The sequence below is a fragment of the Peromyscus maniculatus genome, chromosome 2 (genome assembly GCF_049852395.1).
Source record: "Peromyscus maniculatus bairdii isolate BWxNUB_F1_BW_parent chromosome 2, HU_Pman_BW_mat_3.1, whole genome shotgun sequence".
NCBI classification, from domain to species: Eukaryota; Metazoa; Chordata; class Mammalia; order Rodentia; family Cricetidae; genus Peromyscus; species Peromyscus maniculatus.
This window is the reverse complement of record NC_134853.1, coordinates 139,577,297-139,693,451: the sequence shown is the minus strand read 5'-3', so window position 1 is coordinate 139,693,451 and position 116,155 is coordinate 139,577,297. Positions and strand designations below refer to the sequence as shown.

General features: G+C 46.9%; 1 long non-coding RNA gene across 1 annotated transcript; it reads left to right on the top strand.

Moving 5' to 3' along the window:
• Positions 1–5,421: 5,421 nt before the first annotated feature.
• Positions 5,422–77,374, top strand: LOC121827351 (uncharacterized). Its single transcript, XR_013049312.1, has 3 exons — positions 5,422–5,543; positions 73,316–73,373; positions 77,239–77,374. It is a non-coding gene; the product is annotated as an uncharacterized LOC121827351 (long non-coding RNA).
• Positions 77,375–116,155: the final 38,781 nt, after the last annotated feature.

Genomic DNA, 116,155 nt, shown 5'->3' with positions numbered 1-116,155 from the left:
ATGCTGATAAAGTCAGACAGGGAAGGGAAGCCAAAACATAGGAGTTCCTCGCACATCTAGAGAAGAGCTTCAAATTGCTTTTTTTTTTTTTTTTTAAGTCCATGGTAATGTGTGGTCTTGAGATGAGGCACTCCCAACACTTGAGAGCTTGAGGCAGAAAATCTCCAGCTCAAATCCAGCCTGGGCTACATAGTCAAAAGTAAAAACAATAAAACAAAGAACAGAGAGCTCTTTGGAATGGGGCCTTATCAGATGCCCGTCCCGTGTTGTCGAAAGGATTAACTCAAGGCGTTTGGCTTTCATCATCAGCCCTCTGCTCAAACTTGCTTGTGTTGGGCTCCACTTGTAGCACACGGCTCCTCACGGAGTCCTTCAACTTCGCAGGTTGAGAAGGAAAGCAGCGACTCGTTCACCGCTCTGAGTAATGGCCCCACCATGCTGCCGGTCGTCCAGGGTTTGTCAAACTATGGCCGTTGTGATTGTCTGCTTTCTGCCATCATCACTGAGTGCCTGAGAGACGTCAGAGGAGGGACTTACGATTTCAGAGGTTGTCATGCACTGTTGCTTCACCTGGTGGCTGTGTGTTATATGCCTGTGTGAGTTTCTATGTATGTGTCCCTGTCTGTGCATGCCCCCACAGAGGCCAGAGGTTGAGATCCAGGGTCTCTTTCTATGGCTTTCCATCTTATTTACTGAACCTAGAGCTCGCTGATTAGCTGGGCTGGCTAGCCTGTGAAACCCAGAGGTCTGCTTGTCTTCGCTCCCAAGGTGCTGCTGGGGTTAGGGATGTGTGCCACAGTGCCAAGCTTTTACGTGGGTGCTTCATGCTTTCACAGCAAGCGCTCTACCCACTGAGCCACCTCCCTAGCCCCTGCCCATTGGCTTTTGTGTGTGTGGTAAGGAAGCAAGAAGAGAGCTCACTTTTATAGCGAAACCCTCCTCCCCAGGCCCATTAAGTTTTGAATCTGTCCGTTGATTTATTTATCCATTCATGAGGTTAGATCCTTCATGATTCAGTCACCTCCCAAATCCCACCTCTGAACATTGCTACACTGAGGACTAAGCCTTCCACACATTAATGTTTAGGAGGCATTTAAGAGCCAAACCATAATGGTGGTTTTGAAATGACTTCCTGTCCTTATCCAGATCCAATACAGTAACTATAGGGGTTGTAAGCTAACTCCAGACCATGTTCTCTCCAGCTTGCCTCCCACAGCTGCCAGATCCTGGCAGCATGACTTCTAGTTCATAAAACTTAATAAGACCTCATTAGCAATGGGCCATAATCCAAACTTCTCAGCCTGGCATTCAAGGCTCTCCATGGTATAACCGCAGGCTTCTCTTCTAAATTTATTACCCACTAGCCTTCTTTCCTCATCTTTGATTGACTTGTTTTCTAATTTGTCTTTTGTGTAGTCTAGGCTTCTCCATATAGAATATATGCACATACATCTAGGCTTCTCTGTCTTAGAATGCTTTTCTCTCCGTCTCTGTGTGTCTGAGTCTTCCCTATCTCTTAAACCTCTGACTCAGTACTGCCTTCATGAAGTCTTCCATGATCTTGAATACCAAAGCATTTTCCAGTGTTTACTATGAGCCAGGCACTCATTAGGTGCCTCACGGGTTCTGTCTCCACTCATTCATGGGATACTGAATTTTCACAATAAACCTGTACAGTAAGCGGTGTTGTGATTCATATATTAGAGATAAGAAAACTGAAGCACAAAAATAAGTGAATTGTCCCAGGTCTGTCCAGTAAGTGGTGGACACACAAAGGAACCTGAGCAGTCCTGTTTAGAGCTCTCTTTCTCAACCACTGTTACAATTCGAGATTATCTTTTCTATCTCCTGTTAGTGCTCATAGCCTGCCATACAATCTTCTCTAAGGGCAATTCAATACTTTTTGCTCATTACTGGGTAACATGATTTATTTTGCCTATATACACAGTATGTTTCTTAAAAGCATAATCAATACCTAATCTGCAACAGTGCCTGGTAGACAATTTGTAACTATTCCTAAATGAATGGATATACAGCAGAAGAGCAGTAAGGGGGGAAATGAGTGATCTGGAGCGAGATCAACAAGCAGCTATCCTTGGGCTAAATCTGACCCCTCCTATTTGTGTTTGGACAGAAACTAAAAATGGCTTGACATTTGAAATTTTATTATTTATTTATTGTGTACAGGGGGAGGAAGACGAAGAGATGGAGTGAGAGGAGGAGAGAGAGCGGGCACATAGTGCCATAGTGCACATGTGGAGGTCAGAGGTCAATGTTAGGGAGTTGGTTCTCTACTTCCACCTTGTTTGAGGTGGAGTCTCTGCTGCTGTGTCCATTGCTGCAGCTGCTGTGTACTCCCAGCTAGCTGGCTTGAGCACTCCCAGCTCACTGCCCTATCTCTGCCTCCCATCTTTTAGTAGGGTGCTGGGATTACTGAGGTCACCACCACGTCCAACATTCTACCTGGGTTTGGGGGCTTGAACTCAGGCTGTCAGGCTGGCACAACAAAGGCTTTTACCTGTTGATCCGTGTCCCCAGCTTTGTTTGTACATTTTGAATTGTTGAAAGAAAAAAAAATAATGCTGGATATGATATCACATACCTACCTGTTTGCCCAGCACTTAGGAGGTGGAGGCAGGAAGATCAGAAGTTCAAGGGTGTCCTTGGCTACATAATGAGGTCTAGGCCAACCTGTCTCAAAAAACCAACTGAACAGACAGAAGGAATCAAGAGAAGAGTAGAATTTCACAGCATAGGAAACTCATGTGACAAGATTTTGTCATAGTTCAACTAGGTTTCCTGTGAAAGCCTTTGTGTTGCCATGGGATTTTATGACCCACAGAGCCTAAAGAGAGCCTTGATCTTGAACTATTATATATCCTAACATGAAGACGTCTCAGAAACAACTGGACAGAAAGAATAAGCAGTATGATGCTACTTATAGCACATTAAAGTAAATGCCAGCTTTGCTGAGAGACACACCCCAAGTAAAAATACAAAGACGTGCATGAAGACAAAAACATCCCATTGAATTTGGGTTGTTGGGGATTTAGGAATGGGCATGTCACCGGGGAGGACTCCAATGGGATTGTAACTGTTTTAAGCATTTCTAGTTACTGGGTTATTTAGTTTGTGTTTAAAACAGCAGAGAACATTAGGAAATTAATAAAAGAGTTCAAAGACCTTTTAAATAAAAGATTCTACTTTAGCCACAAAAGATTTCATATATAGGTAGTGTGTTATGGGAAAATAAAAATCCTGAGTCTCCAGCTCTGCTGGGGTTGTCATGGATGTGAGTATCATTCGGAATCTAACTTCTTGTGTGTGGGGTGGGAGACATGGGGTGTGTGTGCTGTGGGGGGTGGGGGGTGGGAGTGGGGCACGCATCCAACAGTGTGTACATGTGGATGCTAGAGACAACTTCATGGAGTTGTTTCTTTCCACCTTTATGTAGCTTCTAGAGATCCTGCATTATCAAATACTCTGCTGAGATTTAGCTATTTATATAAAAATGATTTGCTTTTGTCTTTGATAAATGTTTACAAAGAATTGTTATAAAATACATTGCTTTATTATAGAAATTTTGGATTTGTATGACCATTTTTTCAGACCTAGCTATCCAAGGTCACAAAAGGATTTTTCAGGTAAGAACAGGTTGCAAGTAGAAAAAGTTTAATATCATAAGAGGTGTCCTGATGGGTGGTACCTTGAGAACAGAGAGCCTTGGAAGGAAGTCCTTCTGACTCATGCTTGATTACTTGCTCTACTTCCAAGGCAGGGCCTAGAATATACTACTGAAGGGATTATGGGTGCTGATCTCTGTCCAGGGATCCTTCTATGTAAGGTCAGTTACTCTCATCCTTAGGAAGGCAGAGTGGACATGATGTGTGCATCCCTGAGTCTTATACACTCTTTTGTTCAGTGGAATTTTAGTTACCTAGCACCTAGGTTGCAAAGGATAGTTACAGCCTGAATCCGAGATGCTCCTTATCAGGGAAGCAAATGTTTTCATAGCTATGATAGCAAGACTGTTGCTGCATGAGCAGTTAACACAAACTTGGCAGCTTCAGACAATACCTACCCATTAACTCTTGGCTCTGGAGGTCAGAACTCTAGCCAGTGTGACTGGCTTCTCTGCTCAGTGTGGCCAAGGCTGAAATCAAGGCATCTGGAGCCCCTGTGAGGGCAAGGTCTGCTGTGAGCCCCTTTGGGTTGTTGGCAGAATTACTTTCTGTGTGGTTGCAGCACTGAGCTCCTCAGTGTTGCTCACTGTGAACAGAACTGCTTTAGGGTCCTTGCCACGAGGCCTCTTAGCTCATCAACAGAGAACCTCTCACACATTAACTTCCTCTCATCCTTTGAATCACTCTGATCTCCAGGCCGAGAGCACTCTAACCTTTCAAATGACCTATAACTGGCTGTTTGTAAATGCTCTTTCTAGACTGAAAGGTTCTTGAGAGCCAGGAACATCATTCAACCCCGATGCTCAGACCAGGCTTGGCAAGGAAGACACCGTACTTTTACTTTGCTAAAAAGTAAATCAAACTACATACTGTCCTTTCACTCCCTGCTTTTCTTTCAGAAGGCTCACTGCTCCCTCCTCTGGGTAGTCACTTAGTAAACACCAGCATATGAAATGTAAGGCATTGTAGTATTTTTAAGTGAGGCTGGTTTCCTTGGACACACAAGTTACATTTATATTCCACACTTAGCATCCCAGGATACAGCCATCATAGATGTCATTAATTGTTTAATGTTTGGGTTTTTTAAAGAGGAAATCAATGGGCTTTAAAGCTCGGGAAGCAGCTGGAGAGTGAAATTGGACAGATGCTGTGACACTTGGGGTCATAAGTAAGAAGAACAGAGGCAATGGAAAAGGGTAAAAACAGGCAAATTAATTAAGATACAAGCTTTTTTGTTTTTTAAGGATGCCAGAAAGTCCAGGTCTGATGTTATGTTTATTACATTAAGAAATTAAACCTGGCAGAGCCTTCCAGAAGGACTAGCAAACAGGAGTGATTGTGGTGTCACTGCCAATTGGAAGAACAGTATTTTACTTTTATTGCGTTCTTCATCAAGGGGCAGAGCCGGTGAAGGCAGTGAAAAAGCACAGCTTCTGGTCCTCAAAGAGAGGGAGTGGGATAAGGAGAGGCATGGACACGGGCTTGGCGGCCTCCCTCTGGGTTCTGATAGTGCCCCCCTCACATCTTCCTGCTCATCTTTTGTGACTGCTTTTCTGCTTCGAGGCTGTCTGAGGTCATTAAGTGGGCAGTTCAGACATATCATCTATCTTCCAAATCTGGACCTGAAGAAGGGTTGGAAGCTTTTAAAGTCTGGTTTACTGGGAACTATGAACCTATTGTCCCCTCACAAAAACTGTGATGTGAACTGGCAGGTACAACACAGTGGAAAATGCATTAGCCCTGACTCCGTGATACACCACATGACAAGAAGTGGCAGCTTCTAATGACCTCTCCAAGTCCCAAGCCTCTCTAAGTCTGTTCGTCTGTAAAGAAAGGACAGTGTACCTACATCACAACTTGGTAAGTGTTAAGCAAACAGTGGCTCTCGAGTATTCTTTGCAGGGCCATTGTGTTAGATTGTTTTACTTGGAAATAGTCTCACTATATAGCCTAGGCTGGCCTTGAACTCTGTGTAGCCTAGGTTGCCTTGAACTAATGATCCTCCTGCCTCTGCCTTCCTAGAACTGAGATTATAAGCTTGGGTTAACCAAACCCCGATTTTATTTCTTATCAACTCATTAGACTCTTCCGTGCTTCTTGCACTCCATCTATACATCTCAGCTATCTTCATCCTTAGGCACCCATCAGAAACAAGTAGGAGGGTGTCAAAGGTTAACCAGATTCTGATGCTAGAACTGGAGATGACTTGGCCTGCCAATACACATGCTTGAGTTTAGGAAGCAATTGCAGGACTAACCAAAGAAAGATAAAGCAGGGATTCAGGTTGCCCTTAGGTGGTAAGATTCAGCAAGTTCACTTAGCCACTCTGTATGTGCAGAGCCCACATGATTACTGAGGAACTACTGAGTGGCCCCATGTTTAAGACTATTGGGAGAAATGTCAGCATAGCATGTACTTCTCAAGGCATTTAGAGTCCAGTTGGGACAGAGTTATGATTTATTACATGGGGGAACCCCTGAGGGTATCCTGCATGTGCAGGGATGCTGGGCAGATGCAGGGGTGGGCTGGCAGGCGACCCACTCCATGCAGGCATGGCGGTAGGGGCAGCAGGTGGACATTCATAACCCAGACACTACATCTGCATGGAAATCGTTTCTTATAATAGAGAGATGAAGAGAAGATAGGAAAGAAGAGAGAAAGAGAGAGGGGTGCACACCTTGTGGGAAGAAAAGCGGAAGGAGAGAGAGAGGAAGGGGAGGAGTTTTTCTTTACACTTGATCTTAGCCAAAAGGCCGAGAAGCAATGAGTTTTTCTTTAGAATGAGGCTTTTATGTCAAGACACAGGGTGGTGCCAAGGGGTAGGTCAGAGTACTAACATTGGCTTCTAAGGGGCGGGTCAGAATATTAACATTGGTTTCTAAGGGGCAGGTCAGAATATTAACAGACAGACTATGAAATAAGACAGGAAAATGTAAATACCACAAAGGGTATATAGTAAAAATGCTGTTGTTTGTGGAAGAGACCCAAGAATGGTTAAAAGGCAAGGTGAGATTTTAAATGGGCCTTCAACAATGGGAAAGAAAAGATGACTAGAGGCTTGGGGTAGAGTTAAGGAAGTGGAGCCTTGTATGGAGAGGTATAATAGGGATATATATATATATATATATATATATATATATATATATATATATGTGTGTGTGTGTGTGTGTGTGTGATATAATGCAAATATACATATAGAAGTAGTATGTATATATGTATAGATATATACAGATATATATATAATATATAACACAGATAAATAAGGGGATCAATTAGAAGATGACGAGTAGTTTTGTGTGGCGAAACAGAGGGTCCATGTAGAGGAGACCTAGAACCATGAGCTAGTTATGGAGAACCTCAAATGTCAGCTGAGAATTCCAAAGGTAGAGCAAGTGAGCAAAGGGGTGGGCTAGGTGCAGGGAACAGGTGTTTGGTGTTTGGTTAACTTTGCCAGGCTCTTGCTGGTGCTTTTGGTGCCCTCATCAGTCTCTCATGCAATACTCCGAATCCTATGACCTACTACAATGCAGTCTCTTTCAAGAAGCCTTGCCCTGTCCTCCAAACCAGCTAGGCTAGGCTAGGCTCTCCTCTAGCTCTCAGTGACCACAGCTAACCATCTGACTCTTTCCAGTGGCATTAATCACAGCACCACTGCCAGGCAGGGATTGTAATCTACCTTCTTCCAAGTCCTACACGTGTTATATGCTTGGTAAATGGTGTTAAGCTTTAACAGAGTCCTCGAGTACTCTGCCTGTAACTTATGGGTACGAGACCATCATGATGCCCAAATATCACTTAAGTTAACCCGTAAACACAGTAGATGGATCAGAGGTTTGAATGCCTTTACTCAGGAATGTCATACGTTAGAATTCACTAGTCCTCATTTTACCCATGAGGCCCAGAGAGGTGCAGTAAGGTCACATGGTAAGGTAATGTTCAGGAATAAAGCGTGTGAAGAGTTTGCCACAAGGTCTAACACTCACCAGGCACTTAAGCCTGTCTACCTCCCCAGACTCTTGAACTTTCAAACTTGAGCTGCTTGTAATTCCTCCCACGCTTAAGCAAACTTCATTCTGTTCTTGTTTTTGCCATACCTGGAAGTTTTCTTCTTTCAGCTAGCTTCACCCGGTTAACGCCTACTCATGAACGAGGAGTGCCTTCCCTGGGAATGTGGAATGTCTCTTGCATCCTCACCTGGGGGTAGGGCAATGGCTCTCCTCTTGCTGTCCTGGTAGCCTGGACATACACTTCCATTGCTTAATTAAAATGTGCGTCTGTTGTCATTTCTGTCTTCTGCTATGCTCCAGAGGGTGGGAGCTTCGTGCTCACCATGTCCCCAGCACCTCACACCTGGAATAGGAAATAGTAGATGTTTATAGAATGGAGGTACACAGCAGGACCTTCTCCCTCCCAAGCCACAGGCCAAGAGAAGCAGTTTCCTTATCGTCTCCCTGTAACACAGGGACCCATTTGATATGCAGACTCTGATAACTTGAGTGCTTTGCAGAGACAAACTGAGCCCTGGGCCTCACTGTTTATCTAAAACACTTCTTCTCTTTCTCCCCTCTTGTAAAATACCAAATAAAAATAGTTCCAGGAAGCTATGTGGTTGAGAAACTCCAGGCTCTGCCTAAGCTCTTAGATCAAGGCTGTTATTGTTGGGCAGCTGGTCATTAATCCAACATGCCTTTTCTCTGTGCTTTGGTTTCATAGCCTTCTAAAGACACTGATCCTTTTTGTCCTTGGTTGCCCTGAAGTCTGCCACTAGCTGGTAACTGGACAAAATGATAACTTGACAGCAGTTGATGTTAAAATGATTTACAGGTATCAGCTGACCCCAGGCTCATTGTACTCTGGGCTTGTGATGTTAACCAGATGGCTAGGATCCTAAGTTTTAAAGCAGGAGGAAGAACACATACCTTACCAGATTATTGGGGGTGGAAGTGGGGGGAAATAAAACAGGAGCAGGCTCCCACACAGGGCAGTGGTATAGGGAACACTCCCTCCAGGCCACAAATCAGAGTCCTCACTCACACTTTGCTCTGCTTGGCTGTACTATGTCTGGGCCATTGAGTGTTGCCCTAGGTGTCGTATGTAGAAAGAGGAATAGTGACCAGTTGATTCCTGGAAGCAAATAGTCAGCTGAGGAATCTGGACGTGAGACTATCTAAGAAGTAGATGAAATAGTGGAGACTATTTATCCTGCATAACCAAGAAGAGAGTATGGTACAGCAAGGACTTAGGTCTTCAAAAAACTGAAAACAAATGTGGAAAAGAATTAAGCCTGTTCAGTTCTAAACTGTTGATGTTATTGGGTGCTAGGAGCTGAGGATGCAAAGTAAAAGATGACACCCGTCCCTGAGGCTTGTAGACCTCAGAGGTCCAAGAGACAAGGCCAAAGAAGCTCTTGCAGAAACCCATGGAACATACTAGAGAAAGTAGAGAAAAGGATATTTTGCTAGAAGAGAATGAACAAACTTCATCAGGAAAGTGGCATTTGAAGGAGCCTTAAAGGACAATCATGATTTCTTTAGGCAGAAAAGGAGGGCCAGGGATGGATAGCAGCAAGCACAATGCATACAAAGCCACAAAAGCATCCTCTTGGGAGACCTTGGAGCACTGGGAGAGTGGCGGAAAGTGGGCATATGAAGTCTTCTTAGAGCCAGATTGTCAAGGGTCTTGGTTGTTCAGCTAAACAGTTTGCACTGTTTACCTCAAGTGGGCATTGAAGAGCCATCAGAGGTGTTCAGCGGGGTGTTTGATTTTAAAAGGGAAGCTTTAGCACAGACTGCTGTCACAGCTGTACAAAAAAGATACATAGCAGAGGCAGGAAAGACAGAGAACACAGGCACTGAGTCTTGTGCTTGTCACAGTGGAACTTGGGAGTGTTCTTTAAACTCTCAGAACTTTTTGGTTTTTTTTCGGCTTTTGAATTGGGACATGAGTAGAACACCCCTGAACTGAAAATCTGAAATCCCAAGCCTTCTGAACACCAACATGATATTCAAGAAGTTTCACATTTTGGAGTTTTTGTAGCAGGCTTTCTTGGCCAGCCAGCCCCCAAATCATGACACAGAGATTTATTATTAATTATGAATGCTCGGTTTTATCTTAGTCTTGTCCCACTAGCTCTTATAACTTAATTTAACCTGATTCTCTTTTTTTTTTTTGGTTTTTCGAGACAGGGTTTCTCTGTGTAGCTTTGCGCCTTTCCTGGAGCTCACTTGGTAGCCCAGGCTGGCCTCGAATTCACAGAGATCCGCCTGCCTCTGCCTCCCGAGTGCTGGGATTAAAGGCGTGCGCCACCAACGCCCGGCTTCTGATTCTCTTAATCTATGTTTTGCTTGGGGGCTTTTTACCTGTCTTTCATTTTGTATGTCCTACTCTCCTGCTTCTCCATAGCTAGCTGGCTGGTGGGTCCCTGGCTGGCTGACTGGCAGACTGGCTGGCTCCCCTTTTCTCTCTGCCCACCAGCCCCACCTATTCCTTCTCTGCCCAGTTATTGGCTGTTCAGCTTTTTATTAGAACAATTAGGCAGGCAAGGTGAAACAGCAACCCATCTTTACATAGTTAAACAAATTCAGCATAAAGAAATGCAACACATCTTTACCTAGTTAAACAATTATTCTGCAACACAAACCAATGCACACATCTTTACAAATAGTTAAACAAATGCAAGAAACTCTGAAGTCTGAGTCTTCTGTTCCCAAGTGTTTTAGATAAGAGGTATTCAACCTGTAAGACACCTACTGACTAAAGCCTACTCTAAGAAGTGAAGTGAGCTGTCCCAGTTTTGTTTTGTTACTGTGATAAAAGACCCTGACAAAAGGCACATTAGTGAATAACGGGCTTGTTTCAGCTTGCAATTCCAGGCCACACTCCATTACGGGGGGGTGGGGGTGTTACGGCAGGAACTTAAAGCAGCTAGTCATAGCATAACCACAGCGAAGGGTAGAAAGAAGTGAATGTGTATACGTACAGTTCTCAGCCGACTTTCTCTCCTCTTATGTGGTTCAAGGCTCAGAAGCAGGGGGTGGGGCTTCCCACATTAATTAAGGCAATCAAGGTAATCCCTGCTAGACATGCTCACAGGCCAACCTTTCCCAGGCAGTTCCTTGCTGAAGCTCTCCTCTTAGTTGATTTGAGTTGTGTCAAGTTGACAAACTAGCCAACACACAAGAAATGGTTTGTCCAAGGTGCATGGTGTGTGCTCAGTGAGAAGAGCATCATTTCCCCCTTTCCCGTCCTCCCAACAGACAGATCAGACAGAGTTCTGCTCACCAAAGCGTAGAGCTGTGGCCAAACAATGGCACACATTCCCTGGGAAGGGCTGGATATGCTAATGAATATGTTCAAGAAGGGTATTTATTTTGTAGAAAGGGAGTTGGGCCAGATAAATATCTGAAGTTCATTCCTTACTCTTAGAGTGCATTTCTACTACCTTCAGGTACTGGGGAGATTGCCAAGAGCCTGGGAGATTTTAGTGTTGATCCTGTCTAGAGCAGCCTCTTGGGCCCAAAAGAAACGTGTCTTATTTGAATGAGCATTCATGACTACAGTGTAAAATCTGGAAAGATCCTTTGTAAACTTAGCAGTCTCTTGGGAGTAACTATATTACAGAAGCAAGAAATTGGGTTGGAAGCTTAGAGGTCTGCACCCAGAGTTGAAAGTTAAGGATTTTGCTCTGTGGGCTTGAAGAGGTCATTGCTGTGTCTTGGCCTTAATGTCTCCATCAGAGATCCATCCTTGAGAGATCTTCTAGTACTGACCTTTTGGGACTCTGGGAATGGAAGTTATTAAGATCATGACACTGTGGCTATATAAACATCAGGTGATCCCGAGTATTCATACAGCACCTATATTACACCCAGTTATTCATGTGTCTCAATCTCACAGCATCAAATTCCATTTAACACACCTTCCAAGATGTGTCACACGCACTAGGGCAAGACTCGCTTGACGTTCTTCTTAGAAGCAAAATTTGGGGGATTCAGTGCATTTCAATTCTCAGTGTTAACTTAGCTGAAATTGAATTATTTCATATTTCTGGTTGAGAGAGAAGGCACTTTCTCCAGTTTGGCATGAAAATAAAAATGTCAGTCATCTGTCACAGAGGGAAGAGATTGTTTTATCCCTGAGCTAACTTCAGGGCACAGAAGCTGCCTCATTTGGAAGCAGACAAAGATCCAGACGAGGTATAGGACAATGCTGCTTTTGTGCTCTACTCCCCTTCCTGCTAGGGAGTATCTCTGCCAGCTCCTTCTCCTCTTCTGATGGAAGCTGTCTCTCGCCTGTCTCTGGTAGAACAAATGTCTCCATTCCCAGTGCTTCCCTTGCACTTTTTAATCTTATAGCATTGATCATAGCATCAGTGTGTAATGATTAGTGCCTGTAATACCAATTCTCTTAGAAAAGCAAAGGGCCAGGCCACTAAAGTTTGATGACCTCCTGCAGTATGCCAGGCATATGCATCTTACATCATCCACGTGAAGCAGCAGTTGTTATTTCCTGTTTAACTAAGAAAAGTGATGTCCTGGAAGTTAAATGACTTACTTGGTCAAGATCAAATGGCCAGTAAGTAACTGATTCTGGCTTTGGATCAAGCTGTTTTGGGTACAAAATGGGCTTATGATTATTCACACCCTTTTCTTGTTTTCTTGCCATCTCTGGTAACCTGAACTCTTAGTATGGGGCCAGCCTTTGGTAGACATTAATTACCATTGTTGAATGACAGCCCAATTCTGCTCAATCAGTTGGTAAAGATTTCCTGAATGGAGCAAAGCTCTGGGGGAGCTACAAAGGAGAATGTAATTGGGTGGGGATCGAGCTAGCCTTTCCTTGACTTGCAATGAGCTTCCAGAGACATCTGCTTTGAAATAAATACTCTCATTAGCTTTGTTGGTGTCTCGGCTCAGCGGGAGGCTGTGGTAGTCTTTTGACAGGGCCAGCTGGCACGATAGATTTGTTTAAGCCAAATTAATTTCACATCTTTTTAACAATCCCACTTTAAGGTCCTCGAGTCATAGAAAAAGCAGGACTCAGAAACAAGTGTCACACATATGAAAAGAACTATGCTAGAGACTGTTTAAGGCTCTAAGAGCAGAGAGGAGGGAGTGACTCATTCTACCTACAAGAACTAAAGGTTCTGTTGTTGTTTTTAATAGCATTAAGGGAAGATTCTGGGGAAATGTGACATTTGAGCTGAGACTCAAAGGGCAATCAGTTTTGTTTATTTTTCCAAGGACAGAAAGGAAAGGGTGTTCCTGGTAGAGACTGTATAAAGGGAGATGAGTGCTTCCTGGAAGTACCAGTGGTCCTCTTTGGTGGAGCGTCAATGATGAGGGGGTAATGGCGAGAGAAGAGAGAAAAATGCTTGGTTGGTGTGGTAGTGGCCCCCATGAGCTCATGGGGAGTGGAGCTATTGGGAGGTGTGGCCTTGTTGAAGTAGGTTTGGCCTTGTTTAAGGAAGTGTGTCACTGTGGGGGCGGGCTTTGAGGTCTCTTTTGCTTAAGCTTCATTCAGTGTCACAATTCACTTTCTGTTGCCTTCTGATCAAGATGTAGCCAGCACCATGTCTACCTGCATGCTGCCATGCTCCCCACTATGGTGATAATGGACTGAACCTCTGAACTGTAAGCTGCCCCAGTTAAATGTTTTCCTTGATAAGAGTTACCATGGTCATAGTGTCTCTTCACAGCAATAGAAATCCTAACTAAGACGGTTGGGCCAGAGAATCCAATAGCCTTGAATGTCTCACTAAGGATTAGAATTTATTTTGTTACCTGAAGACATTCCAATGCCCCCCTCAAGCTACAGCTTCTAAGTGTTACCCAAGTTTATTATAGCTTTTATCCCCAAAGTCATGACATGAAGCAAAGTTAGCAGCAGTGGGAATATGGTGGAAACTGAAATTCTGGATTCTAGTCTGACAGTGCTATTTAATCCCACTGGCTGCTGGCTCTCCCTAGGCTTTCTCCTAAGTAAGGTGTAAACTAGTATATATATATATATAAACTATATATATATAAACTAGTATATATATATGGTGGTGGGGTAGGGTGGGTGGGGTGGGTGTGGGTGTATACAGAAATATATATATTTTTAGGGCTTACTGTGCGCAAATATGCTTAGTAGTTTTGTCAGTAAAATCCCCTAGAAGGTTCGCCTCAGCTCCTGCAGTGAGCGAATCACCGATCATCTCCCTTGTTTCTTCTGCAGTTGTGGGTTGTGTAGTTCATTCCATGTTAGTGTAGCTGTGGCCTGTGACTTGCTTCTAACTGGTAGAATCAGCACAGTCTGTGGGATGGCGGGGTAGCAAAGTCATATCACAGAAAAGCATGATACCTGTCTTGCAGAGTCTCTGTTACTCCTTCATTGGTTTTGAAGAAGCAAGCTGCCATGTACTGGGCTGCCTATGGTGGGAGACCTCCAAGGCAAGGAACAGAGCTTGAAGGTAGTCTCCCTGACAGCCAACAAGAAACCTGAGCTGTCCATCCTGCAGCTGGAGGAACTGAATTCTACCAAAACCACAGGTGTACAGGGAAGCAGATCCCTTCCCAACCAAACACAGAGGAGACTCCAGCCCTGGAAATTGCCTCAATCCATTCCTGACCCACAGAACCCAGGCCACTGATGTGCAGGTTAAGCCTCTGAGCCTGTGGTAATTTGCTGCATGCAGAAGTGCATTCCTGACTGCTGTCTGTTTGTTTGTAACTCCATGCTGCCTCCCTGTGGCAATCCCCAGCCAGTAGCTATGTGTGTCTGTGTGTGGTGCTTTTAGGTTTTTGTTTTATTGTTGTTTGTTTTGTTTTGTTTTGTTTTTCTCCACGTGGCTCATACCTTCTTATGACAATCAATGTTATGTGTTAACTTGATGGCCCACAGGACGCCCACATAACTGGTTGAGTATTATTCCTGATGTGTCTATGAGGGTATTTCCTGACGAGACCAGTATTTGGACTGAGGGATTGACTGAAGCATTTACTGTCTTGCCTGGGCAGCATGCATGCTGTTGAGGGTCGCAAGTGACCCAGAAGACAGGGGAAGGTTGCTTCTGCTCTCCGCTCTGCTGTCTGCATGGGACACTGATGATCTCCGTCCTTCAGTGTTCCTGCTCCTCAGACTTTCAGGTCTGGACTGAAATCAACTCAGCTCTCAGGTTTGCAAGACTCTGAGATCCACAAGTAGCTAACATTCCTGTCTCTAGATATGACATAACAGAGTGAGGAACTCTTCAGCATCCAAGACCTTTATCTATCTATCTATCTATCTATCTATCTATCTATCTATCTATCTATCTATCTATCTATCTATCATCTATCTATCTCTGTCTGTCTCTGTCTCTGTCTCTCTCTCTCTCTCTCTTTCTCTCTGTCTGTCTGTCTAGAACTAAGATGAGGGGCCTGGCTTCACCCACCCTCAGCTAGCATTGTGGCAGGCATTCAGGAAGTAGAGGTGGAATTTTATCTTCTTTGAGGGCCTAACCTTTGCTGTGTGTAGCCGAGTTGTCCCTTGATATGACAGAGAAGACAATGTCTACCCTGTTACTCACCTATCCATCTTTTCTATTGATTATATTCTCTGTAGAACCCTGAGACTTAGGGTTTATAGTCAACATTCCTATCCAAAATCCATACTTTATGGGAAATATTTAGCATGTTTCCAGCACAGCCAGAGACCATTCTCATGGTGCTGAGAAGAACCACTAGCTGAGGAAAAGGCGTGGACCCAGGACTCTGTGGATGAGTTGGCTTTCACAGCACTCTACTTGGTTTTCACAAATCTCTGAGCTGGGAGCTAGTTTTATAGAGTGGGCATCAGAGCCCTGGAGAGGTTAGGTGGCTTATCTTTTATTACATACATCATATCAACTAAATCCAAGCTCTCACTCAGTTCTTCCAACTGCAAACGGCTTAACCAACTAAGAATCCCCTATGCATGTCCACAAGTTAATAGATTCTATCAAATCTAGCAGGCAAACTCACTCAGAAAATTTTGGAGGTGTTGTGGGTGGGAGTCTGTCTGGTTCCCATGCCTATGCATCACTGAGCTTCTAATATCACCTCAGAGGTGGAGAACCAAGATGGGGGCAGGGCTGGCTTCACCCACCCTCAGCTAGTAGGTGGCAGGCATTCAGGAAATAGAGGTGGAATTTTATCTTCTTTGAGGGTCCAACCATGACTGTGTGTAGCTGAGGTGTCTCTTGATATGACAGAGAGGATAAAAAAAAAAGTTGTGACAATCACACTCTGAAACCAAAACATCATCTCAGGAGACCTGATGGAAAATGCAGGCTCCAGGGTCTCCCTCCCCAAGCCTCTGAATCAGTACAGCCAGGAAGCATTTTCAACAAGATCCTCTGATTGCTCTGATACAAGTAGTCACAGACCACATGAATATTAATGGCAAAAATCACAGTTTGTCTGTTCTCTGACAGGAGTTGTTCCTAAACATCCCCACTCATGTTTATTGTCCTTTCTCCTCATGGAGAGAAGAAGCCAATGGTGTGCTGGCAAATGTTTGAAAACTGAATCTTTTTAACAACCCAAAGTGAAAAAAGAAAAAAAGTCCCTATCTGTAGCATTGGCTGGCATCTACAGTAGAAGTTCATACACCAAGGTTGATATAGCTACCACTGGACTGTCCCTTAACACCAGAGGCTCATCCTTGCCCCTTGAAAATTAGAAGGAGCTGGCTTCCCACTCACTGGAGGAAGTCCAGATAGAAGCAAGGATTTACCTCCCCTGACCCCAGTTTCTTCACAGAGTGAGAATTCGTGAAGGCCAAGTATGCTTTCCTCAGAATGGATGTTACAGCTTAGTCTGTGGGTTATGTACGGGGCTAGAGGAGGCTGCATTAAGGTAGCAGAGCTGCCTGGATAGGGTGGGTTAGCTCTGCTCATTCCTTCTGTCTGAGGAAGGTGGGGTGCCCCCAGCCTTGGTAGACCAGCCAGGATATGAAGGGACAGTCCTACTTCACATCTCCACCACACTTACCTCTGTGGGCTGCTGTGGAATGGTCTGTATGTCAAATTACTCTGATTGGTCAATAAATAAAACACTGATTGGCCAGTAGCTAGGCAGGAAGTATAGGCGGGACTAACAGAGAGGAGAAAAGAAAGAACAGGAAGGCGGAAGGGTCACTGCCAGCCACCGCCATGACAAACAGCATGTTAAGATGCCGGTAAGCCACTAGCCACGTGGCAAGGTATAGATTTATAGAAATGGATTAATTTAAGCTGTAGGAACAGTTAGCAAGAAGCCTGCCACGGCCATACAGTTTGTAAGCAATATATGTCTCTGTGTTTACTTGGTTGGGTCTGAGCGGGTGTGGGACTGGCAGGTGACAGAGATTTGTCCTGACTGTGGGCAAGGCAGGAAACCTCTAGCTACAGTGGGCTTGTTTCCTTGTCTGTCAACTGAGAGATACAGTACTATACTTCCAGGGCTGTTGCAGGGAATAAATGAGAAAGACTGGCATACAGTCAGGTTTCTATAAATATTTCTCTCTCCTTGACCTCATTATTTTCCCTGCCCATTGTTGCTAGAATTTCTAAAGGTCTCACCAACTCCTCAGCCTGAAAAGGCTTTCTAGCTGAAAGGCCTCTAGTTGAAAGAGGTTCCTCAGCTGAAAAGGCTTTAGTTCCTGTCTCCTCACACCTTATATACCTTTCTCTGCCCAGCCATTAAAGGTGTGTGTGCTTCCCAAGTACTGGGATAAAGGCGTGTGCCACCACTGCCTGGCTCTGTTTCTCTCCTAGACTGAGTCAATCTCATGTAGTCCAGAGTGGCTTTGAACTCACAGAGTTCCAGACAGATCTTGCCTCCAGAGTGCTAGGATTAAAAGTATGTGCCACCACTGCCTGGCATCTATGTTTAATCTAGTGGCTTGTTCTGTTCTCTGGTCTTCAGGCAGGTTTTATTAGGATACACAATATATCACCAGATTTCCCCTTTTTTGTCTAAAATAATAAAAGGTTATAACTAATATAAGAAAAACAATAAGTACAATAAGTATATATAATATATACAGCCAAGAATTACATTAACAATATCCAGTCCATAAACATTTGACAAATTCAGAGAAAATACTCCATTATTTATCCTATTTTGGTGATCCCAAAACGTTGTACCTAATTTACTTTTAATCCTAACTTGTATTACCAACCGAAAACTATGTATGTCTTTCAAACTTATACACTTTACACCTCTTTAGTGAGTTTCTTTTCTGAATTTGTTAACAAGGAAAACTAACTATAGCTATCTAGTCTTCAGTTACCTCAGAGACCCGAGAAGGAGATAATATTTACTGAGCAAGCACAAAGTGCAAACAAGCAACTTCCCAAAAAATGTGAGAAATTACAGGAACAGCTGGCTGCCTGGACAGCCACCCAAGGTTCCTCTGCAACATTAGGGCATCCATCTTTGGCTTACAGGCCTAGCATATCTGACAGATTCATCTGTGAAGCAGAATTTTCTAAAGGGCCCTTCTACCTTGTCTTGGCAAGATTCGGCAGTTCTCTCTTTTGTGTCCTGCTTGTCCATTTGGACACCATACTGTCAGCAGTTGAGGCAAGGGCACTTTCTTGACCAGTGGCTAACTTTTGCCATGAAGAAAGTAAACTTTATATGGAGTTTCTTTGATTCCCATCATCATCTCTGAAGTAGATTGGTGCTGCTGCCAGGAGCAGACATGGCTCATAGTCATTAAAAAAAATAGAATCTATGTTATTAAAACATCTTAAATGCCATATTCTGTAGATCTCTGAAGTGTTTGAAGATGACCTGTATATTTAAAATATATTCCTATCTGACCTTGAAAACATACTTAATATGACTACAAGTTCAATTGTAATATAACTAGCTACTAACTTTTGTTTCTTTGTATCCTATTAGTTGGTAATAATAACTTTCAAGGACTAGCAATTTGCATTACATTGTTAATGAACTGTATAGATACAATACCTTGAACAAGGTTAGAAGTGTATGTACAGTATGTTCTAACAAAAATAATCTCAAATTTGTATCAGTATACAAAATATGTATACAATATACAAAAATCCAATCCAATATAAAATATATAAAACTACTAGTTGCTTTTTAAAAGTAGATTCAATAATCTACCTTTTTATTTTATCATATCCATATTCTCCCTTTTTTCTTTCCGAAGTAGATTCAATAGTCTATTCTTTTAGCCTATCATTTCTATATCTTTTTTTTCAGAGTGGATACAATAATCTACCTCTTATCTATATCCTCTTTTTTTTCTTTTCAGAGTAGATTCAATAATCTACCCTTTTATCCTATCATTTCTATATAATACATTTCTATATCATATCCCCCTTTCTCCTTTTAGAAAGAGATTGACTATGATCAATAACATTTTTAACCAACCTTTAAACAAAGACAGACATCCATAATCTATTTTTTTTAGGAATGTGGGTGTAGTTTTCTAGGCTACTTCCTGCTGGTAGTCTTACAGGGACACAAAGAAAATTTAGGATTATGGTCAAGTCCTGATTGGAGTAGTCTGTGAGGTTGTATCATCTCAGCTAGCCATCTTGATATTGTCCTGAAGAGTTTGTAGTCCAAAGCCTACAGTAGTGTTTGTCAGCTTAATGGTGTTATCATTGTCCTGGTGGAATCATCTTTTTGGAGACTTCAAAGTTGCTGTTAGGTGTGGTCATGATTCACTGCAGAAAATCTTTTTCTTGGGGCAAGTTTTCTGGACAAATTTTTCTTTTTCTTCAGATGTCTCATTTGTCCAGTGTTCTTCAGATTCCTTAGCCTTCATTCTCCTGAAAGACAAAAAACAAAACCCTTCCTCAATCCTAACTTTGAGGAGGTTCCTTTCTAATCTTTATCAATTTTGATTTATGGTTTCTCCTTGAATTTTTGTTTTATTTTCTAAAGCTGTTCTATCATCCAGAGCAGTATGGTTTCTTACAATAGGCATTAGGTGTTTTTGTTTGTTTGTTTGTTGTTTTTAAATTGCTCTGGGAAGGAGTTTCTTCCGTGGTGATAGGAAAGGACTGAACTGAATTTGTCAGGAAAGGACTGAACCAAATTTGACATGGGGGCCTGCCAGAGACCCCTCAGGGAGTTTCTTGATTGCAAAAGATTACCTTGACTGTCACTTGTTGATCTACATTCATTAGTCCAAATGTCTGCCTTTGCCACACCTTCTTCATAATCCAGAAGGGAGGGGCATTCTATTGGGATTATTCCTAGCAAAAATATTGTTTCTAGGAATGCCCTGTTTACAGTCCCTTTTTAGGTGACCTTGTTTACCACAATTGAAACATTTGATGTTTCAATTTTTCTTCAAACCACTGGAGAGATTTGGTTACAGCCATCTTAGAGACTGGTCCCCAATTACAATGGAGGACCTGGTGGAAGGATGAGGCCAAGACCACTGGACAGCAAAGTAGAGCTAGAGGTCTGGAAATCTCCCAAGATCAACTTCTTGGAGAAGGTTCTTCTTCAAACCTCTGGAAATCACCTCTCCTATCCAAGCATCATCATGATCATGAGATTCAATATTAATTGTACCTCAGATCCATTCCTCCAAGGGTGCTGATCTTGCCTTTAATGGACTAATTATCCTTTTGCATTGTGCATTAGCATTTTCAAAAGCCAAAGATTTGATTATTATCTGTCTAGCTTCTGAATTTGGTTTCATTCTATTTACTGCTGAAGTCAGTCTTTGTAAGAAATCAGTGAAGGTTTCTTTTGGACCATGTATAATTTTTGTAAATGATTCAATTTTCTTTCCTACTTCTTCAATTCTGTCCCAAGCATTCAAGGCTGCCATGCAGCATAAAGTTAGGGTGTAGTCATCATATAAAGATTGTCTTTGTATATCAGCATAATTGCCTTCTCCAAGAAGTTGATCTTGGGATATTTCAAGACCTCTAGCTCTACTTTGTTGTTCAGTGGTCTTAGCCTTGTCCTTCCACCAGGTCCTCCATTGTAACTGGGGACCAGCCTCTAAGATGGCTGTAATCAAATCTCTCCAGTCTTGAGGGATAATTCTATTATAAGTTGACCACAAGTTTAACATCTGCTTCATGAAAGATGAGTGGATGCCATATAAGAATATTGCTTCTTTGAATCTTCTCAAATTTAACATTTGCACAAGAGTCCAATCAGAGGATATCTATCATTTGGCAGTTCCAGTAAGTAACCTATCCAGTAAGTAAGATTACTGGATAGGTTAAGGTTGGCTGTTTGAAAGCCTTAGGCTGTTTCTCTGTAACCTTATATTGCAATGTTGAGATTGGTTCTCCTTTAAATTCTTCTGTCTGGGTCTGGATATCTCTATGATTTATTTTAACAGGTTTTTCTAAAACTTTCATCTTGGCACTCATATTAACCAACTTTTTAAATTATAAAACAGAAATGATCAAACAAATAATATTTATAATTGACGTTACATCTATCCCATCAACATTAATTATCCTCTCATTTAATTGTTCCATTTTTAGACTGTCTAATGTGTTATCAAACAGAGACCAAACACCCTCTATTGTAAAAATGTTTCCCACTTTTTAATGTGGGAAAAAAACTTTTTTTTCTTTTTTCTTTTTCTTTTTCTTTCTTTCTTTCTTTCTTTCTTTCTTTCTTTCTTTCTTTCTTTTTTTTTTTTTGGTTTTTCGAGACAGGGTTTCTCTGTGTAGCTTTGTGCCTTTCCTGGAGCTCACTTGGTAGCCCAGGCTGGCCTCGAACTCACAGAGCTCCGCCTGGCTCTGCCTCCCGAGTGCTGGGATTAAAGGTGTGCGCCACCACCGCCTGGCCGGGGGAAAAAACTTTTTAACTAATTTCTCCCTTTAAGAAATCCCAATTGACTCACCAAATCTGCTGACAATGACAATTCAGATGATGGTGTGGCAGCAGCCCAAGGAGGGGGCCCAGGGAAAGCCAAAACCCACCCAGAGAGGAAAGAGGCAAAAGATCCAGCCATCTGCACATAGGAAGTGTGCAAAAGTGGCTAACTCCTGCAGTTTTGGGGGCCCAAAATCCTATGGAGTTTGCTGCAGAGAGGCTGCAACAAAAACTTAGCCAGCAGGTTAGGGAGTCTGGCCCAGGTGGGCTGGAGATTCCAGTTGCGTGTAGCTCTGGCCTGAGCCACATGCAAGTGACTTTTTCATGAATTTATGCCCCAAAAGTTGGATAGCAGACGTTGCTCAAATTTCTAAAGGTCTCACCAACTCCTCAGCCTGAAAAGGCTTTCTAGCGGAAAGGCCTCTAGCTGAAAGGAGTTCCTCAGCCAAAAAGGCTTTAGTTCCTGTCTCCTCACACCTTACATACTTCTTTCCCACCCAGCCATTAAAGGTGTGTGTGTGCTTCCCAAGCACTGGGATTAAAGGTGTGTGCCACCACTGCCTGGCTCTGTTTCTCTCCTAAACTGAGTCAATCTCATGTAGTCCAGGGTGGCTTTGAACTCACAGAGATGCAGATGGATCTCTGCCTCCTGAGTGGTAGGATTAAAGGTGTGTGCCACCACTGCTTGGTCTCTATGTTTAATCTAGTGGCTTGTTCTGTTCTCTGGTCTTCAGGCAAATTTTATTAGGGTACACAATATATCACCACACAAAAAAAAGTTATTGCCTGAATTTTGCTAGAGACTGGTTAGACCAGGGGCTCAGTTTCTCTCATTCCCAGGCTAGTAAGTCACCCACATTGTGTAATTTAAAGAAAAGATCTTGTGACAAAAAAGTGTCTATGTGTGTTTCTATATATTACTCCACTATTATATGGTACAGTTGAGCTTCTGCCATTGAAATCCTCACGCACATTCCACAACAAGGCTCCCCGGAAACACATCCTGTACTCAAAGCTTGATGATCCTACACTGTATCAAGGACATGGCACACCATGGGAGCACATGCTGACAGAGGGCAGAGGTAACTCTGCAGTTATCGGTCTTTTTAATTTTTATCCAAGAGAGGGAAGAACGAAGCAGGACCAAGGCTGTAATTGGTAGAGTACTGGGGACACTCCTGTTGCTTAGGGGAGAGGGTGTTTGATCCTTTTAGTGACTTTGCCCAATGTTCATGTCTATGTTAGGACCCAGGCAGAATTACAGGGTGGTGTATTTTTGTCTCCGTGTATTGTAATGACAGCAGTCTTGTCTGGCTTGGTGTTCTGTGAACTCCTGAATATTCCACAGAATTCCACAGCCTAGCTTTGAGTGCTAGGCCAGCAAACTGCTGACATGCTGCCTTTTCCTCCTCATGTGCACATCAGCTGAGATCTTAGGTGCAATGAACACACCTCACTACATCTCACTCCCACGACAACACTGAGCAGCACCTTTGTCTCTGTTTTATAGAGTAGGGTGCTAAAGATGAATGACGTTTCCAGTTCACCCAGTTCAACAAAAGGCAGTGTCTATCCAGGTATGGTGACACACACCTATAGCCCCAGCTCTCTGGAGGCAAGGGCAGGTAAGACAGGTAGATCTCTGTGGGTCTACCTCCCTCTGTGGTATTTCCAGCCTTCCCCACCCCCTGACTAGGGCTCTGGGTCCCTTGAGATCTCCGGGCCCAGTCACCCAGCAGAGCAGTGATACGTTACACTTCCCAGTAGCAGAGTCGGGTCACCCTAGCTTCATTTCTAGCCATTCTGCCTGTGGGTGATGGCCAGTTTCAGCCCCTGCTTGCAGTGGCCTCCTCCAGTGGCTCCATCTCTGCCTGCCCAAGTTCCCGAGGCAAGGGTCTCTCAGGGCCATGTCCCCAGAGGAGCTTGATGTTTGACTTAGAAATGATCCAGTCCCCAAAGGGGGGACACTTTCCCCACAGTCACCCAGCAGGTTGGCGTGAGGCACAAGCAGAAACCAGGCATCCCGGGAGCTTGCCCTTTCTCCCCTCTCTGACAAGGCTAGATTTGTGTAAAGCCCGTGGTTTCTGGTACATTTAATCGGCTGATTCTATACACATTCGTTGTGCCTGATTCTGGAGGCAGGAAGGATAAAGCCCTGTCTGTGAGTGTAGAGGATACTAGTCAAGTTAGGGAGACGAATAGATACAAATGACATCATAAGTTCTCTAAGTAAACATAGATAAGTAGACAAAATCCTGCCAGAAGAGCGTCTGGGAGAAAGGGCCTGCTAAGGACAGGGGTAAAATCATGATGTCCAAACTGGGCCCTAGAGTCTGAGTTCACCATGCCATCTCAGATGTCATGACTGTGTAGATGTGGATCAAAAGAACACGATAGTTGGGATACCTACTGAACAAAGAAAAATCTAGAGTAGAGTCCAAATCTCCAAGCATGCAGTGGCAATGTTGTGAATATGAACTTACAGAATGCCTACAGACCTCCAAGTCTTATTCATCACATCTCAGGTACCTTCTGTTTTCTGCAAGAAGATGCCCATCCACCTATGGTTCCAGAGCTGCTGTATGCAGCTCTGTGGCCATCAGCTATAAGGGACAATTCAAATTTAAATTAGTTAAAAACGAGTAAAACCAAACTGATCACTTTTGAAATGTTCCAGGGTGCTGATGCTTCCTGACCATTGTATAGGGCAACATAGACACCAGATCTCACATCTTCCAAAGAAGTTCTGCTGTCCTGGGCTGCTCTAAAGCCTGAAATTCTGAGGGAAGAGGCTGTGTCCCCATACAAGGCAAGGTGCCCAGCACCCCCACCTGGAAATTCATGGAAAAACATCAAAAGAATAGGGTAGATAAAATCACCATTCTGTGGTGTTGGTACTGATCATGTGTTTTTGTCCTATGTGTGAATTTGATCATGTGTGTGGAGGCTCGTGTGTGAATGCGTTCATGTATGTGGAGGCCATGGGACAAACTGAGGTCCTGCTCTTCAGGCAGTATCTGTCTTTTTCGTTTTTCATGTTGTATTATCATTACTAGAGCTTACCAAGTAGGCTTAGCTAGCTGGCCATCAGGCTCCATCCACCTGGCTCCAGCTCCCTCGATCTGGGACTACAAACACATGCCACCATACCAATTCATACTTGTCTGCATTCTGAAAATGGAACTTAGGTCCTTGTGATTTCAAGGCAGGTGCTTTACCGACTAAATTATCTCCCTGGCCTGGTACCTGCCATTTGTGACAGTACCTTGTCTCTTTGCCAATACTTACTGTATTTTGACTTAGCTATGTGAAAACCTACTTAGAACCTGGCCCATAATAGGGGCCTTTGCAGGTGATGGCAAGTCTAGTCCCCAGCTTCACAAACTGGACCCCGTAGTAGCCTGGCTTAGGATTTGAATCTGCATATTATAGCCAAGGTGTCTTAAACGATGGAACTTAGGATAGAACAATGCTCTTTGGGCTCACTTTGTCTTAGGAATGTCAAATTTTATTGATGTTGTAAATCTAGGTGATCTTATAAGGAATGAGTGTGTCAAACAAATGGCTTTAACAGCTGCTTTGTCTGCAGCTGTGTGAGATGGTGCCGCAGACTTACCTTACAGGAGTTAACACAGTCCTGTCTGGGGCGCACCAGGCTTTCACATGATCAGACAGAGTGGCTTAACAAAAAGAATTAGGTGGCATGCAGAATCAATATATTTTTAAAAGTGAACACAAATTACCAAACAGTTTGCAGAGGTTCTTGTAAATGAGTACTTTCATATTCTTATTTTGAAGAGAGGAAAACGTAGGCCAAGATGAACAACTTGCCCACAGTGGCACAGCTAGGAAGTGACAAATCTGAGGCTCATGCTGGCAACAGATTGGAGGCCACAACCTTAACTGTTCAACGTTAGTGTTTGTGGGTACCTTTGAGGCCACCTGGATCAATCCTTTTTTTTCTGGTACTGCTGAAGTCTACTGAGGGCTACCAAGATTACTTAGCCAGTTCTTATGACAGAACTTGACCCTGGGTGTGGGTCTCCTGACCCTGCTCAGTGTCCTCTTTGCTTTATTACTTTAAGAGAGCCTAATACATAGGATGGCCCACTGAGCACCTCAATGCCTAGTTTGTGCTAGAGGCAATTGTGTGTGTGGGGGGGAAACCTTGGACTTTGGCCAGAGAGATGACTCACAGAGTGAAGGGGTAAAGGCGCTTGCCAGTGAGCCTGACGACCTGAGTTCGAGCCCCAGAGCCCTCAAGATAGGAGAGAACTGACTTCTGCAAGTTGTCCTTTTGCCTCCACGTGTGTACTGTACTTGTGTATGCATGTGCGCGCGCGCGCGCGCGCGCACACACACACACACACACACACACACACACACACACACATCACAGACACAAACAAACAAATCTTTTTAGAGCTTTGAAATTGCAGAAACGAGCTCTGAAACCAAATCTTACCTTGATTGCTCACATTGTAACCTTAGGAACCTTGAGTGATTGCCACTTTCTGTGTTTAAGCCTCCATTTTCCAGATGAGGAATAAGGACACACTGATCTAAGGACTAAATTTGAATGGTTGCCCCAGGAGGGGAGTAGATGCTGAAGACACAGGTCCCTACATTCTGCCCTCTGTCCTCAGGACGCACAGCAAGGCTGGCACATATCTGGGACTGGAGGGCAGCAGAGAGCAGTTGTTGGCAGGCCAGACAGTGAGTGTTAAAACAGTTAATGTGTCCTTGGCTCCATCTCGCAGAGGAGCTCTTCTTAAGGCCGTTTCAGAATCAAGCAATCCTCCCTGGAAAGACTGACCTGCAGAAACAAGTTGTGGACACTAGGTGGCGGTAGAGACCGTCCAGGAAAGGGAGAGGCCAGGAAGCTGGGAAATCTGTGGCCAGAGGTCTCACTCTTGTTACTTCTAAGAAAGGAAGGGCTCTGGAGACTGTGGGTCAGGTCATCCTGCTCCTGGGAAGGGGAGGCATACTTTTGGCAGACAGTATTCACAGCCATTCTCTCAGGTCTAGCTCTATCACACTGAGTGGGAGAAGTTAAATCATTTCCCAAAGGAGAGTTGGCTCCAACCAAGCCCACTGCTTCCAAGTCCTGCACTCATCCCAGAGAGTAAGTGCCTTCCAGCCAGTGACTCACTCTTGCAACACCGCCTAGTGCTTGTAGCTCTTGAAAGTGGGCGCTCTGGTTTGTAGTGTTTAAGGATGATGTGCATACTCTGTGTGGGGTGGCTGACTTCAAGTTTCCAGCGGACATCACCGAGCTCAGAGCTGAGAGGTGAGCAGTCAGTGCTCAAAACTCTGAGGGGCTCCAGCACAGGTCTGTACTGAGGGGCCACATGAAGAATGAAGAAACGTGGCCTGGACTGCTTCAGGCAAAGTGTGGATTTACTTTTCTTTTTCTTGTTCATCCTCGAGTACGCATTTCAAATCCTCCTTTAATCCTGGCAAAGTCTTAGTCTTTGCTGCTTTAATCTTGCTTCTCTGGCAACCCCTCAGTTCTGGAACCCCTCCACGGCACCTGTCAATCTGTGTCTCTGAGCTGCTAGGACCGTACAATCCTACTTGCCTCCCAGTACTTAGCATCTCCTTTCCTTAATAAGTAAAATCTCTATCTTTTAATTAGACACATGGTCTCTCAAAATAAAGACCACACTTTGGAGTCTCCCACTGAAATACATGTAGGCAGGGAATAGTTCTAGACGTAACACAAGCAGGAGCCTTGTAGAAACATTGTTAATGTAAAGGAGTGTGCTAGTCCTTGGCATGCTCCTCTCCTACCTGTTTGAAAGATGCATGAGATGGCTGTCATTGGAGCAGCCTTTATGCTCCAATGAGCTACAAGCACTAGCCATGAGGTAGAAGCATTTGATGACCTTATGCAGTTGTCTTAGTCCTAAACTGTATAAGGACAGACCACTCCAGGAGAACGTTGCATCTTGGTTAAGCTGTGGTTCTTTTTCTATTTGTCTCCTTTCAGTTTCCAAAAGCAAACCCTGGAAAAGGGATTTGCATGTAAGTGGTTTACTTGAGGGATGAACTCAGGAAGCACAGCTAAGAAGCCCCACAAGACAGGGGGAAAAGACTAACAAAAGACACAAGCAAGTTATTGCCGGATACAACTGAGACTGTATTCTGCCAAGACAAGGATAAGGAATGTCTTAGTTAGGGTTTCTATTGCTGTGAAGAGACACCATAACCACAGCAACTCTTATAAAGGAAAACTTTTAAATGGGGCTGGCTTACGGGCTCAGGGGTTTAGTCCATTAACTTCATGGTGGGACACATTGTGGTGTGTAGGCAGACATGGTGTTAGAGAAGTAGCCGAGAGTTCTAGATCCAGATCAGCAAGAAGCAGGAAGACAGTGTGACACTGGGCCTGGCTTGAACATTTGAAACCTGAAAGCCCACTCCCAGTGACACACTTCCTCTAACAAGGCCACATCTACTCCAACAAGGCCACAAATCCTAATCATTTCAAATAATGCCATTCCCTACGGGGGCCATTTTCATTCAAGCTACCACAAGGGCCCAGTGCCAAATGGGCTACATAATTTATCCCACCACTTCATAGGAAGCCAGAGCATCTAGCCATGAGCTGATGTCCTCTGCTGGCCCAGCAGCTTTTCTGCTACCTGCTTTTGTACTCTGTCTCTTTATAAACTGAGCATGGCTTTGTGGTCAGAGATGCTGTCCTAAATGACTGCTCACGTCACTCAGGAGAATGTGGGCTGAACACTGACACTATCTACAAACCAAACTTCCCTAGAACATTCTTTATTTCCTACGTGTCCCATAATTTGACTCTTCATGCATCCTAGGTGAAATCTCCAACTCTTGGCCTCCAAATATTTAATTCTACCTTTTACCACATCCAATCAGATTTATTCTGTCTCTTGAGGTTATCTCAACAGTATACATACATGTACTATTTCTCATTGTCAGTGTTTTAATAGTTTATGCTTACTGTTTACCCATCTTTAATTTATAATCTACTATTATTATTATGAATGGATGTTGTTAATTGACTTTTTAATACTGTGTGTGTGTGTGTGTGTGTGTGTGTGTGTGTGTGTGTGTGTGTGTGCATGCTTGCCATAGCATGCTTGTGGAGGTCAGAGGACAACTTGTAAGAATTGCTTCTCTTTTTTCACCATGTGGGCTTGGGGGTGTCAAAGTCAGGTCACCAGGCTTGGTAGCAGGGCCCGGCCGAGCCATCTCACCATCTCTATTCTGTGCTTTATCTAAGGAACTTGAGCATTAATTCTGAAGTTGTTTTCATACAGTCCCATGACTTGCCTTTTGTCTGTAACGGAGTCATTCCCAAGCCGTTGATTTTGTTTTCCCCCTTTGTTCTGGAATTTTCTTTTACAGTTTTTCTGAAGCGGGATTAATGTTCTGTGGATTGCGGATCCTTTCTGCACTCCTGGATCTCCTCTAGTCTCTCCCAGAATTGGGTTTTAGACAGATGGCTCAATACTCTTGTCCTGGGGTGAGAGTGGGGGCCGCACACACCAGGTCCTGAACAGGTGTGAGCTTTGCACAGACTCACATGTTACTCACGTAGTCTCAGTGGCCCTAAGGGAGCAGATGTCTGGAGAGTCCCCTGCTGCTGGAGTCACACCCCGGGTGAGGTTCACTCCCTGTGTTCCTGGTTCACAGAGGAGTTTGTCCTAGATCCGAGTGTGGCGCTTCCCGCTCGCTCTGTCCTTACATCATCACTCTAAGTCTAGTGCAGGGGTAGGGAGTGTAGGACTGCAGGAATGACTTTGCAGCGCCTTCTTGACCAGAAGTTTATGAACCCCTCAGTCTGTACAGGGAAGACACCTCTGGCTAAGGGTAGGGCTGTCCCAGGAGTCAGCACACAGATTCAGGGAACAAGGGGTCCTTCGTTCTAGAAATGTCTGTTCTCCTACCTGAGAAGCCAGGTCTGTTGTGCATTTGAACCCCTAGACTCCCAGGGCTTGCTGTTCAATGCACCCCAACTCTTCATAATGATCCTAGCCTGGGGTTCTTTCCAGCACTCCACCTCAAGGTCTCCTCCCACTGGAGTTTCAGGTGTGCGTGGCCATATTTGCATTTCAAGAAGGGACTCATGAGGATGTTTTCATCTTTCAGATGTGCAGGGATGGAATGCAAATGGCGGGCTGACAGGCTGTGTGTGGGGTTGACTGGCTGGGTCAGAGCCATCACACCTGGCTGGCCGGGAGAGCCTCCCGACAACAGGATCTGTCCAACACGGGGTGGGCTGCTGTCACTGGAGCAACTCAAGCGGTGGACAGCTGACCTGCCTCGGAGCCTGGGGGCCCTGGGTAGAGGGAGGCTGAAAGCAAGAGTGAGAAGTGAAGGAATCAGCTCTGTGAAAGCAGTTGGTGCCGGGAGACGTCAAGGATGCCACCACTGTTCCTGGAGACCGTGCTACTCCCCAGAGCGGGCCGCACTCCCCATGGCGATGAATTTCCAAAATCAAAGCCTGAGAACTTGGGGTACAGGCTTCCCGTTTGGGGGGGTCTCATCTGTGAATAAAAGAATTGCCCTTGAACTTGATGGTTCGCAGAGTCTTTCCTAGTGAAACTTGGAGGCTGGACGCTGCAGGGTTTCCCCGCTGCCCAGGGTCCTCAGCCTACCCACCATGTCCACCCACCTGTGTGGCCACCCTTGGCAGGTGACTCTCCTGCCACCTTTAGTGTACTCCCAAACAATAACAGCAAAACACCTTTCTGGAACATTTGACAGTGTTGAGGGAATTTCCTAAGGGTACTTCAGATGCAGCTATCCTGCTTGGCCCCAGCAGATGAAAATAAGGTGCTCTCAGCCAGGGCAGCTGTCATGGCTGGTGGCTGTCATGAGCACCGAAGGGACTCATCTCCATTGAGCATCATGCACTTCACAAGTGCTGTGTCTTCTAATCTGTATAACAACCCATTTTACAGATAAGGAACCTGGGCACAGAGAGGCAGAGTGACCTGCCCAAAGTCACACAGCTATGCACTTCCTTCTCGGCCACTTTCTTTCCAAATCCCCCAATTGGTTTCTGTTCCAACATCTCTTCTTGGGGGAATTTCTGCTAATGTGAGAATCTCTGTGTGGATTGTAACCCTTAGGTCATGACAAGATATATTTTAACTTTCATCCATGTGATGATTAACATCTTAGGATAACTTTTCTAATTATAAAATAGGACATGTTCTATTTTTGGTGAGTTTTTAGTTTAAAATAATTAGACATTCACAGGAAGTTGTCAAATGTATACAGAGAGGTCCCTTGACTCTTTGCCTAGTTACCCTAAAGGCCCAAATTAAAATCAGGAGCCCAGCATCTACACAATGCGTGTGCCTTACATCATTCGATCAAACATGTGCAACCACTACTGCATCAGGATACAGAGCCATTCAAGTGCTGCAAAGGTCTCCATGTGCTATGCACAGAGTCTCTCTCTCTCTCTCTCTCTCTCTCTCTCTCTCTCTCTCTCTCTCTCACACACACACACACACACACACACACACACACACACACACACCCCATCCCTGGTCCTGGCAATTGCTAGTCTGCTCCTCAACTCCACAATTTTGTCATTTCTGGAATGCCATAGAAATTGGACGATACCATATGTAGCCTTTAGAGACTGACTTTTTTTTAACTCAGCATGATGCCCTGCAATCCACTTAAGTTGTCACATGTATTAATATATTTCTCTCTGTTGTTAAGCAGTATTCCATGAGAATACTTTACAGAAAGCACTTAGAAGCACACACACACTCACACATAAACTGTACAGAGCAGTATAGGAAAACAATTCGAAGCCTTCAGATTGGAGGAGGAGGTCTTTCGGGCCCCCTCTTGGCCAGGCTGGGTCAGAACTGGCCCTGGGATTGCTGTGCTGACCCTCTGCAGAAAGATAGCAGACACAGGCCAAGGGCAAGGCTGTCACTCACTGCTCCCAACATGCTCCTCACCGAGACTCCCTCTGGCTCCCACCCCCTCTCTCTGCATCTGTCCACTCCTTCCCTCTTTTTTCTTGCCCTGTGTGTTTCTATCTGTACTTGTGAGTGGCTCTCACTTTTTCTCAAACCCAAAACATGGCTAAATGCAATTTCTATTGAGTACAGTCTCATGTCTCTGGATCAAACATGTTTCCAATTGCACAGTTCCCCTCCACCCTCATTTTCTCCCCAAGACTTTCTCCCACATAATATATGACAGCTCTGCCTTTGAATGCTTGGGAAGGAGAGCGAGTGCCTCTTTCAGTCCTGCCCCACCAGGGATGCATGATTGGCAAGTTCCCTGGAGTTCCTGTTGAGTTCATTCTTTGAGGCCAGTCTTGGGGAGGGAGAGACTCATTGCCTGCATTCCCAAAGCATCTGCCTTGAAATGATCCAAGGGCCTTCTAATGACCAGCTCAGGCCTTCTCCCTCTGCATCCAGACTCTCTCCTCTACCCAATTCATTCATCTATCTGGTCTTTCATTCACACAGACTGGGTGGCACTGCCTCTTGTGCCAACAGCCACTGAAGTTTTGAAATGGACTTAAGACAGAACAATCTAAAGATTAACCAGTCTGTAGCCACACCATCTTAGATATGCCCGGTCGCATCTAAATAAGAAGAGAATGGCTAAATTTCTGTGAGATGGCTTAGAGAATCAGATATCACACAGCTGCTAAATTGTGGTTTGGAGAGATTTGGGGATGGGAAAATATTTATCATATACTATTAGGTTCTTAATGATGTAAAAGCAAGTAAGTGTGGGAAAACAACTCAGAAACCCCCACAATGCTAACAGTTCTTATTTCTGGTTGGTGGGATTATAAATGACTTACTTAAAAAAATTTTTTTTGAGGCTAGGATGATGGCTCATGGGTAAGAATATTCGGCGCACAAGCACAAGGACCTGAGTTCGAATCTCCAGCACCCATGTAAAAAGCCAGTGTGGTTTTGTAATCCCAGTGCTGAGTTGGGGGGAAGGCAGAGACAGTAGGACCTCTAGGACTTGTTGGTCACTGACTTCTCTCACTTGGATTCAGTGAGAGACCCTGTCTGAAATGCACAGGGCAGAGAATTACAGAACAGGGCACCGACAGCCCCCTCTGGCCTCTGTGTGCATACACATTCGCACACACATGTTTCTTAATGTTTAGAATAAGCATTTTTTTCTTTATAACTGGAAACTAGTATGCATCATTAAAACCAAATGAGATCTGCAAGATACAAGAAGTCACCTCCGCAGTTTTCTGCTTGAGTGATGTCACAAAGATTCCATCTCCCCTCCTCCGGCTTTGGCCAGGAACTCCCTGGGAGGCAGAGTGGGTGTCCAGACACTCTCCTTGGCAGCCTCTGCTGTGGGTCTACACTGACTGATGGAACCGTGCTCTGCTTTGCAATGGAATAGCTGCTTATCTGTCCTCTGAGCATGTTTTCAAATGACATTTGTGGAGTAGGCAGGTCCTACTTGATGCCCCTACCTCTCTGCTGAAGCCAGGCTCTGCCCATGTCCCGAGTAGCTTCACAGATGCTCCGATGATTCCCATGCCCCTTGTATTCCTGGCACCAGGCACCATACACAGTAGCCTTACACTGGCTCTGCCTGGGGTGAACACCAACAGTGGCCTTCCACATCTGCTTAGGACCCAGAGCTCTCAGCTGCCAGCCTATGGAGAGTTCAAGAGGCCTCAACTCTGCCATTCCCTCCTGTTGGAGAGAAGAGACCAGTAGTCCCGTTTGCCTGTGGAGGGTTACTGGGGGCCACTTTTTGTTTCTTTGTTTCTTTAGTGCTAGTTTGCAAACCCAAGTTCAGTGCATGATGCTGGCCACAGGCTCTCCAATTCAGCTACATCTCTGGACAATCGCTTTTGACAAAGGGATTTTAAAGTCACTTCTGGGTGTTATTCAGGCTGTGCCCCTGATGGTTTGGGGCTAGACTTGGAGCCAGTCTGTCTTGGCTGGGATTCCACCTCTACACAACCTGGACAATTTTTCTGCTTCCTCGTTGTGTCTCAGTTTCTTATGTGAAAAGGAGGAGTAATGAATGATTCGACCTGCTCTGTCAGGTCCTTGTGGGAGTCTTCACAAGTCCATTCACAGGGTCTGGAGAAGAGAGCCTGTCTAGGCGTAGCACACAGGGAACACTAGCCATCACACTCACTACTCCAAGCTGTGTTCATGGGAATAAGAATGCAGGATATCTGACATTGGGGCTCTCCCAGAATAGCCCAGATGTGATGCATACCAAATGAGGTTCGCCAATTAAAAGCCCTGCGTTGTCTGCTCCTTAGTGAGACAAGGTATAAAGAAAGGCATGCTGCTCTGTAAGGGCGCCTGGAGAGAAGAAGGTGGCCAGGGGCACTGCTCAGGGGTCCTCCATCCCCACCCCTCCTGCCTGTGCTTGGCCTTGAAGGAGGGCAGGAGGCTGGTGAAGGGACCTGGCAAGAAGAGTGACCACCCCTGGGAACCAAGGGAGCTGTATTATAGCACGCTTTTTCTGTAACTGAGAAATCGTAGGTGGGGTTGGGGAGTGGTCCATAGATAAGGCTGGGTCACGTACTTTTGAATCCATCCCTGCATTTCTCACCCTTCCTCAGATGCTGTTTTCTCCACTACCTACAGGGTTAGCCTATGTACAAGCAGAGCAGTGCAGGTTCATCTTGGGCAACGACTTGCTCGGGACTCTGCACCTGGAGGGACGGGTGGATCTGATATTTGAACCCAGGACTGTGAATTACAAGTCCTCAGCTCCTGCTTTGCCAGGACCATAGACCTCTTCACTGAGAGGTGGGTCTGGGAAGGTCAGAGGCCTCAGCGGGGACATATGGCTGCAGGGAACAAGGAGAGGTGGAGGGAGACCCGGTCCCAGGTGTTCGAGAAACCCAGAGCTGTGTGTGGGCCGGCGCATGGGAAAGAGCAGAAAGTAGGTCAGTCACGCAGGAGACAGAGCATGAAATTAATGAGCACATAGGAGCTGGAGTAGTCACCTTCCAGGAGGGCAGCAAGAGGGGGGTGGGAAGTCCCTCTGGGAGAGGTAGTGGGGCCTAAGGGGGTGGAGCAGGTGGGAAGAGGCTGGGTCGTGGGGCTTCCTTTCTAGTCCTGGGTATTGGGGGGGCACATCAGTGGGGCAAGAGAAGGGAATGATAGGGTTCTGAGGGACACAGACTGCTGTGCTGGGTATCAACGTGAGCTCTGTGGGGGCAGAGGCCATGTGTGTTCTCTAAATGGTGACATTCCTGCTGCCTAGGACAGTGCCTGGCACGGGGGGGGGGGGGGCCGGGGGAGGGTAGATTGAGCGGGTAGTGAGGAAAAGCAGCTCTGCCTTGTACATTGCTGTGTAGCTCAGGGTGGGGGTGGCAGCGAGGGCTCTGTTGCCCACTTGTGGTGAGAAGCATCAGCTGAATTCAGTAGCATCTGCTGAGTGCCTGCCAGGTGCCATCTCTGACCTGGGGCAGGGCACACAAGGATGTGTGCGGTAGGGCCTCCCCTGTGAAGCCCACCATCTAACAGAAAACCAGGCCGTGAATGACTTTAGCCACATGTGCCAAGCACAGAAATGGCTGGCTATCGGGGACCAAGAGAAGTTCTGTAACAGTGTTTACAGAGCAAGAGTGGTCCTGTAACGTTGCTTTGAGCAAGGGGTTACTAGGGATGGGGAGGCTGTCGAAGCTTAAGTGCATGTACCAATATTCGCGTGTGCGCACATGTGACACACACACACACACACACAACTACACAACCACACAAATATATGTCCGGGCATAGTGATACATCCCTGTAGTCATGGGTCTTGGGTGGCAGGAAAATCACAAGTTCAAGTTCAGCCTTGGCTACATAGAATTCAAGGCCAGCTTAGGCTATATATAATAACACCCTGTCTCAAAACAAAACCAACTAAATACTATGTTTATAGATTCTGCTATGTCTTGCATATTGAATATGTCTTGCATATTGAATGACACAAAGGCCCATGTGCCAGAGCCTTTGTCTCTTACCATAGCAGATGCTGTGGATCCCTTAGGAGGGGGCACCTAATGGGTGTTTCTTAGATCATGGAAAGGTTGGATCCAAAGGGAATTGTCGGGTCCTGGCCCTTTTCTCTCCTCTCCTCTGGCTGCCTGGGTGATGGGGTGAGTGATTTTGCTCTGGCGCACACTCTTGCCATGCCGTATCTCCTGGCCAGACCTAAAGCAATGGGGCTGATGGATCATGGATCGGAACTTCCAAAAATGGTGAGCTGAAATCAACCTTCTCATGAGTCAAGTATCTCAAGTGTTTTGTTATAGTGTCAGAAAACCGTCTACTTGGCTCCCTTCTTCCCTCCTACAGGGTGACATGGAGTTCATTTGGGTAGAGGGATCTTTGCCTTGAACTCGTCTTGGAGGAGGGGGAGTGGTTAAGTCAGCAGGCTCAAATCCCAAGACACCATGCCTCCCTCACCTTTGTGCTTCTCAGTTCCATTAGGAGTGTGTTTTCTCAAAGAAGGGCTATTACAAGTGTTAAGTGGGACTTTGGGACACTGGGACAGGATGCAGACCTGGTAGGGCTCCCCTGGGGACAGCAGTGGATATGACATGTTCCACCAGTGTTCACAACAGGGGGACGAGCTAGCAAACGTGACAAGTGCTGCCCTGCTCAGGGGATCCACTTGGTGGTGACCATGGGCATCTCCCTGGGTTTCAGATCAGGGCTACCTGCTGCTGACTTGGGTTGGACCCTGTTCCTGGGGCACCTTTGTTGATTCTGGCTTGACCAGGTCATGGTAAGCAGAGTTGTCCTGGTAAGCTCTGCTCTCTCGCCAGGCCCTTACCGTCAAAAGTCTCCAACCTGAAGCACCCAACTTGTCAGGTTTAGTATAAAGACTTGTCCATGCCAATTCAGCCCTTAACGTGGACTCACAGGCTTTTGGAGGCAGGCCAGGGATCATGGCTTTGGTTTATAGATGAGAAGGGAAAATAAAGTGACCTACTAAGGCTATTCAAAAAGGGGGTGTGGAGAGCTCAGCTTGAATTTATGTTGGGCTAATCTCAAGGCAGATGAGAGGAGGTGTATAAAGGCAGAGCAGAGACTGGAAACGGAGGAGAAATGGAGACATATGCAAGGACTTGAGTCCTCTTTTCCTGGGGACACTTCTGGCCTCCAACCCCAGATCTGTCAGCCTGTCAATGAGAAGGTTGTATGAGGTCTGATGGTCAAGTCAGAGGGTTTTAAATCCCAGGCCCAGAGCCAGGCAGGCCCACATCCATCAGCAAGCACTCACAGATAGCATTTCAGGCAACGGCCACTGTGTGTGCAAAGAAGATTCCAACACACACACACACACACACACACACACACACACACACACACACCCTGCTCCTCCAGGACTTGGGTCTGGCAGTTTTTTTCTACCTTGTCACAGTTGACACTTCAGGCTAGGTAACCCTTGAGGGGCACCGTGACATATAGGAGATGCTACAGCGTCTCCCCCAATGTGGAAACCAAAGATGTCTTTATAGATATTTCCAAATGTCACCTGGAGGTAAAACTCCCCTGGGGCACACATGCTAATGCAGTTTACTGAACGCTGTGCTGGAGATGAGCTCAGGGGGAAGAGTGGGTGAAAGAGGCAAGACCCCTCAAAATTGGCCAGTGAGGGAGACCACTTGTCAGAGAGGTCGGGATGCAGTCCTAGAATCTCTAGAGCCCTCCTGCCCACATCTCCTTGCTTCTCTCCAAGTCCACCCGCTGCACTCAGCCTTGCCAATAGGGCAGATCCTGCTCTGGGAAAGTCAGCCCCGCGGCTTAGAGCAGTCTGCCTTCTCTGCCCTGGACTGGTCTCTTAGTCTGCCATGGGGTTGGTGCCTAATAAGCTTTCACGCATGTTAGGAGAGGCTCTGTCTGTCCCCTGAGACGGCCCTCTGGAAGCCGACTGGGTGGCCACTTAAGTGCCGTGCTTCTGCGAAGAACAATACTTGAGCAGAGTGCTCCAGCGTAAGTACTTCCAGGTCCCCCACTCCACAGAAGCGGCAGCGTGGGAAGGAGATGGCTCTGTAGTGGGTAAGACTGCAGACCGGGCTCTCAGCGGTACCACGAGCAGCTGTGGGCGCCGCTCCAGCCCTCGAGGCCGCACTGCCTCCACATGGTAGCTACGGGGGTGAGGGGCACAGGGGCACTGCTGTGCCTTCCCTTGTCTCCTAGTGCCCTGGGGGCCCCGTGAATCCTCAAAAGCAAGAGTTTTACAAATGAGTCCTTTGCATGTAAACTCTTTTCTGAGTTTCCGAGGGTAGTCTGTGGGGGCGGGTCAGCGTTCTGTTCTCGCTCTCCATTTAGAATTCCTGCTTGAATAGTCAGCCACACACTTAATGAGTGTTTCCTAAGTCCCTTCTCTATGCCAAGGACTCAGCAGGGCCATGCTGAATGGAGGCAGAAAGTAAACAAAAGTACACTCAGAACAATGCTAAGGCTGAGAAAGCAGGGCAGGCACAGAATTTCAGGTAGGGAAGACCTCTCCAGAAGGTGACATTTAATTAAAACCCCGCAGGCAGTTGGAGGAGGGTTATACAGAAGGTATTGCAGAGCCAGAGAGCAAAGCAAAAACTCCCCCTAGGGTCCTAAAGAGTGGTGAGGTGGCCAGTAGCAGTCGGGGGTAAGATGAGGGACAGTGGGTGGGAAGGGAGGTGGAACCTGAAGGATAAAGGGACGGGAAGGAGAGGGAAGAACTTTGGCTCTGGTCCTAGACAGGTGGGGGAGGGGCAGGTGGCTCCAGTGGTTGCCTGATAGGCAGAACCTTGAGTCCGGCGGGTCACATGCTTGCTTTCAAATGGTATTCAGGGGAACACAGAAGAAAGTTGATTCCACTTTGCTACTTTGCTGGAACTTTCTCCTAGCCAGCGATTAGATTCACACAGCCAAGTCCTTGACGAGGCCAGGCCCTGGTTTGTCCCCTCCAAGCCCTGCGGTTTCCATCAGGCCATTCCCACCCACAGCTTACTCCATCCCACTCTAAATCTTCATGGAAACAAGAAGAAGCAGTTCCTAGTGGTTTGAAATTACTTCTGTGCCACCAAGGAGTGAGGTTAAGTCTTAACTTCTTGTGGGTGAATGTAACTCTACCCAGAGGTCCTTGGCACAGGGAGGCAAAGTAAGATCTTGCTAGATTGGAAGCCCTGAGGTCTGGTCTGAATTCTGTCATGTTTTTGCTGTCTGACCTCCTGCTCGTGGGTCTTGAATTCTCTTAACTGCCCAGAAGTCTGATGGAGACCAGGAGTCCATCCTGCCTGCTACCTTTCTTCTCTATCATGCTGCAGTGGGGGCCAAGGGCCCCTAGGTGGCGCAGTTTCCTAGGCTCATTCCCCGTGAGCTAAACAGCTTGGGGGAAATGGAGGGGCTAAAATGATCCAGAGAGTGAATCAAACAGAGATTGAGGCAAAAAAAACCGGAAGCCAAAGATCTTCGTTGCTCCTTCCCTGGGTCCTGTAGGAGTTGGTGGCACAGGGTACCCCTGCCACTCTAGCTATCAGATCCTGCTGTGGGAACCTGGAGTCTGTAGCCCTTATAGGTGAGGGGGTTATGTCTTGGGATAGATATGATGCAGTCCTCATTCTCTTTCACAGATAAAGATGCTGAAGACAGAGGGCTTGCCTGATCACCTGGGGAGCCAGAAAACACAGCGGCTGTCTAGCTGGACCCTGCTGGTGAAGGGCTCCATACAGGGCCTTGTGCTCAAAGCACACAGTGCATCCCTTGATTTGCCCCTTTCTCTTAGCTGGTGGCCTTCCCTCCTCCCTGTGCTTCTTCTTGGGCTTCCCTTCTTTCCTCCACAGCCATGGCTTTCTCAGGAAATCCTAGGAGAGGAGTTGTTGACTCCCCACATGCAAAGCTGTGTCTCAGGGCAGTTGCTATACATGAGGTGAGGGTCAGGAGACTGTGTGTCACCTGCTCCCTCTGGCCTTCTTTCTCCTTATAGATAAGGCAGCATGAAGAAAGAGGGAGTTGGGCTAGATAGCGAAGGTCACTGTCTAGTCTGAGCCTTCTGAGTTGTCCTTGAAGTTCCGAGTGTCCATCAGCAAACTGGGGAAGTCGAGCAGGACTCCACCTCACTCACTTAAGAAGAATGGGGGGTGTGGAATAGGTGATGTGTCATTCTGATCCTGACATCTGGCTTGGCACAGATGACAGGCAGCCACCAAGGTCAGAGTCCTCCTGTTTCCTCAATGACCACCCTGTCTGGGGAAATTGCAGACCTGCCTCTCTCAGTCTCCAGAGGAAGCCATGCAAGACTTGCATGGGCGATCAGAAGAGAAGTCCACCCTCCCACCCGTGGGCCCTTTTTGAGCTCCATTACTGACCCTCTAACTCTCTGACCTTGGCCTGTTTCCAAAATCGAATATTCCTTAAAGGAAGGAAGTGGGTTGCCACTGAAGAAATTCAGAGAACAATGCTAGAGAAAACGACGTGAGAGGAAAGGAAAGAAGAACCACTTCTCATCGGTCAGCCATGTGCTAGCTACTATCTGGTCTTCTCTGTATTAACTCATGGCATGCTGTCAACCACAGATTAACTTTTGTGCTCTCCTGCTGTCGGAGGAAGAGTCTCAGAGGACATGCATCATTCTTCCTCCAGTTGTGCAACTGTGAGTGCTCCACGGTCCACTCTTGTCCCCCTGGAACACAAGAACCAGGGACAGATAGCAGGGCATGGCAGCTAAAGGATTATAGCGACTGGCGCTTTACAGTTTTCAAGTGATCACCCAATCAATGTCCAGTTTCATTCTCAGATCAGTCTAGAGTCAAATGTGGAAACTGGGGCTCACACAAACCCAGGGACTTGCCTAGCTGTGGTCACATAGTAGCCGGCCTGGCTTTGGAGCATGTCTGTGCAGCTCATAAGGAAAGCTAGTTCTTTGACAAGCTGGGTTTCTCTTGCATTCTTTTCTTCATTTTGTGGGACTAAGGGCTTAGATTAGATGCCTAGGAAACTGTGCATTCCCAGACTCTCTAAGAAGTTGGAAATGGGATGTGGAGATACTGGAGGATCAGGGAACTTGAGATTTTTTTTTTTTTATTTCCCTCAAGCCAGAATTTCTTTTCCCTCAAGTTTACTAAAAAGAATATTTTGTGGACTGAGTATGTAGCTCAATTGGAGTGCTTGCCTAGCAAATACTGAGTCTTGGGTTCAATCCCAGCACCTCATAAAACAGGCATGGTGATGCATGTCTATAATCCCAGCACTTTAGAGATGGGAGTTGGAGAATCAGAAGTTCAAGGTCATCTTTGGCTACATAGCAAGTTTGAAGCCAGCCTGGGCTACATGAGATTCTATCTCAAAAAAAGAGAACATTTTATTTTCCTAAACCTAGAAGGATATAATAATTTTAGCATAAAGTAAGAGAGAAAACCAATCACAGCTAAGAAAAGAATTCCTCTAGGGAATTAACTAAGCCAACATTGATGAGCTATTGTGTTTGTAGCAAACACTTGATACCTAGGCCTGGTTGGGGTGAGCCAGAAGACAGATAAACCCAGAATAAATCCTTTAACGGACTTGATTTGCAGCTGGGGACTTGGAAGGACAAGCAGGTAGGTAATCTGGAAACAGAAGTGTTGGAGACCCAGAGACCACCTGCAAAGGTCCCTAGGTGGAAGGGCAGAGAATGACCCAAGGACATTAGGGAAAAAGACGGCCCGTATCCAGCTTTGACTGGGAGGTGTCTTTTCTTCCAGAACCTGCTGGTACTGGGGATGTCCACGAGCCCTCAAACTCAGAGAATGCATCTTTGGCTGTGCAAACAGGCAGACCCCAGTTTGAGACCCAGCTCTGTCACTTGGAGGTCATAGGAGCTGTACACGTGCCAATCTCCTTCTCTGCGACATGGATATGATATTCCTGCTGGGAGATTGATGGAGGAAATAAGTGGGACCGGGGACTCAGCACAGCACCTAGTGCTCCAGCCCTCAGTAAACAACCCTCCGCTGCTCGTTATGATTAGGCAGCATTATCTGGATAGTCACAATCCTATGTAGTGTGGCAAGCATGTGGGAGGCTTTTGTTTGGGGAGGGGGGTAAGTTTTGCTGCTGTTGAATCAGCACAGGATTAGACAGCATATCATCTGGGAAGAGGAGGGGGAAATAGGAAATCTCCAACTTCAGCCCTTCCTGCTTTCTCAAGGCCGAATGCTGTCTATGCCTGAACATCTGCCCCCCTTGGAAATGACAGTCTCCTTCTAGGGCTGAGCCCAGAGGGCAGGACTCCCGACAAGGACAGGCTGAGGACTGAGGGTAGAGACACAGAGGAGGGTGAGGGAGGAGGAGGAGGAGATGGGAGGAGGGAGAAAGTGCTTTCAGAGACTGACAGTCATTCACAAAGGCAGAGGGAGTATGCTTGTGCCTGTTTGCATGCGAGCGTGACTGTGGAGTCACATGTGTGCATCAGGTAGCAGGTGCATACAGCGTGTGTGTGGGTGTGTCAGTGTATGAATGAGTGTGAAAACGGCCAGTGTTTGAGCATGCCAGTGCATGACTCTGCATGTGAGTGTGTGTGTGTGTGTGTGTGTGTGTGTGTGTGTGTGTGTGTGTAAAGTTCATAAGCACATGCATCTTGGGTGGGCTTGAGTGTGAGGCTGACTGTGTGACTGTCTGAGTGACAGAGAAAGGAGAACTGTCTTCTAATAGTGCCTGGGTAGCATGTGGAGTACATGTATGCCCCCATGCATAGACTAAAAGGAGGGACCCTCCACAGCTTCTGACTCCCCTGACTCCCCACCCTACCCCTCCGATTTTGCCTCCTCCCTTTCCCAGTCCATTCCAGCACCACCAGCACCACCACAACAACCTGCTGATCTCAACGGTGGGGAAGGAAAAGAAGGAGAAGGACGGGGAGGGGGAGAAGTGACCGGCCCCTCCTATCCCCAACCCTTGGTGCTGCTAGGGAAACGTCCTCCTCCACCCCCCACCCCCCAATCACCGTGATTCCTGCTGTGAGGGAGAGAGGAACCCTTTGTTTCCATGGCAACATAGCAGCCCTGCTTCTCAGCCTGAGCCCAGGCTCCTCTGAGCCATGGAAAGAGTGGGAAGAAAGCCCTTCCTCAGGCTTTTGAGCCCCCACCAAGTGTCCTGACCTCTAGACCCCCCACTTTCACCCTGAAGACTCCCCAAGTCTCCTTTTGTGTTCACAAATCCTCCGAGACTCCCTAATGCATATCCACCCCTGCTGCTGCTTCTAGGGTCTGGGGACCTGTCTTGTCCTCCCACCTAGGAAGTCCTAGACCTGAGCGTGAACCCTAGACAGTGGCAAGATGGAGTTGAATTCCAGACTTCACCTGAAAAAGTTACCTGTGTCACTACCTTTCTGGGTTCTCATGAAGAGCAAAATAAGTTCAGATGACACCAGGTTCAGTGTGTCACACCACTGGCTGGTGTAAAATAGCCCAGCAGTTTTTGCAGGGGCATTTTCTTCCCTGGACTCTGCTTATGTTTTTGGTGCTGAGGATAGAACTCAGCTTTGTCCATGCTAGGCAAGTGCTCTAGCCTTGAGCTACCTCGGCACTTAAGTTCCCTCTCCTGTAGAGACACACATGTTCACAGACATGTACACAGGGGCATTGATTGCAAAGTTTGCTCTGATAAAGAAAATCTGGACAGTACCCCAATATCCACCAAGGGAGGTGATTGAAGGAATGCACTTGCAGTCTCTGAGATCTTAAAGAGGAGTACACACGTGCAATCTCAAAGATGCATTGCTAAGTAAGGAAACAGCAGACTGAAGAGATGGGTAACTGGGCAGGAATGGGTACCCAGTCGTGAGGAGGTGAGCTGCAAGGACAGGGTCCTGAAGGAGGAGGATGAGCCAAGGAGAGACAGCAGAGGACAAGTGACTGATTCCTGTCATGGGCACACCCTGGGTACATCATTCACTATCGGTACCCTATCTGCAGATGTGGTGGTGCATAGCTTACTAGATGGGCGTGAAGACTGAAGCCAGTGTAGAGGAAGCTATAGCATATTGATATAGGGACAAGGGAAGACAGATTTGTCAACAGTCAAGTTATGTGTTAACCCTTAGCAAACCCTAATAAGCCAGGCCAAGTCAAGCCTCACACGTAAGGTGGCAGGGGACACCGAGATGGGAGAGACTCGGAAACAAGTGAAGGAAGCTAAGATAAAGACAAGTGACAAATTGGCTATATAGTCAGTTCTGGACCTGGCTGGACTACAGAAGACCCTCCTTCAAAAAGCAAAGCAAAAACCTCTATCCACCATTCATAGTATGGCCATCATGAACTAGATATTTTAATGTATTTATCCAATCTTCACAGATATTTTAGGAGATAGATGTATATTTATGGGGAGGAAACAGAAGTTCAGCAAAACTCATTCACACACTTACCCACCTGCCCACCCATCAATCATTCAGTCATCCATTATCCATATATCCATTCACCCACTCATCCACCTACACACCCACCCATCACTCAATCATCCATCTATCCATCCTTCATTTACCCCTCCATTCATCATCCATCCATCCATCCATCCATCCATCCATCCATCCATCCATCCACCTATTCACTCATCCACCCCTCAGCAAATACTTTTTGTGCAGATTCTATGGTAGACATCATTTTAGTTGCCAAGTGGTTGAAGAGTCCTGGCCTCGTGGAGTATACAGTCTGGAAGAGAGGTAGTCAAAGCCAAATGATGTTGAGTGATCGTGAGTGCTGCACAGAAGAGAAACCAAACAAAGGAACTTAGAGAACCACAGGTTGATGGGACAGGTTGCTCTGATTTTTAGTTAGAAAACTCAATGAAGTAATGATGGGGCCATTCTGAGCAGAGGCAAGCAAAGGCCCTGGGGTGGGAGCCTGTCTGCTATAGTCAAGGAGTGACAAGAAGACAGATGTGGTTGTTAGTGAGGAATGGATGAGATTGGAAAAGGGTGACATGTAGTGGGTAGCTGTTCCAGCTTTGACCTTGAAACACTGTCTCTAGAGTGACAGCAGGTAACTGCTACACCTGCCTAAGACCTGCCCCCGGGGCATAGCTGAGAGGGAGCCCCTTAAGACTCAAGGTGCATATGTGCTGGCCCCTTCAGGATACCTTAGTCCTGGAAGCTGGATGGGAGACTAAGCCAGAGTTCTCCACTGGATGGTACCTCATCCCTCCCGGATCCTGTAACCAACCCCTATTGGCTGCAGGTTATCTCAGAAATAAACTGTAGCATGAATCTTAAAAGTTCTTATTAATAAAATCAAACCCGAGGCCAGTTATTGGGGTGAACACTGGAAGATCAGAGAGCCAGAACAAGCCACAGCTACCTCACCTAGCTAGATCCTAAGCTGATCTTGTCTCCTCAGACTGGAGGCCTCTGAGTCCTCATCCAGAATGGGTCTCACCTGAACTGCTGCTCAAAAGCCTGAAGCTTAACCAGCTAAAAGCTTAACCAGCCAAATGCTTCTAATTTCTGGTCCTCACGCCTTATAGACCTTTCTGCTTTCTACCACCACTCCCTGGGATTAAAGGCTTGCTTTCTGGGATTAAAGGCGTAATGAGTCACCATGCCTGTCTGTATCCTTGAACACATGGATTTCTGCCTCTGGAATGCTAGGATTAAAGGCGTGTGCTGCCACTGCCTATCCTTTATGTTTAATATTGTGGCTGCTCTGTCTCTGACCCCAGATAAGTTTATTAGCATGCACAATATTTGGGGGAATACAGTACCACAATAAACCTCTCTCGATTACCAGATAAATTACGTGGAATTGCCTCGTTAATTACAGTTATAGTGACAGGTCTAGAAGCACAGGTTTTGTGAGGCTTTCCAGGTCAAAGCCAAGGCTGTGGGTGTGATTCTACATTGTGTTGGTTTAACTGGGACAGCATCTCACTCTCGAGGTTGTGAAAGATCACTTTGACTGCAGAGTGTAGGTGGCAAGACGGGAGGCAAAGGGTTAATTAGGAAGTCATTGCACAAGTCCAGGTGAGAGGAGAATGACAGTGTGGAGCACAGTGACAGCCTCAGATTGTAAACAGAAGTCAGCCCTGAAATGTATTTCAAAAATAGAGACAACAGTGTTCCCTGTGAGATCAAGAGAGAAGCCAAGAATGACTCCCATGACTTCAGGCCAGAGTGACTGTGTGAATGTGGGTGTCATTTGCTAAGATGGAGCTGATAGAGGAAGGGCAGGTTTGGGGACAATGAGGGTTGACTGTAAGTTTGAGATGGCTTTAGACAGCTAAGCGGGAATGTCAGCTAGGCAGCGGGATGTATGAGGTGGGAGTTCGGGGGAGATGTCGGGACTGAAGAGATAAAATGGGGAGCTGTCAGCGTAAAAGTGTTGTGGAAAGTCATGGGGTGGGATGTTATCACTGGAGGGAGGCACAGGCAGGAGAGAGGCTGCTTCCGCTTTGGTAGTGAGGGAGAGAGGAGCCAGGCTCAGAAGACTTGTGGGGCCTTCCCTGGAAGCTCTTCTGCTACCCCAGGAGGGAAGCCAAGTGCTGTGACGTGGGGGCTCAGAATCACTCAGGCTTAATTCACGGGTTGGCTGGGCAGACCCCAGAATTTCATCCCTCCTCCTCCTTTCCCTCCTCCTCCTCCTCCTCCTCCTCCTCCTCCTCCTCCTCCTCCTCCTCCTCCTCGTCCTCCTCCTCCAGGCTGGCCTCAAATTCGCTAAGTAACCAAGAATGATCTTGGACTTCTGATCCTCTTGCCTCCACCTCTGCAGTGTCGAGATTACCGGTGTGAACCGCCATGCCCATTTAATGTGCTAGAGATCAAACACAGAGCTTCGTGCGTGCATGCACATCCCTAGCACAAGAATTGTGTTTCTTTCTTCCCTTCTTCTCATGGGTTTGTGTATGTATGCATGTTCACATGTGTGTGGGCCCACATGTATGTGCAAATACATGTGTGTGCATGTGTGTGTGCATGCATATGGAGGCCAGAGGCTACTGTTAGGGATCTTTCTATTGCTTCCACCTTGTTCTTTTGAGGCAGCGTTTCTTCATCAGACCCGGAGACTGCTGAAACAGGAGGTCTCCCTAGTCAGCTTGCTCTGGCGATCACCTGTGTCTGCCTTCCCAGGCTAGAATTATAGGCTGACCACCATGCCCACTGACACTTACCTGAATTCTGGGGATATGAATTCTGCTCTTCACGTTTACATGGCAAGTGCTTTAACCACCGTGCCTTCTAAGCCAAAAATTACAAATCTAGTAGGTTGCCTGATGACGCCACTGTGAACACGGGGCCACTTTGTCAGCCCCACTTTAGATGTAAGAAGGGAAAGGATCCTGTAGCAAGAGTCTGGATTTTGGAGTCAGCTTAAACTGGTTTCAGGTCTAGGCACTAACACTAACTTGGTGTGTGATCTTGGATCAGATATGATGGCCTTCAGGCCTCCATATCTTTATCTGTGAAATAGGAACAGTCTCTCTGAGCCCCTAGGGTTATTATGAAGACAAGCAAGTCACATCTTCAGTAATTCTTGACAAGCGCCCAGGTAGGTGGGGTGAGAAAATGATGCTGTATGCTTGCAGCATCTTTGGGCAGACAGGGATGGTCCAGGCCTCTTCTGGCTCATGGGTCTCCAGGTGCTCAGCTGGAAGGCTGATAGAGGAAGTAGCCTCCACACTGAAGCCTTGCTTGCTTCAGGATGCCTGATATCAGGTCCCACAGGAGAGGCAGTGTACCACAGGGTCACCTCATCCCTACCCTGATGTCTCCTAAGCTCTTTTGCCAGACACCTTTTGTCTAAGTCACGCCACCACCAAGGTCCACTCCTCTGCTGGATCTTGTCTCCTCTTTCCTGTCTTCAGTGACCAGTGACAGCGTCTCTGTACACTCTGGCCCTCCGTAGACATTACCACCCAGCCTGCCCTGGAAGGGATGTGACCTGATGGCAAGAACCTGGCCTGGCATCACATACTTGGGGCACAGCCTTGGGGACAGGGGCAGCCACAGGAGCTGAACAGCGTGGTGCAGGCGAGAGTGCGAGAAAGCCTGGGGCTCACAGTAGGTCTGCTGTGTGCTCCTTTCTCTTCCTTGTGCCAAGACACACACACACACACACACACACACACACACACACACACACACACACACGCGCACACACGCACACACCCAGGCCTGGAGTGCTGAGAAGAGCAAGGAGGCCGCCTCCCCTCCCCCCTGTTGCTATTTAATGCCGTTAACAATGGATTCATTAGCTGGGATTAATCTCATACACCAGCTCTCTATCCCCTTGGCTATTAATCACTCACTTCATTAACAGGACAGCATTAGCCAACCTGGGAGCCAGGACATGGCGCCCATACCAAGTACCTGTGTCTGCACCTTCTGGTCTTTGCTCCTGGCTGGTTCAACCCTCCCTGCCTCCCTCCCTTCCCCAGGCCCATCGCCTGTCACCACCCACATCTGCAAATGTGCGTGTGTCTCTCTCCCTGGGTTTCCTGCTGCGGTCTTGTCTGTGCCCGTGTGCCTTCTAGGTGCCTGTTTCTCCTTTTGTCCTCCCACTCCAGGCCCCACACACAGTAGGTTCACCACCCAGGCTGAAGGAACAAAGCACTGAGGGAACCAAGGAAGGAGCCGCCAATCCCAAGAGGCTTATTTTTTAAAATTGCCTTTTCTGTTTACAAAGATAATATATGCTCGCTGTACAAAATCCAAACAACACAAGAAAGGAAGAAAAGAAAAAATACAAATTCCCTGAAATCCCCGTCAAGATAATAACCTTTCGAGTTTTGGTGAGCATCGCCTCCGATCTTGAGTGATATATATATAATTTTACCTAAATGGGATCATACTAGGCATGCTGTTTTGCAACCTGCTTTTCCACTCAACAATATGTTGTGGAAATCTTTCCATATCAGCGAATATAAATATACATCAGGCTTTTTAATGGTTGCGTAGCATTCTGTCTTATGGAAATAACATAATTTAGTCAATGGATCTCCTATCGATGAGCTTTGAAAACGTTCCCATCTTTTCACGGACATATTTGACACAGAGGGCAACATCCTTACATCTATATCTCTGTGCATTTGCCTAGTTAACTCCTTAAGATTCATTCCCAGAAATGAAAGTTTAGACAAAGGGTTGGCATCGTTTACATTTTACCATAGAAAAGCCTCATAGAGCCAGGTGCCTGAGATTCAAAGCCAGTGTTACCACTGCTTAGCAAAGGTCTCGAGTAAATTGTGTCTGTGGGCTTCAGTTTTCTTATCTCTAAAATGGGAATGATAGAGGGCTTGTGAGGTGGCTTAGCAGATAAAGGAACTTGCCACCAAGCCCGATGACCAGCGTTTGATACCTGGGGCCCCACTTGATGGAAGGAGAGAATCAACGCCTCCAAATTGTCCTCTGACACATGCCACGGCACAACCAGCCCACCCCACGCCCCCAATAAATTCATAAGTGCAATAAAAAAATTTTTAATGGGGTTATTAATAAGATTTATTCATGAGTTCAGCGTTAGGATGAAGTAGACAGTTACATGCAAAACACTTAGAAAGCTGTCTACTGCATAGTAAGGGTGGGATGTATTTGCCCGCATCGACACAGTGGCTAGCTGGTCCTCAGAAACACTGAACCTGCACATCTTTTCTACCAGTGTGGGGGACAGCTCTTTTCTTTATGCTGTTGCTAATCAAAAATACCCTTGCCCGTCTGAAAACAAAGACAGGCTTCTGCCTTTGCGGGGTGACAGTGGACTTCCCTTTTCTGCTGTGTTCTTTGATCAGCCGTCAAGCAGCATGTGGACTTGAACTCAGGTCTCAGCAGACATTCCCATCTCATCCCTGAGGCATCTGGTCATGCGCTTGGCCTCCTCCTCCACTGGAGCGTTTGTCTTTTTTCTTATTCCTGAGAGCTGTTTTGCATATTAGAGATCATATCTCTAATCTTTTTCTACTTCATCCTGACTTTCAACCTTATTTATTTCTTGTCCTTCATAAGTACTTGATTTTTTTTTATGTGGTGAAGTCTGCCAGGCTTTTCTCTTTGTAACTTTTATATTTCATGTTGTGTTAGAGAGGCCTTCCCGCTCCCCCCCCCCCCCCCGCCCCCAACTGTGGATGCACACTTTGCTTGTCCGTGGTCACTCTTTGCTTTTTTTTACACTCCATGTTTTCACTCCTTTGAGTTTATTTTGGTGTAAAGAGCAAGGCACAATTCCAGCATTGTTGTTTTCCCAATGGTCGGTCAGTGTTCTCCTTTGCTTTCTGTTCCTGGGAAATACGCTGTTACCAAAAGCAAACTGGAGAGGAAATTGGCTTATGGGCTACAGTCCATCATCGAGGGAAGCCAAGGCAGGCCTCAGGGCTGGAGCTTGAAGCAGAAACCAGTGGAGGAACACTGCTTATATTCCACTGCTTCCAGGCTTAAGAGACCATCTACCCTTTGTGTACAGCCCAGTCCCACCTGCCTAGGGACGGCACCGCCCACAACGGGTGGGCGGGGTCCTCCTACATCAATGAGCAATCGTGAAAATGCCCCCCACGCCAGCCAGATGGAGGCGAGTTCTCCATTCCCAGGTGTGTGGAGCTGACAACTGAAGCTGACGATGACGTCAGTTAACTGGAGTTGTTTATCCAATCTGAACCCCAGTGAAGACTATAGAGGGGAGAAAAGTATACAAGCGCTGTTCCATGAGAGAAAAGGGGGCCAGTAGGTCAGAGAACAGTTCTGAGTAGGAGTTCCCAGGGGTCCCTCCTCCTGGTGGTCCTGATTGCCCTGAGTGTGCAGAGATGTTAGGGGGACTGTGCCAGACCAGTACTATCATCAAAGTCCCTTTCCAAAGGACTGGGGGCATGGCTCAGCAGCTCAATGCAGATGCTGCTCTCCCAGAGGACTGGAGGTCAGTTCGCAGCACCACATTAGTGGGCTCACAGCCACTTGTAACTCCAGCCCCAGGGGCGTCCAACACCGTTGACTTCTGTCAGCATCTGCACTCGAGTGCACACACTCACACAGATCCATACATATAATTTCAACAAAATTTTAAAAATAAATATTTTTAAAGCCCCTTCCAGAAAGATGAGATCCTTGTAGCTAGCTCTTAGAAACCAGGATCAAACTGTGCTTGCTTTTGCTGTCAAGAGCAAACTGCCCGGTGACTTGAGACCTCACCAGCATCGTTACTTCAGCAGCCACTCTCCCCCAAGACCCCCAGACGACTGCACTAACATACAAATAGGCCACCCTGCTAAGCTCTTTCATACTACTACTGCCTGGGGTGAGCACCAGCCTCAGGCATGGTTTAGGGACCTTCCCTGCTCTTCAGAAAGATGCCCCGAGCCACCCCAGCCAGTGTGTATGAAGTCTGGTACAGCTTGGGGGAAGAGAAGCTGTGCTATGTCCACAGTAGTCACCTGTGCTGGAAGAGGCTAGGTCCTTACCTTCGGTGTCCAGGCTGTGGCCACTGGATCTCCTGTCAGGTTACTTAAGGGGGCTTGAGTGCTAACTTAACACAGTTACAAAGCAGGTTGTCTAGAAGGTCCCTGGATGAGTGTTCAGCACAGGGGATCCTGGAAGAGGTGTCAGGTGGCGTGAGCATCTCTGAGATCCACTACAAGCTTGCATGTGCAGACTTTGTACAATGGCTGAACCCCACGGCAAGCCAGGATGACAGGTGTAGACAAGCCTGGAGTCTATGTCAGGCAGAATGCCAGGCTGGGCAGTCATCCTCTGGGCACCAAGGATAAATTACGGCACCAGGGCCCACAGAGCAGGCACAAATCATGGGCCATCGGGAATAGGGAACGGCAACTCCGGCCTCCCTCCTCAGCAAGATTGATGGGCTCAGCTCTCAGGTCTGGGTTCGAGATGATTGGATTTTATGATGTTTCATTTCCCCAGGACACGCCCCTTGTTCAGAGCATGCTATAGGACTGTGTGTGCATGAGTGTGCACATGCATTTATCATCCTATGTGACTTGGTGGGCTGCTGTGGGCAGTGGGCTCTGTATGCCTCTCTGTAGGCCTCTGCCGTCTGTGTGACTCAGTCCTCTGCACTGGGGAAGGGCTGAGTAGGAGTGGGAGTGTGGGGTCATAAGTGTCCAGCGTGTCTGCCATGGGATGAAGATGTGGGGAGCTGTGGGCTCAGTGAAATTTACGTGTGGCTGGGCCACAGTTCCCATGTGTTGGCTGGGGGAATGTTGTAGAGTCTTAAGTTGCATGTCTGGGGGATTTGGTTATGTCCCCCATCGAGGAGAAAGAGAAGAAGAGCAGGTTTGGGAAGAAGGGGTTTGGGGTATAAGTCTAAGATCTGGGCAGAACATCAAGGGGAGGGAGACAAAAGAGAGATGGGAACTCAGGGCAAAGCCTAGGGCAGGAGGCTGGGTGCAGGCTGTCTTCCATATGTCTAAGGGATAATGCATCAGAGGAGGTAGGGTTTAGCAACACACACACACACACACACACACACACACACACACACACACACACACACACACACCTCTGAAAGTAGAAAAGTTGCCAGAGGCTATGCTAACTTTGGCTGATTAGAATTCAGTAGGAAATTTCCCTGTGCGGGGTGGGGGTGGGGAGCTAGAGTGGCCTCAAAGGCACCCAGTGGGGAGAGTTGAGAGAACTTCCTGGTGAGGATGAATACCCAAGAGTCACAAGGGATGGAAAGGTAGGGGGCAGAGACAATGTGGTGGACTTCAGGATGGGGGTGGGGCAGTGGAAGACTTGGGGTCCAGACAACTAAGCATTTTGCTGCTCAGAAGGCAGGGCCATTGCCTCAAGGAGACATTTCTAGTGTTGGGTTCAGGGGAGGGTTCTGTGCACTGAGTTGACTTGGAGGAACTGAGTGGATTGGAGTCATGACCAGAACCACCACGAGGGACTCTGGGTGGTTTGCTAAAGAACTTTGAAATCTACACAAGACTTTTGGTGGCAAGAGGTAGTATGGAATGGCTGGGTACTCAAGTGAGGGTCTTATGACCCTCCCTGCCTCTCTATGAGGGGATGTGAATAGTCAACACACCCAGCTGGGATCATCTTTTGCAAATTGGTACAGCTGAAACGCTCAAGATGGTAGTTATTGGGCTCAGAGATGACAGTGGAAACATCGGTCCTTGATAGCATCACATGAGGAGTTCGCATGGGAGATTATGCATTTACGCGTTTTCTTTTGCTCAACTCACAGTCTCCAAGTTGGGGATCTTCTGTAACTAGCATCCAAAGATGTAATTGCACGTATGGTTTCAGAAACCCCCCATCTCCACTTGAGCTTCTGAGGCTGACCCTTGTTGACACACCTGTGCAGGTGGCAGATGGAGAGCCCTCATTGGAGCATTCCTGCTACCTGCTAGAACCTAATTATGGATCTAGAGCCCTTATTCTAGAAGTCTACCATTTGTCAGACTCGGACCCCACGAATATATTTTCTTCTATGTGCATGGCCCTCCTGTCCTCATAACCAGAACAAGCAGGGTATGCCAAGGTGTCCTGAGGTTGGGCTCTGTGTGGACCCTCTACTATTCAGACAAAGCCAAACTGAAGCTGTTCTGTATGCCAAGCCTAGAAAAGCTGTAGTCAGGCTGGGCGGTGGTGGCGCACACCTTTAATCCCAGCACTCCGAAGGCAGCTCCAGGTGGATCTCTGTGAGTTCGAGGCCAGCCTGGTCTACAGAGCGAGCTCCAGGACAGGTACCAAAACTATCCAGAGAAACCTTGTCTTGAAAAACCAAACCAAACCAACCAACCAAACAAACAAAAAAATTGGCTGTAGTCAGGAAACGAAGTCAATGGCAGGGCAGGGAAAGTGGAGAGGCCATGAAGGAAGTGGAAAGCACAGTTATGACTCAAATCTTGGGAGGTAGGCCAGGGAGGGAGCAATTGGGGAGAAAGCTGTTTCAATAAAAAGCAGGTGAGGTGTGGGATCAGGGTTGTCAGGCTGAGGAACCTGGGAGTCCTATTTGGACACCTAACTACCCCTCCCTTCCTGCCATCTGAGGACTTTTGTCGATTTCAAAGTTATTTAGCACTCTAGCTCCCCGGGAAATTGTGTGCAATTCTACCCTCGCTGTGCATGGCATGGGGACAGGAATAGAGGATATTGGCTTCATAAGACTAGAAGAGGTACACTCCATCTATGTGGCTGTGGGAAAGCCGTCAGCCCTGCTGGGTGAAGACTTTCTGGTGCGCCCCTGCACCCTTCATCTGTGCTCTGTAATGAAGCCCAATAAACTCATTGCTTCCCCAGAGTGAACTTTCTAGGAATCACACTTCGGTTTATCTTCGGCGTCTTAGGAGGAGAGGTATACACTGTTTCTGTCTCTCCCTGGGAAGGAATTTTAGGGACAGTTGACTTTGTTGTCAGACTAGTTCTCCCAGTGGTCACAAAAGAGCTACTCAGATCTAGGTATCTCATTTAAGCAGTACAGATCCAGTAGAGAGGAAGGACCCTCCTTTTAGGTTTCTTTTAGGAATGAGAACCCATCCTCAGAGCCTTGTCCAACAGTCTCCTCTCCACCTGCCTGTACATAAACTAATAAATGGCAAGGGAAGTGGGGGCGGGGTGCTGCCAACACAGGCTGGTCATGGCCTGCCATGGCATCTAGACTTGTGAGTGGGTCCAAGGCCTACTGCTCTCAAGCACAGGCCTCATACAGGAAGAATTCCTACAAATAGACACACTGTAGTTAGGAAAAGAGTGAATGCTCAGGAGGTAGCAAATTCTCTGTTTCCTTGGGCTTCAACCAATGCCAGAGAGTAGAGAGGTAATGACAGCTTTAGGGGAGTTGTCAGGAACTCTACAATGGGACACCAACTAGCACTCAGTCATTTGAGGTGAGCCTGTGTCCTGATGGAATTAGCAGACTGGCCCAACTCATCATGGGCCAGTGGACATCATGGACATCAAAGCCAAATGCCTCATGAGGCCTGTAAAACCCAATGTGATGTGCCCTCGGCCTTTTAAGCATCTACTGGATGGAGCTCCTGTCTTCCTTGCCTCAGAGGCTTTGCATCTACAGCTATTCCTCCATTTCTTCCCATTATCTCCCTGTTTCATTTATCTCATTCTGCCACGTCTTCCTCCAGATCACTACAAACCTCTCGTGTCTTTGAGAAATTTGCAATCATTATTTGTACATTGGACTACACTGCTGCTCCTTTTCATCAAGGACAGTATCTCTCATATGTGTCCTATGCTGGCCTCTCTACCCAGTGCAGAGTAGGCTTCTGATAATGTCTATAGAGTGTATGTGTGAGAAAATCCCTACAGCTAGAGACATTGCCTAAGCTTTGAGCAGACATCATGGATGGGGAATTGATGAGGAATGTGGTCTGGTAGAAGCCCCTGGTGGTTCTTGAACACAGAAACAGTGTGGCCACAGTAGATTCCAGGACAATAAAGACATCAGCATGTGCAGGGGAATGAGCAGCCAGCTAAGATTATATACTCATCTCTAGGCATTAGGTCTACCCACAGAGGCAGCATCTAGAGAATTGGTACCAGTGTGTGGTGAGTGCTGGAACTGGAAACCTGATGTAAAGTGATGACCAAACCTATGCACAGTCTAAGGAAGAGTAAATGCATGACATGAGAAGAACTCAGTCTAACATCTCGTGCACAACAAGTAGCCTGGGCTTTTTCCTTACCACCCCCAACTATCTGTACTGAGAATCACACACAGGGATGTAGTATGGTGGGCAAGCATTCCAATACTGAGCCACACCCCAGCCTGCCTTCACCAGCTCTTACACTAAGTGACTTACAACCTCAGCCCAGACCCCAGCCAGGTCTGAGCCAGTCTCTCCTCTCCGTGCTCTGTGAGCAGGGCTGGGCTCTCTATTTCCCTAAGTTCTTTGCTAAGCTGCTTTCTTTTTCTAGTTAAATGGGTGCCTCATGTGGCTCTCATCTGGCTGGCAGGTCAAATAAGAGAGTGCCTTTTAGGGTGCTTTAGAAACTGTGAAGGGCCGTGGGCCGCAAGGAATCACGGTTCTCATTATCTTCTTGGAGTTGGGCTCATTCCTGGGCCTGGCATCTGCTTTGACTTTCCCAGTTCCTGTTTCTTGCCAGTCTCCGATTGCTTGTAGCCACCCACGATTCTGGCACGGATTGTATAAGGATGGGGAGTTTGAATGTAGAAGGAACGTGACAGCAGACAGCAGCCCCCCTCCTTGTTCTCAGTCTCTAGGATGACCTGCCATCTTCCCAAGTCAGAAGGCCACAAGCCGTACCATTCCACATCTCAGTCTCAGTTACTACTGTAACATCGCAAAACTCTCTAAAATGTAGGCACTTGGGACAACAATTTATTATGGCTCTGGGGCTGATTTTGTGGACCCTGTTAGGACTTTGGTTTGTGGGTGGCTGGAGCTAGTGCCTCCAAAGGTGGCATGGGAGTGGACATTCAAGATGGCTTCCCTTTCTTTCCTCTCTCACATATCAGGTGGCTGGTTGTAACAGCTGGAATAGCATGGGCTGGCTCTCCACAAAGCTTTTCTGCAGGGCTACCTGGGCTTTTTCATTTCATTTCATTTCTCTCTGTCTCTGTCTCTGTCTCTGTCTCTGTCTCTCTGTCTCTGTCTCTGTCTGTCTCTCTCTCTCTCTCTCACACACACACACACACATACACACACACACACACACACACACACACACACACACACACACACACACACACACACACACACACACATTAGCCTGCCTCAGCTATCTTGTTATAGTAGCAAAGCATGGACTAATCCATTTCTCAAAAGTCAGACTTTGGGACACAAAGGAGGTGCCAGTGAAGGGTATTGAGCAGCTATAACTCTTAGTCCCCAACTTTCAAAAACAGTCCTTGATTATAACTTAAGATTTGGGAACTTTACAAGTAATTTCATGTAAAATAAAATAAAAGCCCTAAGGAAAGAAGAGTTACAGATAGAAACATGCTCAACATTAATCACTAGAGAAAAGTAAACACAATCTCAATGAGGTATTACTACACACCTGCTAACATGATTAAAATAAGAATGGGCTCTAAGGCTGGCAATTTGTCTCAGTGGGTAAAGGCACTTGCCAACAAGCCTGGTGGCCCAAGTTCCATTCCAGAATCCCACAGGGTGGAAGGAAAGCATTGAATACAGCAGGTTATCCTCTGACTTCCATATACACCCAGTGGCATGTGCATGCATGTGCATATACAAAGAGACAAAATCAATCAATCAATGCAAAATAAAATTGAAGATTGAGTTTTTAAACTGATGACATCAAGTGCTGGTAAGGTTAAGAACAGTTGGAATTTGCACATACTGCCTTGTAGGATGCAGTACTGAACAGCCACTTTGGAAGTCAGCGTGGCAGCTTCTTACACACTTTATATCTGATCCCATAATTCCACTCTCGGGTATTTACTCAAGAGAAATGAAATGATACAACCACAGGAGGACATGGGCATAATGTCCCCAGCAGCTTCCATCATAGTCCCAAATTGAAAACAGACCAACAAAGAAATCCAACTGTCATTGAATTCACAACCTGTGGTGCATCCCTGCAGTGGAACAGATCTCAACCAGTGGACACTGTCTTGGTTACTTTTTCCTAGCTCTGACCAAATACTCAACAAGAAGCAACTTATGGAGTAATGGGTCATCTTGGCTCAGAATTCAAGCAAAGACAGAGTTCATCATGTTGGAGACGGCATTGCAGCCTGAGTGTGAGGTGACTGATCACATTGCACCCGAAAGAGCAGAGTGATGGGTCATGGTGCCCAGCTTGGTTTTGCCTTTCACTCTGTCAAGGACCTCAGTCCCTGAGATGATGATGCCCACATTCAAGGTGGATCTTCACTTTTCAGTTCAGTTTTTCCGGGAACAGCCTCATAGACATATCCAGAATTCTTTCCAAGGGGATTCTGTACCTAGTCAAACTTACCATTGATATTAATCATCAAAGATATCAACTGTGGTAGTTTGAATAAGAATGGTCCCCAGAGTCTCATAGATTTGAATGCTTGGTCATCAGGGAGTGGCACTATTTGAAAGGATTAGGAGGTGTGGCCTTGTTGGGGTATGTGTGGCCTTGTTGGAGGAAGTGTGTCACTAGGGGTTGGGCTTGGGGGTTTCAAGGGCCCAAGCCAGGCCCAGAGGCTCTGTCTCTTCCTGTTGCCTGAATCCAGATGTAGAACTCTCAGCTCCTTCCCCAGCACCATGTCTGTCTGCACGTTACCACACTCCCCTCTGTGATGATAATTGACTAACCTCTGAAACTCTAAGCCAGCCCCAATTAAATGTTTTCTTTTATAAAAGTTACCTTGATCATGGGGTCTCTTCACAGCAATAGAACACTGACTACAATACCAACAGATACATCTGTATATATTACTCTCAAAAGCTTTCTTCTTATTGAGTGAGGAAACTACCTCTGAAGGCTATAGATAATACACATTATAACAACAACAAGTTGATCAACCAGTGGCTGTGATGGCCGGTGTGGGTGGAGATTTTTAGAACAAGGAAACATTCTAGGACCATAGAAATGCCATATGACTTGACTGTGGTTATGGTCTCATGACTACACGTTTGTCAAAATTCATCAAACTGTTTACTTAACAAGGATAACTTTTCCTGACCAGAAATCATACAGTTCTGAGGCTGAGTTTGAAAATCCAGGTACCCCTTTTCCCCACTTGTCTCCTTAAATCTAATTGATCTCTGAGCCCCTTTTCATTCCTGCTCTTCTTTCTAGATAGCCTGTACACCACATACCTGTCCTACCCACCAACACACAGCCTTCAGAAGCACAGCTCCCTCTCACTACCTCTGCCCTACCTGCCACCTGGTTAACTCTTACTTAGCCTTCACGTTCCAGCAGAGACTTTTCCAACCCCTGCCTAAATCAAGTATGCATTGTTGTTGTTTTTTTTCCTTTTTGGGGGGTGGGGGTGGGGGACAGGATCTCTATATATAGTTCTGGCTGTCCTGGAGCTCACTCTGTAGACCAGGCTGGCCTCAAACTCAGAGATCTACCTGCCTTTGCCTCCTGAGTGCTGGCATTAAAGGCATGTGCCACCACCATACCTGGCTTGCTTTGCCTTCTTTAACAGAGGGCAAGCTCTATGGTGATGGAGACAGTATTTTACTCATGTCTGGCCCACATTAGCACTTAGCTCATTTAATGAATTAGTAAATGAGGCAAGGATGTGCACGTTTTCCTTGGTCTTGAATTGCATGAATTTGTTTACCCATAAGCATGTGATACTCTTTTCATTTTCATGTATTTTTAAACTCCTTGTTAATATTGAAATAATTCAAAAGTTCAAAGAGTAAAAGATAAAAAAAAACTTTCACACGCAGAGTTTAAAAAAATAAAAACAAGGTGCTGCTTCTCCCTGTTAGTACAGGGAAATCTTCCTTATTATTTTTAATAGGCAGGTGTGATGGCTAGCTTTAATCATCAACTTGACACAACCTAGAGTCACTGAGAAGACAGTTTCAGTGAGGAATTGTGTACATTGGGTTGGTCTATGGGTATGATTGTGGGGATTATCTTAATTAAGTTAACTGTTGTGGGAAGACTCAGCCCACTATGGGCAGCACCATTCCCTAGGCAAGGGGTCCTGAATTGTATATGAGCACAAGCAATCAAGCATGGGAGCATGTATGCATCCATTCCTTTCTGTTCTTCACTGGGGATGTGATGTGGCCAGTTATCTCAAGCTCTTGCCTTGACTTCCCTACAATGATGGATTGTAACCTGAATTGTGAGCTAAACAGACACTCTCCCCTAAACTGCCTTTTATCAGGGTATTTTATCACAACAACAGAAATGAAGCTAGAGCAATAGGTTATGGTTCAGAGTACATTCACATCATTTGAAATATGAATCAGTCCTTGGTGGGAACTTAGGGAGCCTCCCAAATGAATGTTTCAGTGTTGTCTTAATTAAAATGTGGCACTAGACACTGACACAATTGTGCCACTATTGCTGAAAGACAAAGGCCTAGAAAACTGAGCTATTAACAAAGAGGGATGTGTATTTTAGATGTAGAGTATATCTACTATGTTCCAAAAAAGATACACAGGGTAGGCATGGTGGCACACGCCATTAATCCCAGCACTTGGGAGGCAGATGCAGGTGGATCTCTATGAGTTGGAGGCCAGCTTGATCTATATAGTGAGTTCCAGGTAATCCAGGGCCACATAGTGAGACCCTGTCTCAAAACAACAACAAAAATGCAAGTCAATACATGTTACTACACTTTCACCAAGATGGGAGATCGTCCCTCCCCAAGTCTTACCACTCACGTACCATCTCATCCTTCTGGTGTGCCTCCCTCACACTGTTACTGTGGTTGCACACATTGTCGTATGATTGGTAGCTTTTTGTACATCTTGAGCTGGGACTCCAAAGTGCTATCCTCTGCCCAATTCCATGTTCTTTCGGTTTTTGGTTTTTGTTTTGTTTGTTTGTTTTTGGCACAAGGTCTCACTGTGTAGCTCTGGCTGTCCTGGAACTCACTATGTAGACCAGGCTGGTGTTGAACTCAGAGATCCACCTGCCTCTGCCTCCCTCCCGAATGCTGACATTAAAGGTGTGTGCCATTATTCTCTCATTTTTTTAGATGTTCTTTCCTTAGTGATGTGTAGGAACTTCTTATGTATGTATGACATGGAAATCATCGGCTGGGAGGTTATAAATAACTTTTAGGGGTGATGGAGATGTTCATTCTTGATTGTGGTGATGGTTTCACAGGTGTATACTTATGTCAAAACTCATCAAATTTTGTACTTTAAATATGTATAGTTTATTGTATGTCAATCACATCTCAATAAAGCTGTTTTTAAAAGAAAGTCACACAATTTACAATTCATTTATTTCCACTCACATTGTTCTTCCTTAAACTCCACTTAAGGCATGTAAAAGTTCGACACATACACGTCAATTATCAGTTTCTGTACTGGAGTTAGCTGTGTGACTTAGGCAAGTTACATTATCATCTGTGCTCAGTTTCCTTGTGTAAAATGAAAGAGTTAACTACTGCAGAGGTAGTTAAAAGATTTGTTTATTGGGGACTGGAGAGATGGCTCAGTGGTTAAGAGGTGCTTACCGCTCTTGCAAATGATCCGAGTTCGGTTCTCAGCACCCACCCACATGATGGCTCACAACCATCTGTAACTCCAGTTCCAGGGAGCAGATGCCATCTGTGAGGGGCACATGCATGTGGTGCACATACAGGCAACCAGGGACACACACATACATGCATAAAAAGAAATATTTTTAATTTAAAAGTTTATTTGTTTTATTTCTGTGTATGGGCAATGTGCCTATGTGAATTTATGTGCCCCAATGTGTGGCTAGGAGCTCTCAAAGACCAGAGAGAATATTGGGTCCCCTGGAACTGGAGTTCCAGATGGAGATAACCATCATGTGGATGGGGGCTAGGAACTGAACCCAGGTCCTTTGCAAGAGCAGTAAGTGCTCTTAACTGCCGAGCCATCCGTCCAACCCAAATCCATACACAGCGAAAGTTCTTAGACTGATAACCGACAAGTGACCCCATACAATGAATTAACCATTGCTCATGATGTCATTTCTAATTTAGGAAAACATTTTCTTCCCAATATTATAGAACATTCTCGTTCATTTTCTTTGAGTAACTAATGTTTAGCTCTTTCAGTCCATTTGAAAGTTAATTTAGGCAGTGTGAGTCAGGGGTCAATTTTTATTGTTTTCCAAATGCATAGACAGTTGTCCAGTGCTATTTATGGAATAGTCCCTTTTCTCTGTTCTAATTTCATGAGTTATCTCTTCTAAATAGTGAATTCCCATGTAGGGGTATTTCTTCACTTTGACTAAGTCTTTGCTGTATTTATTCTTTCCCTCCTAAATTCTACTGACAAATGATTCTATTAACTCTAATCTGTTCATAATTCTTGGTGATTTCATGTTCAATGCGTTGATTATGTGGTTTGAGGGTTTATGTGCCTTCCAAAATTTATTGGTGGAAATCTAATCCCCAGTGTGAAAGTATTAGAAGATGGAGCCTTTAAGAGGTAATAAGACATAATTAAAGGTGCTGGGGAGTTGACTCAGTGGTTAAGAGCACTCTTTTACAGAGGACCTGGATTCGATACCCAGCATTCACATGGCGGCTCACAGCCTTTTGTATAACTCCAGTCTCAGGGGATCCAGTATCTTCTTCTGACCTCCTCAGCACCAGGCATATACATGGGCCACACACATATATTTAGGCAAAGACACTCACTCATACACATGAAATAATAAAATAAATAAGCATAAAAAATTTTAAAGAAGTTGCAATTTAAAGGCAAGCCTAATTAAGGTAATTATTCTTACAAGGTCATCTCACGAACTGACACTTTTGTTAACATGGGTTTGTAGAAGAAGGGTGACTCTCTGCTGAGCTTTTGCCTTGATACAGCAAGGCCTTTCCTGAATGCTGGCACCTTGGCCTGGGACTTCCCAGCCTTCAGAACACAGGCCAATAAATGCCTGTCTGTTTTAAGTCACTCAGCTGCAGGTGCTCCCCGTGGGCTCAGACACTCTGCCTTCACTCCCTGGATTTCCTCTCTACTGTAGTTGGTGCTTTCAGCCCCTTCCTCCACTCATCAAGCTATTGACCTGACAGGACCCACAGCTCTGACTTCTCTGGAACCTTGATTCAAGTACTTCACTGTTAGGTCGTCACCTTTCAATTTCCCTCTTCAGTCTTCTTGTTCATCTGCTCAGAGTCACCTTCAACCCACCAGAACCTACCATCCGGTGACCATGTAGTCTCACTGTCCTTATCTGCCCAGTTCAGAGTCTGGGGTTCATTGTCATAAAATTCTCACACACTTCATCATCCTCACTTATCGACTCTCAACCTTGGCTCATTCCAGTGGTCCAGAGCCCCCTGTTTGTTTGTTTGTTTTTTTCCTGTGCAGCTAAATGAATCTGGAGAGGGGAAAAAACATAACAAGCTGGCCGGTCTCATCTTGAATTCCTGGCCTCCAGCTCAAGTGGTCCTGTGGTGGGTACAGGGAAAGAGAAGGATTCCCAACCACTCACTATCCCGCTTTCCCATTCAACGCCTTCTCATCACTCCTCAAAAGACTCGAGCCACTTTGTAAAGAAAGCATCCAAATGGCTTTAAATGTACAAAAAGGTACTCAGCTTTATTCATCATCAAAAGACTGAACATTAAAGCCGTGGCTGGGATACAGCTCAGTGGTACAGCACTTGCCTAGCACGTATTAGGTTGTAGGTTCACTCCCAAGCACCAGGAGGGAAAAAGGGAAACCATAGTGGGGTACCGTGACACACCTATCAGAGTGGATAAAATTAAAAACGCCTGTGACAGTGCCAAGTGGTGTGGAATGAGTGGGCTGCTCTGCTGGTGGTAGTGTAGATTGACGCAGCACTCTGGAAAACTGTTTGACAGTATCTGCTAAGCCTGAAGGAACATTCACCCTAAAACCCAGCCATCCCAATGCTCTTTCTACACCAAAGGGAAACGCACACATTTGTGTTCGAAAGGCACATTCGGGCGTGTTCACAGCAACATTAAATATAACAGTGCCAATAGAAAACCCTCCGACTGTCCACCCATCAGGAATAGAATGGACACATAAATGGTGAAATAGCCAGATAAGAGCATCCTAGATGACAATGGAAAGAAAAGGACCGTTGCTGCCATTGGCTCACACCGTTGAGCGAAAGAAGTCGCACCGAATGGCTCCACTACCTGAGTTCCAGAAATAGACAAAGGCAGTTTACTGCTCAGAATAGTGGTTACCTTTGGGGAAGAGAAAGCGGAAGCTGAAGGGGATAAGAGGAGCTCTAAGTGCTGTCAATGTTCTCTTTCCTGATCCAGGCAGTGGTCTCCCTGACAGGCACACTTCTGAAAACTGTGAGCATATACTTACGATGTGCGCACTCCTCTGAATGCATGTTACACTTCAACAAACATATGTGTATAGTTTTCTCTTGATTTTACTTTTATCCCAAACTATTACATGGTTTTGTATATTTATCTCCTTTACTTTTCAACTGAACGTGGTTTAGGTTCTAAGTCTCAGATTTTAGGCCTCTCTATTCTCCTGAAATTGTTCTTGTCGGGGCCACCGATAGCCATGTTGCGAAGCCCAACAAGCTAGGAAAAGCTGCGTGTCGGACTTTATCTGTGAGAATTCGACCCGAAGGCCCCTTCTCTTAGGCAGAATTCTTCATTGGACTTTCACTCTTTCCGTAGTTCTGATGGCTAGTCAGCTTTCCACTGCGTTGACAAAATGCCTGAGCTAATTAGATTAGAGGGAGGAAAGGTTTGTTTGGGCTCAGGATATCAGAAGTCGAGGGTCACTTGCATGTTTGGGGGGGGGTCTGTGATGGCACAGCATCTCATGGCAAGTGCGTGTGGCAGAGGGCGAAGACCTTGTGCCAGCCAGGAAACGATGAGAGAGAATGTCTGATGGTTCAGTATCCCCTTTGAGGGCACATACCCAGTGACCTCACTTCTTCCCGGTGGGCCCGACTTCCTGAAGCTTCTGCTGCCTTGCAACAGCATGTTCATTAGTGACCAAACCCTCAACACACCGGCCTTTCGGGGGGCACCTCTTCTCAGACTCCCTCACCAGCCCTCATCCCCCGGCCTCTAAACATCTGTTCTGCGTCTGCAGTTACCCCACTGGTACCCATCGGTGTTCACAGAGTTTCTATTCATGCATTGATAATTTATATTTGCATATCAAAGCTCTTTCCTGACAGGGGCTCTATATCCAACTGCCAACTTGCTATGTTTGAATGTTTAATAAGCACCTCAAACTGAACATGTCCCCAAACAAGCTCCCTGTCCCCTTCTGTTTCCTTAAAGCTGTACCTCTTCGCTGTGTTCTCGGGTGCTTGGGCCACATCCTTAGGAAAGTCTTTGACTTCTTCTTCCTCCCCACATGCAATCCATAGCAAATCCTCTCCTCCAACCCCTGCTGGTCATCATCAGCGCCATTTCTTTGGAATATGTCACCTTTATTTTTCACCCGGGGTTCACACCAGTTCCATGACAGGTCCCTATGTCCATCCTCACCCCCCTTCTTTCAGTCGGGATTCTACCCTGGGTAACAGCATCATTCCATGAGGGAAGCAGTACTGTGGGAAGCCTGAGGAGCCAGTCAGGGAGCAGGGAGGCCGTGCAGCAGCCATCAACAGCAGCAAGTTACAAGCCCCCTGGGCTGTAGAGGTGACGGGTGGCATTACCCTCACTGGGAGCTGTGGCTGCTTGGGAAGAACTCAGGACCCAGGCTGGCTCCTTTGGCGGATACAGGGGGCACCAAGCAGAGAGGAAAGAGAGTGGCTATACCTTACTTATGTCAGGGATCTGCTGACAGGATCCCTGGAAAATGGCCACAGGCTCACTCCCCTGCCGTTGGGGGTGGGGTGCATAAGGATGAGCAGTGGATCTCAACAAACATGCTAAATACAGCATATGACCCTTGTTCCCGTCCATACTCTGTTCCGTCCTGGGACTCATTCGGGTCTTGCAAGACCTAAAGTACAGGAATTTGCGAAGTCCCTCATTAGGAGAAAACATGAAGAGTAAATAAATAAATAAATAAATAAATAAATAAATAAATAAATAAATAAAAAATAACAGGAAATAAAGTCTAAAAGCAAACAGTTAGGATGAGAAACTATACCATTTTTAAAGCAGATAAAGGAGTAGACGTGGTGGCTTACACCTATGAGAGAGCAGTTGGGAGTCCGAGGCAGGAGGATTGCTCAAAGTTCAAGGCTAACCTGTACTACATAGTAAGTTCCAGACCAGCCTGTTTCAAAACAAAATAAAAACAACGACAAGGAGAACAAAACCAAAACAGAGCAGGTGAGAATGCACACACCTGAAAGCACCCAGAAAAAACAGCCGTGCTTCTTATTAATTGGCCGCCACGGCGCTTTGTTTTTGAAGTAGTCATTTATTTTGCAGATTGCCATTCTTTGTCAAAGTTAATTTTTTAAAAAAAATTAGTTATTTGATAATTTTGTAGTTTGATCGTATTCCCCTTCTGTCCCCTCCCCCAACTCCTTCCAGTTCTACCCACCCCACTTCCTTTATCCGCTCAGTTTTGTGTCTCCTCCTCCTCCTTCTTTTTATAAAGCCATGAAGACCAATTTGTGCTGCCCAAATATTATTGGATGTGTGGCCTTCCACCGGGGCGTCGCTAACTTACCAGGACTATACTTTCAGGGAAAACTGATTCTGCCTCCCCATCAGCTGACAGCTGTCAATCCCTCCATGGCTGGAGGTGGGGTTTCCTGCCCAAGCCCCTGCTCCATGCTTGGATTGGGTTTGCTTCGAGACTGCACAGGTTTCGTATGTGCTGTCACAGCCACCGTGAGCTCGAATGTGCAGCTGTCTGGCTGTGTCCAGAAGACACTGTGTCCTCACAGTCGTCCTCCACCTCATGCCCTCACGCTCTTTCTTTCCACTTCCTCTTCCCTGGTGATTCCTGAGACTTCAGCAGAGAGGGTGTGGGATTTTTGGAGCTTTATATTTTTGGCCACCGGTTTCTATGATTTTATTTGTAATAAAATTTTCAGTAGAATAAATACAAGTATCCCTCTCCTATGGTCGGCCCTTTAGAAAATTTTCCTCCACCCTTACCAGTTTTTATTGCTAAAGGGGAGTAAACTTTGGGATTGTCTCATTTGCTGAAGATCCATCAAATGTCTTTTATATGGGAGCAGTAAGATGTCTTGAGTTTTTCAAGTTTTCTTAGGCAGTGACTAATTTTAAAAACTTTTGCGAGATGACAACACTCAATTAAATCTCTCACGTCAAGATCCAGGGTACGGCGGCAGAGTGGGTGGGAGGAACGTTTCTGGAAACCATTCTTGCTCCAGGAAAGCTGGTAATAACTTCCAATAACGTGGAAAGAACTGTGGACCACACTAATACACCCTAAAGAACCCAAACTAACAGTGCCTCCACTCAGGTCTCCCTGGATGCCTCCCCAACATGCCCAGATCACTCCAGCACTGAGAAAACACCCACAGAAGAAAACCATCAGGTACTAGTTCTGGTTAAAATACCTTACTTTTGCGAATTTACCAAGTGTGTGCCATGTGAATGCACAGCTTGGGTATTGTCTTCTCCATGTAATGACAGGATGTGTAGGTTCTAGAGACTAGAACATGGATACTTTGGGGAGGGGCACTATTAAATCTACTCTCTCTTGCTAGTAAAATCTTCCTAACCACCCCTTTGGAAGGGTAGAAGGTTGTTTGGGAATGGGCATCTGAAAGGCTGGGCATGGTGGTTCATACTTATAATACCAACACTTGGGGGCTGAGGCAGGAAAATCAGTTCAAATTTGAGGTCAGCCTGGTCTATACAATGAGTTCTCAGCTAACCCAGATGGCAGGCTCTTATTGTGCCTCAGAAAGAAAGCGGAGGAAGGGAACAGGCCTCATGCTTCAGCCTGCTGAGAAGGAATGTTTCCTGGAGTTCAAGTGTATACGAGTTAGCCTTCACTGGAGTCCCGTGTCAGCCAGGCTCCCATTATAGAAATAAAACTACCAGCAGATTCCTGCAGGGGATTGGCTTGTATGACTGCAGAGCTGGTTAGGCCTGTCCAAAACCTATAGGGCAGGCTGTCAGAAAAGACTCGCGTTGGAAACTGGCATTAGAAGAGACACTTCTGGGCAACCTTCATTCTGCTCATAAAGCCACTGACTGAGCCAGGTCTTCCCAGATTATCAAGTATGATTTCCTTTCATTAAAGGGACTTACGGACTTTAATCACAGCTCCTAAAAACCCGCAGTAACACCTACAGTCACACATGGTGTACTAGAACCATACATAGTGTAGCATCTAGACACAACCAATCAGCCTGGGGTCCTTTGTCTGGTCAACGTAGCTTCTTTTTTTTCTTTATTATTTTTTTCTAAACATTGCTGGGGTTGAACCCAGGGCCTCGTGTGCTCTACCAATGAGCCACACCTCCCACCATTCAGTAAGCTTCTTATGATTTTATTTCTAGTCTTGTATAGAGGTAATACTTCCACCTGCTTTAATATGTCACTAGTGAACTAAAAAGCATCATTTTGCTCATGATGTTAAAATGGGGAGTTGGTTGGGATAAACCTGTTTGGTCATGATTTATCAGTTCTATAATGTAGAGTAGTTAAGATGGCTGCTATTTTATTTATAGGCCATCTAGCTGAGTAACTGATTGGGCTGAATGCCCTTGTTGTGTTGTCTTTGTTCAGCTTTGACACTTCCAGGGTTAGTGGCTTCAGCTGATAATGACAACCTCGGTTGATTTAAAGACTGGCTCAGAAAGCTGAGGGGAGGCACAGCTTAGTCACGGCTGCGTGGGGGTTCTGTAACTGGACCACTTGCTTCTGCTTCCCCGAGTGAGCCTTCCTGTCCGACTCTATGCGGCAGGCAAGTGTCTGCCCAGAGGACTGTGGCCTCGAGGTCAACAGCCACTTCTTTCCCGAAGTCCCTGAAAAATGTCTCTCGCTAGAATCCCACACTCATCCCAGAGTTGTTCACACTGGGTGGGGAGAAGCCAAGGCTGAAGGAGGCTGGTCTGGTGCTGGAGCCAGGGATGGTGTGCATGTCCCTGGAAGGACAAAGCCACAGAGCAGGATGCAGAAGGACAGTCGGGCACAGAGGGGTGAATGGGAACCAAAGAGCAGATGCCTGGGACAGCCCAACGGACACGGTGGGAAGGCTCCCACCCTTAAGACTCCCTAATCATGCAGAACAGAAACCACTTGCTCCTTGAACGTCTCCTCCATCTCATGCTAGGTCTGATGCCTCTCAGAATGACCCATTTCTTCCGTGGATATTTGCGTTTTCACCTCTCCTTGAGCCTTTAAGTAAACGAGTAAACAAAACGACCAGCATTTGGTTTCGTTTTCCACGTCTGCATTTGCTTCTCATCTTATTAATTTCTGCTTTTGTCTCTATTAATCCCTTCTTTTTAGAATGTTTTCCCTCCAGTTTTCTCTTTCCCAGCTGCCTGGATTCAATTTTCTCTCTTCCCTTCTAACAAACGTGTTCAAGGCTATATATATTTCTATAAGCACCGCACTGACCTTGACAATCAGTTTCATCTCCCAGCGCCCTCAGTGCCGTTCATTTTTGAAATAATCTGTCATTTCACTCTTGAGTGTTCTATAGATGGTGTTTTAAGTTTCTGAGAGCTTTTGTCTCTCTTCTCTCATTGAGACTATTTCTTTTCATATTGTAGTCAGAAAATGTCTGTACGCTTCCTACTGTTTGTTTTTTTTTTGTTGTTTTTTTGTAATTTGTTTTTTTTTTGTTGTTGTTGTTGTTTTGTTTTTTTACTTGTAATCAACTTTAAGGATTGGCTATTTTTGTAAGTTAACCATAAATATTTTAAATGTATAAATATGTGTTCTTGCCCATTCTGTGTTGTTTTAGTAGAATACAGCAGAGGGGTTAATTTATAATAAACAGAAATTCATTTGGCTCGTGGTTCTTGAGGCTGATAAGTGGGAGGTTGGGAGGTTGAATCTGAGGGCCTCCTTGCCATTCAAAACATGGCAAGGGCTGGAGGAGGCTCTATGGGTAAAGTACTTACTTCAAGGACCAGAGTTCTGATCCCCAGCATCCATGTAAATTCCAGGTGAGCATGGTAGCCACTTATAATCCCAGGGTTGGGGAAGAGGACCCAGAATCTCTGGAAGAAGCTAGCCAGCTAGACTGGTCCATTGGAAAGCTCCAGTGACCCTGCCTTGATATTTAAGACAGAGAGTGGCTGAGAAGGACACCTGACATTAACCTCTTGCCCTCACATGCACACACGAATATGAACAGGCATGAACACATGTTTTTTTTTTTTTAAAAAAAAAAAAACATTAAAAACGTGGCAGAGGAGATATGGTGGCACAAGCCTGTAATCCCAGCATTTAGGAGGGAGGACATAGTTGATGGTCAGTCTGGGCTAGACAGTAACACCTTGTCTCAAACAAATAAATAACAACAACAAAAAGCAACACACACACACACACACACACACAGAGAGAGAGAGAGAGAGAGAGAGAGAGAGAGAGAGAGCAAACAATAACAGCAAAACAAAAGAAAAAGAAAAATGAAACTTACATGGGCAAGAGGCATGGCATGGTGGAGGGAAGGGGCCACCTACAAGACTACTGACCTAATCAACCAATAATGGCATTGGTCAAGTCAAGAGAGCCTGCCCTCCTGACCTCGTCACTACTTCCTCCTCCTCTTTTCAGCACTGGTGGTCTTTTTGTTCTTCGTTTCTTTTTTAATTCCTGAATTTTATTTTATGTGTCTGAATGTTTTGCCTGCATGTGTGTATGTGTACCGCATGCATGTCTTGTACCTGAAAAGGTAAGAAGAGGGCATTGGATCCCCTGGAACTGGAGTTATAGATGGTTGTGAGCCACTGTGTAGGGGCTGGGAATGGAACTCAGGTCTAAGGCAAGAGTAACAAGTGTTCTTAACCACTGAGCCATCTCTCCAGCTCACCTTATCACTTCTTAAAAGTCCCATCACTCAACAATGTACGTAGGTAAAAGTTAAGTATATTGCAAGTTTGACACATTGTCTTTGCAATTCTAACGCTATTACTTCCTCTATTCTAATACTCCATTGTTTAGTACAAAACACAATTTATTCTCATATCTTCTTGGCCAATTGTACCTTTTATAAAGTGTCCTATTTGTTCCAGGCAATGCTTTTATTTTCAATTCTATTTAATCTGATACTAATGGGTGTATGTCTCATTTTTGTTTTGTTAGCACATACTGATTTTCCATTCTGTTATTTTTTTATCTTTTCTAAATAAAAATGGGACTCTATGAGGTGCCTCGTTAGCATGGTAAGTAGAGTGTCAGTCTCATAATGAGACTCTGAAATAATAGCATTGTGTATGGGGATGTGTACATGCACATACATGGGTTGTTGAGAGTCTCTGTAGTTTAGTAGGAAGTTCTAATCTATTCATATTTATTATTATTTCTGATATGTTTGGATTTCCCTCTGCTTTTAACTTGACTGATCAACTTTTCCTCATTTTATTTCATTTTTTGTATTTATTGGCAAGTTTTATGTACCATTTGTTAGTTCCTTACGTTTTAGATAAATTTATTTAAACATCTTTTCCCTTCCAATAGCGTCTTGAACCTCCTACTACCTCCCACACTCTGTTAAAACTTTAGATACAAGTATTGTGCTTTTACTTTATTTCTATACTTTCAAAAGAAGTCATTTCTTAAAAACCACGTGAACTCTTATAGATGCATTTCTATTTATTATTTAGACTCTTGGATATGTATTGGCTTCTTAAAATTTTGTGCTCCTGTGACATTCTCTTTCTTGAATTCCTTTTTTGTTTTTCTGAAGTACATAATTATTTTTTCAGCAGGAGTGAATGGGTAGTAAATTTTCTTTGTCCTTTATTATCTGAAAATATCTCAGATTTGTTTTTCATGCTTGATAGCTTGGCTGATGTAGAATTGCACGTTCAAAAAAAATCCAGAAGCGTTGAAATTTTTGTTTTTATTTTGTAACTTAGAAATGTCACAGGATGCGTGTCTTTTTAGTACTTTCTGCTTAGCATTTGGTAGGTCTTTTTATAGTTTGAGAACTCAGATCTTTCTCTAGTTTTAGGGAAATACTTTAAAATCATATTTTAAATTATTTCATCACCTCTAGTCTTTGTCATTTTTGTTGCTAACTCCTTTAAGGTAAATATTGGGTCTTATATTTTCTCTTATTTTGAATTTTTTTTGTGTTGTCATTGTGTCTTCTAGGAGATTTCTTTGACTTCATTTTCTTGCTTTTAATGTTCAAGGATGATTTCCTCTTTGTTCCTTTCCTGTAGCAATCTCTTATTTTATAAAAGCAAATATCTTTTGGATCTCTTTGAGTTCTTTATCGCTCCCCGCTCTTCCCTACATTATCTCCATTGACTCTGGGATGAATCATTTTGGGTTTTCATTTTATTCTCTCTCATACTGAAGAAAACATCTTGTACATGTGTATAGGTTCTGTGTGTCATGTATCTGTATGTGTTCATGTGTGTGAATTCGGTTACATACTTGCCAGTGTGTTTGTGTGGAGGTCAGAGGACATCCTCAGGTGCTGGCCTTCACCTCCCACCTCATTTGAAACAAGATTTCTTCCTATTTTCCACCGTGTACACAAAGCTAGCTGGACCATGAGCTCCCAGGAACTCACCTGTCTCCACTCCCCATCTCACTGAAGGAATGCTGGAAATAGGCATGTACTACCACTTCCGGCTTTACATGGGTTCAAGAGATCTGAACTCAGGTCCTTACACTTGCCTGACAAGCCCTTTGCCCATTTGGTTATCTCTCTCATACTCTTGATTGTCTCAAGGATCTGATGACCATCATTTCAGGCTTATAAAGTGCAGCAGGATGAGCCTTTTAGAAGAGCAGGTATGTTTGTGTCACAGTCGTGATGACATGCTTCCAAAGTGGTCCACTGCCTTGAAATAAAAATGAGTGCAGCTCTGTGTAAGAGCCAGAGGAGGTTGTCATAGGAGGTACCCTTTAGGATGCACAAGAAAACCCTGTGTGGGCAAGTGGGCACCCTCAGGTTTGCCAAAGGAAGGAGAAGACATCACACTGTGTCTGAAGTCTGGAACAGAATTGTCTCGGAGCCCGCTTCCCCTGCCCATGGCCATTGCTGAAATGTAGCGAGGGTCTCCTTCCCCAGCTTAAAAGCATGCGTGGCCAACCCTCCTCTCCTGGTCATCTCTGATCATAAGACCAGACCCATAATGGCTTAGGGATTCTACTCCTCCTGCCTTCTTCTTTTCCACATAGCACGGAGATAGGCTGGCTGACATTGCTGTGTTCAGCAGGTGGACAGGCTGCGTTGGGAGGCCCAAGATGACTTCTCTCCACTCTGGGGCCTTGGTGGCTTACCGTCAGCAGAGACACCTCATTTTTCCACCAGGTGGCCTCTTCCTCTACACGGTTTTGTTGTTTGTTTGTTTGTTTTTGTGTTGTTTTGTTTAACTCTCTAGAGATTCCTCTGGGAGGCTAGGACGGACAAGCTTGTAAGTGCTTATCTGGTCTCTTTTGTATTAGCCCCTGCTAATGCCCATTGGCCAAGGCAAGCCACACAGGACCAAGTCAAGGTGCAGGGGACCCACAAGCATTTGAACACCAAGAGAAATAGTTCATTGCCTCAGTTTACCACACTGCTGAGGGGATCTTTCATCAGTCACTGGGTTTCAACACTAAGGGCAAGAGCCACAGTCGGGCATTCTGTGTCTGTTGGGAGAGGAAGGGGCTGGACCGCCTCCATGCTTGTTCGGCGGTTCTTTGCCTGCCCTCTGCTCCCGGCACTTGGAGTGTCTCCAAGGTTCACTTGGAAAGACAGCATACACTTCTTCAGCCAGTTTCTTCTGTGCTGATGTCATCTCCCTGGTGTTGTCCACAAATCTAATCCTGTCTGCTCCTTATCTTCTAGAAAATCCTCCCATTTATCGGATGTCAAAATTTCTAGTTTCCTTAGACTAGTCAGGTTGTATTTTTTGTTTGTTTGTTTGTCTTTTGAGACAGAGTTTCTCTGTGTTGCTTTTGGAGCCTGTCCTGGAGCTCACTTGGTAGCCCAGGCTGGCCTCGAACTCACAGAGATCCACCTGCCTCTGCCTCCCGAGTGCTGGGATTAAAGGTGTGTGCCACCACTGCCTGGCCAGGATGTATCTCTTAGGCGATGTCTGTTAGGGCAATGAATTTTACTTGGTAAAAGGAGAAGAAAGCAGTGAGATCTCTGGTGATGCAGGCCTGCGTTCACACAGTAGGGATGCTAAAGAACTATTGTACCTGGACCAGATGACATTTTTTTTTTTTTTTTATCTTTCCAGTCATGCTAGATGGACACTGTGGATACTTCTGCCCCTTCTTGCTCTGGAGGCTGGGCTGGTAAGTCAGATACTGATTTTTGGGAGGCAAAATGTCTGACCTTTCTGGGGATAGAATGGGAACCCAAGGAGCTGGTGCTCTATCTCTTTTTAACACTCTTGCTTTGTTCTTATGAGATGAGGTTCAGAGACGGAAGCAAAGTCACCCTGTACACCAGCTGTGGGACTGGGTTTGGGACAGGGCCCTTTGCTTCCTAACTCTCTACCCCACCATCACCCATATCATGCCTCAATTTGCACCTCTGGTCGCCTTAGTGGAGCCCAGGGTCTAACGCCCTGAGTAGGCCCTGGCAATACCTTTACTGCACAATACCTAGGAATGAAGGCTTTGACACAGGAGCTGTCTCTATGTGAGACAGGCCTCTGTCTGGCTCCTCCTCCTGAAGGCGATTATTTAAGCTGGGATGAGAGTGCCTTTGGATCATAGATTCTCTCTCCCTCCAGCGCCCTCTGTCTCCTACTCTGTTATCTATTTACCTATCTATTTACGTGAGCTCCCCCCCCCTCCACCACCACCACCACACACAATGAATTACGTCTGCAAGGCAGTAAAATGTTATGTATTTGCAAGGCCCATAATCTTTAAAAGCCCAGTGATGCCAGATCCAGACAGCAGCGAGCTCCCTCCAGTATGTTAATAGATAGTATTAGGGCAATAATGAAAACACTTGAGACAAGTAAGCTCCTATCAAAAGCTGAGTAATAGGGCTTCGCCGAGTGAATCACAATGCAGAAGAGATTAAGACGTCTGCCGTTGTGCAGTGTCTATTCAGACTAACAGCTGCTCCGCTTCTGATTAAAATGGGGTTGGGGAGACCTTTCTGAGACAGTCCCCTTTCCCCCTGCACTGCCCTCGCCCTTCCCACCTCTACCTCCACATACAGAAACCTGCATTTGTGCTTAGCCAGAGCCATTCGTGTGTGTGTGTGTGTGTGTGTGTGTGTGTGTGTGTGTGTATCACACATACAGCAGAGTCACAAACATTCATTGTGTCTTCACACACAGAGCCACCATTGCACGCACAGCCATTAACACCCAGCCACAGAGTCACATCAGCATATCCAAGCATGTATACACACTACATCTGCAAGCACAGGCACATAGCCACACATGGAACCAGTCTCTCACACCCTCATGGCCTCAGCCAGTCTCCCTCTCACACACATTAAATTACAATCTGTCACGAACACAGCCTCACATCTGTCTCCCTCTCTGTCACACACACACACACACACACACACACACACACACACACACACTTTTCACAGTCACAAACAGACACCCAGAGACAATTGAACAAGAGTAAAAAACTCATACTTATCTGGCTGGTCTATATTTACATGCAGCCCTGGGAAGTCCTTTGTATGCAGAAGCACACGTGAACACTCATACATGCGATCACTGTTTGTCATCGACACACAGACCTTCATTCACAGAAGCTTCCCTGCCCATACCCAGACAATCATCAATACTCATATGCAGCCGTGCAGTCATACAAGACAGCCCAGCCGTGTATGGCATGGTGCTCTCCTGTGTCTGAGACACAGAGGCAGTCTGCACACCTGCAAGCTTCAGCTACAGGTGTGCTGTGCTCAAGGCACAAGTCACAGACTCACCTGGGCCCACACATGGAGAAAGGCATTGCTCTGAATGTGCCTGTGATGACTCAAGACCACACTACACTTGGTTCAGTGGTTTCAAATTTCTCAGGACACTGCAGTCACAATTCTCCCATCTCTGTAAGGCTGTGGTATGGAGAACGATAGAATGATTTCTGTGGGACCTAAAAGTACAAAGAGCTCTGACCTTGAGTGACCTGCAGATGTAGATTTAGAACTTGGAGCTATACTGGGATTAAAACAGGAGGTAGTGAGCTTCTGGACAGTTAAGATGTGCACAGAGGGACCACAAAGCCATTGGGCAAGGATTGTGAAGGACTCCAGCAATGCCTTGAGGATCCCTCCTGGTCCTGGTCCTGGTCCTGTGTAACCTGTCCCTTAGCCCTTGACCCATCAGTGACTCCCTCCCTCCAGTCTAGCTCTACAAAAAGAAGCCAGGAGTCCTGACCATCTGCTTCTTTCCTCTCCTCTAACATCACTTCCAGGACAGCTTTGAAGATGCCGATTCTGATCTCTTTTCCTGAATGCTAGACTTGGGGAGGTGCGGGCTTTAATAAACTAAGAAATCACTCAACTGTCGTCTTAATCCTTGGGACCTGGCAGAGCCTTTGGAGACCAATTCAGATATCCTCGATGGAAGGGCCTGCATCCTTACTGAGCATCTGGAGATATCCTTAGGAGCCAGCTGGTCAGCCATGGAGCTGGCTGTAGGAGGGGAAGAAGATGATGACTCCAGGATGGAGCCTGTGGCTGCTGTCTACTCACCCTTCAGCCTTCTCTTCTTGGCCCCCATTTCCACTTTGAGGAGCATCTCGCTGCTCCTTTCCCCAAACAAATTACTCCCTCATATCTGACATCACATCCCCCCTCAAAGATGCCTTCATCAGCCCCGTTTGTCCAACACCCCTAATCCGAATAACCCTATAGAGGTGACAGCCTTAGAGCCCCTAGGCTGGAATCGATCCTTTCTCTTCTGTGCTTTGCAGGATAGTTCCCCCTGCTAAAGCATGAGCCATCTGTCTTCAGAGGGGGACACTGGTCAGGTAGAGCGGGTAAACAGTTCATGGAAGAGGGGAGAGTCAAGTGCCTAGGCCCAGTGGTCTGGAAGGGAAACCAGGTCCTGGGAGAGTGGACCTAAGGGCGTAGTTGGGGAAATGAGGTCATATTCAATTGTGCTGCACATTTGGGGACTAAGGCCTGGTTCTGAAAGGGTTAAGTAGAGTGGGAACCAATGGCTGGATTGGGGAACTCCTTCTTGGTCCTGAGAGCCAGGATCCCAAGACAAAAGAAGCAGGAGAAAGAAGGACTGAGGCAGAGCAGGTTCAGACAAGTCGGGGCCTTCAGACGGTTTCTTTGCCTGCCCTTAAGGCTCAAGGCTTGAGTGAAGCCCAAGGGTCATATCCAAAGGACCAGGCCCCAGACACGATCAAGGCATGAGGTCAGGGCTGGGAAGAGGCTTCAGCCTGAAAGTGCTTGCTTCAAACATGTGAGAACCTGAGTTGGGATCACTGGCACCTACATAAATGCAGGGTGAGAGTGGTAGCTGCCTATAACGCTGGCTGGTGCTCAGGAGGTGGAGACGGGGGTCCCTGGGTTAAACTAGCTAGACTAGCCAAATAGTCAAGCTCTGGGTTCAAATGAGAGACTCTGTCTCAATATATAAGGTGGACAGTCATCGAGGAAGACAGCCAGAGTCAACCCCTTGCCTCTACATATGTACCCACACAAGTGCCTACACACATATGAATACACATACATGCACATACACAGGCAAACAAATAAATAAATAAAGGGAGGTCAGAAACTAGATACTCAAAACGTAGATGGCTGAAGTCTTTCAATGAGTGAAGACCCTGGTCACTTTCCCAGTACTTCCCCACTGTCTCCTGACTCTCCAGTCATAGAATGATTACCTTGACCTATCCCAGGTCATCCCTGATTCCATGTCCCACAGCCTGGCTCCTGTTCCCACTCTGTCCCACCTTCTGGTGATGTCATCTGAGAAGGGACAGAGGCAACTCTTCTGTCCCTGCTTGCTGTACCTCTTTTGTCTGCTCTCTGTCACTGTAGAGCTAGCATTTTTGTGTCCATACTTAGCAAGTGATGGACAAAGAAACCTGTGTTTAAATCCAGGCCTTTAGCTGATACCTCTGGACCCACGGGCCTGCGTAAAGCCCACGGGCTGGGATGCTGAGGGCTGGGAACATTTCTTTTGTGTTAGGCCCTTACATTCCTATCTGCTTTAAGTTTCACAGGAATCCTGTGAGCCTTGACTAGTTGCCCCTTCCTGGAGGAGAGAGGAAGGACAGCTGTGCACAGAGGGGCAGGATGGACCCATCTGACCCCACACTCCTGCATCTTCCATATTCGTGATCATCCCGTTCCTTCTCACTCACCCACTTATGGAAAAGAGGTGAGAAGAGTCTTCCTCAAGGCCACACAGAGTGACTCAGTAACTGAGCCCAAAGGTCTCCCAGGCCTTCAGGCTCAACTGGCCCCTAGTAGACCCAGAGGCAGAAGGAGCGCACCCCTTCAGGGCTGATCCTTTTACCACATGGCTCAGCTCCTGGTATCCAGGCTGAGACCCACAGCCCCAGACAGAGCAAGCAATACCATCTCCCTTCCTGGGGAGGGGAAGGCAGCTGTGGCAGTTGTGGCGGGCGGAGGAGAGAAATTTCCTCTTTCTGTAGATTGGATCAGTCACTCTCAGAATTGATGGCAACGGCTTCATCACGAAGATCTAATGCTTTAATTATGTTGTGACATGACCTGACATGGGGGTGGCATTTGATGGATTCTCTGGTGTCATCAGCATGGCCCTGACATAGGAAAGTGGCAGAAGGCAGGGGAGGAGGGGGGAGAAGGGCTCTTGGAGGCAAACGGGTCCTCCGAGGGACCCCTCCTTATTCCCCAGCTCTCTGTCTTCCAGGGAAGTTCATGCAGCATGGAGGAGGGATCCAGGAGAGGAGGGGCACACACACACTACTGTGCTGGAGAGAGTAAATGTGCACTTCCAGGATGACTGTGCATGTGTGCACATATGTGTACAAGAACCTAGATACACACGAGTGTGTCCAAGGAGGTGAGAAGGCTCAGACCCAGAGATGGACAGCAAGAGCTGCCTTGCTGTCTGCCTTCAGGGAGGACGGCGAAGGCAGGTGAGGGCAGGTCAGGCCACCTAGCTGGTCAGCATGTCCCGGGGCTGTCTGAGCAGATGCATTCACATAGTCTAGAGGGCAAAGCTGAAACCAACGCAGAATGTCTAAGGAGACAGGCTTCACTTAGCAGAATGAAGGCTGCCCTGCCATGGCACGGGGAACTCTGGGAGAATGGGAGCGGTCTGCCCGAGAGAAGATGCCGCCGTTGCTACAGAGGACTTTCTTCTCTCAGTGGGTACTCACACCAGTGACCTCAGAAGCTGAGACCCCAAGTATCTGTGGTGAGTAGGTGAGAGCGTTGTTCTCCCCTTTTCTCTCCCCCACAACCTAGCTGCCTGCTCAGAATCCTGGGGTGCCCTGGAGGTGGCAAGAAAGAGAAGAAATCAGTTCCCATTAGCTCAAGCTCTTCGCCTGGATATGGGCGCGCCCAGCCCCTCCTCTATCTGCTCTCCCTGTTCTGTTCTCTTCCTTCCAGGTTAAGCTCTCCCTTACAGGCCTGTAGGCTACAGGAAGCTAGACTCCTGGACCAGCTAAGTAACAGTGCAGGCTTGATGGGGGGAGGACACGCAGAGGTACCTGTTGGCACCCCCTGACACACATCCTCAGGCCAGGAGCTGGGCTAGTCCCTTCTCAGACCACGTCTTAGAGATCCCCATGGCCACCTGTACCCAGGCTGTTATCTCCACTTTGCAGCTGAAGACAGTGCGGCTCAGTGACACAAAGCTTCAAGCCCAAGGCCACAAGTCTGGGAAGGAGAGAATTAGATTTGACTTAGCAAAGGTTTGCGGAGTGACTCCTGATGCCAGGGGGAAGCTGCAGACCCAGACAGGGACTCCAGACACACTGTGTACCCACAGTCATTTCTGAGTGCATGTCACTGCTCTGGCCAGTGTGCCACCCTCATTTTGCCAGTGGGGCTGATTCTGCAGCTCCCAGTAGAGGAAGGGCACCAGCAGAGATATCCAGAGATAGGATCTGGCCTGCTGCCTCCATCCTTAAGGATGGTAATATGAGGTTTAGGTCTAAGAAACATGTAGCTGGGGGCTGGAGAGATGGCTTGGGTGTTAAGAGCACTTCCTACTCTTTACAGGACCTGGGTTTAGTTCCTAGCACCCAAACTAGGTGGTTCACAACATTCTATAACTCCAGTTCCAGGGGATCCAATGCCCTCTGGTCTCTGTGGGCACCTGCACGCGGATGGTGCATACATAAAATCATGAAGGCACACACACACACACACACACAGAGAGAGAGAGAGAGAGAGAGAGAGAGAGAGAGAGAGAGAGAGAGAGAGAGAGAGAGAGAGAGAGAGAGAGAATATGGAGCTGGAGAGTCTCTGAAGCTCTGTCCAAAGTGATTCTTATTCCATTCTGCTCACCGCACTGTATATAGAAGGGGAAACCAAAGTCCGTAGAGAGTAGATGGGCCTGTGCTAGGATTACATCTCTAGGCACTGAACTCCTGGATCAAGGCACTGCTAGATACAGTGATGAAAGGCTTCCGGAGCCTTGAGATTCCTCTTGAAAGGTGAATTAAGGGAAAGCCAGCCAGAAGAGGCTCTGAAAGCCTGGGGGGATTTTCACAGCCTGGAGAAAGCACCGCAGTATATTCCTAGCCCTAAACCCGTGTAGCCCCAGCCTCGGCAAAGGATATAGAAGGCAGCCTGGCCAGGCCTGCCATAGCTCATGGCCTGGGCTGTGTTTCAGTGATATCAGGGCAAAAAGAAGGTAGGCATTGTGTCTGGGCTTCTCTAACCCGGTACCTGAGTAAGAACTGAAGAGTGAGAAGCACTTCAGAGGTACAGGTGCATCGGTGATGAGCACCTGGCCACACACAGAAGCAGCTGCTCATGTGCGTGGCTGAACACCCATTATCTTGGGGTGGTGGTCAGGCTTTCAGGAGTCTCATCAGAGCCTGCATAGCTGAGGATGTGTAACAAGCACCGGGACAGGGAGAAGCATCTCTTCCCCAAGTAGAGTCAGTGTCCAGGTGCAACCAAAGACAAGTATGACTGTGGAGTACTCCTCTGGGCAGTCACCACCCAGGACTCCATTGTGGCCAGCTCTAACTAATGTAGTCATATCTGGACATAGCTGGCCCAGTTTGTCTGTTGCATGGATATAGCTATGTATGGTGGTCTGACGCATGCTTTAGGGCATAGTTGGGTTGTTAGTGACCTTAGCTGAAGGACTAGCCATGGTCCTTAACATTACTCCTTGTTCCAGTGTAGTAATTTGTGTAGACTTGCGTGGTCCTGTTTAAACCGATCTTTGGGTAAGTTTGTCCCTGGGACTCTGTAACAGGTTCCCCCATCACAAGGGGCACTGTGCATCACATTGCCTTCAGCTGGTGTCCCCTGGTGAGCCGGGTATGCTGAGATCTGGCACCAAGACACCCTAGTCCAAACCCAGCTGCTTCTGCCTCTAGGTTCTTGAGAAGTTCCAGGTTTCTGGTAGCTGATCAATACCCAGGACTCAATGCTGCTGGGCATCAAGCAGAGCCCAGATGGGGGGAAGTGGTGAGGTTGAGGTCAATAGTTACATGGGTGCACTCCACTCCAGTAGCTGACCCACCCTCATCCAGCCGTAAGTACCAGCGCTTCACTGTTAAAATTTGGTCCTTCTTGGGCATGCTTTCCGTTTTCCAAAGTGATCTGCCCACCATACCCGTGTGAGCCAGGTCCCATACCAGGGACTGTCCATTCCAAGTCAGAACCCACTTTAAGGTGAGAAAATTGTGGCTTTCTAGAATTATATCAGCTACTGCTTCAGAGCCTTCTCTGACTGAATGAGAGGCGCGGGCTGGACACTCATGGAGGTGAACTGAGGGTGACTAGGCCAGCCTCCAGAGTAGCTCCCCAAAGAGTACAGAGACTTGCTCGGGATTTGCCAGCCTGATTTAGACAGCAATTTGCATACAATTTACCCAGAAAGCTGCACTGTGAAAAATATAATTACTTTTTTAATATTCTCACTCTGATGTGAATGCTTACCGCCCGTAATGAATTACTTGCTTAATGAAGATAAACCTGAATTGGAGATGCACTTCGGAGGGCTGCTGGGGCAGCCAGTTTGATGCCGTCATTTGCAGCTGTTAATCTCTGAAATTGATGCCCTTGTTGGTGGATCATAAATTGAGGGGAAAAATCTGAGCTCCAGCTTTTCCAGATACTTTACTGTGCAGTGGTGGCTAAGCTACCAAGCCTCTCTGAGCCCTAGTTTCTTCATCTATGGCAAGGTTATCAGTATTGGGGCAAGTTGCAGCCACAGAAATGTAGGGGTGAAACTGCATGTGGTGCATACCTGTAATCTCAGAACTGGAGAGGTGGGGGTGGAAGGATTGTGGGGTTAATGTTAGCCTGAAATGGGAAGGCATCTCACTGACACTGCTCGCCTAATGTTAGCAAGATGCTGAGTTTCATCCCCAGCCCTGTGTGATGATATATTGTGTCCCCCAATATATTGTGCATCCTAATAAACTTACCTGGGGTCAGAGGACAGAACAGCCACTAGATAGACATAGAGGCCAGAAAATGGTGACACACATGCCTTTAATCCTATCACTTGGGAGGCAGAGATCCATCTGGATCTCTGTGAGTTCAAAGCCACACTAGAAACAGCCAGGCATGGTGACTCACACCTTTAATCCCAGGAAGTGATCGCAGAAAGGTATATAAGACATGAGGACCAGGAACTAGGGCGGTTAAGCTTTTAGGCTTTGAGCAGCAGTTCAGCTGAGACCCATTTGGATGAGGACACAGAGGCTTCCAGTCTGAGGAAACAGGATCAGCTGAGGAACTGGCAAGGTGAGGTAGCTGTGGCTGGTTCTGTCTCTCTGATTTTTCAGCATTTACCCCATACCTGGCTCTGAGTTTGTTTTTATTTATAAGACCTTTTAAGATTCATGCTACAGCCCTGAACAAGATGAGATGATGAGTATGATGAAGGAGAGGAGAGGAAGAGAAGGAGGAAGAGAGAAAAGAGGAGGAGGAAAAGAAAGAGGCAGGAGAAGGAGGAGGAGGAGGAGGAGGAGGAGGAAGAGACGAAGAAGGAGGAGGAGGAGGAGGAGAAGAAGAAGGCAAGACTGATTTGTATTAATGCATAACTCATCTATACAATGTAAGAGACAGATTGGGGAGTGACTTACTCAAAGACACACAAAGATTGAGGGGGTCTAAACTACAAGCAGTAACTATAGCTTCTCTCCCAGTGGCTGCTGCATGCACCTGCTTCTGTCTCCTAAAGGCCTTGGAGTTGCCTCTGCTGCATCTGGTGATGGGCTAGAGAGCCAGACTAGTGGTCCACCCTGACAGAAGAATCCCATGGGCTGGGCTGGTGTGGCCCCTGGGAACTGCTCTTTTTTTTAAAAAAAAAAACCTGATGTTGCCCACTTCTGGGAGACCAATCAGAAAAGAGTGAGTACAGTCAGGCCAAGGTGGGTGAGAGGGTCCAGAACAGCAAGTCAATAACTTAGTAAATATGCACTTACCATCCCTAGGACTATGTGTCCTATGCTCCAGACTGATAACAATAAATAAGACCAATGAGGCCTCTGCTTACACAGGTCTGAAATTCTAGAAAGCTGTGGAGAATATCTAGAGATAAACCAGTTGACAAAGAGCAAGATAATTCCAGAGAGAGATAAGTGATATAAAATTTTAATTGGATAAGAGACAGACAAGAGAGTGTTTTTGACTTGTTGGTCAAAAAGACATCCCTAGGAGGTGGCTAGATCTACGAGCTGACATCTATGTGGTAGGAAGGAGGCAGTGCAGTAAATACAGGGAACAAGGTACCAGGGAGATCAGAATGACTACTCAGTGGGCTTATTCCAGGAAGAATATAACATTGAAAAAAAAAAACAACTAATTTAATTACCACATTGACAGAATCAAGGGTAAAACCCTAAGATCAGCTCAATGGGTGTAGAAAAAGAGCATCAAGAGATATTGAACTGACAAATTCAGTGCCCACTCATGATCCGAAAAAAAAAAAATGCTCTCAGCAAACCAGGGATAGAAAGGAATTTCCTCAGCATGGTGAAGGACATCCATTAAAAAGCTTATACATAACTCCATACTATCTAGTGGAAGAATGAATGCTTTTCTCTTCTTTAGGACCAAGGCAAAGGTGCTTGCTCTCCTTATTTCTATTCAGCATTTCACTAGAAGTCCTTGACAGTGTGATAAAGCAAGAAAAAGAAACAAAGATGCAAATACTGGCAAGGACAAAGTGAAACTGTTTTCATTTGTAGCCCTTGTAATTATTTATGTAGAAAAATCATGAAGAGTCCTCAGAAACTTAGCCGAGCTAAGGAGGGAATTTAACATAGTTGCAGGATATAAAGTCCGCATGAAACATAAAAATCAGCTCTAGGGAGTTGGATGGCTCAGCTGTTAAGAGTGTTTGCTGACCTTCAAGAGTTCTTTTCCCAGCATCCACATGGCAGCTCACTGCTGCCAGTAACTCCAGCTCCAGGGGATCTGACACTCTCTTTTTGCCTTTCCAGGTATCTGCATGCATGTGTGACTATACACATGGACACACACTCACACACATAAATCAATTAATAAATCTTATTTTTTTTAAATCAGTGGTATTTTCTATATTACCAGTAAGTGATGGAAAAGTGAAACTTCAAAACTTATTAAATTAACATAGAAACATTAAGTATTTTGAAACAGTCTTAGCAAGAACACATATGATCTCTGTACGGAAAATTAGGAACATTGTTGAACTAGAGAAGACTTAAACAAACCCACAAAAGACTACCATTATGAGCAGGGAGACACACTATGGTTAAGATTCCACCACATCTATAATGAGCTGTGGACTCCACAGTCAATACCCCAGCAGGCCTTTTTTTGTTGTTAAAATGACAAACTTACTCTAAAATTATATGAACATTCAAAGGAATTAGGTAATTTTGAAAATGATAAAGCTGAGGGCCTCATGTCACCTGATCCAAAGATGGCTTTTTAAACATTATTGAGACCAATGATGAAAACCCGCTTATCAACCATCCATCTTCTCAGGCTGAACATTTACTAATTATGTGTTCTGAAAACTACCATGTGCTCCACAAAGCTAAAACCAGGCACATGCACACCTGTGAACTCTGTGATTGAGGATGCTGAGGCAGGAGGATCACTTGAGACCGTGAATTTGAGATCCACCTGGGCAACATAGTGAGTTGCCGTCACCACAAAACACAAACCCAAAGGTCTGCAAAGCTGAGTGTGCAAATGAGTGCGCGAGTTAATAGCAAGCCACAGAGTGCCAGACTCATGTGGACATCGGTTGTTTTAGAAGTTATTTTTCCTCTAGGTCCCCCTGAACCAATGACAGTGACATCATAAATAAAACCAAAAGACAGACCTGCAACAGGCACACAGAGATCACGGTTCTGGAGTTGAATTAGGGAAGCCACAGAGATGAAATAAGGTTTTATTCCTAGCCCTGTCATAATTTAAAAGAGTGAAGTAGGTGTAGAGACCAGTGGAGATGTTATTAACATGAGCCAGTTAAGAGGTGGTGGGAACCTCAGAACCCAAGGACAGTAGTGGAGGTGAAGAAAAGGGAGGAATGTGTGTGTGTGTGTGTGTGTGTGTGTGTATGTATGTATGTATATATGTATGTATGTTTGTTTTAGAAGTAGAGGCAGAGAGATTTGCCAACAGTTGGAAATGAGGGTGAGAGAAAGAAGAACCAAATGGTATTTTGGATTGGGCAATCAAGCAATGGTAGTGTGAATTACTGCGAGGAGAAAGTCATTCAGAAATGGGATGTAGTGAGAAAGGAGACCCATAAGGCCACACAAGGAGCTGTCCAACAGGCAAGTGAATGTATGGGTCTGGAGTGTAGGGAAAGAAAGGCACTGGAGACTCGAATTTGGAGTCAATGTGTAGATGATATTGAAAGACTGGATGAGACTAGAGAGAAGAGGATCAAAGATTGTTCTCTGGACAACTCCCACTTTGGGAAGGGAGGAAAGCAATAGAGGTTAGCACAGGACCTGGGAAGGATGGGTTGAGAGATAATCAGGAGGATGAGGTATAGGGAAAGGGATGCAGAAGTGGGGAAAGGAGATGGGCCATGCAGGAGAGAAGCTGGCTCACACATCCAGTATCTTCTCTACACCAGGCACTGTCTCAGAGGACTTCCTCACCGCACCCCAGGACAGCACTCTAAAGTGCGCATTACCATCCCTATTCCGTGCATAAGGAAACCAAGGCTCAAATTGGTCATATAGCCCAAAGGGGAACCCAGATCAGCAGCAGGACTTGTCTCTGAGTGCCTTCCACCACTCCCCTGTCCATGTCTCCAGCAAAGGGCACAGGATTTGGGGAAGCCACTTAAGAGTTTCCCATCTGCAAAACGTTCACCTTTCAGGCTTATGAGGATAAAATGGGATAATCCGTGTTAAGCACCTGGCAGTGCTTAACTGGGCAGGCCCTTGAGGGGGAACAATGGCGGCGGCTGTGCGTGCAATGCAAAGGAGACCCATGCTGGGAAGAATGTGGTTGGGGCCTGAGAGTTTGAGGCAGGCTTCCTGGACTCAGTGGTTCAAAATACAGATCTGAGACATTTCAGTGGCCATGGGGTCCAATGGGGAAAAGGACACACAAAGGGTTTTCATAAAAATCACCATGTTTAACGTCAAGGATTACTTTTATCTGGAGATTATGTCTTTCCTACTTTGTCGTCATCAAAGCATCTTTTTCCCAAAGATGGTTGTGGATGGAGGATGGTTTCTGTATTGTAAACACCCTTACCAGCAAAAGGCATATTTGATGACCTTCCGTCAGCACCCTAACTTTTCCTTGAAGTTTTTAACCAGTTCATGAAATTCAGATCTGGGAACTACTGGCAGCTGGGGCTGGAAGACATCTGGGTAGGAAAGTTGTACATACAAAGATCAGCATGGTCTGCCTTGGAACTGCCAACCAGCAGCAAGCACACTTGGGCTGGAGCTTCTAGTGGGGTCTAAACAAGGAACCAAAAGCCACATTCTTGGGTTAGAGTGGTCACCCTGCTGAAGTCCCTACCCTCTGCCTCCCAGCTACCCAAAGTGGTGAGACCTCTCTAGGACTCACTCCCCCGTAAGTGTGCATGTGTGTGTATGAGTCCTTGGTGAGAAAGAAGATGAGGAGCAGCGAAGCATTAAGAACAGACAGGTTCTTGGGGCTGGAAAGATGGTTAAGAGCACTGATTGCTCCGGGCAGTGGTAGCACACGCCTTTAATCCCAGCACTTGGGAGGCAGAACCAGGTGGATCTCTGTGAGTTCAAGGCCAGCCTGGTCTACAGAGCGAGTTCCAGGACAGACTCCAAAACTACACAGAGAAACCCTGTGTCAAAAAAACAAACAAACAAAAAACAAAACACTGGCTGCACTTCTGGAGAACCTAGGTTCGGGTGCCAGCACTGCAATCCTGGATATATATATATAATGTTTTAAAATACATAAAGTCTTTAAAAAAACAGGCCTGGCCTGGCTTAATAATTATTGAGAAGATACAAAATACACAGGATGGACCCAGAGAAGCAGACAGGCAGTGGGGAGAACAGGAAGGAAAACCCAGGACTCTCTGTGCTGGGTGTGCAGCTCTTCCATGTCTGGGCATACATGATTGTGTGCTTGCACGTGCAAACACATTCTAGCATATGCCTGTCCCTGGGGACCATCTGCTGGGGTGTGTGCTCAGTGTTGGCTAGAGTGCTTCATATGTGGCTGTTGGGAAGGTGCTCCACCCCTGTTCCTGCGTGCATCCTGCTTACATATTTGTTAGGGAACTTAGGTTGAGTATGTGCTGATGGTGTTGAATCTGTGCTGTGTATGTTTATGATTCTGTACAGAAAATTCACGCTGTGTGTTGATGGTAGTTAGTGTGAGCTATGTGTGTCTACAGGTATGAATAGGTTGAGTGTGTGCTAGCTAACAGTATCAAGTGTGTGGTGTGTATGTTTATTTATCTGCACAGGAAATCCAGGTTGAATGTGTGCTGATGGTGTCCGACGTAAGCTGTGTGTGCCTGTGTATCTGGGCAGGGTTCCATATCTGGAGGGTGCTGATGATCTTGAGATGATATTGAAACCCCCGGTGGGTCTCTCTTCTCCCCTGGTTTTCTGGGGGTCAGGCTGCAGTTCCTGTTTACTTTTTACGGCTTTTTTTCTTCCTTACTTATCAATATCTGATCAAGGACCAGGGATCTCATAAATAGGCGATGATGGCGTAGGAGATAGGGAGGTCAAGTCCCTATAGGTTCCCTCTTGTCCCCTCCTCCTACCCCCACCAGGCCAGTATTAACCTTTAGTTTTCAGGGTTAGAATTGTGGTTCTTACCTGAGGTGGGAAGACCTTGTGGATCAGGGACAGTCCTCACACAATCTTGTTCCCAGATTGGTTTGGTTCTATCAAGTCAGAGAATGGATCTGATACCTCCTCCTTCTCTGACTTTTGCTGAGTCTCTTTCTGAGACTTGTCCCTGGTGTGACTTTCTCAGCAGCCCTGTGAGGAGGCTAAGGGATGAAACCCAAAGTCTTCATCTCTTGCTGTCTTTACCACCACCACCTCCTCCACCTCCACCACCACCTCCACCACCACCTCCACCACCACCTCCACCACCACCTCCACCACCACCACCTCCATCTCCCCCACCCTCATCCGCACCCCACCACCACCATCACCACCTCCACCATCACCACCTCCACCACTACCTCCTCCACCACCACCACCACCACCTCCACCACCACCTCCTCCACCACCACCTCCACCTCCACCACCACCACCTCCATCTCCCCCATCCTCATCCGCACCCCACCACCACCTCCACCACCACCTCCTCCACCTCCACCTCCACCACCACCACCTCCACCACCACCTCCCCCACCCCCAGCCCCACCCCCCACCACCTCCACCACCACCTCCACCTCCCCCATCCCTAGCCCCACCCCCCCTCCACCACCACCACTACCTCCTCCACCACCACCACCACCTCCACCTCCCCCACCTCCATCCCCACCCCACCCCCCACCACCTCCACCTCCACCCACAAGTCTCAGCTTCTTTCCCAGGGTTTCCCGGATTTGGGCTCTGGGGAAGGGCTGGCAGCAAGCTTATCCCACACACTGCCCTCCCCTCCCAGCCTCTTGGCTCTTACCCAGAATCCCACCAGGGGGAGATAGCAGTGGGGAGAAAGAAGTGGAAAGAGGGTGTGTGTGGTGTGGAGGAGCCTGCCTTGGAGTATGTGTCTCTGGGAGCCGTTTATCAAGCGCTCACTGATACCCAGGCCGGGTGCTAACAGCTTTACTCAGATTATCTCATTTAATGAGTGTGACCGTGTGTGAGAGGGTGAGAAAAAGGGGGGACAAGGGTGAGGAGTCACTGGCTGCAGCCGGGAGCCTCGGCAGTGCATTCCTTACCCCATGCTAATAGTGCTGCCTTTGGGGTCTGATCGGGCCTCAGCATAGGGAGCAGACTCATGATCCCTCTCCACGTGGGCCCTGGCTGGAGGAAGGAATGGGCTATGGCCCTGTTCCAGGGCCACCTCCCTTCCTTGCCCAAAACTCAGTCCTTTTTTTTTTTTTTTTTCTACGAGATGTGCTTAGTGTACTGCCCAGCTCTCGAGAGGTCATTAGCAGAGGCAAGGCTAGCTGACAATGGGAGACCCCTGTTGGTTCAACCTGGTCCTCACTCTGCAAAACTCACACAGAGTAAGATCTCCCATGGCTCAGAGGCCAGCCCCAGAAACACAGAGGTACAAGGGGTCCTCTCCTTGGCTTGCAGATGGCCTCCCTGAGTCCTCACACACACACAGTCTTTCATCTTCGTCCCGCGGGCTTCTTTGGCAATCTGCTCTTGGGATAAAGACACCAATCGGCTGCATCTTAACTTAACCACTATCTCTTTAAAAGCAGCCACATTCTGAAGCACATGAGGGTTAGGGCTTCTCCAGCATGTGAGTGCTCAGGGGACGTCGCCCAGCTCTGTCACTCCCTTCCTTGTTTGGGCCATTGCTGATGTCACGGCCCTCACTGCCAGCAGCATTGCTGTGAAGACCTGCTGTCACTTAAAACTCTGCCGGAACTTCCTGCCTTTAAGATGCCTTCCTTGCTGGTCTTCTGCCTCCTTTGGGCTCCCTTAGCCGGCACACACAGGCACGTGCCACACAAACGGTTGCCATTTTTGATGCCTGTTATGACCTGCATAGGGCCCCTTTTGCTCTCTAATCATCGCCCTTTCCTCCCTGTGAAGAAGTGGCCCTCCTTCGCCCTTTGCCCCTGTGGTCCTGGGATGCATTCAGCTGTAGCTCCTGCTGCTTAGCACAAGGGTGATCACATGACTTGAGTAGAGCCAATCAGAGTCCTCCTCTGAGATTGTCATGTGTGAATACTGGGTGAGAAGAGGCCTCTCCTTCCTCTGGGATGCAGAATGATGCCAGCCTGGCACTTTGCATGGCTGTGGCATCTATCTGCTGGGCACACATGGGCTCGGGCAAGCCTCTCTGTGCTGCAGTTTCTTCTGCTGCCCCAAGTGTGAGGATAACAGCATGGGCAGGACCCTCACGAGGCTTCCCAGTCGATGCACCTGCTGAGGGCCAACCATTTTGCCTAAAGTGTAAGGAGTATACATATGTGTGTGTTGAGTAAGAAACATGGTTAAATGATTTTTTTTTAAATGATGCAGTAAGCAATACAATAAAGAGTCCTGGTTTAACCACTGTCTCTGTCAATCCAGGTCTCATCAGTTAATCTTCTTGTTCTGTTTACTTGTTCAGCTGTTTGTGGAGATGGTGTCTTACTATACAGCCTTAGCTGTCCTGGAACTCACTGTGTAGCTGTCTCCAATCTGAGGAATCCCCCTGCCTCTGCCACCTGAGTTCTGGGATTACAGGTATCTGCCACAATGCCCAGCCTGGCAACTGTTTTTAAAATCTTCTCTTGGGGGCCCGTGAAATGGATAAGCAGGTAAAAGAGTCTGCTTCTAACCCCGAGGACCAGAGATCAATCCCTGAGACCTACACGATACAAGGAGAGAACCAACTCCTGCAAGCTGTTCTCTGACCTCCTCCCACACACTAAATTAATTAGTTAATTAAAACTTCCTGTAGATCATTCTAAATGGCTCTACATGAAAATATAAACACTTTTATTCTTTCCCTTAAAAAATAAATTGTATCTATTTATTCTATTTATGTGTCTTTTTTTTTTTTTTTTTTTTTTGGTTTTTCGAGACTTTGTGTAGCTTTGTGCCTTTCCTGGAACTTGCTTTGTAGCCCAGGCTGGCCTGGAACTCACAGAGATCCGCCTGCCTCTGCCTCCGGAGTGCTGGGATTAAAGGTGTGGGCCACCACCACCGGGCTCTTCTATGTCTTTTTAACATTTTCATTTAATAACATATCCTGGGGTGCTTTCCATAAAGTTCTCTGTGACTGGCTCTTTCCTATTCCATATATAGATGAACTCCACCGCTCCTAATGATGAGTGTCAGGGTTATTCCCAATCTGTCTAATATTACAAACAATGCTATGGTAAGACAGTTCTGTGTGTATTGCTTCACATGAATGCAACGGTCTCCGTAGACTGAAGAATCTAAACCAATCAGGAAACAAACAAACAAACAGACAAACTGGAGAATATTGACAGACTTGTCTTCAGAGACCTGAACCAAATGGCTGCTGATGAAGAACATACGAAGATACTCAGTATTAGTTGTTAGGGAAGCGCCAATCAAAGCCGCCATGCCGCTTTGCATCACATCCACTGGGGTACCTGTTCTGTCTTAGTCTGCTCTTCTCAAATTGCTCTGAGTGACTTTGGCCACATCAGTCCCTGGATGCTGGAGAGCCCAAGGTCTGAGTGCTGACTGGTGTGCTGTCTGCCATGGGCTGTCTTCCTGGATTGTAGACACCTATATCTCACTCAGCATCCATGTGACTCGCCATTGTGTGCCAGTGGAGAAGGGGAACTTCCTTGTATTTCAATTAATTCACTTGTATGAAATACTTCAAGGGTTTTGGAAAGATGCAGGGAAATATTGTTGGCTTCCGTGGAGACTTCACTTCATTTAAGAAAGGTGTAATTAATATTTTAACATGTTGACCTCACAACTCTCTCATTTTGTAGGAAATAAAATACTGGAGACATACTCAAAGCTCAACACTGCGTCCTTTCCCATTGCTTCTCCTTAACCAAGAATCTGGCATTGTGTGTTTTCCTTTTTCTTTTCTTATTTGTTTGTTTGTTTTTTGAGACAGGGTTTCTCTGGCTGTCCTGTAGAACTCACTCTGTAGACCAGGCTGGCCTTGAACTCAGAGATCTACCTGCTTCTGCCTTCTCAGTGCTGGGATTAAAGGTGTGTGCCAGCACATCTGTCCTCATTGTATGTTTTTATACTTTTATTCCATATGTAACTATGGCCACAAAATATATTGGAGTTTTTTTCTGTTTTTGTTATATTTCCCCAATTTTTTCATTTGTGTGCACTCAGATGTGTTCCTATATATGCATGCAGAAGCCAGAGTCAACAATTCTGGGTGACCTCCTCTTTTGCTCTCCACCTTCTTTTTGTAACAGAGTCTCTAAATAAAACTGGAGCTCCAGACTGGCTATATTAACTGGCCAGAGAACCCCCAGGGTCCTCCTGCCTCTGCCTTCCCAGTACCAGGATTATGGGCATGCACCATCATGCCTGGCTTTTTTACGTGGGTTATGGGGATCAAACTCAGGCCGCATACTTAGGAGGCAAGCACTTTACACCGACTCAGCCATTTCTTTCACTCCACTCAAAATACATTCCAATGTCCTTTTTTGTTTCTATTATTAACTCATGTTATTTCTCGTTCAAACGTTGAGGGTATATGAGTGGGAGAGTTCCAAACATCTTTTTGCTATTGATTCAGAGAACATACTTTGGCCCATTTTAAACTTACTACACCTGGTTTTGTGGTCAAAATATCTGTTTGGTAACAATTTTATGTTCACTTTAAAGTGTTTCTTCTATTGTTGTGGGAAGTGTTTCATAAAAGTCAAGTTAGGTAAGTGGGTTGATAGCATTCTTCAAGTTTATTACTACCCTGTAGCTCCTCCTAGTTGAAAAATCCCCCCTCCTGGAGGGAAGTTTACAAGACTCCAAAGTATATGAAATACACAAGGCACAGGAACTTCCTGAAAATTACAGGATTCACAAGGCCCCTTCCTGATATTATGTAAGCAGTAACAACTGTTGATTAGAACTGTCTTCATGAAGGTTTTGTAGGGATTTCTGGGAGTGTAGCTTTTATGAGTCAGCAACCACACTAGGGGTGGGATTTTCAATGATGCAGCTGCTTTTGTGTTACCCACACTCCCGTAAGTGACCTTAGTCAGCTCATCAGTTCACCAGGCCAGACTTGGGTGGAGTAATTTATTTGGTATGTCTTTGGTTAAACATGAGGTGAGAGTTGTTTGTTCATGTCTCCCCACCAGGAAAAGCCACCCAACCACAATATACCTTTGCTGATTTTCTGCTTTTTTGTTCTGTCAGTCACTGAGAGAAAGATATTGATTGGAAATGCATCCATTTATCATTGTAGGTCTATCAGTTTTTGTTTAATATATTTTAATGCCCTGCTACTAGAAATATAAATGCTTGGGATTATTATCTCTTCTTGGTGACTTGATCTCTTTATGAAACAATGCTGTTTCTGATAATATTGTTTACTTGAAATCTATTTTGTCTCATATTAATGTAGCCATTTCAGTTTGGAGCTGATTATTTTAAGAGTGGGATATTTTGTTTTCTTTACTTTTAATCTGTTTATATCATTATATTTACATGCAATATAGGGCTAAACATTGCTTTTCATAAACCAACTGGCAGTCTTGACTTTTTAACTGTGGTGTTTAGACCATTTACATCTAATGAAGTCATTGATATGAATGAGTTTCAAATCTGTCTTTTTTGCTATTTGTTTTCTATTTACTCTTTGTGGTGGCTCCTTTCTCTCTTTTTCTTTGGCTTGAATAATTTTATACTTTATTTCTTTTATTGGCTTAAGTGGTTGCTTTTGAAATGATAGTATACATTTTTAATTTATCCAGGAGCACCTTCAAGTACCTGCCAGGGGCTGAAAAGAAGATTCCATTGGTAAAGTGTTGGACAAGAAAGCATGAGGGCCTGAGTTTGGATCCCTAGCACATCATAGAAAAAGCTGAGTGTAGCAGCGCACACCTGGAGTTCCAGAACTGGGAAGGTGGAGACAGGAGGAGCTCTGAGCCTTGCTAGTGAGTTCCTGGTTCTGTGAGGGAGCCTGTCTTAAAAAATAAGGTAGAGAGTAATTGAGGAAAGCATTCAAGATCAACCTGTGACCTACAGCCATACTTAAACACACAAACACACACACACACACACACACACACACAGAGAGAGAGAGAGAGAGAGAGAGAGAGAGAGAGAGAGAGAGAATCTTCTAATGATGAATTTCCATGAATTCCTTGTCAGCTTTTATATTTGGTGATGTATTTACTCTCTGTATACCATAAAACCAAAATATATTTTGTTTTATCCAATAAATTATCTTTGTTAGTATATGTATGTATGCATTGTCTATGCACGTATGCATGTGGGCATGCACATATGTGCATGTGCATGGGGAGGTCCAAAGTTGATGCCAGGTATCTTGCTCAGTTGTTCCCTACCTTCTGTGTTGAGGCAGGCTCTCTTGCTGAACCTGGAGCTGGCCGTTCTGGACAGCCTGCTTACTCAAGGGGTTCTTGTCTCTGTCTTCACATGCTGGGGTTATGGGTGAGTGGGCCACAGTTCCCACCTGGCTTTTAAGTGGGTTCAGGGATCTGAAGTCCAATCCTCAAGCTTGCGCAGCCAATGCCTCATCCACTGAGCCATCTCCTCACCCCCACAACATGCTTAACTATAGGAAAGGAGTGTCTGATACTTCCCCTGTCCATGTGTTCTCAGAGGCCTTCCTTCCTTCCTGCGGACCCAGGATTCCACTGGGGCTCATTCTTCTTTCTGTCTCAAGGACTCCTTCAACCTTCTTGTAGACCTTGTCCATTTGCAGCCAATTTTTTCAGCTTTTTTTTATATCTTATAAAAAAAGTCTTTATTTCACCTCTGCTTCCAAATATATTTTACTCTGTATAGGATTATAGCTTGACAGGTTTTTGCTTTGTCTTTATTCTCACTTTGTGCTATAAAGATGTTCCAGTGTCTTCTGCCTTGGAACATTTCCAACATTCTTTGTTCTTTTGTGTATAATACTTCTCTTTCCTCCACTGCCTTTTAGATTTCCTCTTTATTATTGCTTGTAAACAATTTTATTATTGTGTGCCTTAGTGAAACTTTGTTTATGTTTGATTGTGCTTATGCTTACTGGTCACTGAAATATTAGAATGCATACTTTTGTTTTCCCAAACTTGGGAAGTTTTATGTGATTCCTTCAAATATCTTTATATTCCTTCTTTTAAAAAAAAAACTAATTATTTTTTTAAATGTGTATGGGTGTTTTGCCTGCTTGTATGTCTGCTCACCACATGCATGCAGTACCCTCAGAGGCCAGAGGAGGGCATCAGAGCTCCTAAGTCTAGAGTTACAGACAGTTGGGAGCTATCATGTGGCTGCTAGGAATTGAACCTGGGTCCTTTTGAAGAGCAGCCAGTATTCTTAAATGTTGAGCCATCTCTTCACCTCCCCTGTCCCTCAAACACCTGCTCTTGGGAACTCTGGTTACACAGAGATATTGTCGTACAATATTGTAAGATATTGCTGCTGGATATTGCCTTACAGCTCATTAACACTTTTTTAGAAATATTTTTCTCCTTGTATTTAATTTTGGATAGTTTACATTGCTACGCCCCTCTTTGGGGGGGGGGGTGTTTCTAGACAGGGTTTCTCTGCATAGCCCTGGCTGTCCTGGAACTTGCTCTGTAGACCAGGTTTGCCTTGAACATAGAGATCTGCCTGCCTCTGCTTCCTGAGTGCTGGGATTAAAGGTGTGCACCACCATTGCCTGGTGTGACACCTTTATTTTGAACTTGCTTATTATCAGCGGGGACTGTGTGCAGAAGTCAGAGGACAGCTTTGTGGAGTCAGTTCCCTTCTTCTAACTTTATGTGCGTTCTGGGGACCATACTCAGGTGGCCAGGTTTACATGGCAAGTGCCTTTTTCCCTGCTGAGTATCTCTCTTCACTGGCCTTGTCTATTGGGACATTTAAATGTACTAATCCTTTCTTCCATGTTGCCGGTTCCATCCAGCATACTCTTTCTATCCCAAACACTGGCTCTCCTCCCCTCATCCAGAGGTTCAATTTGGTTTAATGGTGTTGTAGTTTTGTTGTTTGTTTTTCCTTTCTTACTATTTAGCATGATCAATCATTGCCCTAGCTTTCAGAATCTGTGGGCCATAGTTAGTATAATTGTTTAATGTCTTCTGTGCTATTTGGGGGTTCATGTCTAGCAGGTCGTTGCATCCTCACCGAGGTTGTGTCTTTGCAGGCCTGGTGGTTGCTGGTTGGGTGGGAGACACTGTGAATTTCACCTTGGTGTGAACCGATCGTTTTTTTAGTATTCTGATAAATATTCTTGCGCTTTGTTCCGGAATGCGGCTAAGTCACTTGAAAAGAGCGTTCTTCTGAGGCCTGCTTTGCCGCCTTCTCAGGCAGAGCTACCCTCTCCTCTCCAGTACAGAAGCAATACCCTTCTAAGAAAACTACTTAATGTGCTGGGAGTTGAGAGGGTTTGCACTCGGGCTGCTAGGCATGGAAAAGGTAGCAGGCCTGTGTGAACTTTGGAAATGATTTCCTTGGCTCCTTTGGGATGGTCCTTCCTTGCACTTGGGCAGTCTCCTCACGTAGTAGTGCTGCCCATGTTGAGGCCTGCGGGGAGCCCTGCGGGCCTTTGAAGCTCCCTCTCCTCTCTGGGCTCTCTTCTCTCCAGGTCTCTGCTCTGTAACTCCAGCTGTGTTGGCTGCTCAGGCTCCAGGGTCTGCCTCCTGAACTCAGAGAGGAAGCTGTGATCCCCTTGCCTTGAGCAGGGTCTGAAACTCTCCCCGGGTGGAAGCTGGCAATCCTAGGGCTCACCTCATTAGTTCCTTCTCTCTCAGGGACTGCTGCTTTGTGCTGCCTGATGTTCAATGTCTGGAAACTTTTCAGCGGTTGTAGGACAGAGAGTAAATTGGCATCCACGTTTATATTCCCAGAAGCCCTGTAACTACATATTCACAATGAATCATCCCAATAATCCCGTATGTGAGGTAGGGCAGTTTATTCTACAGGTAAGGAAAACTGCCATTTAGAGAGTAAATCGTAGTAAAGTAGAATTGAAACTGTACTAGGGAAGAAGATGGACTGTGGGCTCCACAGTCTAGATTTGACTCTCAGATCCCCCATTTACCAGCTGTAATCTTAACCTCTTTCTCCTTGGTTTTCTCACCTGTAACAACTGGGATGGCGATAACCAGAAATGAGCTAAAAGGAGTGGTGGAGGAAACGGCAGAGGTACCACATCAGTGGCATCTAAGAGCTGTGTACTAACGCTCTTATCAGAGCAGACTGGCTCAACATCTTTGTGATGGGCAGCCCACTTGAATCCTTGCTCCATCATTAACTCTGTGGGGAACTGTGGCCGTGTGTCAGTCAAGGTCGGATTAGAGAGGCAGAGATTCCTACCTGAGACATACAGGAAAGGGACTCTGGGAAATGTGGTCCAACTAGCCTTAGCTAACAGATTCTGGAGACCCTGGGCTACCTGACCATCCTGAGTCCATGTCCTTTTCTCTGGGGCTGGATAGAAATGCTTCTCCTTGCATCCACTGGGTGAATGGTGGTCATGCACAGTGCATTAAACACGGAGACACAGTCTGGCCCAGGACAGGGTTCATCACTAGCTTTTTAGCATAGATGCTCAAGATCCCAGAGATGAAAGTTGCTAGGGAGTGATCTGAATCCATGGCTGCTGTCCCCAGAGTCTGTCTCTTCCCACTGCACTGTCTGCCTCCCTGTGCTGGACTGAAGTGACAAGGTGTGGTGGTTTGGATGAGAATGGCCCCCATAGGCCCATAGGGAGTGGGACTATTAGGAAGCATGGCCTTGTTGTATAGTAGTGGGTGTGGCCTTGTTGGAGGAAGTGTGTCACTGGGGTTGGACTTTGAGGTTTCAAATGCTCAAGCCACACCGAGTGTCACTCTCTCTTCCTTCTGCCTGCTGATCCAGATGTAGACCTCTCAGCTCCTTCTCCAGCATCCTGTCTGCCTACATGCCACCATGCTTCCTGCCATGATGACAATGGACTAAGCCTCTGAACTATCAGCCAGCCCCCAGTTAAATGTCTTCCTTTATAAGAGTTGCCGTGGTCATGGTGTCTCTTCACAGCAATAGAAACCCTAAGACATAAGGTAAGGTCATCCCCGACCCCAAACCCCCAGTGTAGTGTTAGGTGAACCAGGGGCACAAGTGTGATACAGGGGAAAAGTGGGGAGGTGATTGGCTGTGGGCAGGCTCTGTGCAGGGCCCCCTGAGGTGCCAGCTCCCATGGTTGGTGACCTCAGTTAGTCCAGATGACTGAATGTGCAGGACAGTATCGTCGTCGTCTCCGGAACTAAATATGGGACTCTGAGATGAGAGAGATAAAGCCACATGCACTAGTTCACAGAGTCACCAGATGACAGGCAGGTGGGTCCTAGGACATGGCTAGAAGAGCAGTAGAAATCGCAGGTCGGGGACTTGTCCTGGGGTTGCTTTTGAAGATGGGGACTCCCCTGCGCTCGGAAGTCAGGGATGAGTTAGGAGTCCCTCCCAGGTCTGCCCTTTCCTCTGCCCCTGCACACAGGCGCCGGGCAGAGTGTTGGTGGCTGCGGTGCCTCAGTGACGGTGGTGGTAGTGGTAGGTAGTGGTAACGAGGTATCCTCAGTGGTGGTAATATTGGTGGTGGTGGCGTTAATGTGGGTGGCAATGGTGAGGGCGATGGGGTAGTGGTGGTGGCGTTGGTGGCGGCAGCAGTGGCAGCAGGGAACAGTCACACCTCGCTGTTTTGTAAACTGTTTCTCACAGCTTGTTTGTTCCGGGTTAGGGCTGGAGCGGCACCGTATGGAAGTGTGACTCATTGTTTAATGTGGCAGCTCATTAGCAGAGCTTGTTGCTGCCTCTGATTTTTCTGCTCTTGCTAATTGGAGAGCCCAGTGGGGCCCTGGCTTCCCGGGAAGAACCAGTCTAGATCCCCCAGGACTCCAGCTGGCCCTTACCCTCCTGACTCCCATAGGAGAACCCCCCCCCCATGCCAGCGGGCACTGGCGTCTGCTAGAGAGAGTTCAAATCCCAGTTTGTCTAGACTGTGTAGCTTTGAACAAGGTGCCCCTATGGGCCTCAGTTTCCTTATCTACCTCCCCAGGGTGGGTGAGGCTCATCGTTAGCATGTTCGACTCCTGGCTTGTAGTATGTGCTCAATAAATGGCTTTGCAGGATTGCTATTATTAGGCAGACACCTCAGAGTCCCTCTGTCCTGAACTCCCAGGTCAGCCACCCAGCCCACCGGTGGCCCATGTGGTCAAAGAATGAAGTCTGTTCCACTGAGGTAACCGGACATTTCCATTCCTCCAGTTCAGGCCAATCCACCCAGAAATCCCGACTTTACTTGTTACTGCATTCTGACTAGGCAGCCGGGCCCATCTGTAGGCAGCGCTAGCCTTCCAGAGAGTGGACGTCTGCTCCCTCTCAGCCCCAGCTCTCCTCTCTCAGCCACACACACAGCACCTGCTGCCACTGTCCTGTGACAGTTCTTTGCTATTTTAAGGTACTTTCTCTCCAAGTGGGTCATGTCCAGTTTCTTCAACTGTCCCTTACATGACATGGTTCCTGAGGTCACCCAGTCGTACATCCTTGTTCTGAGGGCCTGCAATTGTACTCGCCCCCTCTGGACAGGCGACCCTGTGCCGGGACTCCTCCTGACATGTGCAGTCCTGTATTCCACAGAGTCTCCCGTACAGTCCTACGAAGACCTGCACTATTCAGCAGTGACATGGGGGAGTCACGTGTGTCGTTTCAGTTTCTAGTAGCCAACTTAGTAAAAGTGAAAGCAAATAGGTAACAGCCACTTAAAATATCTTTATTAAACCACATTTATTCAAAAAAGAGTGCCATTTTGGCATGGGTCAGCATCAGAAATCCTTACTGAGATCTTGAAAGCATTTTTTATTCATGTAAAAATTCCAAATCTCGGAGCTGGAAACATGGCTCAGGGTCAAATGTTTGCTATGCTGTGCAAGACGGAGGATTGGAGTTCAAATCCCTGTAGCCCGTCTAAGTGCCATATGAGTGTGGCAACCCACGCGTGATCCAAGCACTCTGGAGACACAGACAGGAGATCCTGGAACAAGCTAGCCAGCTACACTAGCTGAATTAGTGAGCTCTGGGTTCAAGTGAGAGACCCTGCTTCAATATATCAAGTGGAGAGTGGCTAAGGAAGACACCCAGCGTCAATCTCTGGCCTTAACATGCACACATACATGCATATGCACTGTCCATTTATGCAAGCACACGTACGTATGAAGGCACATACATACATGTGTCCCCCCAGATTCAAATAATGTGTTACACACCCACTTGCAATACACCCCACTGCGGACCAGCCATGCTCCCTGCCCTCACAGCCACTCACTAGCAGCCATGAGGATGGGTGCACAGCTCTCCATGGTACCTCTGAAAGTAGCCTGAGCTGGCTGAGGGTTGTGGCTAATACAGCACCCACCTAGGAGAGATGAGCTGTCATGGGCCTGAGGGTTAGCCCCCTGGCTGTGAGACATTCCGGGTCCCAGCCTGGCTTCCGTCTTTAGCTCACCACACACATTAGTTGGTTTTCTCGTCACTGTGACCCAACACTAGACAGGAAAAAACTGATTTATTTGGGCTTTGTGGCTTCAGAGTGGTCAGCCCTTTGAGGCAAGGAGGGCATGGTGGAGCATTATGGGAGCCGTGAAAGAGAAAGAAAGTAGGGGCCAGGGACAAAATATCCCACAGATTTACCCCAGTGACTTACTTTTATCTGCTGGGTCCCAACTGATGATGCTTCCAGCTCCCCTCCCCCAACCAGCACTGCCGGCTATGGACCAAGCCTCCAGCGCGGGAGCCTTTTGGGAACACTACATACATGAAAAAATCCCTTCCTCCTTCTGGGCCCATTTCCACATCTGGCAGATGAGGTGACAGGAATTCCCTCTGTGCTGGGGAGGCATGGACATCATGTGTGTTCTTGCATGTTTCTCGGGAAAGCCCATCTTGTATGTCTTCTTACCTTGTTGTTTCAGCCTTGACATTAACACTCCAGGGATGTAGATTCACACAGCTGGTGAGTTGGTAGCTTCTGTCTTTGGCCCCTGCGGATACCAACAGATAGCCCCAATTCTGCCCCTTCCTTCCCATGGCTTCTTCCATGATGAGTGAGGTGGTGGCATGTCCTGAGGTGACTTTGCAGGTGGTCCCTCCAGAGCTGGCCCACCAGCAGGCTAGCTGTGAGACCAGGTCTCAGTTCCTCCCTGTACCTGTTCCTGCTCAAATGGGACACAGCCATAGCACTTCCCTGGACTCCCTGCCCTCTCCTGTATCCTCCCCATTTCCTCAAACCCAGCTGACTTTCTGTTTGTGATCACAGACTTCCTTCTAATCCTAGGTAGAGCCACCTGTAAACAGAACATGACCCTTGACACAATCTGTTTCCACATGAAACACAGGGAACAACTCTACCTCCTCCTTAGCCCTTGCTGGGCTTTTAGTACGTCCTAAATACCAAATCTCTAGACAGAGAGCTCAGCTGCAGGTAGCTACTTCACTCTAGGAATAGCCAGGAAACAGAGTCAGAGGAGAGGTTGGTAGCCATGCCCTGGTGTACCCATCACCAAGACCAGTGGTCTTTTAAAACAATTGACATGATTTTTTACTGAGAATATTTTGCCCTCCCCTGAGTTTCCAAAATGAGAATAGTTGACCTGATGGTGCTTCTGGAAGATTCAGGGCCACTGGTGAGTACACATTTCCATGCTATGATGAAGCCTGGGGAGTACTGGTGTTTGCTCAGGGCCCTCTCTGTCCTGGGTGTCTTGTCAGATGAGGTCATCCAGGTCTCAGACAACCCTGACCAAAGTTTGAATGATGTTTTCACAAACGAGGAAACTGAGGCTTGGAGATTTTTACAGACCTACCATAGTCTTATGAAGAAGAGATCCCTCTCCTGTAGTAGTACTTGCTCTGCCCATGACCTTGGGCTATGTGGCCCAAAGAAGGCGGTGCTTCCTGTCATCATACATGACATCTTATAAGGAATTGGAGAAGGGTCACAGGCCCCTTCTCCCTGCTCCTGCCTGTTAGGTGGATTCATTCCCAGGCAGAGGACGACTTCTGCTGTCTAGTCCACTCTGTAATTGTGAGTGCATTTCCTCAATTTATATCTTAATAAATCCCTATTACCCATTAAATAGACTCATGTGGATTGATCGTAATACTCCCCCCTTCTCCTCATAGCTTCTTGAGAGCATACAAGAGCCCCTGGTTGACAGGAGTCCTTATGTGTATCCCTAGAATATTCTGGTTTCTTGCAGGGTCCCTCCTCAGCCCTCTTCTTCCATCTTGCTCCACAATCACTCTTAGGGATGAGCTGCCCCTACAGTTTCACCGTTTTATACCAATCCACATCTCCCATCTAGACTTCTTCCCTGAACTCCATAACATAGGTCAACAGCCTGCCCAACTGGATGCCTCCCCTGGCTATCCCAACACTTCACCTCACCATGCCACGGCCTTAGGCCAAACCTAGCATCTTTCTTCAGTGTTTCTGCCAGTTCTGGGATTGGAGTCTCCCCACATATCTCTCCCTGACACCCCATGGCTAAGCAGTGAAGCTTCCACACCCAGTGATCCACGACTCCACTTGGTCACTAAGCAACCTTAGGCCTTGCAGTCACCCCCATTTCACAGATGAAGGCACGCTGGAGATTCCTGGTGCACAGCAGACAACTGACTAGGACTGGTTCTTTCTGTGCCTGTGGGTATCTCTGTTGTCTACAGTCACAAATTAAATCTGCTCTGATCAATCCGAGCCTGGGTACACAGCTAGCTCTTCCCACCAGGGACAACTCTAGGTGTCCAGCTGGCTTTGAGACTCCACTTGGCAAACTGATCTCTCAGGCTGGTTCCTTGGTTCTGTGGAAGCCTGACCATGACATGAGCCCTGGGCCTGCCTCCTCCCTCACTGTACTTCTTCAGGGAACAGCCTAGGGATAGGCAAGGGCGGAGCTTGAGGTGTGGGAACAGGTGGTAGTGAGCTAGTGAGAATATTCCCATCGGCCAGGTGCGTGTGGCCTGTCACCACAGAGCTGTTCCGTCGCAGCTGTCGGTGGAAAGCCAGATCTGGACCCCTTGTGAAGTAAGTATCCCAAGTGATACCTTACAGCTAAAAATGAATTTAAAAATTAAAAATTGGGTCTCTGAGAGACAAAGCAAACCGCCCAAGGCTGTAGCGCAAGCCCGGCTAAAGTGGGGCTTCTAGCCTCATCAATTAACGTGCTACTTCCACATCAAATGTCAAGGTGGCTGGTTTAGGAGAACTAAACAATTTCTAAAATGGCCAGTCAAGGGCTAGAGAGATGGGCCAGTCCATAAAGCACTCACTGCACAAGCATGGAGACCTGAGTTCGAATCTCCAGCACCCGCATAAAAAGCAAGTGTGCACCTGTCATCCAAGTGCTGGAGAGGTAGAGATGGGAGGACCCCTGGGGCTTGCTGGACAGCTAGTCTAGCCAATCAGTGAGTTCTAAATTCAATGAAAGACCCAGTCTTTAAAATTTAAAATAAACTGGAGAAGTGATTGAGGAAGACATGACATCAGCCCTCCACACGCATGTGCACGCACACATATACATACACACATGAGCATACAAAAAATGACTTGTGAAATGTAGGTATCAACAAAAAATAAAAATAAAAAGACTCAGAAAATGCCAGCCACAGCCAATGTCACTCACAGCTTCACATTCCGCAGACACCTGGCAAGACTCGCTCACAGGTATTCTCTCAGTTACTTCCTCAAAGGGGATTTTCCCAGATCCCAGACATGGAAAGAAAGAGGCAGCCAGGAGCAGCAATGTGCTCAGAGTCCCACAGGTGACAGGTGGTGCCTGAGAATGGGCGGCCAAGTCTTTGAGACTCCAAGCCCTGTGCTTAGTCCTCCATGGGACTGAACAGAAAGGGCGATAAAGAGGCAGATTAGGTTGTGGACTAAGACAGACTGACGCCCTGGTCATAGCACACTGAGTTGGGACCCAGGCCTTGACATCAAGCACTTTATGTAATGCACTGTTCCAAGCCACAGGCTGCCCTTCACTTTCACAGCTACTATAAAACAGTTACTCTCTTAATTATTTCACTGCAAGTACATTGTTAGCAACAGCAAAAGGCCAGATGACTTGCCTATGATCACACTACTAGTAAGTGTGTGGACTGAAGGAGAAATAGGAAATCACAGCATCAGGTATCTGAGAGGGTGTTCTAAGTTGCTTTTCTGTTGCCGGAAGAAACATCTCACCCATAAGCAACTTAGAGGCTGAAAGGGTTTGTTCGGCTGGCATGGGCAGGGCTTGCCCAGCCCACCACTGAGGGAAATCAGAGCAAGAACTCGACTAGAACCTTGAATCAGAAACCATGGAGGAATGCTGCTTACAGGCTTGTTCCTGCTCATACTTAACTAAATTTCTTATGCAGCCCAGGGAATGATGCCGCCCATAGTGGGCTTGGTCCTTCTACATCAATGAACAATTAAGACAATCCCCTACAGACATATCCACAGTCTGATTTGATACAGGCAGTCTCTCAACTGAGACACCCTTCTTAGTAACTCTGGGTTGTGTCAAGTTGACAACTGACATATTAGGACAGGGACCTCTAAAATCAGGGCCTGAACGGTGGTCACAGGGCACAAATGAATGGAGGTGGCCCTGGGTGCTGTGATGTCTGAAGTGTAATATGTTCTGAAAGACTAGGAGCAGGCACACACATCCTGTTAGTGGTGGCAGCGGTAGTGGGTACTGAGGCTTAGAGAACGCCGTATTTGAAGTCACAAAGCCAGAAAGGAGAAATGTAGTGTTCGCCTAGAATCAGCCTGCCTGAGATCTTTGCCCTCTGTATCATTCCACACTGTGGTTGTTAAAGGCACTGTCTCAGTTAGGCTTTCTATTGCTGTGAAGAGACACCATGACCACAGCAACTTTCTTTCTTTTCTTTTCTTTCTTTTCTTTTTTTTTTTTTTTAAGATTTATTATGTATACAGTGTTCTGCCTACATGCCAGAAGAGGGCACCAGATCGAATTATGGATGGTTGTGAGCCACTATATGGTTGCTGAGAATTGAACTCAGGACCTCTGGAAGAGCAGCAGCCAGTACTCTTAACCTCTGAGCGATCTCTCCAGCCCATAAATTGACTGCAAATAAAAATTCTTTTTTTTTCCCCAAAGGATTGTTCTTTGTCTGGTAAGTCCTATCCATTCTAACATTGTGAACTGTCCCGGGCGTACTGATACCAGAGTCTTTCTGCTTTTCTGTTGTGTATTTCAGCAGTGCTGAGGACCAGACCACCAGGGCTCTGGGCATGCTAGGCAAGTGCTCTACCATGGAGCCACACCCCAAGCCTGACCACGGCAACTCTTACAAAGGAACACATTAATTGGGGCTAGCTTACACTTTCAGAGGTTTAGGTCATTATCTTCATGGCAGAGTGCAGGCAGACAGGGTGCTGGAGAAGGAGTGAGGAGCTCTACATCTTGACCTACAGGCAACAGGAAGTGAACTGCCGCACTGGGCATGGCTGGAGCATTATGAGATCTCAAAGCTTGCCTTCACAGTGACACACTTTCTCCAACAAGGCCACACCCCCTAAGAGTACCATTTTCTATGGACTAAGCATTCACACACATGAGCCTCTGGGGCCATACCTACTCAAATCACCACAGGCCACACTCCTTCTTCTAAGTCTCTTCTATAAGCTGTAGCTTGAGTCCATTGGGAGACCCACGTCTCCCTCTCTTCATCTACATATTCTCTGTTCACACTGGTCCTGTGCTGGCTTAAGAGAGAAATGAGGAAGACAATGGTCCTGTTCAGCAGGAGTCCACAGATGAGTAGGTGAGTGTGGGAGCGGAGATTTACAGCAGAGAACCTGGAAACAACAACAAAAATGTGCCCAATGAACAAAGGAAGAGTTGCTGATGCGTTGTAGTGCTTAACTTTGTGTGGACTTGACTAGGCCCAGGAGTGCGAAGATTAAAATGCTGTTTCTGGTATCTGGGAAGGTGTCTCCAGAAGAGGTCATCCTTTGAATTAATGAACTTGAGGTAAGAGATTGGAGTCTGTAGTGTGTGGGGGCACTATCCGAGCTGAACCTGACTGCTTGCTGGAAATGGGCCATTGACCATCTTCCTGCCATTGGACTAGGGTTTTCATTCCTGGTCCTCCTGGTTCTTAGGTCTCCAGGCTTTAACTAGATCTACACCACTGGTACTCTATATCTCCAGCTTGAAAAGGGCAGATTGTGAGGTTGCATGAGCCAGTTGTTCACTATGTGCTATCTATCTGTCTGTCTAGCTATCCTCTATCTACTATTTATCTACTATCTATCTATCTGCTATCAGTTTATCATCTATCTATCTATCTATCTATCTATCTATCTATCATCTATTTATCTATCTATCTATCTATCTACCTAGTCTGTAGCTTGAAAAGGGAACTTATAGGACTTCTTAGCCTCTGTAATTAAGAGTCAATTGCTATGTGTTATCTATCTATCTATCTATCTATCTATCTATCTATCTATCTATCTATCTATCTGTCTGTCTGTCTGTCTGTCTGTCTGTCTGTCTATCTATCATCCATCTATATATCTATCATCTATTTGTCCATCCATGTCTATCTATCTTCTATTATAACTGTTTACCTTATAATCTTTAATCTATATCCATCTATCTTCTTTCTACATATATTTATCTTCTATTTATATCTATTTTGGGGGGCTTTAACCAGAAATAATGCTAGAGATTGGACCTAGGGTTTCACACATGCTAGTCAAGTGCTCTACCACTGAACTGCAGACCCAGGTTTTCAATATATATCTTTTCTTTATGTCTACCTATCTTTCATCTATCTCTATCTATCATCTATTGTCTGTCTTTTGTCTACTTTCTCTCTAGAACTACCTATCTTTTGTCTGTCTCTATCATCTATTGTCTGTCTCTTATCTATCCTCTCTCCAGATCTACCAATCTGTATCTATCATCTGGTGTCTGTTTCTTATTGCTTCTGTTTTGCTGATGAACTCTTATGAATGAATTGTCCAAAGGGATCAGTCCCAGGGAAGCTTCCTAGAGGAGGTGACAGCTTCACTGAGTTCCAAGATGGGAAGCACTTGTCAGGCACGAGAAAGATGCCTTTCCAGTGTCTTTCCACCACATGTGACTTGCTTCCTGCATCTGGGTTTCTTTCCCTCATTCATCATTCTTGCCACATTTACTTCCTAAAAAGGATTTGGGGTAGACTCTAATTTTTATAAAATGACACATACAATAACAATAGGCCCATTCAGTGGGGGAAGGAGAAAGGGCTTTATAACAAAATGGGAAGAGGGAATGAGCCATAAGCTTAAACTGAGGGTAGTTACTGCAGTCAAAAACAAGATTTAGCTCCACACTTCCCAGCAGGCAGCAAGGTAACATTGTTGTACCTACTGTGCTGTGGTGACAAAGAGCCAGAATCGCCAGCACACCCCACGGTCATGTGTTTCTGACACTCTTATATATTTATCTGATGCCGTCGTCTGGACCTTGAGGACCACATGATGGTGGTTTTGTCTCCAGCCTGTGGTTCTATGTGCATGTATATGTGCAGAACCTTTAAGAGGTTAGATCATTTGGGGGTCATGCTCTTTTGTGTGTGTGTGTGTGTGTGTGGTGTGTGTGTGTGTGTGTGTGTGTGTGTGTGTGTGTGTGTGTATGTGTTCATGTGTGAAGTTGCGCATGTGTAGGGGGTGCAAACATTTGTGTTTAGGTCAGAGGATAACTTTGGGTGTCATCTTCAGGAATGGAGTCCATTTCCTTTGAGATAGGGTCTCTCATTGGGTTGGAGCTGACCAACGATGCTAGACTGACTGGCCAGCGGCACCAGGGTCCCTTCTATACTTCCTCAGCACTGGAATTTTAAGTACATGCCACCATGCTTGGCACTTTTACCTGGGTGCTAGAAGTCAAACTCAGGTCCCTGTGCTTGTTAAGGCAAGCACTTCCTTGAGAAGCTATCCCCTGGTCCCTGGTTCTTAGAGGCTGTAGGACCGTGGTCTCTGTTTCCTTTCTTCACTTTCCAGCTACACTAAGGAGCCTCCTCTGACACATCCTTCCCATCATGTTGTCTTCCTGCCTTGCCACGAGCCTATTGGCAATACACCAGGTGAGCATGGATAGAGACCTCTGGAACCAATTTCTTCCTCAGATGTTGATTAGCTCAGGTATATTGTCATAGTAAGGGAAAGCTGACTAACCGCTGGTCGGTGTGCAGAAGTACTTTCGTATCACACCTTGTTCATATGATGAAGCTAGAAGAAAGGGTTTGGAAGTCGAGAGCTTTGGAGCACTTACTCTGGCCGCTCCTTTACAACTACCCCAACCTGTGACATACACAGGGGATAAGCAGGTGCTGAAGAATGCAGCCAAACAGTATCCGGTTATGCCAGAGTCCTAGACCCACTGGCCCCAGCACAACCTACTTAACCAAGAGAGAGAGCTGAGGGTGAGATTTCCCAGAGCAAATAACCAGGCTAGATGATCAACTTGCCAAAATGGTGTCTCAGAGCCAGCTAGACACCTTCAGGTGTCCCAGGTGAAGGCTGCATGCTATCGGCCCTCCAGAAATGTCATTGCCATTACATTTTCTCTTACTGTCCTCACCACAGCCCCATGAAGAAGGTATTGTCAATGCTGCCTCCTTGCTAAGGAAGATGGCTCAGGAAGGTGACATGCCTAACGGCATTAAATTGAAGCCAAGATTATAACTAAGGGTCATTGGGCACAATTCCTGTGCTCTCTCCACATTATGAGATAGAGGCTGGGAGAAAAAAAAATGATGGCTGAGGACAAGCAAGCAGAAGGCAACCAGGCTTGTGATAAATGTGTATGGCCTAAGGTCCCTTTGCTGGGGGAGGTGCCTTTGAATGGTAAGTGAAGAGAAAACCAGGATGCACATGTGGCCCAGGGCCCTGCAGGTAAGGTTGTATTCCTTGTGGATGGGCAGGTGCAAACTTCATTTAGTCCATACAAGAGGAGCAATATAAAAGAGGCTGCCAGGCAGGTAAGGATAGGCCCAGGTCTCAGGACCCCAGGCAGAGATAAGCCCACTAAGGGGCTGCCACTTGACACTTGGATTCATCAGAGCCTTGAAAGAATAGGCTGGAAGCACTGGTGTGGGCCATGTTCATGGCTTGGCCTCACTGGGTCTAACCCAAGTATCACATTGCAACGTTTAAAAAGCGAAGTTAAATAAGCATGTGGTTTCAGATAACGCTCAGGGTAGAAAGTGGCAAGCCCTGTGTCAGACATGCTTGGTATGGGCAGGCTGTACCACCCATGCTTGGCATCACCCATTTGTATAGGCAGCAGCCAGGTTAAAAAAAAAATCAACTGCAGTGGGGAAAGCATAGACTTTGCAGTGGGAAAACCCTGGCTTAGAGCCTGGCTCTGTGGCCCAAGGAGCATTATTCTGTCTCTGAGCCTCTGCTATCCCTTCTAAAATATTGTCAAACTCTCAAGTTCAATTAAGAATCAAGGGAGAAATGTGGAGCTGCCCAGCAGAGTGCCTGCAGTACTCAGTAAATGTTAGTACCTTCGTCACTGTCATCATCCATGAGGACGAACGCGGCCGAAATAGAAACCAGGCAGGTTACAAAGAGTGCTGGCAACTAGTCTAAGATCAAGGCACTGGCCAGTCTGTGTCTGGTGAGGTTTTCATCCCCCTGGGTTAGTCACCTTCCACATGACCACGAGGTGAGGATTTCAAGGTAAGAGTTTGGAAGTGGACCGAGATGCTCAGTTCCTCGGATGATGCCCTCAGTTCCTCGGATGATGCCCTCAGTTTCCCCATCTACAGGATGGGAGTAGTGACCACTATTGCAGGTCATGACTTTCAGGACCCACAGCACATGCCTGCCACAGAGGAGGCCTTCTCCCAACTCCTCTTGGCCACCTCCATTAGTCTGCTTGCTCTAACTACCAAGTTCACCAGAGGCCTTGGCTTCTGTGCTGAGATGCCTCTTACCATAGGTTCACAGTTAGCCCAGGAGGTAGTGAGGCTCTCCACGCACCGTGAAGGACACAGGGCAAGCAAGGCCAAGCTATTGGCTAAAAAATTCACAGTTCCTTTTCAGCTACTTTTTTTTGCAACCAATTTGGAGCTAGCTGTCTGAGCTCTACCTTGAAAATGGGAAGATGGAGGTGAGTGGCCAGTCTTGGGTCACACAGGAGATGCCTGATAAGGCTGATCTTTTCTGTCTCTTTCCATAGCTGCCTAGTATCTAGAGATGATGCAACAGCCAGCTTGGGTATGGGGGGCGGGGTGGGGGGGTGCTGTTTGGAGACAGAGGCTCATGGGCTTGGGCTTGGGAAAGTCTGGTAGGACTCAGAGAGCCTAGGGCCCTGGCCAGGGGGACACAGGAGGAAGAGGAAGCCCTCTAGAAATCTCATACCCTTCTCATGGTTCCTCTTGAGGGTTATGGCTGGCTCTCGAGAGTTCCAATGAAATCATATTTTGCAAAGTGGCCTCAGGGCTTTGCATCCATCTACCTCTGAGATGACCAGCTTCAGAGACAAGTAACTCAGCCAAGAACTTTTGGTCCCAAAGCCTAAATAGTACTGTTGAATCAGAGAGATGGTAATAGACTTGGGGCCAGAGGAGAGGTCATAAGGAAGGACAACGAGGCTCTGGAACACACCAGTCCTTATTCTATCATCCCTATGCCATGTCTCCCTTGCCGCCACCACGGGAGGCTGGTGAGGCACAAACCTCGGAAGCTTAGTCAGACAACTTGGTGAGGCAGGCAGAACTGAAATGCAGACCTGCCTGCCTCCGCAGTCCACACAGTTTCTGTGACACCTCGGCTTCTGCGTTCACTAGCACTCCTTAAAATGGAAGCCCTTCCCGGAACCTTACCACTTGGAAATAAACTCTTAACTAATGTAATTAATGACGAAGAGGACATGCTGGAATAGCAGGAGCCCCATATCCTTTATAGGAAGATGAGACATAGAGACAGACAACCGGAGATGGCCTTGGGAAGACAGACAGGGGAGGAACACGATGTTAGTGAAGAGGGAGGAAGAGACTGGAGTGCCGTGCCTCCAAGATAAGGCCTCAGAGCTCTGCCACGGTCACCAGAGCCTTCAGAAGCTGCACAGCCCTGCCACCACCTCAACCCCAGGACTTCCAACCTCCATTGCTACGAGACAACAAATCCCTGTTATTTTAAGCCCTAGAATGAGTGTGCCTCCTCCCATGGTGTAGAAGGAGGAGTGACTCACAGGGGCCAGGGCTTTTGGGTAAACTCAGGGCAAAGGAGAAAGGTGAGAGGTAAGTACATTCGTTTGACATTTATTCCATGGTGGGCTCTGGGCTTGTCTTTTATTTTATTTTTGAGATTGTGGATATATTCCAAGCTGGCCTCAAATTCCCGGTGTAGCTGGGATGGTCTTCGAACCTCTGATCCTTCTGCTTCTACATCCCTAGTGCTGAAATGACAGGTGTCACACACACACACACACACACACACACACACACACACACACACACACACACACACACACTATTTATGCAGTGCTACAGACCAATCCTAGGGCTTCGTACCTTCTAGTCAAGCAGTTTACCAACTCTGCTACATGTCTACCCTCTGGCTGGGCATCTTGATCATACCCCAGTCAAGTACGGCCATTCTCATTGCACAATAAGGAAATGGAGGCGCAGGGAAAGGAAAGGGATTTCCCTGCTCTAGCTCATTTCCCATGTCACAAGCATACCCTAGGCACTGCAAGAAGCTAACCCAGGGCTGGGGAGATGGCTCAGTGACTAAAATGCTAGCCACACAAGTGCAAGGACCTGAGTTTGAATCCCCAGAACCCACATAAAATCAGACACAGTAGCATGTGTCTGTAACCCCAATGCTCCAAGGCAAGATGGGAAGAGGAGATGAGAGAACCCTTGGGAGCTCCCAAGCCAGCTAGTCCGGCATACTCATCGGTGAACAACCAAAAAAAAAAAAAAAAGGCTAAGCCTCAAGATGGAAGGCAAGCTCTGACACCAGAAGTCACCTTCAGACCTCCGTACACATGCATGCCACAGCCCTTACATGCCCTGTTCACACACACACACACAGCAGGCCCTGACTACAGTTTGAGTCTCAGGGAGGCAGGAGGCTCACTTTCCTTCTCTGAGCCTCTTTTCCATCATTCACAAAGGAGAAGGGAGCAGACCTGTCTCTCAGGTGCGTGTAAGCACAGTGTGATTCCCAGCTTTCACTCCTGAGGACAGAGCTGTGAACAGGACGGGCCAAGTTCTTGCCCCCAAGGAGTCAGATTCTCGGGCAGCAGCGCCACAGAGGCCGGCACTCAGTAAGTGCTCCATGGAACTGAGGGCTGGAAAAGGGTGAGAAGGACTCACTCTGCTATTGATTCTCTGGTGGATCGTTCTCTGGCAAAAGAGAACACCAGGTGCCTTGGGCCCAGCCCCCATATTCTCAGGAACTCCTCCGTGGCTGCTTGAGCGGCTTCTCCAAAGCAGTGAACCCTGTGCCCCAGGAATAGTCTGTGGGAGCAACTGAAGGGGCCTTGGTTCTTCTCAAGGGACCCTCCATGCTGCTCTGTCCCTTGGGCTCTGCCTCTTCAGCTCAGCCCCACCCGCTTCCGGGCACTGTCCCAGCCTGAGCCAAGCATGAGCCTGCCCTGGAGGTACTCCCAGCTGTCCTGATGTCCCCTCTGCCTTCTACAGACACTCCCCCTTCCAACCTGGAGGCCTCCTCTGGATACCAGCCCTTCCCCCTCTTTCCAGAGGTGTCCCCAGACATCACCCCTGGGCTATTCTTTTTCCCTGCCACTGTGGCATCAAATGTCAACCAGGCTCTGCTGGGCATCAGAAGAGTAGTTGGTTTTTTTTTCATTTGTTTGTTTGTTTTGGTTGATAACTCTGGTTTAGGGAAGGGTCCTCTTGAGTGGCCTAGGAGGGCCAGATGGTTTTGTTGTTGTTGTTTTGTTTTGTTTTTGTTTTTTGTTTTTTGTCATGGTCTAGCTCGGACCAAGGAAAACTTTTTCCTCTCTGAGCCTATGGAGGGGAGGTGGCCTCTCTGTTTTCACAGGGTGAGAAGGAGACCCTGGCAGGGTAGTGCAGGCGGAGGCAGCCGACCCCAAAGACGGATGGCCTTTCAGGTGGGCCCTGAAAGAGGGGTCCTGAGGCACAGAGCAGCTCTACACACCAGACCTCAGAGAAGCCTCCCTCTTGTCCTCACTTGCCCCTGAGTGAGCCAGGAAAGCTGGCACAAAGCAGTGGGATGCAGGCTCCGGCGGGCCCTGACAGCTCAGCAGTGGTGGCGGCAGTGGTGGCAGCAGTGGTGGCAGCAGTGGCTATTCTGAGGGCTGGGAAGGGCCTAGACAGGAGAAGAAACAGTTCATGAGGGCCAGGATGGGGGGTGTTCGCTGAGGTGGGTGCCCTGGGACGGTTGTGTGGTGTGTGCATGGCCTGGGGAGGGGTGGGCCAGCTGAGGTACTGTGGAGGCTGCTGGCATTGTTTGGGCACATGTGCACAAGCGTTAGTTAGTTACAGAGTTGTATGGGCAAGCACACGGCCTAAGTATACAAGTGAGCAAGTGCGCGTGCATCGTTCTTGACGAGGAAGGTGTGAAAGCGAGTGTGCCTGTGAGTGGAAGAAGAAGCAGACACGGGAAGGTAAGCAAGTAGGAGCTTGTCCGAGAGTAGAATGGATGGGGGAGTGGGTGGCGGTGAAAGAATGCAGAGCTGGAGAGCTTGCACGGGGTGGGGAGGAGGGGAGGGGGAGCCAATGGTCAAGAGAACGATGGGACAAGAAGGGTCCTGTAACTCGGTTTTGAGTGTACGGCATGCAGCGAGTGTGCACGTGAGGGAGCCAGTGAACGTGAGTTGAGGTGTGTGTTCACCATAAGAGCAGCGGAGAAGGGTATATGAATTGGGGGAAGAAGGATGGGTGCTGCGGGCCACAGGGATATTGAGCCCCTGGGATGTATACTATTAAGGCTGGTCCCTCTAATATTATACAAGAGACGGGAAAACACACACACACACACAAGCAATAATAATTAGACAGCATTTCTGGGCTGTTCTCAGCCTATTGTTCAGAATCTCATTTCATCCTTCAGACGTCCGATGAATGCGGTACCACGGTGATACCTGCTGACAGGGTGGGAAACAGGACTTGGAGCAGCTAAATGGCTTGCCACACTCCTTTTAACCGTTGTGAGACTGCCTCCTGATGAGTGTGTGAGCAGGGGCCAGCCTGTGAATGGAAAAGAAAGCCAGGGTGCCCTAGTGGGTGTGTTAGAGCACCTGCCTGTGACAGACATAGGCCCCAGAGGAGAGGTCAGGCCGCAGCGGTGGCCACTAGGCAGGCAGGGGCAGAGGAGAGCCGAGTCAGCCTCTGGGCATTCCTGCCAACCTGGGTTCCCAGCTCTGCAGTGGCAGCTTGTGCCAGAGCCCCCCACCCCCCCCCAGCTAAGTTTCTTCCAGTCCTAGTATGGTCCCCAGCAAGCTCCCATGGCACACTCAGAGGCAGGCCTGACCTCAAGGATGGCAGGAAGCTTGCCTGGCCTCTGGAGAACCCAGGAAGTGTTCTCAGGCCCAGTGTCCGCTCCCCAGGCAGGAAGGGGGTCTGTGAACTGTGAGAGTTCAGCCCTGCATGGCTCTAAACAGAACCACCTGGAGCGTGTGTGTGTATGTAAAGGGGGTAGCCCACAGTTCCCATGCCCACCCTTGCCTTTGGCAAGTGACTCAGGCTGATGCCATGCCAGTCATCTGCAAAGATGGGCCTGCTCCAGCCCTGCTGGGGAGGGTGGGGGGAGGCTGCGGCTCTAGCCTTGCGATCCAAGCTTTGCTTTCACCCTTGGCAGTCAGCCCCTCCCTGGGTTTTAATCTGAGGGAAGGAAGTTTTTAGAGAGGAGACTGTCTCCCTTGGTGAGAACACAGTTTTTCCACTGAGAGCTCTACCTCGCTAGTTCCTCCAGGAACCAGGACCTGGCCAGGAAGGGGTTAAAACTTAGACTTCTAGTGCTAGCCCTGCTAATTTTGGTAGGTTGCTACCCCTCCCTGGGCCTCAGTTTCCTGATTGGCAAAACAGGATACTGTGCCAAAGGTTTGCTGGCAGGACAGTGAGGGCTCTGAGCAAGCAGGGGACAGTCAGGCATGTGTAGGAGCTGTAGTTAGAAGAGGTGTCCGAATTAGGTTGATGTTTAAGCTGAGTTTTGGTGGGGGCCTTGTGGATGGGAATGGCATACGGCATAGCCTGAGCAAAGGCTGGCAGATGGAGCGGTGACTGGAGACTTAGCCTCCTGTACCCTTTGGGATGAGGTAATGGACTGCATAACCTCTCAGGAGCTGCTCCCTCTGAGGTCACGTGATGATGGGATTAACATCTGAGTCCTCCACTAGTCTATACAGTAGGGACCTCATTTGTCTCTGGTTGCTGTTCTCGCCATAGGGCCCTGGAAGGAGACAGGAGCAACGACGATGCTCAATAAATACCCATTAAATGAGTGAATTTCCTCCCTCAAACATTTTGAACTTTGGGGACAGGCACTTGTCCCAACAGTCCATATTTGGGAAGCTCCCACATACTTACTGGAAGACAGAGATTTGGGTCCCTAGTGCCTGTGAGCTTGTTAGAAATGTGAAGTCTCCGCCCCAACACAGACCCACCGCCAGAAACTCGAGGGTGGGGGCCCAGGGATCTTTTTTTAATAGTATGCAGGATAAACCCCGCCACACGTTGAACTTTGAAAATCAAAGCTCTAAAATTGTGCTTGCAAGCGCCATAAAAAAAAAATCTAGGAAGCTCATTTGCATACGGAACAGGTAGGGTTGTGGCAACGCCTGGCCTACAATCCAGGAATTATCAAACCATTTCTTTTTCCTAGACCGGTCCAGGGCACAAAGAAGAGAGAGGAGAGTTAGATGAACGTTTGGTCTGGCTGTTGGAAGGAAGACTTGAAAACGTCAGGGGTCTAGAATCAGAGGGCGGGGCATTTCTGAGGGTGGTAGAAGGAGGGAGGGACCAGTGTTTTGGGCCCCGCCCCATTCCTGTTGCCCCGGGAAACCCCGGGTTGTAACAATAACCCGCTGACGCGCTCCTGGGAGGGATCCTATGGAGCCTGTGGGCGGAGCAAGTCCCGCTGTGCACCAATGGAAGCATTCGGGATCCGCCCCCACGTCGCCCTCCCTCCGGGCCTGGCAAGGGGCGGGGCCGCGCCAGCCACTTCTCGCCTGCTCCCTAGGGGGCGCTGTGGCGTGCGGGGCTTTGGCGGGGTCGCCCTTAGCGGGAGCTCCGCGCCCCCCACAGTCTGCAGGCGGGGCACCCAGTAAGCAAGGATTCCGCGGCCCCGGGTGAGCACGCCCCGCCTCCTTCTGCGCCGGGCCCGCCCCGTCTCCGTCCCCCCCGCCCATCTCGAGGTGCAGCCGGCGCTGAGCGCGGCAGGCGCGGGAGCTGGCGCTGGAGCAGGAGCGGCGGCGGCGGCGGCGGCGGCATTCACCGGGAGGCGGCGGCGCGGGCTCTGGCACGGGCTCGGGCTCCGGCATGGTGCAAGCCAGCCTCGTCCCGAGAGAGCGGGGCCCGCGCGCGGGACCGGCGCCCGCGGAGCGGCGGCAGCGGCAGTGGCGGTGGTGGCTGCAGGCGCAGACAGGCGGCAGGTGCTAGAAGCCGGGCTGGGCGAGGTGTGT